Here is a 144179-nt window from a genome sequence, read left to right as displayed (position 1 = left end):
GATGGCTGAGACCAGGAAACTTTTAAAAGCCAGCTGCAAGGGTGTCTGATATTGCTGCCTTTGTTTTGCTGCTTTGAAGACCGTCATTGAAATTTTTTGTGTCAGCTGCTTCCTTCTGATAAAACAACCGTGGGCAGAATTAATTTTGGGGGTGAGCAGGTGAGAGTAAAGGGGACGAATGATGGTGATATCCACTGGGGCAGAGGTAGTCCAAGGTCGCAGCATTCAGAGAGGGTCCAAGAGGCCTCCTCTGCTCTGCTCTGAACCCTGTCTCCTGTGCGGCCCCATGAGCTGACGAACGCTGAGGCCACAGTATCCAAGTTGCTGTCAGTGCTGTTCTGGTGGTTCTTCCATGTGGACTTAATATTTTACTGTAGTAAAATATTAAGTGAAGAGTCTTAGCCAATGTCAATAATATCTGGTTAATGCGTATTTTTGCAGTTGTAGAGCAAAATGCAGCAATATGAGACTAAGCCGTTTTTATTGTTTACCTAAGAAGGCTCAGCTTAGAGGCAAAATCTCCTCATTTTTAAATCTGGTCCCAAGTTTATCCATCTTTCCAGATGAAGCACGTGAGGTACAAAGAGGCCTTGTGACTTTCAGAAGTCAAAGACTTGGCTGGTGTAAATTTACATTGTCCATTTAAAACTAATGGAGCTGATGTGATTCTTGCTAGCTCAGGATCTAGCCCCAAGACTCAGCAGAGGATTTTACTCAAATTAGAAACACCAGGTGTGTTACTGTTGTACCTCCAAGTTGCTTGTAAATAGGCTGCAGATGTTAAAACATTCCGTGTCTGAGCATGAGATCCGGGTATTACCCACTGTGACTTCAAAAGTAGGGGAGTAGGAGGAGAAAACTGGAGCGTCCACTTTGCTCATGGAAAAAGAAAACATCAATGTGGAGAGGACTCAGGGAAAAGTGCAGAAGGGAGAACATAGGAATGGCATAGGAATTTAGTGTCCATTGATGTGAGAGAGACTTATCTATGAAACGAGGTGTTTAGCTCGCTTATCTAGTACAATATTACAGTGGCAGAAGCAGACAGCCTCCAGTTTTAACTGATTATCCCTTCTTAAAAAATATTTAGGGTGAGCAGACACACTACTTACTTAAATACTGCATAAGATATCATTTATCAAAAAGAAATAGGTGCCATTTGGCACCTGCTGTAATTGCTATGATGGAAGTAGCAATACATAACTATCAGAAGAAAGGGTGCCACACTTCTAAAAAGCTTACAGCTATTTTATGTATTTCTAATGGCCAATGAATAAATGATGCGACATACATTTTACATATCTGTGAAGTAATGAATTTGAGATTAAATCATACATAATGATTTTCAGGTGCCAGACATGTTTAATATACTGAGGAAAAAATTGCTTTTGGTGTGAAGTATGAATACAATTATGAGTATGTTGGATAGTTCCTGTGAGTACTTTCTATACCTGAAGAAAATTATTTGGCTCCAGCAGTGGGCACACCATAATACGTGAAGAGCAGACCTATAGCCCTCATCCCAGATGTTCAGTTCGTCTTCTAGGTGCCCAGTCAATAAAAGCAGGTGCTAAATGTTGATTTCACCTGATCCTGCCACTGCTTGCTACTATAGTCTTCAACATGAGCCACTAAAATGCACACATGAACACAGCTGAACATGCTCACAAATGAGTGGTGAGGAATAATAATAATAACGATGATAATTATAATAATTATAGTAATGAAAAAATTACATTACCTTCTTCCTGCAAAAAAAACCCCAACCCTCTGTTCATCAGTTTAAAATATTGTTCAAATAGTAATAAAAAAAAAAAAATTTTCTTCCAAACAAAATTATGTATGATTTTTTTTTACTCACTGGAAGGCAAGGAGATAATCTTCAAATTGTGGAATTTTTTAAGTAGTATCTTAACTCTTAAGGAGAAAGTGCATTGTCTGCCAGGCAGATGAATCTTCCATCAAAGAATTTCAGATGTGATTTTTTTCTTAATGTAATAAGACACTATGCATTTTGTCCTCAGCTCTCTGGAAGGGATCTCAAAGAAGCAATTAATATCAAACTGAATGACTGACCAACCATCTGCCAATTCCAGCACATTCAATACAACTGATGCTTTATTCAAATAGAGAGTCAGAGTACAGACTCTGCCACCAGAAGAATTGATTTAGCTCAGATGGGAAGGCAAGAATGATATGTAATTATACATACAGTGAAACCTGCTCGTATAAGACTTTGATGCAGTAAAAGCCTTTTTCTGCTACAGTAAAGAGGAAAGGATAACAGGAAACTTTCAGTATATTGCAATGTGTAAGATTCAAGGCAAGTTATACTGAATCTTTACTTGTCAAGAAGTTGTCTGGGGAAGGGGAGGAGCTGCATCATTACAGGCAGTTTTTTCTGTTTAAACTCAGATATTCAGAGGTGCTAAAAGGTTTAAACACTCAAATCTGATATATTTTGGTGGACTTGGGCAACATAATTCTTGGGCAACACTGAAGTCTCGTGTTTTGACATCACAGAAGGCAGCTGCAGGGACAGGAAGCTATCCAACAAAGGGAGAGGAAATCCTGGGTTGTTTGGTTCAATAGAATATAAATGAAGAAGATGTTATAATGAATAAGGAATCAAAGCTTGCAGAAGATATTTTGTGTCAGCTTCTGACCGTTGATTTGGTGACAGCCTATAAATCATCTGCAAAGTGTGCTGGAAAAGCCACCGTGGGGTTTTCTACAACCTTGGGAGCGCCTATAGGTCTGCACTGCATTTTTCCTCCATTGGTTTGCTTAGCTGCAGGGGGACGGGTTAGAATCTTGTCTGCAAACAAGGGCATAAAATCCTCATGTGGGTTACCATTTCTGTATTTCCACAGAAAGTGTCCTCAAGTCACTGCGCAGGATGTGTAGTGAAGTTAGAGGAAACGGGATTTCTCAAAGCCAGACTTTCATGGTTGGTTGTAGAGATTCTAGGCTTTGATAGCCTAGAAAAGCAATAGGGACAGTTCAGAGAATACCTACCTTTTCCTTTTTTTTCTGTGAAAATAACACTACCCTGCTACGTGACATGGACAGAAATCAGGAAGGGTCACTATCAACCAAGCTTATCTATACAGCACGGAGCTCTGGCACAAAGCACTCGAACTTTCACAGAAGTGAAAGTGCTAGTTTATTTATTCCTGAGACTGTTAGAATCTCTGTGTTGATACTACACAGAGCCAATCATTCAGCAGAAGTTGGATTTGAGTCACCAGCAGCTCTGGGATACAAGTTGCAGTTCAGGACTTTTATGAGTAGAGTTTGAAAACAGGACTTGCTTCTTCACCCAAATGCTTAGGCCTTAGGATTAGCTAACTATCTTCAATATTGGCCTGTTGATTCTTACATTAAGCACCTACAGAAAACATATTGTCTGTGCACTTCAGATATCACAGATAGTCAGCCCTTTCTCCTTAAAAATGCTTTTAAGATCAGCTGTTCAAACCATGCATGCTTTGTTTTTAATACAAATTGAAACTAATTAGCAGCATGTGAAAATGATTGCTAGCAATTAAGTCAGTGTTCATATAGCCTGGCACATTACAGAGGTGGGAAAGCAGGTTTTCTGTGGTCATCTGTGGGAGACGTGCATATTTGTTTTTAATTGCATGGTAATGCTTAAGTCAGACCTTTGCCTGTTATACTTTGTGTTTCACAGGTCAGTAAGGATTTATTTGTTTGTTTAAAATAAGAAAATTGACATTAATTTTCAATCTTATTGTTTTAATTGGTGTGAATGAAGGAGACTTTCTAGGCCGAAGCATTAACTGCTTCTGTGTAATCTGACACTCTTGCTGTATCTTTGCATTTTTAAATATTGCTGCTGACGTTTGTCAACTTACTGAGCCCCAGGAAATGAAACTTCATGAACTTAAAATAATTCAGATTCCTTAGCAATAATTATGCCTGCTGCTATTTTCTGCCACTACTGGGGAAAGGGTAGAAGACCTCCAGACTGGAGCCTAGCTTGTCCAGAGTTATACTTGCTTCTTGTTCAAGATTCTTGCTCCATCCCTTCTATCAAGCTGTACCTACAAACCAGTCTGCAGAGAAGGGCACTGTAGGAAAGTTGGTTGGAGTTCTAGGTATCAAACCTTACTTACCCTGTGTAAAGAGAAACTCTGTTTTGCCTTTCTCAGCACCTTCCCAAGGCAGCTGTAGGCCCTAGGTCTAACTACCTTGGTATATTGGCAGAATGACGGCTTTGATGATTCTTTACAGGGGGTGAGGCAATTCTGTCTATATGGTTGTTTTCCCTATTTTTCTAGGTAGTTTTTTCCTTTCTGCTGTTGAGTGTGTCTGCTCAACAACATACAGCGTCAGAGGAGCAAGTTTTAGCCCGGTTTGCTGGTTCTTTAGGCTGCCTTGCACAGTTCTGTTGCGATCTTGAGACCTACTTTGACTGAAGGATACTCCCTGTCCAAAATGATCTACAGCACTTTCACCCTGTCACCCCTGAAGGTGCTATCACAGGAGGACTTGCTATCTTAGAGGGAAACAAGGGCATGGGCAAATCTTTAGGCTACATTCACTTACACTAAGGATTGAATCAAAATGCAAACAGGAGAGATTTCTCTGCACCAATTTCTTTCTAGCAGCAGAGAGCTCTATGCAGACTTAATGATTTGGCTGCCTGCTGAGAGATGTAATATAGGCAACTATCTCCCAATAGATTTCTGCCCTAAAAGATACCTTTTTCATTTCGTTCTTTTCATCATTATGCCACCTAATGTGAAAATAGAAAGGACAAGAGTCATTTTTTAAGACACGTCTTATTGCAGATGTGAAACACTTAGTGGCCTTTGTAAGTTAGTACACATCTAAATACATGATCGCACCATCAGACCCTGAGTATCCCAGGAACAGCTGGTGTATTGGCTGCTAAAGGGTAATCTTCATTTAAGATACTCTGATTGCAACTGAGTATACTGAAAAGGTATGACTCTCAAACCCCCTGCTGCTCAAAATTTTCTGTTTCTCTGCCTGCTATTATACTATTTTTTCCAAGATTGGAAAGATTAAAAGATGAATGAAATCTCAAAATTGAAAGGCAACATGTAGCTTTAAGAAAATAAGATTTTTTTTATTTCTTCCTGATAGCACTGAAGTTTAAAATTATTAACCTTATATGTCTAATTCCCTTCTAATCTGTGTTATTTCTTATGGATTTTTGTTTAATAAAACATGAAAATCCTGTAGCCCCTTCTGCTACAGTGATGCTTAGTCATTTCTGTTGTCCCAAACTAAAATAATAAAAAATAGAAACCTTTTTTAGAAAATGAATAATCAAGTACCTCTGGTAATCCACCAAAACAAATTGCACTATATAGTTCTTAACAGCTGTGAGTTGTCAGTTAAAAATTTTTACTTTAAGAAAATAATCACAATTTACTTAAACAATTTACGATACGTAACAATGGTATTTATTTTATACTTAACAATTGTATTTAACTAAGACTTTGACTGCTACTTCCTTTTATGGACTTTTCCTCAGGATGCATTCTTATATTAGTATTTCCCATGCTTATAGGGTAGGTCTTCTGGTCCTTAAATGTTTTTAATGCTTCTTAATCCCTTTTTAGCCCTCCTACTTTTCCTTTTTCTCTGTTTTTAACTAAATGTTTTAGATGGAACTTTTAAATATTTTTGACACTTCTGCAAGTTTTTAATCAAAAGTATTTGCCAAACTTTGTGACTAGTAGAATAGTTTCAGTTGCCTCATCATTATTTCTCTTTGATAAATTCATTATTCACAAAAAAGATGTTTCCAGGATGTTCACAAAGACTACTTTGTAGATAATATTACAGAAATGCAGAGAACGATTTGGGTGAACTTGGTGATCCTGAATGTTCATTAACAAGGGAACATAAAGACCGGTATTGTTTCAATGGGCTATATGTAAAATGAATCTCTAGTTTACGGTGAGAAAATAATAGCAATATTATTTAATTGCAAAAGGAAATACCACTGTAGGAAATGAGAAATCATGCAGACAAATGATAAGTCATGCAGGAATGCTTCACTCTAATGGAATGATGAGGCTGAATACATTTTGAAATATTTCTTTCTTTTTTGTTTTAAATTGAATGTTGTGGTTACTGTTTCACAGTCAATACCACAGAAAAGACTGTACAGACTGTAGCTGTATATAATTTGGAAATGCAAGCATTCACCACTTTGCAGGCTTGAGAACACAAAAAAAAAAAACATTTTTCAGGTGTCTTCTAAAGGAATGGGTTTTCCCCTGGTTACATAAAGGGTTATCATGGCAACTTGAATAACAAAACTAATTTCATAGTGATTAACAAATGTAGTACAACTTGTTTGCTTGTTCATGATATGCAGACTGTAAACTTAAAAAAAAAAAAAAAAAAAAAAAAAAAAAAAAAAAAACCACAAAATCATGGCTGTAATTTCCAGCAGAGTACAGTTGTGTGTTCTGTTTCTTCTGCATTTAGGTCAGTAGCATCTGAGAAATAGAGCGAGCAAAAAAGACAAACGATTGCCCTTCAGTCTCACCTCAGAACTCCTAGTCAGTGTCTGCAACATTCTGCTACTCCACTAGCATTTACAGGTCTTCATGCAATATTTGGCATTATAATAGCTTAGTTTGGATAGTCATTTTCAGCAGTTTATTGTAGCACTTGTGAAAAGATTTCGATTGACAGAGATCTGTGCAGTGAAGTCTTCTCTTAATTGGTCCACAGAAAACTGGCAGCAGCTGGTGTGAGGTCCCAGACATCGGAACCGCCACCCTACAGAACTGCCTGGGGCAGCAGGAGGAAGAATCTCATTTCTCTGCCTGTAGCATCGCTGGGATTAAAGGTACTGATAGTCACCGTTGTGTAAAAAAGTTCAATGTGCATAAAAGGAGAGCAAGGCACGAAAGCAAAAGGTACCAGAAATGGAGTATGCCTTAGCAAACCTGTTTTTAAGTGACAGGAGTTTGGCTTCAGTGTGAACAGGAGTAAATTACAGCACAAGACTCCTACAAGAATGTTGTAGTTAGCAGAAAGGTATTTATACATGGATTTTTAAAGCCCAGGGAATTCAGACTTGAGATTAGATTCACAAGCCATCAAACACTTGAAAGTTTGAAAATTCATAGTTAAGGTCCACAAACCTACTTGGCTCGCTCCCGTGGATGATAGCAGCCTCCCCAAATCCTTTTTTATCTATGTTGTAGTAAATGGTATTTTTTGATCAGGCATTTTTTTTACTACTTTAAGAAGTCAGCAAATTTGAAAAAGCCACTTGTGCTTCCACAGAAAATCCAGGAAGGGATCATAGTGTGTGTGTGTTTGTATTTCTGGCTGGCTCTTCTCTGTCCCTGAGCTGCTGATGAGCTAAAATTAGAATGTCAGGATGGGTTGCTGGGAACCAATCACTAATAAACTCTGGTTCTATGTTTTCAGCTCTGACTGATATATCCATTAAATCATGATGTATTTCACTATTTTGTCATGTTTTTGCTGTGAGAGAGTGAAAACTGAGGAAGGAATGTGGGTCTTCAGTGTTGTTTCATAAATGCTGAAAAACTGCCTGTCTTTGAATTCCTGGAAGGCACAGGATAATGTAATAATTATAAATTTCTCTTTTCTATATAACCATAAGCTTAGGGGAAATTGTATCCTCGTCCTTGCTTTAAAACTTGATTTAGGGGATGCGGAGGAGTACTGGGGCAAATTTTAGAATGAATGTAAAATTACTAATAATCACAAAAACTGTAGATGAGGCATTATTAATGTATGGTCTCCAGGAGTATGTATGAATGAGGAATCTATTACGTGTATTGAAAACACAACTGTTATCGTTGGGTAAATAATTTATGCGGTTTAGTGGTGAGCTTTTCATTTGTAATACCTGTGTGTTGTTTGAGAGTCACTAAGCCTGTATGTCTCATACAAATCCCAAAGTAACAGAGGCACTGCAGAGTTCAGAGCAGAGCTTCCAGAAGCTTAAACAATGTCAAACTTCACTGATGCCCTTTCCAGTCATGTGGCTCCCGCTAGCTTTGCTTCTGGATACAAGACAAATAAAGCTGCCTGTAGAAGTATCGCAGAAATACATTACCAGTGTTTGGTTTTAATTTTCCTTGTGACCTGGACAGCTTATGAACAAATTTGGAAGCCTAATTAAAATAATGCATTGAAAGCTGTCACTAGATTAGAATACAGAGTGGAAGAGGTAATGACACTTTTTTGATTCAAAACCAAAGCAAGTTGGGAATCAGAGTCAAAAATAAAATCCTCGCTTTGTTTGATGGTTCCCAGGGATTAAAATGAGCACGCAGTGGAAACATTTGGAGAAGCCTCACTTTTCCATTCCTCCTTCTTGTGTGTTGCAAACACTATTATATGAGAACTGCAGGCACTATCGGCTCCGGAAAACAACTGGCTGACAGTTTTCCAAGCTAGCAGCAGAGTATCCCTTACACTGCTGCTGGCTGGTGAAGACGACCAGAGTGTTTTTAATAGCTCACAGAGATAGCACTGTTTTGGTTTAGAATCAGCACAGGGTATGCCATTCCCTGCTTATCTACAGCAAGCATCTGTTTTAAGATTACAGCACTTTCTATAGAGCTGCAAAAACGTGTTGACATGTTGTAAGTTAAAGGGAGACAGAGCCCACAGTGTGGTCACACAGGACACTGCTCCCACCAAAGCCAAAAGCAAAGCTTGCTGTGACTTCACATATCTGAAGGATTTAGTCCCAGCTTCCGAAAAAATATAGTGAGAAGACGAGGGAGAGAACATAAGGGCTGTGTAATAGCTCAGTCCCAAATCAAGTCACTAAGAAAGCAGTCAACCTCTGACTCTGGCTGGCCGGCCAGCCAACCATTTGCCTGGAGGTAAGCAGTCCTTACCCAGGTGAAAGCCAACAGAGCCTTCTCCCATACCACCCCTTTTGAGGAAAAGGAACTGGGGAGGTCATTGCTCAGTCATGTAGCCTCCATAGTGAAGTGAAAGCAGGCACGTCATGATGCAGTTTGTTTGGCTGTGAGAGAACGTATACAAACTGAGGTGACCCACAACCAGCAACCTCTTGAGATCGTCTCCCAGATGTGTCTATGTATTCATACTTTTTTTTCCCTGATACAAGGATTATTTAATGTCACCAACATAATACATGCAGAAACATGCAATTTACTACATGCTCAGGAAGGAAATGTTCATTTTGTGCTCCATAATATTCAAGATCAACAGTCATCTTCTACTGCAGTTATAAGTATCAATTAAGGTTTTCCACTGTCTGATACTACTCAAGACCTTCCACGGTTACATTTTTGCTGACGTATTATAATGCAATTTGTGTTTCTCTTGTGATATTGTACCAGAGTTGAGGCTTTGAACTGGCTAAAAGTAATCTTGAGGAAAAGGGTGTCTGGTTTATTATTCTGTAAACTCCAGGTTAAATTTAATAGCAATTAAGAGCCTGGTGATTCATCTGTAGTATTCCTTTAGAAATAACCGCTGTGTTATAGTTATATAACCCATCAGTTCTGTATTTTACACTTCTGGTTTTGTAATCTTGAATACCAAGGAAACAACTGGGAGTGCAGGGAAAATTTCTCAGAGAAACTGTGTTCACCTCTTTTAGAGGGTTGCAGGAATATTAGAGGGATTTAGTAGTGCCTTTCAATCAATGCAGAAATAATCATCTTAGTGTGATCCAGTTTGATTATGTGCATTTGTATTCTTGTCTGATTTGAGAATATCTGCAGAGATAGTTATGTAGGAGGTAAAGGTAAGCAGTAACGTGCCCTTTGTTAAGAGGCTGTGTGATTTATATGGATCAGTTTCAGTGCGATTAGTTTAAATAGGAAGGTGCTAGCAGATACTACATGCCAATTGTAGTATATTACATAAATATGCATAGTACAGAGATAATAGAAACGAAATCTCCCATATTTTTTCTTCTGTGGTCTTAATGCCTAAAGATATTGAAAGTAAATTCCCCCCAAAATGCATCGTAACTTTTTTCCAGCTCACAACTGAACAATTTGTTCTCCTCCCTGCCAGGCCTTGGTGAACTCCCTAGTTATGCATTATTTATCTCTTGGACTGAATTCTATATGGGTCTTAAGACCCTCTTGTATTTCTCCTCTTGTGACTGAAGGTCTATAAAGACTTATGCGACTTGAAGAGAACTGGCAAAGTAGTACCTGCTGCTAGCTTGGTAGGGTGCTGCTGAGAAATCTCTGTCTCAGACATCAGTGTTACCACAGGAACTCCCTTCTCTTGTGATTCCCCTCTTGTTGCAGTTGGCTGCTCCTCAGGCTTCAATGCCTCCAATATGGCAAGTTTGGCTTCCTCTAGTGAAGAGTGAGTGAATGAGTATGAAGAGAGACGGCTATGCTTGATGGTAGTCACTAAGGTGGCTTTCCTGGTGATTGTGGCCCCAGTCACGGTTTCTGAAATGCCTGACACAGAATAAGTATCCTTGTTATTTTCTCCTACAGCAAACAAGACCTCCTTTTCTCCGTAATTGATAGAGACAAACATAATTGAGACAGATTAACATATTAATTGACTGAAGTAACAGAAATTTTGGGGGAAAGAATGTTGTGAATAACATTCCCTTATTACTTTCTTGACTGAAAATCTACATGAGAAAATGTCTTGACTTTGTTCAGGCTTGAAAAATAGCAGGTGTTCTTACTGAGGCTGCCACAAACATTCTGTGAGACATGCACATTCTAATAAAGCAATACAGATGCGAGGAAAGCAGACCGTGTCCACCAGCAAGATGATAGAAAAGGAAGGGGGGCCTTCCCACTACTAAGTTCACAGTCTTTAGTTCCTTGAGGCTTGTTTCATATAAATTTGGGAATTCCACAGTCCTCCTGATGTGTCTGTCATGACTAACTGCATAATCTAAAGTTTTAAGCCACTTAATACATGGAATGGCAAAGGTCTTAGAAAAGGATGACCAGCAATATATAAAACCTATCTTAATTATATTACTTGAATCAAAACCACTTGCATGTAAGCATTAGCTGGATAATACAGCAAATTTCTGCTCTCTGTAAGCGTTAAACCAACCCTAGGAAATCTTGCACTGTTATGAAATTTTGTGATTTATATTGGCTATTAAGAAATATTAAAAATCTCCAACTATGCAAAAGTGCACTATAGCTGGAGGGGATCTGGAGATGCTCATATTGTGAAATGATCCTTTATGAGAAAAGCTCTTCTTTACTTGACAGCTGCGTTATTCACCCTATGATATGCTTCCAAAATATTTCAAGTTGTGGATTAGTTGCACTGTTTTAATTACTAAATGCAGGCTTTTTTAATCAACCATGCTTCTAATGCCTGAGGAATTTGCCCGATCCTCTGGTAAATGTTAAGTCTTTGTTAGTGAAAGGCATTTGAAGAATAGCTCAGTAGTCTGAGGGATAAAGAAAATCCATATAAAACAAAGATATATTTTCATTTTTCTAGTTCTGCATATGAAAAAAATGCTGATACGCCATAAATTATGTAGCCTTCTGCCATTTTTCTAACCCTTGGGGAATGCAGTGCAGAATGGACACTTGTTCAATTACTAAAACTTCTTTTCAGCCTCACAAAGACTTGGCTTCCCAACCTGATGAAAACATTCTTAGGAGTTTATATATAGCACGGATTCTTTGAGCAGTATTGTTTGGTGACAATAATAACATTATTGTTTTAGCTTCTCAAAAGCTCTCTTCACAGCAGTAGTTGAATAGTAACAGACTGAATGCCACGGTACAGTCCTATGTGTTGTACCATTTTCTTCTGCACCCATGGGCAGAGAAGATGAAGGTGTTGGTTTCTCTCACCAAATGTGTGTTGTTTCATAATATCGACAGGCATAAAAGTATTACTGTATGAAATACACCTTCACAAAATGGGAATACAGCTTCATGATTTGTAAAATAGAAGGAAAGCAGTGATTTTTGGAGCAAATTCCCAGCTGGTATCAATTAACTCAGATATGTTGAAGTCTTTCTTTTGTTGTATACCACCATATGGTTTAAGGGAAACATTTTGGCACAGTCATTTTATTCTGGCTCAGGATTCATCCACCTAGAGAATTTGACAGCCTCTTCAGTCAATACAGAAGTTGAACGCTATTTCCCCTAACCTGTCAGGGTGCTCTCATTTAGAAGTAGACTTCTTTTCACTGCAGTTTACACAATAGAGTATTTGAAGTGCTTTTAAGGATTATTTTTTTTCAACTTCAAACATTAAGCCTAAGCTGCCAGAGTGCCTCTGGATAGATAAGCGAACACAGTCCTTGACTTGCTCAAGCAGTTTAACTGCATATTTGCTTGATATATGTTTGTGGTAACACAACTCATTCATGTAACAGTAATTCATAAATCAGGAGATCTCTAAGTTTCTAATTTGCTGTTTAGCACCCATTCTTGTAAAGTTGCTGTTTTGCTTACCAAGAGTTGTGAGAAAAACCCATTCTCCCAACCATAGTTTTACATTATGCTCACGGGTGTAGTATAGCCTCATGTAATTGATACAGTCCCTTGTGACATGTTATATTATAATAGGCCACCTGGTAAAAGTGGAATAATGAAGAAATGTAAGTAACTGTTGATGTCAAGATAGAACTGATGTGAATGTTGTGCTCTGGCCAAATCCCAAATTAGAGCAGAAAACAGTCAGCTGAGATAGGTATGGTTTGAAGCAGCATTCGAAATGTTAGCATCCTGTGGTGATGTGCAAAATCTCATTGGCTCACTAACTTTCAGAGGAACTGAGGATTCTCAGCACCTCTTGAGCGAGGCCCCTTCCTGAAGAATAATTCAGGGTGAAGTCAGAATGCATGATAAAAGCTACTTTGCAGAAATCCCTTAGCAATAACAGTGGTGTAGCTTACATCAGTCTCAGCCGTACCTTCTCAGAAATCAAATTATGTTAAAACCTAGGCTCTTGAGGATGTGGGCACATTCTTACAGCATTGCTCCAGAAACAGCCAAATCATATCGATAAAACTGAGTTATGCTTGCTTGATTGTGCTGAAAGATACAGGATGTGCACGGGCTAAAAATCACTGTAAGATGCTTATCACACTTGACCTCTTGGGAACAGAGCTATACTTGTATGTACAGCTGGTCAAAATTCCTTTTTTATAAATGTTGACTTGACCACAAAAATATTGGAGTTCCTTGTCAAGAATATTCTTGAAAGAAGGAGGGGAAAGTTCGTTATCTAAAAGAAGAAATGGAAAAGTTTTAAGAAAACATTTTAAGAAAAAGAGCCATGCTCCAAAAAAGGCAGATCTCACACACACACCCCACTTGCAAACATTCCTGGTTGATTTAAAAAAAAAAAAAAAAAAAATCACTTGTTGTCTCTGTTTTTGCTTTTTTATGGTGTCCTGTCTTGGAAGACACTAAGTTCCTTGCCTAGACTAGTGATGATGTTACCAGCACTGGAAGTTAGAGCAGCCCACTGGGGACAGTAACTTCTGCTATTTTTCACCTGGGGTTTAGAAACAACCCTGAGACCCAGAATGGTTGAGGTTTTACAGCTTCTTTGGCCTCACTCCTGTGCTAGTGTTCTAAGGGAGCAGCTTGAGGTTTCACACACAAGTTTAGCATCAATCTTGCGTTATACAAAATTGTCTAGCAGGCTACTGAGAATCTCTTACATTGTTGAACAAGTTCAAAATCTGACTGATAATGTTTGGTAATCTGAGAACAAGCGAGCTCAGGAATGTTACTCGGAGTTTAGAAATTTTTTCTTTTTGAGTTCAGCAAATACAGGCTCTGTCTCTTTAACACTCATTTTCTTCAAACTACTGAAGGTTAGACAGTTTCTAATTTGGTATCAAATTGATCTTTTCAGTGGAAATAACCAAGTACCTAACAAGTTCAAATAAGCTTTAGCTTCCAGAGATAAAGCTTGGTAAGCATTAAGAAAATAAAACTCCTAAGTCAGCTGTGGAGTATCCAAAGCACAAGTTACTGATGCAAATGTTATTTGCCACATTCCTCCATTTCCAAATGGAATAAAATGGCTGGCAAAGAGCAGAAATATCTTAAAAAGGGGTGTTGGAACAGATTATTTTTTTTCAGATGGAAGGGACAAATGAATGCCCAGGCATGCAAAACCGCAGTCCTGTGGGCAAGCGGAGGGGAGAACATGAAGACACCTTAGGGCCAAAAGCAGTCTCCAATTAGCCGCTAGTTTATAAGGGAAAAGCTTTTTAGGTGCCCTTGTTATTAGAATGGGGGAAATAAATGAGTGTTGAAATGAATAGAGATGAGCTTCAGAAAGTTTCATCTGCTGATATTGAGATGGTAAGGTTAGCTGGAAGAACCTAGCAAGCCTATATTTCAATAGAAAATATCTATTTAGTTTTGAGGAACTGATTATTCACTTTTATTTACAAAAACTGTGTGGTTACCTCAGCTCTGCAGTCAGTAGCGAGACAAGGTGGACTCAGGGTTGTGCTAGGGAAGAAAACTGGCTTTCACTACTGACAGTCGGTGTGATCCTGAACATCACATGTCTCTGTTAGCGTTGTCATAACCAGTTGAGTTGTTCTCAGTCAGTTCTGTAGAGAAGACAATGAGAAAGATGGAGATATTGTCAAAGCACAAAATTATGAAGTTGACCTTAAGCATCTGTGTGTTCTTTTCTTTCCCTGTCACATAAATTCCAAAAATCTGAAAGGATGAGAATAGACTGAGATGGGGAAGGGAAGGAAGAAGGCAACTGCACATATATTTCTAAAGAAAATTAACACACTAAAGACAAGATAACTTGAGAAAATTCAATTTCAATTGATGTTGAAACCTTGATTTGTATTTTTTTCACAGCCATCCAGCAACTCCTTGGCCATCCTTATTAGAAAGCTATAAAAGCCACTCAGTTTATGAATTGAGATGGAAAAAAATCAAGAAAAAAAAAATAAAAAACTTCACCCTCACGTTGTCCACATGTGACCTAGTGTAAATCCTCAAAGAATTCTAGTTTGAAATATAACATGGTAGAGAAATGAACAAAATGAAATACAAGAATTCTCCAGTTCTAATGATGGGCCTTTAAGGGAAAATTGCTCAGCTTACACAACTCATTACCTTTTCTGTGTAATGGAAGAAATATTTACCTACCTCAAAGGAATTTATGAATTGGATCCTGATCCTGATTTTTATGGTCATATAAATGGTCGTTTTACCAATTAACATTTTGGCTGGTAGGATAACAGAGGAAAAAAAGTCTTTTTTTCAAAATAGAGACTTTGGCAGGTGCAAAGCAGCAAGCATTTGTATTTCCTTAATAATATTTGACACCACATAAAATTATAAATCTCTCCAGATTCCTGAGACATTATTAACAATGATACAAATAAAACTGTTTAGTTTTAGTTTGTGTCAGGTTTGGAATTGGTAGATTGGGCTTTTAACTCTCTCTCGAAATTTTAAAAATATATAACCTTAGCGTAGCAATATTGCTTTTGCACTACCTTGACAATACTGCCTGGACTTGAAACAGAATTTGCTTAGAAATGCAATGCAAATTCATCCAAACGGAAGTTTGCATCTAAAGAACCAGAAGAATTGATGTGATGGGTTTTTGAGTTCCTTATCCTCTGGAAGTGAGTAGCAAAACTCCTGCTGACTTGGAGGGTGGCTGCAAACATCTGTACATGTTTTGTAAATTAGAAAAAAATGATAATTCAGCACATCCTCAATCCTTAGGAGTCTAAACTGTCAGGTCCTTATCAATTTGCTGCTTCCTTTCTTCCCTGCAAACCTTCTCCCTTCTGGTTCTTTGTTGCAGGCCATGTTTGCTTTGCTTTAGGATAGCATGAAAGACAGACAGTCTCTCTGTGCCTGGAGGAGACAGTTGTGCGTCTTGAAATAGTTAACTTCAGATATATAACAGTCACTGCTCTTCCGAAATTCTGATGTATTTAGGAGCACAAGTCATTACCATAGCTCCCTTCCCTGATTTTACTCCCTAATATATAATGTAGTGCTACCAGACTGTAGTGTGCCAGCAGTTCTGATACAGCATGGGTCCAGGCAGCTGTGCCATGACTTGAAGGAGGCCAGGAATCTGCCTGAAAATTTTCTTGATCAACAATTTCAAAATGCAGACGAACACAACAGAGTGCCTTTCTCACATAAGCAGTCCAAATGCGCCTAGATGGTTACTTCACTTTGTGAGTTCTTAATCTCTTACACCATTGCCCTTGATTAGAGATGCAAAAGTTTTAGTACCTTTGAAACAGCTGCAACTTCTACCCTTACATCAGAAGATAAAAATATTCTGCTCTTTCTGTCTAATCCTGTTCAGTTACAGTAAAATTAGTGCTGAAATTAGGGATTCTGGCTTTCAGGTTACTAAAAAAAAGAATCTGATAAAATTACATCAGCTATAAGTTTCCTAGAGTCAAAATAAACATACTTGAATGGCAGAAAGTGACACATTTCCTTTCAAAGGTTTTTCTGGAATTTACCTTCTGTTCACACTCCCTGCCGCACAACATATACATCTCTTCCTGTTCATGCTCTCTGTGGTTCACATGTGCATTGGTAAAAGTAGTATCTTAAACAGCTTTTTTTTTTGTGTGTGTGCATAACTGCATGTAGGACCATATGTACCAAATCCTAAAAGAGGCAATGGCAAAGTTTGTATATGTTTTCCTCCTGCCTTTCTGTCTGTCTTGTAAAACAGCTCATTTTTGCTCATGTTTACATAGCTACCATTCAAAGCATTGTGTAAAAATCAGTTTTCTAAAAATTTTAAAAGTACTAACCATTTGTAAAAACAGACACTAAGGATTCTCTAATTATACCACAAATTAAAAAGAAATATCTGAGCTGAAAATAATTCATTTTATGTTATATGCCTGGGAAGAGTACGGTCTCTTTTTTCAGGGGAAAAATGTGGAGTTTATTCTAAATGTTACAAAGTCAAGGATAGAAAATACAATTAAAAATGACATTTTGATCATAATCCTCCTTTCAGATATGGTATGTAAAAGAAACGGTATATTTAGTAATGGATCATTTCACAGAAAGGCTTAAAATGTCAGTGCTAACCATATTTCTACCTTTGCTCTGTGTGTGTAGATAACCACTTGTTCCATTTGCCACCTACGCACTGATAAAGCTTTAAGCCCCCTTCTCCAGGTGAAAGGATAATCCAGTGGTTAGACTGAAATTTGAATTTGATGAGCAGCTTTGCCATGGACCTATATCTGGTGACTTGCCACAAATCCATTATTGCCATATGCAAACAAAAAGCAGTAAATGCTGCAATGTTCAGGTCTTTTCTGGTGGTGTCTGCCTTGTGCAGACTTACTAGGCCTAGATGAGCTTGTGGGACACCTGACCTAAAGAGAGCCACCTTGGAATGTGGGAACATTCAAACTGGGGAATCAGTCTAGCTCAAATCTGAAGTAGAATACACAAAATGACTTGCACAGGATCCTCAGTACCAACTGCTTGAGCTGCCTTTATTCCAGTGCACTTACTAGTGTGGTTGACTCCTGGCTATGTTTCAGCATCTCGTTTCCCTGACTATACAATGCCATCTGCTTGCTAGACCTATCCTGAGATTTCACCTGGAATAGACTATCTAGGTCTCTTTCTGGACAAAATTAACAGCTACATAGTGTTTGAACAAAGATCGTTCCACTGGGTAGGATGGTCCGCTGGTATTGGTCCTCCAACCAGTCTGGTCACCCACTGCCATTCCAGAGAGCATCATATCAGCACATGACCTACTGCAAGAGCATACAGAAGTTAATGCTTAGAGAACCTTTAAAAGGCTTTTAAGATGACTGAACCCAAAAAAGGGACCACAAGGGGCCTGGAGAAGAGACGGGAACTTTGTACCAATGTTCTTCAATGAGATAGGAGAGTTCATGACACTGGTGTTGGTCACCTGCGGGATTGTGGAGTGGCTTCGTCTAGAGCCATTTAAAAACAGCCTTGAAACTAAATGCGATCTATACTAAGGTCCAAGGAGGGAACTGCCGCATCGAGCATGGGACAGACAAGTATTATGCATGGCATGAACCACGTGCTAGAAGTGCCTTTGACAGAGGCAAAATGGAGGTGTATGGGAGAGCTGTGGAGCCAGGGTTTGCATGAAGTGGTGTGCAGTGTGGAATTGACTGGCTGGTGCTGGGTGTGGCTGGGCAAAAGCAGTGACAACATGAACTACTCTGGACCCCTTGGCCAAGGCAATGGGCCCACCCATAGGTGGAAACCACACGAAGGGGAAGCTTACACACTTCCATGACAGAATGAATCACTGTCAAGTGTATTGTGAAGTGAATAATTCAGAGGCAATTGGACATCATAAAAGAGAGATGTGTATGCAAGTACTAGATACGCCGTGGATACTCGTTGGCCCTGGAGTCAGCAAGGCAGGTGTTTAAATGTTCTGCTAAACAAGGATGGATTTAAACAAGACCATAAGGTCAGAGGCATCATTTTGTTACTTTTTTCTCCTTGCTTTGGCCCTAACAACATCTGTTGCCCTGCATCATCCTGCTAAACACATCAGAACAGTCAAGACAACACTTCCTAAAAAAAGCTGGTTGCCATTTCATACTAATTTCCTGACAGGAATGAAGCTAAATTGGTTAGGATTTTTTTTAAGGAACATCAGCATTTGGCAAATAAGGATGCATAAAAATAATTGAATATACTTTACGTTTCGCTAGAGCAGGCTTGAATAGTTCCTGCACTAAATTACATATGTGGATCCCACTGTTTCATCTGAGATCATCTCAGCAGGGATGACTATGGAAATGCAAATTTACACTGCTGCTGAGTCCTTGCAGATTTTACACTGTGTGTCAATAATTCGCTTAAGGATCTTGGAATGGTTTGCTTTCTTTCTTAATGTTTAGCAATTCAAACATTCTGCTCTCCAAATTAGATAAAATGATTTAAATCATAACGGTCTTTTCAATATCCACTCTGGGCCGCCTCTTGCTGCAGGAGGTTCCAGGTTTCCCTTTTTCTCCTTTGTGCAATGTATGAGCATGTCCATCACATCATCTCAAATATGAAGGGGACTTGGCGTCAATGATCTTTCAAAAAATGACAAAATGTTAATTTTTCATATAATTTTTCATTTGACCAAAACCAGAGTCAACACTGGTGACAATATTGCTGTTCACGCGAAATCCTACAGTTGTTCTGGCATCTATTGTTTTTACAAAGCTTCCTCCAAAATCATTGCAAGCTATGCCAATATAAAGACTGATGAAATGTTCTCTGTATGGAGGTGTTAGACATCTTGTTAGACTGACTGATAGAGTTGTTAAAAGATAGCCTAATTTTTGCCTGTGCAAGCTGTTTTCACCTTGTCTCACGCAGACTATCACAGCCAGATTGACTCCAAGTCTATAACTTATCCAAAACTGGCAAACTCCTAATTGCATTGATCCTTGCACTAAAAAAGAAGCAGCAAATGACCAAGACTGGTCTGCTAGAAGTTGGGAAAAATAATTAAAGCTCCTAATAATGTTGTCTTGCTTTCTTCTATTAGAAAAATCCAGTTTTTCTGTAAGCATCAAAGGGAAGGGAACTTACTTTCCTGTGAATTTATTTGGTGATTGACTTCACAGACTAAGATGCAAGGTCTTGCTCAAGCCTTACCAACAGTGGGGTCACTTAGAGGGGCTTTTGATATCACGGACTTTGTGGTATCTAATAAACACTGCGCCTTTTTCCCTCATGGGAGGCACTGATAGCCTGACTCTACCCAGCCTTCATGGAACTGCTAGGATTTAATGTCTCTGAGACTGCTGTCACTCTGCCATGCTTGTTTGAGCGTATTATTGGGAACTGGATGGACAGAGAAGAACGGCACTTAACGAGTCACATGAGGGTAGGTACCTTACTAACAAAGGTAGAAAACAGTGTTGCTTGTAGGTAGGCTAGTCAGACTCATATTGTGGGACATACCGGATTTTCAGGGGATCATTAACTTTCTTCCAGTTTACTGTAAAACTCTGATACATGCCTCTCCATCTGCCAAAATTCAATCATAGAAAAAATTAGGGATGTTTTAAAAAAAACAGTCATTCTGAAAATTGGATTGCACTTGGAAGAATTCTCTTAATATAAACTGGTCTTCCTGTTACCTCTGCTCTTTTAACACTGTTTCTGAGGGGAAAGCTTTTTGGCAGTCACAGTGAAAGGCATAGCACATTTGTGTGGCAGTGCTGAAGGTGCTTTTAGCTTGAAACTAGCGGTACTCCTTGAAATGAGATACTCGTGGGAAATGTGCTTGGAGGCCCAACCGACTGAAGCATCCTGCTCTGGGCTCCATTAGCTATGGCCGCGTTTTGTCATAGGTCAAAGAACAAGAGGAAGTCTAGTAGGATGGAATTTCTAGCCATCCCAAGAATAGAATGGGTTGGATGTTCTCCAGTCAAACCACTTTTTTTTTTTTTTGTCAGAAAATGGTGACTTATCACATCCGGAACGATTTGCGTAGCTCTGTCAGTTTTAGCAAACTGACAGCAAACCATAAGGTGATTTTCATCATTTCATGATTGTTTGCCTGGCAGGAGGTTGTAGACTGCAGCAACAGTCACTTCTTCAGCACTATTGGACTTCTATGGGTTTTTATAGCTGTCAGGAACTCTCAAAGGCATTTGGAGGCCAATAGCCCAAAGAGCCTTTCATCCACTTGGATTTTGGCCCACTGTTGTGCAGCTGAAAGCTCAGGCTGGGGGACTCTCTCAAGGCTTTCATATAGACACTGTTGAAATTTTCCAGATATAAACTGCTTTTTTTTTTTCCTGAAAAAATAGCTATTTATGTCCATACACAAGTAATTTACAGAGACTTTGAGTGAGAGTCAATGAGTCAATACGTTTATTTCTTGAATTGACCTAATTTTAAAGTTTAAAAAAAAAAAAAACCAAAAAAACCACCACAAATTCTCAAACTCCAACATTTCATTCTGCCCAGCGCAGTCTTCCTTCCATATTTGGGAGAAAAAAAGTTTGAGATGAAGTTTTCTGGTTTTTAATGGTGGCTTGTGTGGAAAGCAGGACTTAAATAAGCTAAATAAAAAGCCTGCTCTGTGTAAAAACCTTACTCTGGACACCTTTGACAGTGAGCCGGAACGCTGATTCGCACAGTCCCAGTCTGCTGCCTCACCCGTGGACTCTTGGGGCTTTGCAGTTTCTGGCTCCCTGTTGTTACCATAGGAGCTGGGCATTAAGCAAGAGTCTGTCATGGTCTCCAGTTTGTTTCTTCAACATTTTTAAAAAATCAGTCATTCTAGCTATTTGGAAACAAAATATTTGGGAACTTTTCACTTACATGGGAAGCTTGAATTTTTTTTTTTAATTTTTTTTTTAATGCTCAGGAATATCCTTGCTAGAGGCCACAGCATTGCAGCCTTAGGAGCAATGGGAGCTAGATAGAATAGCTGGAGGCAATCTAAAGTGTCCGTTTTCTGTGATGTCATTTTATTTTTATTTGGGAACAGCAGAGTGTGCCTCGGCAGCCGAAGTCACAATAAGTTCTAGCTATAAAGAACACAGGGATGCAAACTTGCCAGCAAATCATAAGAGGTGTGAGTTTTGGATGCAGTCATCTGTACTGACAAACCTTGCCCACATGTGCTGTTCTCACATCGGGATTTTTCAACCATCACATCTATTAAGAAATAGCATTGCTCTCAGAAATTATGGAAAAGAATTTTGGGAAAAAGCAGAGCATCTCTGAAATCTCACCTCTGCCACCCCCTCCCCATCATCCCTTTGTCACCTTTTCCTCTCATAAATGACTTGGAATAGCTAGAGCTTTTTAACAAATCTGAAATTATCTATTATTATCTATTCTATGATGGTATAACTGGTTGGCTGGATGAGGGCAGAGCAGCAGATGTCATCTACCTTGACTTCAGCAAGGCTTTTGACACTGTCCCCCATAACATCCTTCTTAGGAAACTGAGGAAGTGTGGACTAGACGAGGGGACAGTGAGGTGGATTGAGAGCTGTCTGTGTGACAGGACTCAGAGGGTTGTGATTAATGGAGCAGGGTCGAGTTGGAGGCCTGTAATCAGTGGTGTCTCCCAGGGGTCAATACTTGGACCAGTGTTGTTTAACATATTCATCAACGACCTGGACAAGGGGACAGAGTGTATGCTCAGCAAGTTCGCTGATGATACCAAACTGGGTGGGGTGGCTGACATCCCAGAGGGCCGTGCTGCCATCCAGCATGACCTAGACAGGCTGGAGAGCTGGGCAGAGAAGAACCTAATGAGGTTCAACAAGGACAAGTGTAGGGTCCCGCACCTGGGGAGGAAGAATGTCAGGCACCAGTACAGGCTAGGGGTGGACCTGCTGGAAAGCAGCTCCGAAGAAAAGGATCTGGGGGTCTTGGTAGACAGTAAATTATCCATGAGCAAGCAATGTGCCCTTGTCGCCAAGGCGGCCAACGGAATTCTGGGCTGCATAGGGAAGAGTGTGTCCAAGCACGTCAAGGGAGGTCATTCTCCCCCTCTACTCTGCACTGTTGAGGCCACAGCTGCAATACTGTGTCCAGTTCTGGGCTCCCCAGTTCAAGAGACAGGTAACTACTGGAGAGAGTCCAGCACAGGGCAACAAAGGTGATTGAGGGATTGGAGCATCTCCCTTATGAGGAAAGGCTGAAAGAGCTGGGACTCTTTAGCCTGGAGAAGAGAAGGCTGAGGGGAGACCTTATTAACGTTTACAAGTATCTAAAGGGTGGGTTTAAGGAAGATGGAGCCAGACTCTTCTCAGTGGTTCCCAGTGACAGGACAAGGGGTAATGGGCACAAGCTGGAACATAGGAAGTTCTGATCAAATATGAGAAAAAACTTCTTTACGGTGAGGGTGACAGAGCACTGAACAGGGAGGTTGTAGAGTCCCCTTCTCTGGAGACTTTCAAGACCCGCCTGGATGCAGCCCTGAGTAATGTGCTTGAGGCAATCCTGCTTTAGCAGGGGAGTTGGACTAGATGATCTCTAGAGGTCCCTTCCAACTCTGAAAAATTCTGTGATTCCCTGATCTGTTTATCAGTGAGTGACGCTTTAGCTCTTCAATAGTGCTTGTTAGCAGGGGACTGCTGATTAGCTGATCACTCACCGTTTCTTTCCTTTCTCAATCTTGGGAAATGATCCTGGTGAAATTAAAATGACATCAAATATGCTGTTTTCTAAACAATGACCGTTTGGTTCCATGGAAGGAGAGCTGCCTCTCTCCCTGTGCTGCCAAAGCTTTTCCTCTACACTTTCAAATTAGTATGAGTCATTTTTGCAGAGAGCTGAATATCTGGCTGCTAGTGAGGCTGCAGGTGTCAGGAGTTATTCCCAAAGTCCTCTTCACATTCCATGCTTGCTGTTGTGTTACCCCGGCGCTTCTTCTGCCTTTTTGCTTTCTAGATTGAAACCTGCATTCAATTCTTGCTAGGCCTTTGTTGCAGGGAAGCATTGATCCTGGTCTTGTTCAGTAACCTCTGATACTAAAGGTGTCTGCGTGTTCTCTTTGAAGCAACTACAAGCTTGAAGGGAGAGACTGTAGTTTGCATTAGACCAGCTGAAACACTTGGAGAACACAGACAAGTCTTCACACATGCAAACCTTTCTTCTGGTCTGAGGAAGAAGCAGCAGGCAGGCTCACGCTAACTAATAATTCTTAGCCATCGTGGCTACAAAAGCGCCACTACTATTGTATTGTAGTGTTTTCTGTAAGAATGCCAGAGAAATAAAAATAGAAAGCTGGGGGAGGGGTACTTTAATTTTTTTTAGTATTCTGCATGAGAAACAGTTCCTCAACGTGAAATAATTTTGTTTGGCATTTTTCCTAGATTTGTACTTGCACAAATCTGATTCCAGAGTGACTATGATCGCTTAACAGGGTCACAAAAGCATTTATCAGCAGGCATCTTTAAGATTGCCACCTTCTCTTTCTCCTTGTCTCAGTTGCCAGGCCACATGCCCTCGGCCCTGTAGAGCTTCATTTTCCTTCCTGCCTGAAGACAGGTCCTCTGGTGTCTGTTCATATCCATGATAATGCCTTTATGTTTACAAAATATTAGGACCAAGCATGAGACTTTTCAATTTGTAAATAAGAACAAAATCTATTAGGCAAGCAAGGAAGCAAGAATTTATGATTTAAATTCCCAGATTGGAAACAGTGGGTGTAAAAAGCTGCTTGAAACTGTATCGTGCGTTAAAAGGAAAATCGAGCCTGTCATTTACTCACTGGAATTTACATTTTTTTCTCTCATGCAAGAAGTGGCATTCAATACATGGGTCATATTAATTATGTCTTAGCTTCAGCCATTTTATGTCTTGCCCCTTAATCTACATGAATTATCTTAGGTCTGCCTGGAGACAGAGGAACAGAGGCAGGCAGCTCCTGAGAGTAATTCAACACACCTCTCTTAAGAGAGGATGAATAGTCCTGCGCGACTGTTTTGGATTGCCTTTCTTCAAGATAGCTGAAGTTAGGTGAGATGAGCCCCATTTCCCAAAGTGAAACCCTAGGTTTTCCCCCATCCCACCTTAATTGATTTGTTTTTCTCAGAACCACTAAAGGAAAAAAAGTGGATATAGAATCAGTTGCCAGGATCCCTGCAGGATGATGCCTCTCTTCTTGTCATATGTATATATTTATTTATTTAAAAAGGAAAAAAAAAAAGTTATATTGTACAATCTATAAAGAGTTCTCTACATTTGGTAGAAATAAAATGCAAAGCGTTTATCCCGATATTGCAAAGGGCCCTGGAGGGGCAGTAATCAACACTTTATACAGCCAAAGCAGCATTCTAGGAAATGTGCTGTAAAGCAGAGCCAGACTCAGTGGCTATACAGTCCCGCCTCTGTGGTAATTTTGATAAAGAGGGGAAAGTGGGGATCGTTTTTTCCACAGGAGGTTTGAATAGTTTAATCCTGGGGATCCTAGTGCTAAAAGCAATACGGCTGGAGCAATTTATATTTGATTTAAAGCCTAAAAAACTGTGAGTGTTTTCCATGCTGACAGAACCAGTGGGGCACAGGGAGGCTTGTATTTTGCAGAATCAGCCCTTTATTTACACTTCTAGTTTATAAAGAAAATGATATGAGATAAACTTCCTTTTCAAGGCTAGGGAAATATGACTGGAACGGTCCACTTTGAGAGGGGTCTTTAAGTGCCCAAAAATATTTACCACGGTGTGGCCTGGTCCTAAAGTGAGCTGGGGAACAGTGGCTCCTCAGACTGTATGGAGACCCCCTCTATAGAGTCCCTATATGGGGTGCTCTGTCCAATGCGGATCACATTGCCACCTAGCCACAAGCCTCTGCAGCCTTTAGTGGAGAAAAATGCAGTCTTGCAGATCCCTTCAAACGACCCTTTCCTGCAGCCTTTATGAGAACTGGGAGTGAGTCATTTCAGTACTGATAGTAGAGTCTGCTCTGCATCTAACCAATTTCTAGGAGCCTCAAAGCCCACAGAAGTAATTTCTGGGTAAACCTTAATCTGGGTATTTTGAAACAGATGTTTTTCCCCAAAATAAAGGTGCCATTTCTCATTGCTTATTCTACTCTATATTTGTATTTCTCTTTTCCTTTGAAAAGGCTGTAACTGCAATAATTAAATAGATGCTTTTAAGAATAAATTTACCTGGAGTCACTTCTACAAATTTGAAGTCATTATTCTTTGGCCTTTGCTGTAAATTTTGCCAGGAAGCCACTTCTCCTTACAGTCATCTCCATTCAACCAAAACGAAAACTGTCATATAAAAATACTATGCAGCTCAATAGAGTGATTGGACCGTTTATCAGTTTGGGGCAAATTTCATCTTTAGTGATTACCTCATGCCACTTTACTCACGCTAATGGATTTGGTGTGGAAAGAGATGGAGCTGATAGAAGCTCAACCTATGTTTTCAAGCTAAGACTACAGGCAACAAATCCAAAGCACGTTGATGTAATGTATGCTGATAAAGGCAAAGTCTTGGCAGAAACATTCAGTTGTATGATGAAGTGAGCAAGACTAGAAGGCTAGTGTGTGCATGGTTCAGTACAAACAATTGCACCTTATACTGGCAAAGTATGATTAGTAGGAATAAGAAATCCAGATTCCGGTAAATATTAATTTTGTTACACCAAGTAGTTGTGCAGCAACAGAAATGGAAGAAAAAGTTATCAACTGACATGCTCAGTACTAGTCTTGTTAAATTTCAAGTGCTCTGGTCCCATGAAACATGCAAATAAATCTAGTTGCAAGCATCTGAGTATTCACGTGGAATTATTAGCTCCGTTGCATTTTCTTCAAATGGATAATCAAGTCTAAACTTGCAGCTTCTTTACTCTCTGACACTTTGCACCTAAGATTCTGTGTGCCTCTGTCTGCAAAGGTGTTGAAGGACTTCACCGAATACAGGTGGTGAATATGCTCCTAATTCTGGGCCCTCACTTAAATCCCTGAATTTGGAGGGCAATAATGCCAACCATAGTCATTTCAGAAGGATATCAAAAGCCAGTCACAGGTAGTCAAGAGGCAAATCTGACGGTGCCCAAAAGAGATGTGGAAAGCAGAATGAGATATCATCAGTGTATGTGACGTGCCCTTGAAATTTCTCATCCAGAAACATGCTTTGTTTCTGAAGAGGGGAATAGTGCTGCAAATGAAGGCTGCAAAGCCACATGGCTGAAAGAAGCAGTCACGCTGCTGTGTGGCCTGTAAGGCATTTGGGAAAGAATGAAACGGGAAGGCACCACTCAGGGATGCCTTAGTGTTAAGTCTGCAGTTTTACGATTGCAAAAGGAAGGAAAATAGACTCTGTAAATCTCTTCACTATTATGGGAACATATGTAAGAGGAGGTCTTTTTTCTGGAAGCTGGTCATTTGAAAGTTATTCTGATCTGTGTCTTCTCATTTGAACTTTACTTCCTGAAATGCATTAAGTTAGTTTCCTAAACAAAAGATGGATTAAAAGCTCCAAAAAGCTGATGTCACTTGATTCTTTTCACTGGTAGATCTATTGTTACATAATCATCACAGAAACATAGAAAAAATTAATTGGGAAGGGCCCCTTGGAAGTCATCTGATTAAACTATTGCTCAAAAGAAGGCTAATGAAAAAGTTCAGAATTTCTAACTTCAAAATCTTTGCTGGCAGTGGCATAAACTGTGTTCTTTGATTGCAGTCACTGTGGTTAGTGTGGAAGCTGGGGAAAGAGAGAGATTTTAAACCACCTCTTTGATTTTCCTGTATTTTTGCGCTCTTAGGTCGGCCTGGCTCCCAGTGTAAATTGAGACCTCTCTAAAGTATGTTTTGTTAATGGGCCGTGAGAAAGAAAATACAGTTTTAGCATTCCGTACTCTGCCTGTCTTTTGTTCCCGTTTTAGAGGAGTGCCATTACAGTGGGAGCTGAGAGAAGAGCTGGAAAAGGGTCATTCCCACAACCTGTGCTGATGGGGGAGGCTCCTTCGCCTGGTCCCACAGTACCTTTCATGCTGAAAGATCAAATGTAGACCTTTCTTACGTCTTTTGCTGTACTCAGAGAGATAGTACAAAGGACCCATACATTTATGTTTCAAATAACCATGTTTGCTAATACACAGGGCCCAGCTGCATACAAACCTCTGCTATCTGGAGGGAGCTGGAATCCATCCACATCTGCTGGATTTCAAATTGGCACTTTATGTGTCTCTCAGAAAACCAATAAGAGGCACGTAAAGAAATGAGATAGATTTTCCGGTTCAGATTTTCCCTGTAATTAGAAATATTTCAAGTCCTCTTTTTCTATTTCAGTAATCTAAAATGGAAAAACTCATCATAAGCAAAAGGCAAGCGATTTTCAATCTATATGTGAGACATCATTTATCATTAGGAGCTATAAGAGCATGACCATTAATTTTTTTCCCAGGTCTTTCATATCTTGTATTTTTTAACTTACTTTTGTATTACGTTTTTGAATGATAAAGTGTTCGATTCACTGCTTAGGGATTGTTCTCAAACTCTTTAATATAAACCACATCCATACAATATTGAAGGATCTGGCTTAAATTAAATCTACAGAAGAAGGGATAGTCAAAGTTCTCTGTTTTTATGAGTGTATCATTCATCTTCATCTGTCACGTCAGTGTCTCTTTGTACTGTAAGGCTCTGCACTTGTCTTGTCCATTCTAAATTGCTCAGATATCCTTGAAAACTAGGAAAAAAATCAGAAGCAGTGCGCATTTTGTCATCACCTTCGCAGAGCCTAGCAGTCAGCTTTTGATGCAGGGAGTGCTACTTACATGGAAGTCCCTGCTCAGTCACTGAAGAAAATTAAATATCAGGTGTGAGAGACTATGGAAATGATGCCCACCTTAGTTACGCAAGTGTTAATCAAAACTAAGCTCCATGGATTTAAATGGAGGTGCAGCAAGGTCGATCAGCTGCCAGACAAGAACCAGGTTCATTAAGTGCTAAGGGAGTGACTTCCACCAATTTTCCAGACGTTGCATTTTCCCGTATCATTGCAGGGTGAATGGGAAGCTATAAGCAGCAGTAAATAACAGAAGAGGATATGATAAAGTAGGGGGGGAGGTTAACTGTAACCTTCCTGTGAGTTGTTTTCCTGCTACGCATTGTTTTCCCCTGCAGTTGGTTTGCCAGCCCACAGAATGTCAAGCTGTTGCAAGACATTTTAGCACATCTATCAATTCTCCAACCAGTGTTTCCTTGATGCACTGCGTACGTGCAACCTGGCTTCCACATACCATCTAAGAAGGTGCATACGTATGCATATGATCCTGAAATGTTGTTCATGGAGACTTTCAGCGGTCTGGCACCTTTGGAAACACAAAAAAATCATCTGATACCTGTGCACCAAATTGTGTAGGAATTTGCTTCTGAAAACACTTTTGGTACCAGGGTTTCAGTTCTAAAATTTGTCTGTGATCAAAAGCAGGTTTGTTACGGTGTTTGCTCCTTAGAGTAGTTGCGCAGCGTTTATGCTCTAGAGAACATTTACACACTTTTGATGCAATTTAGAAACAGTTTGTCAGAACAAAATATAATCCAGTATAACTCATCACTAGCAACCTGAATAGTTTTTAGACCTTAGATAATTCTTCCCTTTCTTAAAGTGCAAAGACTTGACTCACTTTACTATGCTTTCTCCCTACCAAGCATAGGTCATACCACCTCACCTCACAGTTACAGGAGCATGCATAGATACACCTCAACAGTATTCTTAAAAAATTGATGTCTCTTATGAGCCTGTTTAAATGAATTTACTACTATTTATTACAGGGACTGTATTTATTAAGACATTTTATCAAGAGTTTTGGACTTTTTAGTTAAATCAAATAAAAATATATAATTTTCTTACTTATTTGTGCTACTGCAATTCCATTGCTTTTAGTGTTTCTGCAGCCAGTGTAATTCAGAGGACAATTTGACTTTTTGTATTTGTGTTCCTAATGAAGTTAATATGAAATTTCATTTCCATTTCCCTTATTCCCAGATGAGCTGTCATGAGAAAATAAGTTCAGGACAATACTGTTTGGTCATGGCATATCTAAGAAACCCAAAAGCTTGGATTCCAAATGGAAAAAAAATCAGTAACCAGAGGTGATTTTTGTTTATTATTCCCTACTGCGTCCCTGTCCTCACACTGTCCTGCAGTTGGGCATGTGTGGGTTTTTAACATTCTGGTCTGGACACCTGCAGCTCCTCTCTCTGTTAACACCTTTCAAGACTCCAAACCTCCACCCAGCAAGGAGAAATGTCCGACTGCAGGCTGCGTCCTTGCTGCCCAGCTGCTTGGCTTTACCGTCTGCCTCCCCCCGAGGCGCTTCTAGGAACACCGTGCAGTGGGTTGACTAACGGGTGAAACGCTCTTCTGGGAAGAGTTAGCACAAAATACAAGGAACCTGAAAAGAATGAACTCACTGTGTGGTTGGGAGAGAGTGTGTGTGTATGCGTGCATGAAATTCAAACCAAATGTCTTACAGCACTAAGACCGCTTTGCGCAGAGACCTCCTGTGTTAAGATTGTAAGCTGATCATGTTCTGCAAACAGAAAGAGATGAAAAATGAATGCTGGGGACCCCGCAGATTCCTAGGCACCTGGGAACTTGGGCATGTGTGAAGCTTGCGACACATAAGCAGCCGCGTTGAAGTCGGGGCCCGTGATTAAGCCTCTTCCTGAATCGGGACCTAGTTGTGAATTACTGGCTTAGCTCTAATTCTTGCTGCATGGGACTGCTTTTAAATCTAAATTCATTCATTAATGTTTATAAGGCGCACTGAGATCTTCCAACGTGTATGGCACTATTGAAACGTTAAGTGTCGTTATAACTCATGCTTGCAAAAGCAGCTGAAGATGGATTTACTTTACGTGGCAGACGGTAATGGCTCACTTGGAACAGTTACACATTCTGTTGGGTAAATAACAGGAGTGTTATAAATTGTAGCAGTGATATGTTTACATAATAGACGGTAACCACTCTAGAGGAGCCATAACAGTCAGCTTAATAATATGCATTTTGAAAATGATGTAAATATATTTATGTGTGAGGAAGCAAAATGGCTGTAGGAGATAGAGAGTTGACAGTTCCTGGTAAATACTGCATGTTTTCAATGCTGTATTTTAATGTTTCTATGCAAACATGTCCATCCGGTGGCTTAACATGATAGCCAAGCAGAAAAAGGGTTGTATTCCAGGGGCTGTCACTAATGTATACACCAGTGCTATTAAATGCACTATAGATGGGCTATCCAGCGGGCTGCTGAGTTTGCAAGTCAGGCAGTGCTGCTAAAAGCTTTCAGGCGTGTTTGTTCCCCAGGACAACTCCCTCCATCTTCTCATCCCCATTTTGGCTGTGTACCTTCACTTAAGCTTCCTCCCACACTTTAAAAAATGTGACCACTTCATTTCTGCCAAGCACGTTGCCTGTCCTCCATCTGCGCAGCGCCTCAGGAAAAAAAGTCCTCCCAGCTTTGTTCTCTGGCTCTGTAGCATTTACCTGGGTATTTCTTATCATGCCTTAATTTTTAATATTCTGGGTAGTGAAGTTCTGGTAAGGAACACTGCTGTGTGGAACAGTATGAAATTCTATCTTCCATATACCATAACCACACTGTTAATGGTTGTACTCACTACGTGTGAGGGGAAATAATGCGGTAGCATTAACTGTAAGAGTGAAACCAAATTCTTGACTGGAGCTATTCTGCGGGTGTTTGTGAAACATTTTTTCAGCAAAAGCAAAAATGGGTTTTTGACCAAAGGAATTTTTTTCATGGGAAAAGCATATTTTGGTCAAAATCATTCATTGCGGAAAGGAAAAAGGAGGGGGGCATACAAAAAAAAGGCATTACTTGACTTTCTTAAAAAAAAAAAAAAGATTAGGAGAAAAATCATGATAAAACTTTTTTTCAAAATGTCCTGTCAAAAACGGTCATATCTATCTGCTTTATTCCATTGGTGCACCTTCCACTACATAGTTCATGTAAGAGCTTTCCCCATAATTCTTCTAGCGTTTTGAGAAAAATACCTAAATGGTATCACTCTCTTTGATTTCCTCATCTGTTAAAAAAAAAATTGCTCAAATAACTTTTTAAGTATTAAGAATAAGCTAAGAACACTTTAAAACTTATTTTTAGCATTGAAACTATTTTTAGTACCCTAAAATAACAAGCCTAAAGATAGGAAAATTTGTCAATGAGGAGCTCTGTTAAGCCCTGTGTTGTGGTGGCTGTATGACAGACCAGGAGAGGTGTATTCTTACAACTTCTGTAGAGTAAGAATCATACTGCTCTTTCCATATTTATCTGGTTTCGGTTTCTCTCTACATCTGTGCAATTTGGGGCCCCATGACAGAAAGGGGGAGCAAGTCACATGGGAGTCTAGAAATCAAGCTGCTTTTTCAAATCTGAGTGGCACTCTGCAGGGACACAGCCCGGCGTGGTGGCTGCTGAGCCATATATGTCTCTTGGTGTGCACCAACCCTTTGGTGGAGCCCATACTGCAGGGAGCATGGCAAAAAAACCTGACACCTGTGGAGGAGTCCTTCGCTCCTCCTTGCCCCAGCTGGCACTGAGAATGCGATTCCTCTCCTTGGGTCATCTGGGGTAACACGTTAAGAGGAGGAAGTCTGGTGGTGCTGGAGAAAGGAGCTTTGGAGGTGAAGTGCATGGACAAACTGGGATCAGTTTGTCAATTGTGGTTAGCACTAAAAAATTGGAAAATTTTCTAGGGGGCTGGGACTGGGGAGTGCTCCTCTCCCCCAGAGCACTTGTACATCCAGTTTATTCATTAGGTATCTCCCTTCGCCAGAGGCTGAATCTGGACCGCAGCTTTAATACCCCCTTGCAGCTTAATACCCGCAGCGCATGTTCCTTGCCCCCTCCCCTTTGCTGTCAGGCTCTCTAGTCTCTACATCTATAGCAGGAAGCTGAGCAAAAGTCAGGAACAGAAAGGTCTGGGCATGAGTCCTGTGTCAAAGCTGAGAGAGAGGAGCAGCTTTGGAGATGATATGGCTTTTCATGTTCCTAATAAAGATTGTTTAGAGTTAGAATAAAACTTACTGTAGAGTTTTGATTTGTTTTTTTTTTAACTTACTGACCTTCAATAATGACTAGGAGCTGAATAGATTTCTACTATTACCTATTTCAGATGCCTGGTTTTAAATCTGTTATAATACTTTGATCTAAATTTATCCATGATTTTATAAAGATTTTGCTTCCTTGAAGATTCTCTCCCCAGACTACAAGTAATAATCTCAGTGTTAGAGTACATGGCAGATCTAGAGGTTTACAGTCAATTAGATGAAACCTAGGGGAGGAGGGGAGTTTGGATTTTGTTCTTATCTCTGTGTGTGCAGCAACTGGGTTAGGATGAGGACACGCTCAAAAGATTGATTTTCTTTTCCTGTAAATACAATGGAGGGATGAGTCTTTTCAACTACAGAAAAACCACACCCTGCCATAACAGGATGCCCACCCTGTCTCTGCTCAATCCTTTTGATAAAAGCCCCATGTCGTGGGCAATACAGATTCATTTTAGATGAAGGAAGCAAGCTGGAGAGGTAGGGATGGAGGGGTCTCTGGTTTACAATGTTGTCCAGTCTAGTTATCTAGGAAAATATCTAGGGACTGCACCTCGTCTTACCCCAGCAGTTGCTAAGAGCTCTGTTTCTCATCAATGTTCAGTCCAGCTGTGGGACTGGGACAGTTTCACTTTTCATATGAAATGGTCTTAGCTCTTCCCAGGCACATGATTTTAACCGAAACGTGGTATTTACAGTATATCCTTTTCTCGTTTATTTTGCAACATCAACTGTCATTTAAAAAAGAGAATTACAGGAAATATTAGAGGAAAAGGCAAAAGTACAAGAGTTTCCATCAGCAAGACACTGGGAACGTGAAAGACACACAGACCAAAAAGAAAAAAGAAATTACCAAGCAAACCTAGCTGACATGGGGTGACATTATTCTTCTTAAAATCAAAATGTCATGGCAGCAGCAAGGAGCGAGATGTATAGCGTGATATTTTAAGTGGGCTGATTCGTGGTAGACTCTCAAGAGTTGCAGAGAGATAACCCCAATTTGTCACTGGGGTTTTAGTAAATTTTAGTGAATTTTAATCAAGTTGCAGGTCTTTCCCTCTTTGTCCTAAAGGCCTATCATTAGCCCAAAAAGTGACTTTTGCTTTCTTTTTCTTATCCAAGCAGTAAGAGAAGCTGGATGGGAGAACTGAGCTAACCTATAAAGTAGGCCAAGTTCTTAAAATTTGGATTTTGGACAACATATTTGGGAGTGTTAATTGGGGGATAAACCAAGCCCTTTAAGGTCCGACCAAGTGACTCCTATTAAGTTGCTCTGAAGAACTCCACTCAGGAATGGGACTGATTTATGCACATTCATTTGCATATTTATTATTCAGATTTTTTCTTGTTATTTATCTGAGTAACAAGATAAACTATTTATCTCTCCTCTCTTTCTAATATCCATTTTGTGATGATGGCTTGATTGTAGCCCATATTTTGTTTGTTGCATTTTTGGTTGGGAGTTTCAAAATGCTTATGCAAGCCTGTTACCTCTTGCCACTGAAATGCAGGGTTAACTGGGAATCGTAACTATTTTTACTAGCTTCAAAAATCTGGACTTTTATTTTTCCATCTGTTACTAATTTTTTTAACAGATTTCATTTTTTGAGGCGTGAAAAAGACAAACAGATTTTATTAGGTTTTTTCACCTGCAGATCCTGATTAAAAAACATCTTTCTGTACAGAATACACCCAGCCTGTGACACTGTGGGTGGGTAACTCTTCTGGATCCTCACGTAACAGGAGATCGATTCAGTACATAATTCACATTTCAGTACTTAAGATATTTTTCATTCCAAGCTGTAGCATTTTCTAATAATTTTGGTGACAGCATTTGTCATCAAAAGAAATACATGCAGTACAGGTATACATATTTATACGTGTGTGTATATGCATGTAATTCTAGTGTGTGAGAGAGCATGGTGCTTTACGGAGATACTGGACTATATATGCTGTCTGAAGGTACTGATGTCTCCATTGTAAAATTCAAAAAGAAAGTAAGTTAGCTATAGCGACACCAAGGGAGAGTTGGCAGGTGAATAACTAAGTATTTCCTTCCATGCCAGCCTGTACAAGGGCACAGGGCTGGTGCGCTGTGAGGCTGAGTAGGACCCTGTGGGTGGTGCTGCTTAGTTCCTAAGGCATCTCCACCTCTCGTTCCCTTTCCTTATTTCTATGTGGAGTAAGACAGTTTCAAGTTTTGAATATTTTGTCTTCTTCCTTTCAATTTTTAGAGGCGTTTAAATAAGTCCCTCTTGAAGAAGCTCTTTGGCCTGACTGCAGGAATTGTTCCTTAGGGGAAGGCAGCCAGTAAAATACCCTAGAAACAAAAGAAGAAAATGAGAAAAACAGCCCCTATGGGAATGATTTACAGGCAATCTCAGTGAGATTAGCAAATGGAATAAAAGCCGAGTCTACAAAAGGAGGCAATGCAGATACTGATCTCTCTGCAAGAGACACTGTCCCAGAATTTGGGATCAGCTCAACTGAGCATCAGTAAACAAACAAACAAACAAAAACCAACAAAGCTGACAATAGTTGGGATCGTAAAAAACTTAAAGCCATTCTGAAAGCCATATTTATACAAAGCCAGCAGGGGAAACAACAAAATTTTTGAGTAAGCTACAGTATAGTGCAACTCATAAGAAAATTGGACCCCCCCAGTATCTATAATCATGGATATAGATTATATTACAAGACCTCCTTAGCACTGGCTGACCGTATCTCGGTATTTTATAAAGTACCTTACATGCTGGGTCTTGGGTTTTTTCAGCTGTTTCTAGTAGTCAATGTCACTATTTGCTCTCCATTCTTATCCCTTCCTGAGAAACTTGGCCAAGAAATCCACACGCTCCAGTCAGCTCTGGGAAGGCTTTTTTTTGGTGGTGGTTTGTTTGGGTTGGTTTGTTTTGTTGATTTTTTTTTTCAAAAAAATATTGAAACTAAAATTTTTAAGGATAGTGTATCACTTATGACAACATTTTAATTGGAAAATGTTTTTCAGTTCCAGGAATTTGTGGTCCAAGTGTGAGAGTAACAAATTGTTTTGGTCTAGGCTTTAGTATCCCTGTGTGGAAGAGATCGCAAGTTTTTCCAGATTTAAGGCATGGTATCTGTTTTGGTTTCCTGATCTGTCAAAAGAAGCTGATGATGGATTAGGACTAACAGAAAACTTGCTCTAGGCCTCTTGGTGTAAACTGTGAACATGAATGAATTTATATTAGCAAAACGCAGTCAAGCCATCCAAAGCAATATTTGGTGCAGCACCGTGGTGGATATTTCTGAGCTACCTTATTCTGTTCCAGCTCTGGGCCCCCTGTGCTACACTCTGTTGTACAGCAAAGATATGACAAATTCAGGCTTTGAAGATTTTTCTGAGTTTCACATCAATTATGTTCCAGATCAGATTTCTTTTCACTTCAACAGTCACTGCCCTCTGATTACTGCTGGAGCCTGCTCTTGAATAGTTCTAATGATTTGCCCAGTTCCTATTCATAATCATGTAGCCAAACTCCTTAGTTCAGTAAAAATAAATAAAAACAGACCCACAATTTACAATCCATTTTGTATTTTAAGAAAGCGATTATGCATGGATTGCTCAATGCAGCGAAGCGCTATTCATGATGGAATAGTACCGAGGCATTTTCCATGCTGCAAGCTGGCATCTTTCAACTAGACTCAAGGGATTGTTATTCCCTGGCCTGCTTTTCTAGTTCAAGGACATGGTGGAAAGAAGTTCAGCCTGAGAAACCCATGTGGCACCCTGCATTCGTTGGCAGCTTTGAAAGCCTCACCTTCAAGGCCAAAACCCGCACTGCCCTGGAGTCAGTCCTGACCTCTCAGTTGAGGTGTTGTCTGCGTGCTAGGGCTAGCTCACAGAGAGTTAGGACACAAGGCATAAAAGCACTCAAAATCCAGCTTGTTCTGCTTTGCTACCGGATCTGTAGTGGGGGCGCCAAGAGCAGTCACCTGGGGAGGGAGGATGGAGAAGTCACTGCTTCCTAGTCTCATCCCCAACCCACTGCACTCCAAGAGGGCTTGAGGAATAGAGCTTGGGAAAACTTGCTGCAGTGCAAGAGCTTTGGTCTGCAGTTCTGCCCCAAGTCAGCAAGCATTACGTTCACTCCAGAAGAGTTTAAATAATTTTTTAAGGAAGAGAAAAAAGATTTTATGCTGTGAATAAGGGGGTGCAGAAAAGGGGCAAAGAAAAAAAGAAAGAAGTGCATAAAACGTAATTAAAATTTTTTTGCTGCATGAAGCAGTTATGTAATATGCATCTAAAATATCAGTAAGAAATCAAAGCATGGATTTCTTTTATATTCCAAATTAAACTCTTCACTACTGTATCCAGTAGCTGGAATCACTAAATAACTGTGAATCTATGTTGGAAGTGGTTTTGAGGTTATGTTAAAACAAAGGCAAAAGTATAAAAATCAATGAAATACAATGGTTTGGAAAGGCTTTTCCTGGAAGAGCGATATACCTTTTAGGGCATTCATGATCCAGTGGGACAAGTATTTCTTCTGCTGCTTTGATAAATGACCTTCTTCTGCTGTTTCGGAGTCAAAGGGAGAGCCGCTTTCCAGAGTGAATGGAGCTGGGTGAATCACATGGTCTATGGCAAGCTCTGGAGTGCTTAGCAAATGAAGTCATCCAGACAGGATTAAACAGAGTTATGTCTCCGTAGCAGAGCCTTGTTTATGGAAAATGAGTTTGGGCGATTGGCTTAGCCTAAGCACATACTGTTCTTTTTTACCTAGGCACATACGGCTTTCTTCAATAAAGTAGTCCTGTCCCAGGCAGCAAATGTTCCTGGTTTTAGTTCATAGAGGTGGAGCCTGGGGGAAGGAGGCTGACCTATCTGTTCCTCTGATTTCCCAGAGCCTTGGCAAGCTTCTCAATATATACAGCAGTCTATGCTGCTTTTCTTTTTTCTAATGAAATCCTACACTATTTGAGGTCCCCGTGTCTTTTCCACATGAAGCCGCCAAGAAACACATGAAGAATATATCAGCTGCAATTAGAAAATGGTGGTTTAAAATTATGTTGGTATTTTACAGCATAAATATTCCTATTCATATGCATCTAAAATGCATAAATGCACCAGCTGTGAGGTTTTTCCTTTACTTCAGCATATGAAAAATTCCAGGAGATCAGGAAATTTAAAGCACAAGAATGGTTTATTTTTATACCTATTTCCCTTGTCATTTCCTTTTCCCATTCCAGTCCCCCTGAGAAGAACCAATTAACTTGAGACTTTTTCCACATTCATTAGTATCTTCATTAAAAAAATGGCAGAATTGTTTCAAGACTGGTATTTTATGCCTAGTAAACTATGATAATGTTGCCTGTCAGAGTGCAGCAAATAGAGGAAGTGCTAAAGATGTAAAATCTCTGAATAAATAAAACTGTTAAATTTTGCATGTGCACCTGTATCAGAATGGAACAGATGCCATTACAAAACAGCAGGTTGCTAAATAAAATGTACTTTTAGAAAGCAGGTTAGTGGCCATAAATGGAAAGGTGATTGCCAGTGCTGTTGGAGCTAGTTACTGGAAAAGAACCTGATTAGCACTTTTCAATAGAAGAACAAACTGTTGTGACTTCAGCTAAACTCTTTAATGCTATCAGGCATGTAAGGAGTCACCAAAATGTCACCTACATGCCACAATCAGAGCCATAGCACAGGCAGGGAGACAGGAGTGCCCTGTCTGAATGCCGTCCAGGGAGTCCTGCACCCACAAGGCATCTGCTGCTGGTACTGTTGCAGGATCCCCTTCTCCTTCTCCCTCCTTCCCTCCCTCCTACTGTCATTTAGAGATGCCACAACCACCCTGCCATGAGCACAACCAGTAGCAGAGGCAGGTGATGTGGAGGAGCACAGTACATGCTGGGGATGAGACTGGTCCCTTCACGTGTATGCTCTTCTCACCTGCTTTGGCTGGCTGGGGATATTGCTCTAGGCCCAGAATGCTCCTTAGATATTATCTCAAGTTTGGGCATGACGCTTTGCTTCTTGGCCTCAGTAGAAAAACACTATGTCAGTAAGAGTGTAGGAGAGAGTTAATTTACTGTGTATGTGTGATTGGTTCCCTGCTGTTTATCCCTGTATTTCTATGGGCTATATTATAAACCATTTTTTCATTACTATTATTTCTAATAAATTAGTGACAAATACTAAAGGTACTTTCCACTGCACTTTTTTCTTTTTTGCTACTGAGGGGGCTGGCATTGGCTCAAACTGTCCTGCCAAAATTATGTATAATATCCAGAAGTTCTCAGATGGCATAAGACCAAGGTAGACGGTTCTTACAACCACTCGTCTTAATTCTTCACTATGGAGATATGAAGTCCAGTGCAGATTTTTCCTGCCCTTCAAAGATTTCCCAAATGATGTAGGGTGAGCATCAGACCAATAGAGTACACTGGAGGAACTCCACCAAGTTTTTGTTTTAGGATTAGAAAAGCCTGTGCATCAGCAATATGACACACTTCCTCACACTACTCTGTATTTTTTCCTTCTTTCCATGCTGAGCAAGCTGTCACAGAGCTACCAGTTCTTGCTAGACTGGCAGAAACCCTGCTCTCACCCATTTACCCCAAAAGGGCTCTATAGTCCCTTGCAGTGGCAGTTGCCCAGCACAAGCAGGTCTGACACCATTTTTTGGTGAAGTTCCAGCAGCTTGCTCTGTAATTCCTATCTGAATCTGTTTTTTCCTATTATTAGGGTTTTTAAGTTGCCAAGTTCAGCCAGCATTTCAGACTTAGGGTTTATAGCTAAAGTCACGTACAGTCAATTCTGAAAGGAACACTAGGGTCTAGTTGCTCCTTAAATAAAGTGACCGGATCTTTAGTAGCTCCATATCAACTATTAAAGGTACAGAGAGTAAGAAGAGTGAAGGAAAATAAAAGCATTTGTGATGGAGCAAAACTGTCACCCCAGAAATAAAGTGGAGGAACCTTTCATAATTAATATCTTTGCCAGCAACATGGACAGCACGACTGAGTGCACCCTCAGCAAGTTTGTTGACAGCGCTAAGCTGTGTGGTGCGGTCGACAAGCTGGAGGGAAAGGATGCCATCCAGAGGGACCTTGACGGGCTTGAGAGCTGGCCATGTGAAACCCTCATGAAATTCAACAAGGCCAAGTGCAAGGTCCCGCACATGGATCGAGGCAATACCAGGCACAAATACAGGCTGGGCAGAGAATGGATTGAGAGCAGCTCTGAGGAGAAGGACTTGGAGGTGTTGGTTGATGGGAAGCTCGACATGACCCAGCAATGTGCTCTCACAGCCTGGAAAGCCAACTGCATTCTGGGCTGCATCAAAGGAAGCGTGGCCAGAAGGTCGAGGGAGGTGATTCCGCCCCTCTACTCTGCTCTCGTGAGACCCCACTTGGAGTGGGGCGTCCAGCTCTGGGGCACCCAGCATAAGAAGGACATGGACCTGTTGGAACAAGTCCAGAGGAGGGCCATGAAGAAGATTAGAGGGCTGGAGCACCTCTTCTATGAAGACAGGCTGAGAGAGTTGGGGTTGTTCAGCCCAGAGAAGAGGAGGGTCCGGGGAGACCTCATAGCAGCCTTCCAGTACTTAAAGGGGGCCTACAAGAAAGATGGGGAGGGACTCTTTATCAGGGAGTGTAGTGATAGGATGAGGGGTAACGGTTTTAAAATGAAAGAGGGGAGATTTAGATTAGATATTAGGAAGAAATTCTTTACCGTGAGGGTGGTGAAGCAGTGGAACAAGTTGTCCAGAGAAGTTGTGGGTGCCCCATCCCTGGAAGTGTTCAAGGCCAGGCTGGATGGGGCTTTGAGCAGCCTGGTCTAGTGGGAGGTGTCCCTGCCCAGGGCAGGGGGGTTGTAACTAGATGATCTTTAAGGTCCCTTCCAACTCTAACCATTTTATGATTCTATGATAATTCTAAAACTGGTCTCACCAAACTTCTGGTAAGGTTAGAGAGGCTTTTTAGTTACACGTCTGTCTATGTTCCCAAAGTCCTGTTTCTTCAAGACCCCACTTACATGAAAGATTAATGTTTTCCTGACTAAATTATCAAAAAAGATTACAGCTGCCTTCAATGACTGCTTGCAAAATTTTGTTCCTCTTGGGAAAAAAAAGAAATGGCCCCATTTTTAGGGAAAGGGCTTTGCAACGACTGCTACACCATAGGTTTAGACATAGATAAGAGAATTTTAAGTGCAAAATTTAATAATAGCTCTTTGAGTTCTTGATTGGCACAATAGGAATGATGAGTTTCTGATCTTCATCACAAACAGCACTGAATACAGCCTCTACCTCTCTGTCATATTTGCTGAAGCATTTAGTATCTGTTGTTGTGTTGCCTACATGGTTTCATTACACATAGAAGACAAATCCAAGCCAAGTATCTCAAGCATCTTTCAGACATTGTAAGCACAATGTCTTATACTAGAAAGCATTTCAGTGTTAGAATGCTGCAAAAATCTCATGCTTAAGAATGTTATGTATAGGACAGTTCACCTCAGAATTATGTTTAGCTCCTTAAAAAAACATTTTTCCAATTTTAATCAGCTTAATTCTTCAGTCTCCTATACTTAAAAATACAGGAAACAAGAATTAGACAATGGATAAAAGAGCTCATAATAACAAAAACAAAATTTCCTTCCATGAAGTCAGAGATCTGAACCTTGCAAGAATATCAAAGTACTCCATATATTTTCTGTGCACTAAACTAAATATTTTAAAATACCATAGAGGCTTTTAAAAATAAATACCTTACTTAGAGCACGATTCCTCCTAAAAATATTCTTAAGAAACACAATTGTGGTTTTGGTTTCTATATTGTTCCACAGAAGAAAAGAAAATCTGATGAAGCAGAAGCCAGAAACAGAGCAAACGCTATAGTGTTCCTGTAGAAAAGGAAACAAACAAATAAAAAACCACTGTGGGGGAAAATGTATTGAGCTGCCCAGGGTGAGATTGCAATGGCAATGAACTGCAATGACATACACCACATTAGGAAAGGGAAACCAGATTTAAAGCTAAGTCAATCCCACTCTGTAGAACAAAAAAGCTAACCTAAACATAGACAGTCATTCTGTTGGCTTTACTTGTCCCTGCCACACCTCTATGAATTTCAGTGGTTTGGAGGTTTGGGACGTTATTGCATTTTCCTGAGTCTGCTGCTGTCTTGGGGACATAAAGTCTCTCCTTGACTGCATATGGTATGTGAAAGATGGATGCTTGTAAAAAGAAATGCCAAACGTCCTCAAGCCGAGCTTAGAGCTCTGCGTTTCAGTGTTGTCCATGGAGCTGGTTGTACAATAGCTGGTTGTACAATATTCACCCTGCTCTAATCATTAGTGGTATCTGTGCCTGTGCAACAAGGAAGATGAAGTGATAGAGCCATAACACCTTACGTGGAGAAAAGATGTCTAATATTTGTGAATGTTCTCTAAATTGTCGAGTAACAGCTGAGACTCTCTTCTGATGGCACAGGCACCTTTGAAGTGGAAAGATCAGCAATAAATGTTACCCAAAACAGTATTTGATTAGTGCAGGAATAGCTGCAGCTAAGTTTTGTGAGTCTTTTGTCTCACGAATTATGACTTCGGGTTTGAATCAGGTCCTACCAAAGTCAAGAAGAGTCTTGCCATTGACATTTGGGAGAAGCTGGATACAGACAGACCTACAAAGTCAGTAGCCTTTGGGCAAAACTCCTTTGGCTTCAGCTGGAGAAAAGCATCCCAAAAAGGCTGTAAATATTTCAGGATGGAGTTATATCCTTGTGCTGACACAGCAGACAGTTTCCTTTTATCTGGACATAAAGAGCATTTCAGCCAGCTTCTGGATTTTAGCCGGTTAGAGCACAGTTTTAGAATTCACAAAATACTGCGTTACAAGTTGCAGATGTATTCTTCACTTCTGTGGGTCAATGTGAAACACTTAGTGGGAAAGTAAAACAGCTTGAGAGAACTTGCCATGTGCCATATTGATGGACATTCACTACATGGCTGTGTATTCTCAGGGGTTAACTGCAACTTTGGATTTGAGCATTTTGGCACATCCATGGGTCAGCAGAACTCTAATGCAGCCTTTCTTGGAGTTATTGCATGGCTGGACTTGTAGAGTGTGAATGATTGATTCAGAAAGGCTGAGCTTCCTCCCTGTGCCTGAGAGGATCCTTTAGAGAGAGAGCTGTTTTCCATGTTTGCTCAAGTTTCCTGCAGAAATTAAATATACTAGAACCAGTGGAGGGAGGTGGGACAACCTCACAGATCTTAGCAGCTAGAAAATTGCGATGGAATTCAAGTTCTCCAGCACAAGGACGTGTTAGGAGTGGGTCAAGAACAAAGGTGTGAACAGATCTCTGAAATCCTCAAAGAGATCAGATGGGATTTAAGTAAATGGACACTGACATACGTCTGGAAATAAACACACCGTATGGGGGAACAGAAGAAGTACTTGCATTGTGGGGATGGCAGGAAATTCAGTTTCCCCATTGGATCTGGCATGTGTCATGCATTGACTGATGTTAATGAAGCAGACTATTTTCATCATTGCCTGGTAACTCTGGCTCTGCTGGTGTGTTTGTGCATGCTAAGCCTGTGTGTGTAAAAAGGACATTTTTCTCTATCTTTCTTCACCTTCTCTTCCCTTTAATAGACATATCTGGCAGGTGGTCACTGCCTTTACCTCTGCTTCTGCGTGACCTCTCCTGAGAACAAACACTGTATGTGAAAGCTTTCCCCTGCAAATTTTCACAGCTTTACTAAAAATGCTGTACACACACACTTAAAAAGATGTCTTATCAGCATAAAATAATGTGGAAGCACTTTTAGAGTAATTACTGTAGGAAAAACATATCCTTCCTCTCCTCACAGAACATCCACACATACCATTATTACGTATGTGTTCCTGTCTAGAGTCCAACCACGTGTACTGCTACGTATTGAAATGTCTGTACATTAGACAGTTACTTACTTTTGAGCAGCTTCAAAAATTACAAGCAAATTTTTAAGCACATTCTGTGCTTCATCCTTATGGCCCAGTTCCTGTTATCCATCAAGTCTGTTTTAAAATAGGACGCGTTTTTGGTACTGCAAAGTCAACAGTGCTGGAAAGTTGGCAGGTACGCTTGTTTAAACAACATTCCCAAATAGTCTCCTGGCAGGTGTTTCCAGAGTACTTTGAGCACAATTCTTTGGATGGGATATCTGCCAAAGTACATAGCAACAGGGAAAAAAGTGTTTTCCTTTTACCGCAGTTGGGACAGTGCAGTGTTTTAGATGCTGCGTTGTGCATCCATTTCAGGAGCTTATTTTGGCACAGGGTCAGAGCCTATACAATGGTAAAATACACAACATCTTCCTGCCTGCTTAATGCAAGTGAGCTCCAGAATACCAACTGGTAGGTTATCTTCCTGGCAATGGGCCAGCCTCTGACATGCCTTTTGCACCGATCTAGCCTTTCAGCTATATAGAAACCCTTTACCTTGGAACTCCTTACCATAGACTGTCATGCTGCAAGGGTTTCTGCAAGTTCAGAACAAATGTTCATTTCATAGCTGGCCAAAAGAACAAAATGGGAAGGGTGAGTGAGGCGGGAGAGGGATTGGAGAAGCCTTGTCTACCTGGCACTGATTTCTGTTACAGCTGAACCTAACTTTGCTTAATTGAAACCTGTCCTTTAGATTTGAAAAACACACGGCTGGTTTTATAATCCTTCTGGCAGCCTGTCCACTTCTCAGTATGTGTTCTAGACCTAAAATTACCCTCTGTATTATCCATGCAGAAATAGTCTCTTAGAAATATATACTGTTAGATACATACAAACGCTCTCTGACCCAAAATAGAAACAGGTATGTGGAACAGTAAACAGACATCAAAGGCTAAAGGAAACATTAACTGAGGGATATGCTGTTTTGAAATTTAAACTTTAATGCTATGCTGAAATAAGCCCTGTTCAAAGACATGGTCACAGCATGTTTGGTTGTTAAACAAGTGCTTAGTAGTCTAATACCAGAGCTGCAGCTGCAGGTGACCTGCACTCATGCAGCCTTGGCACAGGTTATGGAGAGTGCTCTATGGCACAAAACCGGTTTCCAAAATAAGGGCTTTCATCTCAAATCCAATTCTATCTCTTGGTTATAAAGAAAAAGACCTGGGTGAAATCAAAACACTTGCGTTCTCCTGGGTGTGTAGACAGGCTAATGCAAAAGTTTCAGATGTGACTTACTCCAATCACTTCAGAACCTTTGACCATTGAATTGACCGTGTAAGCATCTCTACTGCCAGTTATTTCACTTGAGCTGTTACTGTGCACGTGACACAACTCCGTACTGCCTCCTTACTCAACCCCTCTCTCACCTGCCCCACCTGCCATATAGCATGCTACCAAAACCTTCACCTTTCTCATTTCTAAATTCTGCAAGTTGGCATAGGTGCAGAAACCTGTAGTTCTTTGTAAGCTGCAAATGACAATATCGCGTGGTAAATACTGCAGGAAGACAAACAGTGTGGGTGGTAACTTTTTCTGTTTATTTTGTAAAAATCTCCGTTCTCTATTGAAATTGTCTGGCACGGGATTTTCAGGTTGACGGTGTAAGCTGCCATCAAATCCAGCTGGTCTGGCTACAAAATGTGTGGACTGGCAAGGGCCTCCCATGTCCTTTGTAACTGCCTACCTTCCTGTTTCGCTGAGCCTGTTCTGTTTCCCACCCAAAATTCTCCCTGGCCTGAGCTAGAGGCAGGCTCTTCTCTAGGCGCTAGGCTTCTCTAGGGAGTTGTGACTCTGCCTGTCTTCAAAACTAACTTTAAAGCTCTCCTGTTGTGAATATTTTATAGGTGACTATTTCCATTACTTTTCTTTGCCTTTTATAAGTAGAAGGATGAGCTTGTTTTTATTTTTTTATGTTATATAGGTTAGAGAGCCTAGACGTACGCATATGGACAGGGATGCTGTGGGACTAGGCACTGTGTGAACCCGACACAAACAGAGACAGCCCGGCATCAGACACCTCCTTGTCCAAGTGTAAGGGGTGGATGAGCAGGAGAGCACAAGGACACAACTGAACACTACAGGGTGGCATGATAGGTCTGAACAGCCGTGCTCTTTACTACACTGTACCATTATGTGCATTGCAGCAAACTTAAGTTTTCAGCAGGCTTTAGAAGAAAGACGTGAATGTCCAAAAAGAAGTGCAAGTCATCACTTCAGGGTAGCCCAGCCCGGACAAGATACTTAAATATTATTATCTGGGGGGAAAGTCTACAGTACATTTTTTCTCATAAGTCCTAAATAAGTTGTTTTATATTACTTTGTGTAATAACTGGTTTAAAGAATGAAACAAAGAAACATGAAACGAAGACAATGTGCAGTGGATCCAGGGGAATCAGATATTCAGTTCCTAGTTTTGGTGTTTGACTTACAAAACCACTTCTCAGTGGTACACATAGATACTTGAGTATTACTGGGGCATTATAGCCACATTAGCTAAGCGTCCTTTTCTCTTGCTTTGTAGATGTAACCTAGTTATCAATCATTTCGTATTCTCAGAGGATGACATTCACTCTGATGCTGGCTCTGTCCCCAGGGAAGAAACTAACCCAAGAAAATAAACAGAAATGCTTTAAGTCGGGGTGAAGAAAAATTTGAGTGAATAACTCCAGAAACGTTTATGGTATTTGCTAGTCTATGTTGCTCAGATTAACAATAGAGTAAAGAATTCTAGTACTAGTACTGCTCATAAAAAAGCTATATTCTGAGTTGTTATTGGAATCCTAAGCATTTCCAGGTGTTGTGCATGGTTTACAATAGCAAGGATGGAAGTTTTCCCAGCCTCCTTTTCCTTTCTGTTTTGACTTTTTCTACACTTGTGAAGGATACTAGACTGTCAAGCCTGCATAATATTCATTTGTCTTGCCACAGATCATACACACTTTTGATGTTTGGGCTTTTCCACTCTGACCTATGATCACATCTCTTGTTTGACTTGATTTCTTTATGTTGGAGCTGTCTGCCTTCTCCAGATAATGGAGTAAGACCATACCATTTTCCATTAAAAAAAAAAACCTATTCCATTCAAGTTGCATAAACCCAACAAGGACATCAAAGTGAACACGGCCACTTTCAGTGATGATGTTTTCTAATCATTACCAAAGTAGGCCAGATAAAGGCTAGTGACCTAAAAACCTCTTAATTATTTTATTAATCCTGTAAATCCCTGGATTCCTCAAGCAGAAGGTGGACTTGCTGCATTTGACCAGTGGTCAGGCTGATGGACATTCCTGTTCAAGAGAATAAGGAATTTTTGGTTCCCTAATAATTTGGACTAGGCATATATTTTAAAACAACTTGCCATTCATTTCTGGAGTTCCCTGAAAACTATTACTTTTGAAGAAGCTTCTTTTAGCTAGTAAGTGCTCCTGTTGGGGAGGGTGCATTATTGGTGTCTTTTTTCTTAAGGAAAATCTTTAAACTTATGTGACCTCACAGATTTGCATCAGTCAGACAGGGACTTGGAGACAGAGCTTCAGAAACTGCAACAGAAATTTTAGAAGGCGGCATTTCAGAGGTCTCCCAAACCTTAGGGGACACTCACTGCCATTCTTACAGATATTTTTTGAAAGAGGAATGTCCATGAATATTTTACTTCCCTTACAGTTCTAGATGTAACTTTACTCCAATGCTGGCCTAGTTTTCTCTAGAGTGGGCAAAGGTCTTGCAACTAAAATGGAATTTCTGTGAGTGTGGTTGCAACATGCTTCCTTCTGAGAACCTGACAAGAAAAACAGGGAACAATGCGCTGAGCAATCAGTGTGGGGGTTTTTTGGCCAAGCATGTTAATGCCTGTCATCCTCTTTGAAAAGTCACTTCTGAAATTTGTGGAAGCTTGTCAGTAGCACTGCCAAATTACCAACAAGGATTCAGTATTAAATCAACTCTTCACACTGCAAAGAAATCACCACATCTTTTCCTCTGTTGAGTGCAAGGTGCGTAATAATAATTCAGTGGACTTTTTCCCGTAGAAAATAGAAATCACTAAAAGCTTTGAACATGTTTTCTAAGATCATGTTTTCTTTTAGAAATGTTTCCTAAGCCTAGCTGAATGGTCACCATGTTGCTGAGTTGGAGCCAGATTTCAGATCCCTGTTGTTTGGAGTTGTGTCTAGGCACAGCTTCTAAATCAGCTTACCAGCACACCTCCGTGGAACAGATCTTCTGTCTAATATCTCTCATCAGCTTGTGTTGCTGTAGCATTCAGCTGCCAGGGAACCAAGTATCAGTTCTGACACATCCCATTTCCTTGACTCATCTCACTAACTGAAATATGTCCAGAGCTCTGCCCTTTGGGTTTCATGACCAATTAATATAGGGGATAGAGAGTATCAGCTGGCTGAGTAGTCTGTTCCATTGCAAGGAACACAGACTTCGAAATCCCAGCCCATACAGGACAGAAATATGGCATAACAAAATTTAAACATAGGAAGGACAAGAAAGAAGTAATGCACTAGAACTGCCTATTGGAAGGCAACTCACTTTCCAGCAAGACATGAGGACAAGGCTAGGAAGGCAAAAGAGATTCCAGATTCTTTGGAAGGGTTCTGTGGTCAGGACTCTCAGAAAAGAAGACGCTAACAGAAGGTCATGTATGTAATGTAGACTGCTTTCTTACAGGCTGGTGTCTACTGAGCTTTGTCAATAAGGCACCCCATTTTAACAGTTATTACAATTGTGTTCTGTTCTGTGACACCACCTAGTTCTAATTATTCCAGCCTTGTTTTGAAAATAACTGCAGGACCCAAGAATTTGTTTCCCAAGCCAAAATCTGAATTATCTTCAGACATCTATATGTAAGCAAGAATTCCTAGGCTTGAAATGACCGCTCCCTTGTAAAATCTTAAATACCAGAGACAGCCAAATGATTGTCCACATTTCCTTTGAGAAGAAATGTAATGATTACATGGCAATGACAATTCAACATTTCCTTTTGTTTTGTAAAAGCTGTTACTAGTTCAGTGTTAATCCTCAGCTTCTAACTTGCTTAACAAAAGTACTGAATGTATTTCCAATATATCCTGCTCTTTTACATTTTTTTTCCAGGAACATTGCAGCAAATAAATTCACTAATAGCATTCTTAGAAACTATGAATTTTAACTGCATATTAGGGTTCATCTGCAGAAAATAAATTTTTGACTTATGAAACTTAATTTTTAGACAAAATAATCTCAAGCAATCATGTTTCAGCATCTTAAATAATTCCATCTCAGCTCAAAATTATTGCCATGCAACCGAGTCGTTATAACAGACCATTGCCGTGCTTTTAAACCAGTGCTGAGCACAGTCAAATGAGTTACTGCAAATAACCACTAGTTATTCTGCCACAGAACAGGAAAAATACTCTGTGGTCAATGTATCCAAATCAGGCTAACCCACAGTCTTTGAATTTTAAGTACTGAATATTCTTACCCAGCTGTCTGCAAATGATGCAGTCACTGAACTTTGAAAAGCATATTCATTGGAGGAAAATTGGAAGGTGCTCGCAGATTTTTTTTACAAAATTTTTATTTCATTGAAGTATGTGATTTGTTGCAAATTATTTACCAGTTCTGCTAATGAAAGAGAGAGAGAGAAAGAGAAGAAATGGAAAGGTGTAGAACGGCTTCAAAGTGGAAAACGGGAGTAGTGTTGAATGTCTTAGGCTACAGTGTAAAGAAGAGATTTGTGCACACAGATCAGGCTTCAAGTGGTGCAGCAAACCACGTAAGATGGAATTCACACTGTACCAGTTCAGTCATCTGGAAAGTAGATGTTTAATTTAGTAGCAGCCTCAGTTCACTCCATAGCCAGTGGCAAATAGGCGCCTCCTGAGAAAAGTCATCCACTTCAGATGGGTTGAATAGTCCTCCACACTGATTACAGAGCAAGCCTCAGTGACCAGCTCAATAGCTCAGACAACTGTCTTTCAGTAGGTTAATGGTAGGTGAGACGAATCCTACTTACAGGGGGGCCTAGCTTCCAGGTGGAGCCAAAATTACAGGTCAAAGTTTATCGTGTGCAGTAAATGCATTTACATTGTGCAAACAGTTCTTTGTCACAAGGCTGGTGAGGGCCAACTGCATTCACGACATGGTTCTCCTGTCCCTGGAGTGGTTCTTGCTTTGCGAAGCACAGCAGCCCTGGGGCTGGTAGCACTGGGAAAGAGCAGCTCAAGGAACAATGGGCTCGTAGCTGAGCCACGCACAAATGAGGAAAGGAAGCCATTTATCATCTCTAGGCCATAATGGAGAGCCACTTCCTATTAATTAGAGAAACACAGAAATTGAAAAAAGAAAACAAGAAACTTACGTAATATGATCTCAGAGCTGGCTGATTTGCTAATGTAAAACACAGGGTGGAAAAAAAAAAAGGCTGATAATGTGGAACAGTAGGGCATGACTGCTGACCTCATAGAAAAAACATGCGGAAAATACTATTCAAAACACTGGCAAAATGACTTCATGTGAAAGGCAGATTTCTTGTCTTCCAGTGGGCAGAATGTTCCAAAGGAACCTGCATGCGTCTGCCTGTGTGCTCTTTCCATTAGCAGGCGTGCAGACGGCTTGGGTGTCGCAGGGCCAAATGGGCAGTGCTTGGTTCGCATAATGTGAGTATCTTCGTCCTAGATTACGAGCCCGTTAGATTGCATCTGAGATATTTTTCCTTCTTGAGCCCTGGGTGCAAGGCTAGGAGCGTTTTCTGTGGTTTTGAGGGCTTGGGGGGGCAAAAGAGAGTTTCTTATCAGGTGCAGTCACTCACCTCTAGCTCTCTAGACCCAAACGGTAACAGGAGCAGAATTAGTAGCAGGATATAGCCAGTCCCTGTTTTTTAAACTAGAGTCTTGAGCATGGGCAAATGACCAAGGGACACTCCCTACTACTTCCATTTTGTAACTATGTACACTTTTTATTATTTTCATAGTAGTCATGAATGACTGAAGAAATAGGCATTAGTTCAGGTAGATTTTAAAAAGCACTCATGATACTGAAAAAAAATTACAATCTACAAGACAAAACTCCCCTTCTCTTTCATGTACTTCAAAGAAGGTTTAACAGTGATTGCTTTAGGAAGAGACGGTATGTTGCGCTAAAACAGGAGATGTTCAGTTTTTTGCATGGAGGGAGGTGTTCAAAATCCTTAGTAGCTCCTAGAAGTTTAGGAGGAATTTCTCCATGTGCTTATGAATCCTGGCTCCCACTATTACACACTCAAGTACTACAATCTTTTGCTATTATTGGCAGGAAAATGAGTTTGACAGAGGCTGATCAGAGGCTTGAGAAACAGAGATGTTGGCCTCTGTTTCTCTTGCCGCTTTTCCTGCCCTCACAAAATCTGTCAGAAGCCTGGGCATTGAATGAGATCCCACACATGCTGAGAAATGAACAGCTAATAGAAAGAGACCCCAGATGTCGCTTTGGACGTGAACATGGTCCTCTCCATCACTTGACCGGAGGTAAATGTGCCACATCGGCATTAATCGTGTGACCACAGTCTCTGTCACCTCCTTCCTTCCTAGTAAACCTATGCTTCCTATCTGTGTATTTTTGGAAACATCAGAGCAAAGACAAAACTGAAGTTTTAACTCTTGCCCAATACAAAAAAGCTGTGGAGTCCTTTACTCTGGGTACTAGGTGCTTGCTTGAGCGTTGGTGTATTATTTTGTCTTTAGTTGCCAGCTTCTCTGACACCAGGTCTTACGACACAGGGGCACCTTCTAATTCTTTGACAAGCCCAGTGGCTACATGAATTATTTTATTGCTCATAACTGTTACATGCACCATCTTGCCTTGGTAGCGTTGTCATCTGGCTTAAATTAGTACGCTTCGTCTGAAAGCAACTAGGAATGCCCAGTTTTAGGCAACGGTATTTTTGTTAGGTCAGGTACTGAGCTGACTCAGATGTAGCTTACATTGTCTTTTGGGTTTTTTTTAAAGAGCTGTGCAGATGCCATGGCAACTGACCCAGGCCAAGAGAGGCAGGCTGGGCATTACTAAATGAGCCTTTGAGCTTTTTAGTGCACTTCACTGGAGAATAACCTGACCTCCGTATATGTGGCACTCAATCAGGCTTTCAAAGTATTTTTTTCATTAAGAAAATGTTTTCGTATAATTTCTGGCCTGAGGCAAAATAGCCTTGACATTTGCAAAGGCTCTAGAGATTGTTAATATTTGACTAGTCCCTATCACTTCAGCAAACCAAGCACGGGAGTGGCATAAGGGATACAGAGCGTACCAGGAGTTTGTCTGTTTCTGTTATTCATATAGGAAACGTACAGTGCATAATAAAACTTTATTCTGAGTCATTGTATTTACCAAGAATAGATCTAAGAGCTGCAATAGCCCACAACAGAGATCATTAAGAAAGACAGGAAAGCCGAAGATGGCACGTAGGCATTTTTTCATGCTATGTGGTCTAGAGCTAGAAGCAACGTTGTAAAAGAAAGATCTGTAAAAGGTAACACCTCCCTGCTTCTGTTTAAATCTAAATTGGGATGGAAACCATTGTCTCATAAAGAATTGAGATGCCATCAGTAAAACTTTCTCTGTTGGAGGTGCGACTTGTCCTGGATGCTAGTGTATTTTTACTAGGTAGGATTTAATCTCTGTTTTGGGGGAAGAAAATTACATCCTGATGCAACCCTTTCAGACAGGTTGCTGCTTCCTGACATAGAACGCTGGGCAAAATACCATATTTCCTACAAAAGGAGGTTTTTGTAATGTAAATTGCGCCCCACGTTTTTTCCTAAGAAAATTTTCTTCACTCTCTCTCTCCCTCTCATTTTTAAAACAGCTGAAAATATGTCATGTACCTTAATATAGGGCTGAAATCTTAATCCCAGTTTTATGAGGTCTATGAAACTGATATGTATTGTGCAATGTGGGAATTAATCCCAGGTGACCGCTAGGCAAGCCTGGTGTCTCTAGTTATCAAGTGCTAGTCTCCTACAAGTACGCGTGTGATCTGTGTGTTTTCCAGTGTGTACAGTGTATTCTGTGTTACAATTTAATGAGATAAAGACAAGTGGAATGTGCACACTTAATCAGTTCAAATGATAGTATTTCCTAACCCACATCACCCAGCAAGGCTCACAGCTGTTCAGGCTCATTACAGTGAATAATAGCTTTCAAAGAAAAATGACCCATAAAAAATAGTAGAAATCCAAATGTAATTAGAGGCAACTGGTCATCTCGCTGTCTTAATTACAGCACTGCAATTGTCCTCACTTCAGAGAGAGAACTGCCGGGAGAATTTTGTCCACTGGATTGTTCAGGAAAAAAATGAAAATGAAAAACCTGTAATTTTTTGTCCATTTTCCTCATGTGTGTTTTCTTCCTTTATCCTAAAGACTGTCAGGTTCATGTCCTTTTAATTTCATTGTCTGGGAACATGTTAGCTGTGGTATGGAGGTGACAAAGAGAAACTGAGGATTTCTGAAATCTTATGGAAGAATTAGAAGTTTTAAAAGAACATGCTCTGCATTGCTGTAGAAACTAGTGACTTATCATTTTCAAGGGAAATTCTTTAGAAAGTACTTGAAACTAGTTTTATGGAGCGGTGTGTATTACTTCATCTCTTTTGAACTCGGTGGATTGTACACGCTTCTCCAGATTAGATCTACCCTCTCTCTTTGCTCCTCACCTTTCATATCCCCTTTCCAGGACATGGTTCTCTAGTGCCTGTTTTTGCCTTTTGCTAGATTGTCCGTATTCTGAATAAAACTGTGGCAAGCAGGTTGAGGGAGGTCATCCTCCCCCTCTACTCTGCCTTGGTGAGGCCACTTCTGGAGTACTGTGTCCAGTTCTGGGCTCCCTGGTTCAAGAAGGACACGGAACTGCTGGAGAGGGTGCAGCAAAGGGCTACCAAAATGATTAGGGGACTGGAACACCTCTCTTATGAAGAAAGACTGAGGGATTTGGGTCTCTTCAGTCTGGAAAAAAGACCGCTGAGGGGGGACCTTAACAACACTTCTAAATATTTAAAGGGCGGGTGTCAGGAGGATGGGGCCAGGCTCTTTTTCAGTGGTGCTCAGCAACAGGACTAGGGGTGATGGACACAAACTTGAGCATAGGAAGTTCCACCTAAACATGAGGAGGAACTTCTTTACCCTGAGGGTGGCAGAGCACTGGAACAGGCTGCCCAGAGAGGTGGTGGAGTCTCCGTCTCTGAACACATTCCTGTGCAACCTGCTCTAGCTGACCCTGCTCTGGCAGAGAGATTGGACTAGATGATCTCCAGAGGCCCTTCTAACCCTACTATTCTGTGATTCTGTAATCTCTTTTTTCCCCTTCTTCATCTTCTCCACTGTTATCTTGTCTCTCCTTTCCTATAACAAGCTGTTTAATCCTGTGGGTTTTCTAGAAGACACTGTTGTGGGTATACTCTTGTCATCTTCTGTAGGGCTTGTCCTTCCATAACTCTGCCCCCTAGATCCCTTCCACTGCTTCATTTGCCTGTGAGGGTGGGATTCACTCATCTAAATGTTGGTGTCATTGTTCAGTGCCTTAGGACATTCCCTAAGGCCTTCAGTTGCTGGTCTTCAAGGACCTGTGTCTCTCTCATAGGGCCTGTGTCATATGAGGATGTCTGAAATACTCTAGGACATCCCAACTGAACTTGTTGACTGGGTTTAGGTAACCGAATTGTTTCCTTTTAACCCCTCTTCCTCTTCTCTAGCAAAACCACTTATTCTATGACAAATACACACTCTGCAGGCCCAAGCCAGCCTGTCAAATGGCTCCTTTCTCTGGCACATAGATTTCCTGGGAAGCTCCAGCCGTTGTTCCTCTTGAAAAATTTTTGCACAGTATCAACTTCCAATACTTAAGAGTTACAGAAAGACGAGTAAGTCACTGTGCCACATAAAGGTTTATCGCTTGATAAACCACATTTACCATCAGGATATTGAAGAAAGACAGGCAAATTATCACTGATACTCAAATCCATATCATGGTTTACCTCACTATACTTTTCCATAGGAGTCCTGACAGAAGGAAATCCATTCAGGATTTTATCCCACTTGTAGCACTAAATCCTTATTTCTCAGTTTGTGATTTTCACTTCTAGTCTCTGATAACCCTGTTTCTTTTTATTTTTCCCACAGGAGTTCCAGTGAAACGGCAGCCCAGTCAGGAGTTTTGGGTGCAAGTCTAAAAGACTGAAAAAGAGCACCACCAGGTCAGATTCTGATACCTTTTTTTATTGTCCTAGACCCTAACTCCATAACTGTAGAGTAACTTTGAGGCTCAGCACTACTGCAAATAAATAGGGCTTTGAAAATGGTGGCAACAGCCTGATTCTGCACTCAGTAATATCTTGAGAAACCCCAATGAATTCAGTATAATTCATCCACAAATTTGGCTGCCCTTTTCTTTTCTTCTCAGGGTAAATAGTTGGCCTTAAATACCAGATTTTGAAACAAATCACAGAAAAAGTGATGTTTTTCTAAGTAATTAATCCAATGTAACCATAGAATGTGCCTTGTCAGTCTGGACTCTGTCACCCTGGGATTCTCTTATATGTGCAAGTATTACTGGAAGGAGTCAAACGAAGAGACCCTTGGGAGCCCTTTCTTATGGGAAACAAAAAGCCAGGCAACACCATTTTTCTGAGAGGGCTGAATGGTGCTTTTTAAAGACATTCCTAAGTGAGATGGGAAAGTGTCTGTCTGAAAAATCAATTCTTATGCCAAATTTTGTATCTCCTCCTCAATATCTTTGTAAAGGCAGGCTGGGAAATCTGTGGGGAGTTGTTACCAGCAGTAGTTTTGCCTAATTTCTTCTCCAAAAAAATCCATCCATTTTAGCCTAGTTTCCTGCCTTCAGACACAGCCAACATTTTGAGATATAAGTTAAAATAATGAACGCGGCTGTGCACTTAGCCAGGTATATTATGTTGTTCTTGTGTGTGAGGCAGGACTCCCTCTTGATCTCTCCAACCATTAGCTTATGCTCTGAAGACTGACTATGAAGAGAAGCAACGTTTGTAGGTCATAGCCTGATCTTGTGGGGCAGTATCACAACATGGTAGAAAACAAACACCTGGCTGTGGAGACAAGTAGTCAGGCTTCCTTCTAGGTTTCTTTTTTTTTTTTTTCATTTTTTTTTGTGTAGCTGTGAAGGACTAATCACTGTTTTGTCAAGCATTTTCGAGGCCTATGATACACATTTGTGTTAGAGAGTCTGGGTGCTTGGCTCTTTTAACTTGTGCTACCACAGGGCAAGCATGAGAAAGCAGAAAAAAGTTTTAACATAACAGCCTACTGGTTACAAAGCAAGAAGGGCTTAAGAAAAAAAAAAAAGAATTATTTGAACAATAACAGAATTAGCAAGACTACTGGTGTCCTCTCACAGTAACATGGTAAGCTGAAGTGATCCTGCCTCTGTCCCCTGCCATGCTGCAAGCCACTGGCCTTACTTGGCAGCTGAGCAGCCACTTGCCATCACTGAGCATCTCCCCACTTTGCCAGGTGGCCAGCAGTCAGACAGCCCTGGCTGAGGAATGGCTGAGCTGCATCTCTTTGCGGGGTTTGATAACTGAGATATTTTGCAAAAGAACTCAGAATCATCAGGGGACACACTTATAAAACAACTGGAATGACTTCTCTGTAGTACTTTCCCAGACTTTTCCTGACTCGCAGCTCTCCTAGATCACTTTTCCCTCTCCTCCATCTTCATTTTTTCAGGTACTTGGGCAGCCACCCTAAAGTCTGTTGTTCAAAAAAAGTCTTTATTATCTGCAGGGTTTTTATCCCTGCACATAGTAAAGGGCCAGAAATCAGTTTCCACTGAAGGAGAAAGACTCCCTCTTAACTGCCTCTTAACCCTTTCCGTTCCTTTAAAGCATAGAGGAGATATGAAGAACCAGGTTCAAAATTTTTAAAAGGATAAAGAATGCAACTTTGCTGGGAGAAAGCATCCTAAATACCTCCGTTCCAAATAGTACTATTAAGAATCAACAATATTTTTTTTGTCTGCTGTAACACCAGAGTTTGGCAATACCATTCAGCAGAAACTTCTATGTGATTGATTGTTGAGTCAAAATATTTTCTGTGACGGGTCACAAAATGGTTTTGCAGCATTTCCACACAGCTGGAGAAATAATAAGACAAGCAAAAGGGCAGCAGCTGTGAGATTTCAAAGTCTTACCAGGAAAGGAATTCTGGAAATGTAACAGACATTTTAAAGTCCCCATCATCTGTCCAATCCCTCTATCTCTCTCCCTTTCTTGCCTACATATGTCTTAAACACCAAGTAAAAGAAATTACTGATATGGTATAGTTCTGGTTTCAAATTTATACTGTCTTATATTTGAAAAAAAATCTATCAATAAGCAAAATTAGGGCTCCTTGTCCTAGGAGTTGGATGTCTCAGCTTTAAGTATTAAATTGTTCTTTAAGAACCCATAAAGTATGGATACCCATTTTAAGCCAGTAATTCCAGGCTGGGTTGTGAAACAAAGACAGAAAGGAAACCTCCAAAACTGGAAATGCACAGTAGTCATTGACTAACTTGCAGCCCACCCAACAACTGAACGTACAGCTTGCCTTTTTCAGCAGACTCCTAAATCTCACAGAGAATACTGCTACGTGCGCTATGGAATGAGCAGTTTCTTGAGCAGCAAACACTGATCATCCTGGGACTGCAAGTTCGAAGAATAGGGGTGAACTGCAGGAAGAGAAAACGAAGTAGTAGGCCAGGGCAAACAGCACAGTGACTTTAGGGGTAAATTTTTCAGCAATTTGCGTTCCGTCTTTGGAAATAGTTTGCGTTTGTGCAGATTTTCTTGAACCATTCCAATCTAGGGCATTTTTCCTCACACAGAATGGATACTATTTTCAGTTTGCAAATCTTCAGCTAAAGCAAAAGAAGAGTTTATGTAGTGCTTTTGAACACTGTTATATGTATTTCACATACAACCTCTCAGCAATAGTGCAATGTATAGAAATACTGACCAGCATATATTTTGTTGTTCTTAAACCTTGCTTTTCTTTCTTTGATTCATTATGAAGCAGCTTTGCGCTATGGATGCTCAACTTACCACCTTCTGTAGGTACAATCTCTGTGGCCACCTGTAACAATAAACTCCTCTTGACCTCAATGGCAGTCAGAATGTATTAGGCAGAATCGAAGAATACCAAGCAAGCACTCAGAAAGCAGGAATACTGAGCAGATGGCAGTCTCAGATTTACAATCTGAGAATCCACTGGTTTCATCAGTGTCATATAAATAGCTAAAAGTATCGAGTGGTGATTTTATCGCACCCAAGGATGGGGCAGCAGCAATGAAGGATGTATTCTGGAAGGACTTAGCAGCATGGACAGATTCTTGGAGCTCTGTTCCTTTGGGCCATTTCAGTCACCGACTGTCCAAGATTCCTATTGTTTTTATGTGCACCAAAGCAGGTTTTGTTTTATTCGGTTTGGAAAACTTCTACCTGGTTCCTGCACGGGTGCTGGGGCTTTTGAAAATCTGGTCATTTATTTGAGATGTTCAGCCCTTCTTTCAGGCAGTTTTTTACTGCGGTGTTTTGCATGCATGTTCATAACAGGACAGAAGTGTGAGAAGAAAATTTCTCTTAGCCAGCACAGCCTGTTAAAAACCTACCAACACCACACCGTAGGCATAGCTATGCCAAAGAAAAGGGTGACTTCTCATCTATGTTGTGTCATGAGGCGTTATACACAAGGTCTCCACTAGGAGGCTCTGCCAATTAATCCCCACTAGCCCAACTCCTCTGGTGCGCTCTCTTGCAGGTGAGCTCCTACCATGACATGAGGGTTGGCCCTTTTGCTAAGTGCTCAGAGTACATAGCATGGCTATCGATTTTGCTAGGGTGTTAGCAAAAAATCTAGAAGGGAATTCTGCCTTAAGTTACCACACAGTTACTGCAAAGTGAGTCCACCCAAGCTTCCCTCCTCTTGTTTGTCTTTCTGCACACCCACTGTCAAGCAATGCAACCACCGTCACTTATGCCATGTCAGAATGCCTACTAGGAACTATCTAGGTGAAGAACAGTCAGCTCAGGCTGAATCCAGGCAAGATCGAAGTGTGTCTGGTTGAACAGGGAAACGCTTTGAAGAGCTGGCCAAAACATTGTCACCACCCTTCCGCAAAGATATACAGCCCTTATTCATCAAATTTATGGCTGACTCCTTGCTAGACTTGGACGATCAAATTTGCAGGAATTCCCAGAAATGCTTTCTCTCACCTTCAGCTCCCTAGGAAACTCTGTCATTTCCTTGTAGATGGGCATCTCGCCCCAGTGATTCATGCAGTTGTCACCTCCAGCCTGAACTCCCATAAGGGAGTGGAATCCAAAACCTGTGAATGGATCCAGAAGGTGACTGCTGACTTTTTCCATAGTGTAAGGTGCTTTTAGCACAGTATGTCTGAACTCAAGTTCCTCAGCAGGCTTCCACTTTCTCTCAGTACCTGTTTACAGTCTTAGCCATAATTTTCTAAGCAACTGAAGAAATGTCAGGGACAGCTGCATACCTCTGATGTGCTTTAGATCAGGAAGTTCAGGAAAAAATGTGTGAGAACTACTCACGATATGAATCTGGTTTCGCTTTGCTGTGTCTGCACCTCTTGCCAAGGTAATCCTGCTGTGGAATGCTCTGCTGGATTCTGATCATCTTCATGAAATAGTGCAGTTTTCCCTATGTGATTGGGCAGGGGAGGGGGAACTTATTACCATATATGACACAATTCGACAGCTGTTTTTATTCCATAATCCCTTCCTCCTTTCTCCCAGTTTTCTCCCACAAAAAAAAAAAAAATAATGAATGTTGATCCCACCCACAGAGCATATGCAAAGAATCCCATCCAGGCAACCAAGGACTTTACTATTGCTTTTGATGTCCTGTGGAAAGTACTCAGATAGTACCTTGTTTTGTTTAGGATTTAAGTCTTAGTAGCTCAGTTTTTCACCTTCAGGCTCTTTACATCTTTGGTTACTTTTATTTCAAGGGACGCCATAAAGGTTTTCAAGTACTCTGAGTTTTAAAACAATTTGAATTCTGAAGTTCCTTGAGTAAGACCTCCTGAGGGCAAAAGTTAGTTCATGTGGTTTATTCACTTGGCTGTCTGTGGAATACAATTGGTTTCAAAATGCTTAAATACTGAGATGTTCCTGCTGCTTCAAACTCAATTTGAAGTTGTTAAGATATTGTATTTCTCATGTGATAACAAAAATGTTGGAATTAGACAAGTAAAGGCAAATATTTCATTTAGAATGAAAACGCAGGAGGGTGGAAGGAGGTAATATTTAGAGATTGCTTCTAAAACAGTGAAATAGTTTAAAATCTAGGGTTATTTTGACAAGTGACTAAATCCAAGGGAGTACAGGTCAAACCACTGTGGAGAGGTTCATTTTCATATGATAGTGAAGAATGTGACTAAAAGTAAACTAAACTGAAAGGAATGCTCCATCACAATGCATGTTTTTCTTTGGAAGAGCAGGACAGTAAAGGTTGACACAGAAGGCTTAGATGGAAGTGAGGATACGCAGACTGTTACTGCACTGAGGCCAAGACTTCAAAATGCATGCAAGAATATGTAAATTGCATAGCAAAAAGGCCTTTCGTCTTCAAAGTATAACTCACCCTTGAGTCAGTATTCCCATCACAAGCAAAATTCATGGGCAGACTGGCTTATCTCCATCCTTTTTCATTTTGGAATATCTTGTAGATCTATGAGGTCCGTGGCCACAAGTTTTACCTGACTGTATGAACCAGGCTCAGATTTTGGAGATGTGATTGAGCCTAAGTTGTGAAGCACCAGCTGGGAAACAGGGAGCTGCTTTGAATTAAACGGAGCAATAGACCTGACTGGAATTCATATGACACAAAGCCAGCTGTAAATTTGTGGCTAACACAGATTTCTATGGAGGAGAGGATTAAAAGCTCATTCACACCAATCAGGGGTTGTTGCCTTGGTTGTTCATATAGCAAGAGAGCAGTTGTGTGTCTGTAAAGCTCTCCTCCAGTTTTCCTTTCCGTCACCATTCTGGCCGCATTCGTTTCTGGCTAAGGGACATACCTTGGCAAAACAAAGCCTTGCTATGCCTTGGGACAACCTCGCAGCCTAAATTGAACATCTGATGAATGTAATCAGTTCACAAAGTAGAAGAAGTAAAGGCTGGTAGAAAATATGTATTTATGTATGACTGTCAATGTTTTGGGAATAGGGCCTGCCTTTTGGTTCTGTGCATTCAGTGAGTTGGGCCAGACGATCTTTCAAGGTCCCTTACAACCTGGGCTATTCTGTGATTCTATAATTAAACGAATGTTTTTTTCTATCTCATGTATGTTACAACTGCAAGAAAAAGAGAAATAATCATTCCAAACTGCTGCTGTTGTAGAAAAACTGGGTAGGTAGGCAAGCAGGCACATCCAGCACAGACATTATTTGTGGTCCTCATTCATGGGAAGTGCCATTTTCCCATTCACAGGGATTATTGCTGGGGAGAATGAGCAGTCCAGAGAGTTTAGACAAGGCATTTGGTTTGAGGTTAATTAATAAAATTCACACAAATACTTTAGCATAAATTTCTACATCCCTGCCAGACTGAAGTTGTTTGTCCAAAGTCAGACCCCATGACGCTTCCTTTCTGCCATAAGTGGAAGAATTTCTGCAAGAAATCCAAATTTATACAAGTAAAGAGCCTGGTACAAATGGCAGAGAGGTCAGAGAAAAGGAAAGATTAGTCCGAAACAAGAAAGCTAGAGAATCTCACTTTCCTAGTAGCCATGGATTAGAGAAGTGTCTGCCCTGAGCCCGCAGCCAGTGAGAAGCAGCAGCTGGAGCTGGACAGATAGAGTCTGCCCACACTTTTCATATCATTCTCATACTCTTTCTGAGATTCCTGGAACTTATGGCCAGAAAGGGCTATAGGTTAATTTAGTCTGACCCACATTTTTTCATTCTGACTTACTCCAGTAACTTGTGTTTCGTTGCAACATGCCTTCTCCATCTGAAGACATCAAGAAATGCAAAATTCACCACTTCCTGCACCACTTTGTCCAAAATCAGTCATCCAATCTTTTGAAAAGAAAGTATCTCATTTCACAGGCACCTCCTGTAAGCTTCTGGTCATTGGTTATATATTATTTTTTTTCTGGTATTTTCTCCAGATGAGGGTAGTTAACGTAGATGTCTCAATCTTACTCTACATAACCCTCTGCTACTTGTGAAGGTGACTTCCCACCTGAATTAATCTATAACAACATAAGGAGGAATGCTATCTAACAGTGCCCATGGAGACACAGCATTGGTTTAACTCAAATAATTCAGTTTAGTTTTGTATATTGCTTAGTACAGAAGACTCTCCCCCATCGCCATCCTTCTGTAGAGACCTCGGACATTGCTACAATACAGCTAATGTATGACCATGGACATGTCATTCTGTCCCTCACCATTCGTCCAGCCTTGTAAGACTATCACGCTTCCAGATGACAGCTATACTTTCATTGTACTTACATTTATTTTAGTATAATAGCTAGCACCAATGTCCTGATCTCATTTGTATGTCTTTGTAACAGTGAACGCTAATAATTAATCAGAAAGCTCTGACGAGAACAAGGAAATGCCGTTGTTCTTCAGTCTCTGCAGGTGGGAATACAAGGCAGTTCCAATGCTTTGTAAGCTCTACAAGTCTAACCACTGGCCATACTTTTCGTTTACAAAGGATCACTTTTATTGGATGTAGAAAATATCAACAAGACAAATAACTTAAGAAAACAAGCTAATGTGGCAATTGTTTACAGTAACCTCTGTAATTCTTTCCATCTCCAGCTGTTCTGATTAATCTTTTGAACCCTGCCACAAAAGCTGCTGTGTTCTTTATAGCAGGTTAGTAATAACAGTCGCCATAGTTAGTGCCAGTGCTTCTAAAACCTAAAAAATTAATGAAAAAATAAATTGCGTGTTTTCTTTAATGAGAAGGTCAAATTATTTTGAAAAAAATTTCTTTTTTATTCAAATCTGGAGAAGATTCTTCAGGGCAGTCTGAAATTGAACATCGGTGTTTTTCTAATTATTCTTCCATTTGACCATTTTCAGGGCAAAATGGGGTGCGCAGGGGAAAGAGGAGTGGCAGCAAAACCAGAAAGAAAAACAATTGAGAAAATTCTAAATATTTTTTTTAAATTTTAATGGAAGATGCTTAGGGAATGAAATGCCTTTCACAGCATACAAAATATGTATTTCTTTAAATTTTCTAAAAAGTCTTCACCAAATCTCAATCCTCTCTAATGTCACGGATAAGGGGAACTCCTGCGGAATATGGGACTAAGCTGGTTGATCCAACAGATCCTCTCAGGGAAATCATAAACAGTGTTTCTTCTGCAACTTCCTGAGATCAGGGAAACCTGCTCTATCTGCTGCTTCCCTGTTTTCCTTCCTTTGTGGAACAGCAACACAGAGTCGTCATTTCTCAGGGGTGTCACAACAAATGAATGCATGGATGCAGTGGCTGTAGCTCACATGGAAGGAAAACAACATTCCTGATCAGCTGAGCAATATGAATTTCTTACGGTCCCAGAGTGAGAGTCCTTGCTACCCGATAAGACTTCAGTAGTTTAGGATCACTGACATTAGAAATTATAAAATCACCCAGAGTAAATAACAGTAAAATAGTTACAGTCCCTGGGAAAAGGTTTAGTGCTTTGCTTTAGTATTAAAAGGAGCACCTTGGTAGTTCAGCTAGAGGAGCACTAATGCCTTCACCCTTTCCAGAAAGATTCACACTGAATCCTGATTGTCCAAGATAGATTGACATTAGCAAAGATAAATAAATCCACAGATCTCTGTCTTAAGACAGTGATTTAAAATATTTGGTTCTGATTACAATTCAAGAACCTGTGAGAAAGGCATGGTTCGTTCAAGGAAGAAGGTCGCACCCCTTTGAATTTGACTGCCCATATTTCATTCTTTGCTGCAGCTCAGAGGGAGACCCAGTAACCTGTGGAATTAACTGTGCTAACAAAATGGCAAAAGTGCTTGAACTTGAACACTAGCCTCGTTACAGTCAGTTTTAAACAATGCATTTGTGCAGTGCTCCATCTGAACAAGCCATACATGTACACACTCTTCTCCTCCAAAGAAAGGCCAGATGGCACTGTTGCAAAAACCTCTTGCTAACTCTGCTGATCTGCGTGTGTAAACTGGTAGGCCTTGAAGAACTGCTTATTGTCACTGGTGAACCATTTCTTTCTAGCTGTCACCAGTAAAAATTGCTTTCCTGGCTTTAATCTCTCTGTGAAACCATTGTAGGTAAGTCTGCTGCCACAGCAATCAAACAAAATATTGTACAGTGCCAAGACATTATGCTACGAATGAATTCTCAGCACGTAACTCTCCAAGAACATCTTTCCACACAGTTAAAAAGGGGTGGGACTTTTTCTCTCATTCCCTTGGCAGTGTCTCCAACAACTCCCTCCCTAATTAAAACAATTCCATTGCAGATTATTTTGCCTGAACTTACTTTGCTGAAAGAAATGATACACACTAAAAGTTTTAAAGCACATTTGGAAGGTACTGTACAGGAAAGAAAAGACATACAATGTAAAAGGCAGGACAAGGTGTCGTTTGTGAAAGAGAAAATGAGCTAAATATCAGCATGTTCCCAAATATCCAGTAGCTCAGAGAACTTTAAAAGTCTGCTTTTTTTCTTTTCTTTCAATTTTAAGGTAGGGAAAAAATTTTCCATTAGTTATACGCATACCCATACTGAAGTATTGCTATCAGCTTGAACAGTCTTTTTGCAGTAGAAGATGTAGAGACACTAACTCTCCTAGAAAAGGCTGTGTACAACTGAAGGACAAACTCCATGGCCTGGAAGGGGCTCACCTCTCCCTCTGTCCTGTGGCGCTGGGGGTTGTTCTGCAGAGGTTGCCCAGAGGGCTGTTCTGATGGCTCTGGAAGCGGGGCACAGGAGTGCGCTGTTGTTTCTCTTCAGGGAACAATTCGCCATCATGGTTTCTTACAGAATTCAATTCTTCCCTTAATTAAGGACTACTTCATCTGGACAGTAAACATATTAGTCCCTTGAATGGCAAAGATAGTCCTTATGTGCTGTGATAAATATTGATATCGCTTGTGCACGTAGTGTAATGAAACTGTTTTCTGGATAAAATCCTGAAGCATTTCACTATGGGACAGTGCTGGGGAACTTCTGCTTATAGAAAAGCTGACATGTGGAAAGAGTTGAAAACATGACCTTGGTAACGAAGGACTTCACTTTACCCAGGTACTTCTCTACCCGCTTCCCAGTTGCTGGAAAGCATCCCACATAGTTACGTGAGCCTTACAGCGCTGTTGTACTGTGAGGCTGACCCCTTCAAAAATGCTGCCTGCCCCTTTCATAAATGTGAAAGAATTCCAAGTGTCTTATTTTCCAGCAACATGGACACTTAATAGCTTGTTCTTTGCAGAACCTTTTTTTTTGTGTGTTGAAATCTTAAATCACTTGCCTATACTCACATGGTACGAGCAGTAACAGAACTGAGAAGTGACCATAAGTAACCACATTAATTTGTTCCTCTTTCCTTCCTTACACAGCCTAACCTACATATATAGTAGCTTGACGTGACAGGTGCTGCTGCAACTGCAGATTTTCCCAGGGCTCTGCTCTGATCTCTAAAGTCTGATGGGGTCTTTTTGCTCTTGCTGCTTTTCTAGGCACTTAAAAACCAGCTGTCATTATTGGGCCTCTGAAATGAAATTCAGATACATGAAGATTTCCTTCATCCAACACCATGAAGTTTCACACAGCCCCTGAACAGAAACCGCTGCTGTTTCTCAGAGGCTGACAACGGCCCCAGAGCATGGTGCAGCCTTGTGGAGGAGTGCTAGGTTAGTAATAGGAGGTCACTGAGACTGATTAACGGCGACCACAGCCACCCCCTGCTACTGATAGTGTTTCTTTCTACACGGCTGGAGAAGTGACTGTTTACACAAATAATCTTTATCACACTTTTACCAGGAAATTGCTTAACATGTATTTGAAGCTGAGAGTGTTCAAGTTGAGCTCATTCCATTTCGAGCCAACTGCTGTTTCTGTGCTGCTCAGTGAGCAGAACCCATTCAATTTTAATTTTGTTACAAACAAACAAACAAAGATAACTAATAACATACGCTTTAGAAAGACTCTTTTTTCCTAGAGCAAGATGTTTTCCAAAACCCTTTCCAACATAGAGCTAAGAGCGAGAACCGTTCTAAAAACTCCTGTGAGAGCCTGGGGAGTGCTGTGCTCTGGGCACATTGCTGTCCTCTCCTTTGGACAAAGAGTGTTTGGAGCCATCCAGTGCACTGTCAGCTCTCACCTGCTTGGGTTGGACCTTGGCTTTACGCAGTGGCAGAAACATCAAAATTGTTGCCTTGGAATGGCTTGGCGGTCAACTGTCATCTGTTATCCTGTCTCAGCAACTTTCAGAACGTATGAGGTCAAACCGAACAAGGACTATTTTTGGACATTGAGTTTGGACATGAGTTAATACTAAATAGAGAAGGCCACATGTCTAATAAAATAAAATGTGATCACAAAATGGAGATGTCTACAGACCTAAGGTCTGTAAATCTTAGGCGTGTTGGAAAAATTCCTGAAAATTCCAGTTGGCATTGATTTTACTTATATGACCTAAATCCCTTTTTTTTACATCAGTGTCAAGAAAGCACGACTCTACTGACTTCAATGGGAAAAAGGTCTGGCCTGAATTTTTCTACATATAGAGTTTTCAAAAATACCTAGAAACGGAGCTAAACCAGAACTACAACCCCAAACCCCAGAGCTTTGAGGAAGCTTTTGTTGGAAGACAAGCTTTGCAGCTGGGCTTTGATCTGAATAGAGCAAGACCAAACCTAGGATGAGATCTCATGTGAACACTGAAGAAAATTGGTTTTGGATCCAGATTCAGACTTAATAACTTGGGGCCCATCTCCTAAAATGGTGTAGATGAAGGCTAGAAATGGCCACCTGCTGTAAAAGGAGGCAGAAAGCCCCCCACCAGCTGCATACGCTGAGCAGCATAACTGCCTGCGTACAATAGTATCAACACGGCAGGGGTAAGCCCACGAGGAAGTCTCTGCGGTAAACTGGTTTGCAAAAGCTGAAAGTGGTGTGCATCCTTTGTAGCACAATAGCAGAAGGTTATTCTGTGGCTGCTGCAAAACAACCTCTAATTCCTGTCTAGGGCTGCAAATGCAGCCTCTGCAAAACGTGCGTTAGGCTTTGAAACCAAAGTTCACGTTGGTTCCTGCTTATCGCATATAGGCTTACACACTCTATCAGCACCTGCCAGTTCTCAGTTGTCACCACTGCTTTCACACCTGGAAGCTCACGTTGCCGGTCTGTGATAGGCACCAAGTTGCAAGTACTAAGTGGTGATGTTAGCATGCCCCAGAGGAATCACATTTGATAGTGCAGATGTCTTCTTAAGAGTTGTCAACATGAACAGTGCAAAGAGAATGATGTTTGCACCTGAAAGGCCATGTAGAAGAAATTATACTAGAGTTTTAAAGTACATATATCATTTACGGTGCTTTCCACCTGGGAAGTAAAGTAAGCCTTGTATACCCTAATATATGTGTCTCATCCACACTGCGGGGTAGTAATCATTACTTCCATGTCACACATGAGAAAACATGTCCACAGAGGTATGAGTTATCCCCCATCTTGTCCCTTCGTGTGCCACACGAAAGTCAACAACAGAAATAAGAACAGATATATATCCTTGTCTAAAAATCTGCTCAGTGCTGTAAGGAAAGGGACTCTTTTTTTAGGTCATAACGACCACTCATGAGAAAAGAAACTTACCTGTGCTTCCCAGGGGTCTCTTTCTCCACCATGCGTTCCAGCTGAGGATCCTCAAGCACTTCAGAGGGAGTAGTGTGTCTGTTAGTCTATGAGAATCATTGGGTTTCCTCTGATTTTTAGAAAGTTCATATGGCTCCCTGGAGAAAGGTTCGGGCTGTTGGCATGCATGGTGCAACTGTGACAATTTGTAGCTTGAGTGGTTTATTCCACTGCAAAAAAAAATGAGTAGTTTTTTGCAAAAAAAGAGCAGGGGAAAGAAAAGACTCAGGTCCTTCTAGTGGTTACCTCCAGCCTTTGTCTCCAGTGGAATATTACGCGTTGCACTTATGGCTACTTGATTGCAGTGAGGTGAAGGTCTACATGTCTATGCAGAACAAGCAAAACGGTACCTTACTCCCTTCATCGCCTCCATGAGCTGTTTTCCTTCTGGTTGCCAGTGAAGCCCCTTCAAAGGCATGGCTTCCTTTGCCATGAGTTGGGTGGACAGTAAGCAGAAAACAGGAAGGCAACGGAGGCTTGGCTCCATGCTCCAGCTGTATCATGCAATATGACTGCAGCTGGCCCCATTTGTCATGGCACGTGGAAGGAATTGTGACTTTCAGGGGAGGTTCTGCATGACTGAACACTTTTGGAGCCTGTGTACTAAATGATTGGGCTGACAGCCATGTCTGGTGTGGTATGGGGAAGAAAAGGAGGAATACTTGAGCTGTCTGTGTAAATTTGTTCTTTGCCAGATTCTTATTGTTCTCACCAACAACAAGAGGATGAACAACATCAAAACTAATCAATAAGCAGCAGCTATATGTCCAAGTTCCTAAAGAGTCCAAAACAACACTTACTCCATGTTCTTGGCGTAGAAAGGCAGCGAGGAAAAGCCTCTTGTCAATGATTATATGACTGTGGCACCAGCAAACTTTAGTCGCAGTATTAAAGGCAATTCAGTGCTAAAAATCATGTTTAGCTTTTAAATTCTTTTGCCCACTGCAATTAAGTATGAAAAGAAATTCAACAATGACCTAGTCGGTGTTTTAGATTGCTTTTTTTTCCTGAATCTTTATTGGTTTTTAAGAAACTTTATATGAAATACCATGGAAAAGCTTCCACAAGAGCCATGGAGGATGATCCAACAAAGATGGGCAGGGACACGCACCCCAGCATTCCCTCAAGGGGCACAGCAAACCCAACGCAAGCCGCGCAGCCGGCAGGAGCTCAGAGAGGCTGCAAATAGCAGCGAGGAGACTGAGAGAGAGGACTCGGGAACTGGAAGGAGCAGGTGAGAGAATGCACTGATGGCAGCGGGTAAGGCAGGACAGAAAGGGGGTGCTCTGAGACTGAAACATCCTGCTACAGCTATGGGCTATGGTAAAAGTCTGCTGGTGGTTTTAGCTTCCAGTTTAGTTACATGGAAGACAGGTCTTCACTGCAGTCAGCACAGACTCTGGTAACCTGTACTTGAGCGTGTAAATCAGCCTAATCTACCCATGTCCCCTCTGGGTCTCCCAGGGAGAGTGTGACCAGCAAGTCCGGGAGCGTGTCTCATTGCAGCACTCATCTGAGCTAATGATCCAGACCCTGGGAAGGGTGGAAGAGCTTACAGCAAGGGCAAACTGTGGGACAGCACCAGAAGATATTCATCACCCTCGTGAGTCAATTTGTGTCCTCGCTGCAAATTAAGCACATTTTTGCAGTGAAAATAAGATCTATACTGCCCGATATGCCACTAAACTTCACAAGCAGATCAGAAAGGATCGGAAACAGGTTCTGTACAGGAGACCAAGCTCATTCTGCAATGCCAAACCCAGTTCAGCTACACCCTGCCAGCACCACACATATGTATATGATTGCACTGGTAGAAGTGGACCTCAGCGCCATGGCTTTTTGCAGGGGTGTACATATCAGCTTATGGGCACATTTGGGAGTAACTAAAAGAAATTGCTGAGGGCAGTAATGGAATGGAGGTACTAGCCTGGGCTGGGACTCTTCATTGTGGTTAACAGGGCAAATAAAAGAGTTGAAAAGTATATTATGCCACGCCCATTTCACAACGCCCTTTATTCTGGGCTTTAACTAAAATATGCTATGTGAGACCCAGAAGTTTTACCACTGATAAATTACCTGAGTGTGGTTGTTGCAAGTTGTGAAACTAATAGTCAGGAATTTCTTCTGAATGAAATGTTAATGTGCACGCACACACAAATACACAAGCAGACACACTTTTGAAGCAGCAGCTTGTTAAGGCTAACAGTACCATAGTTTGAAAGAGCAGTAATTGCACAGATGTTAAAAAAAGGGTTTCTTTTTAAAATAGCAGTCTGTAATTGACACCCAGAAGAAAGTCAACAGGGATAGATTAAAACACTCAGAACAAATAAACTGAAATAAAAGATGGAAAGAGATATTAGAGAATAGGAGAAATACGGGAAAGGAACCCAATGAAAGGAGGCACAAAAAAGGCAACAAAATGAAGAAAAGAAAGAGATGCCAATTCAGAACAGCATGCCCTTTAAAGGAAAAACATTGAAATAATACAAGAGTAACGTCATGCAGACAGCTGTAAATTACTTTTCATTTGTGATGGAGATCACTAAAGTTGGTTTTTCAATCTTTTCTTATTTTTGAATCGTAGTAAAAAATCATCAAAGAAAGGTAGAGATGAAAACCAGGCTAATATTTCTGGCAAGCAAATACATGCATCAAATAGCAAGTACTATAAAAGCTCTTCAGATTATTCAGTCTGACTTCAACAGGATCTCCTCACTCACTAATGAGCACCACTATGCTTTTCTGCACAACTTCCCACCCCGTTGCTTGGCTGTCTCGTTTACCTCACTGTAAAGGCTACAAACCCCTCAATTTCTAAGCAGTTTTTACATTCGATGGGCAGTGGTCTCTCAGGACAGGAAGGCTCTAACTGCTGCATCATTCAGAGCTCAAACCGTGGTAGCACTGGACAAGATGTGTCCCTGTCTAGACTTCAAAGCATGTGAAGAGACAACAAATATTCACTCACGCTCTCATCCCTCATCATTCTCAATTGCACCTTGATTTGTAGGAGGCCGGAGAATTACCAAATCACTTTCTCCAGCCAAAGGTCACCAGAGACAACGAAAATGTTCTTACAGACAGGGCAAAGTCGAGTGAGAAATGTTATGCGCCTTTGTATAGAAGGGAAGACTGACTTTGAACCAGCAATGCTTATTTGTTCCCTCACTGCAGTCAATCTCTGGATGTAGAACCTGGGGAAATGACACTCCAGAAGCGCCAAATTGACAGAAAATTCATAGTGTTATTTTTCCATAGAGAGTGGAGTCAATCACATATCTTTTATGAACTGCAAAGCAACTAATTCTCGGTTACGTTAAGGACTATTTATAACACTTTAATATTGTAAAAGGGTAATAAAATGGGTGTAAATTGCACTAAAGCTTTCTCTAATAGGCCCTATATTGCTATAGGGATGCAAAAAGCCTTGAATATCACTGAGGCTGTAGATTAACAACCTCTCCCTGATCTCTGCAGAAGTCCGTAATGCCCCCAAGGCTTGTCCCCATCTAGCAGATGGAGTTGGTATCCTTCACACCTATTGAGAGTTTCAGGTGTCATTTTCACGTCCCAGTATTAGACAGCTCCAGCCAAGAACTAAAACTATCGACGGTAGCCTGGCTAGTCTTGCCTGAGTTGTGAAGGGGATCGCCTGTCCAACATTCAGGGCCAGTAGGACTGCCTAGAAAGCATCTTCCAACTGGGGAGATGTCATGTCAGCTGGAAGAAGTGGGAGACTGTGTGCACACCCTAAGAATGGGGCTCAGAGGCTAGTTTGGTGATGGTCTCAGTCACAAGAAGAGGAAAATAGCAAAAATGAACTATTTTAGCTGAGTTATTTGCAAGCCACAGTTAGCCCATTTGTCCCAGGGTTAGCTCTGTTGGAACAATATCCAACTCCCAAGGCCCTCTGGATCCTCCTGTACAGCAGTACAGCTCTGACTTGTAAAGCACAGTAGCCACCTCCTGTGACCACAGATCATAAAGTTGCCTTGCAGATAAAAATTATGGAACCATGTGTTTCCTTCCTGAGAAGAACAGCTGTGCTATCGCAAATAAATTTGTTTAAAGATCCTGGTCAAATGAGTCAGTTTAACATCATCGGCGTACTGCATTCCTGAATAACACAGACACGATCTTCTCCTCGGTGGGGTGGGAGGATACTTTCCTTGGTTCTGAGTCTTTGCGGTTGAAGTATGGGAATTCTTTCAGATTAGATTTAGGGATATACTCTATCATAGATTGACAACTCCCTTTTGTTCCAGTGGGAAAAATGAAACAGAAGGGTCTCTATGTTATGCTACTTAGGTTCTTTGGTAGCTTCAGATATTTTCTGAGGCTTGGCATACAATGTTCAAATTCTTTCTAATGAAGAGCCTTAAAATAACAAGCTTTGATGATAATAAATGCTACAAATTATGTGGTAATAGAGATAAGCTCCACGGGTAACCAAATTTTTGAGCAACTTAAATCTCCCAAGTATATCTGTAACTATTTGGTTCTATGTCTTTTAAAAATGCCACTTCACCTATACTTAGTTTTACTTGTTCTTTGTACGTGTACAAGAGTTAAGACAAAAGATAGAACATGCTTATAGAATGTGCAAGGTTTTCCCCCGTCACCGATGTCCACTGTGAGAAGTACAAGAAAATGAAGCAAACAGTATAAAATTCTCCAGATATCTTTTGCTTTTGGAAAATCCAAATGGAATTCTTCATGTAAAAGGTTGTGCGGTGAGATTAATCGTGCTTCCCGCTTCTGGTGGGGCCAGAAGCACTGTGGGAACAACATATCTTCTGACACTTAACGCACTTCTGCTTTCACTACTGGGGGTATTTATACATACACAGTAAACACAGAACAAGCCAATGCAGTGAAGCTTAAAAATGGTTGACGTGCATTATAGCTAAAAGTCAGAGATCATGTGAACAGCAGTGCCCTGAGAGGCTACTGCTAATTTGAATAATATTTCTAAACTTTATTTTGCTAAGTGTCATTCAGGAGATTTGTACAGAAAGCATTACTGAGATAAATCTTGGAGATAACATTATTCTTGTTGCCTCTGATGTATGCAGGAGTTGATAACAAGCTGATTGCCTCCTTCTGATGGATGACTACACACAACAGATGTTTTAATTTGATTATATCTGTGAGATAAGCATAATGCTGCGTTAAGTCCAAACTCTTTTTATGAGTCTTTCAAAACATTTTGCAATGAATGTAACCTTTTGTAAATGTCCTTGCTTGAGGCTGCATGTGTTCTCATAATGGTGTAAATTATTAGTAACGAGTCGAAACCAGTGATTATGCAAAAGAAGAAAACTGCATTTAATAGTAGCTGTAATTCTGTGCTCTATGATAACCTAAATTAAGAGGGAAATATGATGCAAGCAGTGATATGAGGCACAATGGTTTAACACTACTCTGAGAAGGACTATATGTTCTTCTTCAGCAAAAGACCCACGAGATGGGCAGAACGTTTATCAAGAATGCTGAAAGGCCAATACTCCATGCCAAGCACCCTCAATTTGAAAATTAGCAGGCAAATGTCAGCTTTGTGAACAGAGCGCTGCAAGGAATGGAAGATTTGGGTTGCAAACAATACAGGGTTACAAAATTTTGTTTTGATTAGCACTGAAATGCCAAAAAATCCCTGAAAATAAACCTCTTTCTTCACTGCAGTGAAATCAAAGTGGTATGGGTTGCTCCCGTGTTTTGTTTTTATATGTAACATGGAGAGAACAAGAAAAAATGCAAAACTAATTCGCTGCTTCAAAACAAAACCAGATCTGTATCATACCAAAAATGTCAAAATGAGATGTATCAACTTTTCAAAGCAGATTTCATAATTCTCTTTTGAAAGAAATTATGAAAAAAATTATTTAGAGTCATCAATGTTTTTATTTTGGTCAAACTACTTATTCCAGTTATGTCATTAATAGTTTTGTCAAGGCAATATCAGCATACTATGTACCTGATTGCCTTGTTTCATCCCAAACGAAAATCACAGGCAGTGATTCCAATGATTGCCAGTCAGTAAAGCATCTTGCAGCTTACATTATATGATGTATACAATTCAAAGAACATTTTCTTTAGGATTCATGTCATCTAACATCAGCTACCTAAAAAGTAGATGTCTTGGCTAACTATGCTCTCTGTCATCAGCTCATGTGTCCAGAGGTTTTTAAAATATCTAGACTCCTCTCCGTCCTCTGATGACTGAGGGAATGTAGGGGGCCTAATAGCTTGCTGCCACCATAATGGCAGTTCTGGTCATCCAGCCCTTGTCTTCCATCCTTTCGTCCTTGAACACTGTCTGGGACTAACCCACTACAATCAAACAAATGAGACGGCTCCTTTGGATGGCAGGAAAGGTGTTAGGCTGTCTCAGCCATCTCCTGGAACTTCCCTCAGAGGGTAACTTTTAGACAGCTAAAGTAAGGTGAGACGTCTTCACCCTAAGCCGCATATGCCAGCTTTGTATAGGCATGAACGTTACGTTGTGTTAGTGCAGCTGTATAGGCCTTCTTTAATTCTGAGTCAGTCGATCCGGGAAGTAGCCTGTTGTGGATTCTTAAACAAAGCAACACTGGAGCTAATAAACTAATCAAAATACTGGCTTTTCTGGGCACATCGGCAGTTCTTGGCTATGGGTAGAATGATTTTGGGTTAAAAGTGTGTGTTGCATACAGTGAAACAACAGGTTTTAGCAACAATGCAAGTTTTGTGGAAGCTTGAAAGTGTTCTTCATATGAGAATAACACTGTAGCTTGCATGGGATTTTGACAGAAATGTGATACTGCAATCTGAGAAATGGTTGCAATACTAAAGAGAGATCACCCATACTCAGTAGTTTTTATGGGCTGTTTTAAAAAACTACCTAAACCTGCAGCAAGGAGCACTTCGCTTGTCTTCACTAGGAGGCCCTGAGATACAAGAAGTACTAGCTTGTTTGTGTTCTGGGTATCTCTTTTTAAGGCTCAGAAACAAAACATGATATTCGGTGCTTCAATATTTTGCCTCTCTGGGTAGCGAATTGAAATTAGCTGACCCTTCCTTACCCAGTCAGGCTGGAGTTAATTATTTACAGCTTTAATCTGCAGCTCTTCCAAGTGGGCTCTTTCTTACCTCAGTCAGGCTGAGGTTAAATATTCACAGTTTCAGACTAGAAGTAAGTAATAAACTGCCATCTGCAAATAGGGAACTGGGAACTACGAACAAGGAAATGGAAAGAAATGACCAGCTTAGTCTTGTTTTATATATTTTGGTTGTCCAGGAAATCCTGATTAAGCTGCATTTGGGCCCTAACAGGGAAGCTTAAAGTACTCAAAAAGGCAGGACGTGAGCTTTTGTTAATAATCCCGTCTGCGACAAATCTGTGCACTGAACTGGGGTTTACTTCAACTTCCACGTTGACTTTTGGTGACAAAGTTACTCCTCCACTGAGGATAACCAGGTAAGATGTATTCCTTCCACACAAAAACTTTCTAGTTGCACCTACCACTCTCATGGATTCTCTGAACATCCAAAGTGCAGCTGTAGCGTAATCCTCGCTGCATGATGTGTCTGTGGAAATAAAAACAATGCTTATGTGGAAATATCCGACTTCTGAAAATCACTTGTCATAGACTCCTCACTTACTGGGTAATGGGCGCCGTATCCCCTCATGTGAGAGAGAGGGGCTGTGATGCCAGGCTGCAGCCGGGGATGTGAGACTATTGGGGACCTGAGGCCAGCCCTCCCCAGGGCCTCCATCTCCTGCAAGCCCCTCTCCTACTGACAGACCCCTGATGAGAGAAGCTGCTCAGAAGGCACCCATGTGGGAGAAGAACCACGGCACTCATGCGAGAAAGAGAGATGCAAGTAAGGCAGAGGCTGGCTTGCCAAGTCACGCCTGGATTGTAACAGGTTTGAATAGTAACATTAAATCTGTATTTGATGGCTTTTAAGCTTCTTTTCGTATTGGACGTTAGTCACCAAAAACTAACAGGAGAGTTCAGTAGACACCGCCAACTTTCTAAGCAAACAGCAACTCTTTGGCACCTGCAGCTTGACAGCTACAGAGAGAAGTGTATACAGCATACTGTATATACTGATGGGGGTTGAGAAATGCTTTCGTTTAAGTGGATTACTGAAAACGCAGCCAGCTTCTAGCACAGAGCTGGTGCACAGGAACTGATAAGAACACTCCAGTCTGGGCTCAAAGGGGAGTCCAACATTCTTCTTACCTCTGGAAGGCGGCGACTGTGTTTGAGTGAATCTTGACTGTATTTAAAGGCGGGGGGGGGGGGGGGAGGAAAACGCGCTTGGAGAGGTTTATGAGAATTTGCACCATAAACTGGAACTGCACTGTGAAAATATGCGTTTAGGGAGTTTTTAAAACCAAATTTACATAAAATCACAATGAGATTTTTTTATGTCTGTTATAGGCCAATTAAATGCATTATGCAAACATTTCCAAATTCATACAGAGTAGATCTGGGACATTCAGTGCATGACTACATATATTCCTCCTGAGGGCTTAGCCCGTTTTCTGAAGTACCCAGATCTGTACCTCTAACTAGTGCTATAACAGAGACAAAAGCAAATCACCAAACCGTGGACAGACACCCTCAAATTATCCCCATGTGCATCTGTTTACCTTTCAGTCAATGCCCAGACATTTAACTCTGAGAGGAAGGAAGACTCTGTGAACCAAAAATGAGGCTCAAGACAACTGCTGGCTATGCAATGGCTGGGTTTATACGGGCAGAAAGTTCAGGCCTTCCTCAGGTTGAGAGTCTAATGGTTCTTACAGCCTCTGTCTGGGCCATGCAAAGCTGGCGTCACCGGTGTGGTCCTGATCCCTCAATCCTTCTGCAGAAGGCAAAATCTCTGGTAAAAAAGCTAAACCTGCTTTGAACGGGAATGGAGAAGAACTTCATCTGTGTCATGCAGTGTTTGGGAGCAAGTGGTGTGTGTCCAGCCCATTTAGGAGCAAAATGCAGAAAGGAGGCAGGTGACAAGTTATCAGAGCTTCAACATCTGCAAGCTGAGTGCCCAGCTAGTCTGGGTGAACGTTTCCTGTTATTACCCTGCCTTCAACCTCCCCTGCCCCCTGCTTTAGTTCATCTGGGGGTTGCGTCTGTCTTTCCGATACCAGTTCTGCAGAGTGGGGAAACGGGCTGGAACAGCACCAACAAGGTCAGGGATACGGATGCAAGGAGGAGCTCTGGGAAGCCCCCACGCCCCAGACGGCAGGACCGGACCCTTGGCAACTCGTGGGAAGATGGACCCGTTCGAGCTGGCGGTTTCCCGTCGACCGGGCCCCGGCAGCGCGGGCGGGTGGCCGTGCCCTGTCCCCGCCTCGGGAGGGAGGCAGCGCAGGGATCCGGGCTGCACGTCGGGGCTGGCCCCGGCGCGCTTGTGGTGGGAGAGCCAGACCTGAGAGGGGCTGGCCTCTGGCAGATGATTGACACCAAACTGGGTGAGGTTTCATGGTTTTTTTTAAAAAAAAAAAAAAAAAAGAAAAAAAAAGAAAAGAAAGAAAAAGGGCGAGCGCAGGGGAGGGGGTGACTGTGGGAAGGGGGAGAAGGAACTACTGTAAGAGTAAGAAAGTCCTGCCCAGCTGTTTGCGAAGTTTAAGATTTCCTGTTTCCCCTGCAGCGCCGAAGTGAAGTTTTCAGTGAGTCACCCGCAGTCCCGAGCAGCGGAGCCGCGCAGCCCCGCTCCCCCGCCGCCGCCGCGGCCTCCCCCGCCGCCCCCCGCGCCCCGCCGATCCGGCTCCGCGATGACTCCAAGGCTACCGAGGAGCCTCCGGCGGCTGCTTCTGCGCCTTTCCCTCTGGGTCTTCATGGGCAGCTCGGTCCCCGCTCTGCTCGGGGGTAAGTGCGCGCCGGCCCGGCGCTGCCGCTTGACAGTTGCCGGGGCCGGAGGCAGGAACGGGGCAGGGGCAGGAGCAAGAGTCCGCCACGGGATGGGGCGGGGGGGGGACATGGTTGCTAAGAAAGTTTTGGAGGCTGGAAACGTTTCGGGAGGGGGTTGAGCGCGTTTGTTTATTGCCCTGCTGGAAAGTGAGCGGGGAAGAAAGGACTGGGAATCTGGGGGGTTCGCGGCAAAAAAAAAAAAAAAAAAAAAAAAGCCACCAACCAACAAAAAACCCTGCGATCCGTCCGTGGAGGGAAGAGGGGGGAGAAAAGAGAGGATCTGGCAGGAAACGTAGCAGGGTCTGGCCCGGCCGGAGGAGCCCGGAGAGGGCAGCTCGGGAGCTGACTGCCGTCCCCGGGGGGAGCGGCTGCCCGGCCCCGCAGCTGCTGCGGCGGCTCCCGCACCTGGTGCCGGGCCGTACCGTGTGCCCGGGGGGCGGCGGCGGGCCCGGGGGAAACCGGCCGGCCGCGGCCCGGGCCTCCCGCCCCCTTCGGTGTGCGCCGGCGGGTGCAGGATCCATCCCCCGGCACAGCTTTTGGGATGCGCGCTGGGATGGGGAGCAGCTCGCCCCGCACACCCGCCGGGAGAGGGGCTGGAAGATGCCTCGGGTGGTACATGGGCTGAGGGCCTGTGGCGCGGCCACAGGGCCCGCTGCTGCGTGGATCAGCAGCTGCTTACCCAAAAGTTAGTTTACATGTTGAGTTTCTGCCTCGGGCGGAATTAAGCCGTGATTGGGAGCAGCTGGGCTGAGAGTAGCAGTCATTCCTGTAGCAGTCAGTGCCCACGTTGTTTGATTTACTTTTAATGACATTTTACATCCCGTATTCTGTTTTTACCAAGACATCCTTAGATAGGTTTTTGAGGCTGTGGCTTGCAGTATTCTTCATATAATAATTTGGAACGTACTAAGAACTTAAAGTGCTGCTGCAAAAACAAGGTCCCTGCTCTGAGGAACTTTTGGTCTCAGTTCCACCAGTACCAACCCACGTATGCGAATTAACATCTGTAACTGCAAGGTTAGGCCCTAAGTCGTGTTGTAGCGCTACTGGTGAACCTAAGAAGAGAACATCAAATTGCAACAAAACTACATCTGAAACAGTTTTGAAGAATTAAATCAATTTCTGAGATGCCTTGTGATATCACATGTCTAGTTTTAGTCTTCAGGTGAGATGTGCAGACACCTGAGCTTCTACCAACTTTGCTTTGTGTCCTCTGATTCTCCCTTGTGGTCCATTGATGGTCAATAATGATCTCAAAATTGTCGCTAAAACATAATAACAAACTAAATAGCTCTTGTATAGCTGCCAATAGCTATGTACAGTATGAATAACTTCATGCTCCATTAATATTCTTGTCAAAGTCAACAGGTTTTACATACCTGCAGAGTTACTCATGGAAGCTTAGGGCAGATGAAAAAAACAGCTTAAGAATAAGACACTATGGTGCCCCAGGGCTCAAAATGATATTACTTTAAATTTGAGGTGTGCAGCTTCTTGTTGATTTTTATATATATTTTTATTATTTCTGATTAATATAAATGATACTCAACTAGCGATGGCTTTTGTTTTGATCCCAGCCCCACATTTTTTTGCAGATTCCCACCACAAAAAGCTTTAAATGAAAAAGTTCCACTTTTTAAAATCTTGTATTATTTATTATTATGGGTTTTTTTCACTCAACCAGTATAGACAGTCTCAAATTATAGGCAGATTTTAAAAATGGGCATAGCTTAAGAGTTTGTTCTTCTTTCTTGTCGTAGGTCCAGTGAGGAAAAAAATTTATAGATTGGTTACAATACAGCTTTTTTCATACTGGTCTTCATCTACACCCTATGATAACTAAAACTGAGCAGACCTGTTGTCAGATAATCTATCCTATAACTCCAAAAACTGTTTTAATAATCGCCATAGGATTCTATTATGTGTGTAACAGGAAGAGTTGGTCAGAAAACAACAGTTTGGATATTGGTTGTTATTTGGATCAAAATGAAAACTAGAGCTGCCAAGTGTTTGGGGGAAAACAAAACAGGGAAAAGAAGACCTACTTTGTAATAATCAATAGTTCAGCTGTTCAGTGAGGATGAGGCAGGAGAGACACCAGACTCAGCAGAGCTCAATTCCCAGGTATGCCTACTAACCAGCTGGCTCTTGTTGGTGAAGAGGTTAATAAAGCCCCAGCTAAAATTTCATTTGAACATTCTTCACACCAAAGTATTAGACAGGAATGGCACATTCCCATAAAGATCCTGGACAAATTCACAAAATCATGAGCAGGTCCAATAGGAACTATCTACTTCGAAAAAGATGCTCTCATGTCCTGTACTACACACAAGTAATTGAAATTTTTGCCATAGAGTAAAGGGACAAGGTATGATTTTTTTTTTTTTTAAATAATTGTGAATGATATATTGAGCATTTGATCAATAAATGGCAGCGCAAACCAGCAGTTGCCCATGTAAGAAATCAACGCTGCTATGTCCAAGTGAATATGAATCTGTAATTTATCTTTGGGGTATCAAAACCAGAAATTTGTTCCTTGGAATAATCTGTGTAATAACTGTTCATTTCTGAACATCAGAACTTAATTTCTCCATTCAGACAAACTCTACTTGCATTATTGTCTCCTAATTTTTAAGAAGTCATATCATAGTCGGTTAATTTTATAGTAACAAAATCAATTTTAGAGCTTCAGATATTTGCAAGAGGGAAGTATGAGAACAAACATCTTCATAACGTGGTGGAACATGTTTGTAACACGATCGAATCTAAAATGCATTCCTGCCCCCCATTAAAATTGGCAAATTTCCAGTTATTTCAGGAGGGAAGTAGGAATAGAACAGAGGCATTATTACATTTTCTTCTATTTATGGGGTATCCTTGAATTCTAAGACTTTTATACCTGAGACTTTGAAAATCACTTTTATTTAATCGCTATTTTGAGTTCGTTGGCGTTAAAACACTCCTATAATATTCAGGTGGTGAATTCCATATAGGAATGGTTTCTATTAAAAAAAATGATGATCCAGATCTTAAGCTGCTGCAAATGAATATAGTTACATTAGCATCAGTAGAGTTTCATAGAGTTATAGCATATGAGTTTCCTGAAACAGTTTCAAAAGTAATTTCAGAAAAAGAGCAAATGGAGTAATCCAGATCTTTTCATATTCATAATATTTTTTCACTTTTATTTTATAAACACTTACTATTATATGACCTACATCTAGCCAAACAGCATTGCTTCAAAATTAAATACTCCTTTCTGGGATTAATTGCTACGGTTTCAAAGATGCAGTTGTGCCATAATGCTGGCTGATAAAAGTTGTCATTGTGACAAGGTTAATTCTGAACTTGGGAGCGAAGATGGTGTCAGGCTCTTACCAGAAGGAAAATTCTTCATAGTTTGGTTTTTGGGTTTTTCTGTGTTTATTTTTTTGTCAGGACTAGGCTTTTAGAAAGGAGTTGCTCTTTTGAAGGGAGAGAAAAAAGAGCGTAGTATCAGCGTAGCACCAGTTGTTGGGGTTTCCCATGCTTGTATTTCCTGTGCAGGATATTTTTAAGATGATATTTTTGCTTATGTGGCGTAGGAACTTTTTTTTTTTTTTCTCAATAACGTCTGTCTGTGCTATATGCACTTTGCTAGCATTCACTTTGTATCGCTGTCGCTCAAGAGCTGTGTCCCACAGCGTAGCAAGAATGAGCAAAACCAACTGGTTGGGACCAATTTGTTCCTCTCTTGGATTTTGCATAGCAGGGTGCATTTGTATCAGCTAGATATGAAATATATTGACAGATTTTGATGTGGAAGTGATCTGTGTGGTCTGCACACTGGCTGGTATGGCTACGGTTGAGAGTTGATGGCACAGTGAAAGTCAGGGCTTCCAGCCACCTTTGAGGCCCCATGGTCCTGGGATCAGCAGGAGGAAGGTGAGTCGTTAAGAATCCTGGTCTGCCCACGGTCCCCACAGCCCCTCTGGCACCTGGTGAGCAGAGGAACACAGGAATATCCTGAGGCAGGTGGGAGACCAGCGGTGCAGTGTCTCCTTTGCCACATGGGAGGCCTTCAACTCAGGGGAAATTACCAGGTAGGCACATCCCAGGGATATCAGCTGGTTTGTATTGCCAGAGCATTGCAAACTCAGTAAAATGGACTAAGATATCAACCAGCTCTGGGCAGACGTCGCAGGGTACAAGGGATTTCCAGCATGGAGTAGTGGAGAGCCAGTCCTGTTATGGAAAAGTTGTCTGAGTTCTAGTCTAAGAGATTAGTGCTGAGATTTTGGTTTACTTAATAGGTCCTTAGCCTTAAATTTTTTGAGGTTAGGATGGGGGGTTTTTTGTTTCTTTTTTCCTATAGGATAATGGGAACTGTTTTTTAAACTCTTATAATCCAGAATAAAATAAAAGGTCATGACAAAATACTTGTGCCTTTTTTATGAACTCTAATTCTGGAAGGTTAAAATAGACCAAAATAAATCAGAAAGAATATGCCTTGTTTTCAACAGACTAGTTATAAGTCCTTTTGAATTTTAACGTCACTGGCAGGTGGAAGTGATAAGAGTTATATTAAGAAACAGCGGAGAAACTTCTTACTGCAGGGGATAGATTGCTTTTACAGCAAGGAGCAGGCATGCATGCCGGGGCAGGGCATTGTGGCAAATGCCGCTGAAAGCAACAAGTTGGTACCAAATATTTGCAAGAGTGGGTTCTCAGTGACCCAGATGAGTCTTCAACGGTTATTTTTCAGTGTGTATCCATTCTGGCGTAAAGACGGAGCAGCAGCACTGGCATTGGTTGAGTACAACCATTTATATCCTGCAGTCTGAAAGAACACAGATTTAGTTAGTGTGCAGATGTTTAGGATACGATAGGTAAAGAGAGGAAGCCACTTCAAACACCATTGTGTCCGTTAAATTCTAGGGATTTAAGCAGAATTTAAATTGGAGGATGTATTAAGGGTTCTGCCTTGCAGTTTGTGTGGATTCCTGAGTCAGGTACTAATGTCCGTTTGTTTGCATTGCTCTGAAGTTTAGCAACTGTTTCAGATTTTAAGAAATTAGCAGTGGCAGGAGAAATACTAGTTGCTGATTTGTCCGTGTTTGTGCATTGTTTTTTTTAGTGTGCCATTTCCTTGCTCTTCCTCTTGCTCTGAATGCCATTGTGGTTGTTACAGCTGGAACTACCTGTCCTTTTTTTCATATGGGTTTTAAAGCCTTTTTACCTCTGGGAAGATCATCTGGGGAAGGAGTAGTTTTCCTTTGCTCAAACAACTGGTATTTAGCAAGAACTTCCTGCTGGCATTCATCCCTGAGTTAATCTGGTTAGAATTAGAGCTGGTTGAGAGTTTTTGACACTGTTTTTCATGGGAAAATGCTGATTTGTCAAAACTGAAACAATTTGTGGAAATGTACCAGTTTCCATTAAACTTTCATCAGGAAACCTTCCCCCACACACACACCCTAGTCCATGGTGGCATTTCTGATATAGAAGGATATAGAGAAAAATTAATCAATAATTAGAATAATCACTGGTCGAGTATGGCAGAAAAGCAGGATCACGTGTCTGGTCTGACTCATAGAATGCACATTTGAATCTGGAGCTCCCCCTATCCACTCTCCCCAGGATATTGGAGGGCTGTCAACTCTCTCGTTGTGCGTGCATGCGCAAACACCCCCACACCCACCACTTCAAATGATTTTGATTTCACTCTGGTTGTGAATATGAAAAATGTATGAAATGTTACAGCACTTTGTGGGGCAGGAAAAGCATTTTCCTGACAGTGTTTTTTAGGTTGACCTGTAGCCATGTGTTCATTTTCTCCCTGTTGAGTGGGAAGGGCAATGCTCTGAATGACTGGTGTCTTCTGGTCTTCGTTTCATATCGTAATAACAAGCTGTATTCAAAAATTTCTGTCATGCAAAGGAACCACAATTTTTTATTACTAACAGTCCTGAGAGTCTGATTCCAGGATTCTAGTTCTCTACTCACACAGAGTAGTATTTTGCCAAAAATTCGACTGAAATGAATGGATTTCAGGAGCAGATAGAGGAGCCTGCTTCCTCATACCTAAAGCATCCTTCAGTTTACAGCCCAGCGGATACATCACTACAATGACACCTAGGGTTAACTTTGTGCCTTTGAAACAGTAATTTGGAACCAGAGGTATTAGAAAGCTGTCTTTTGTTTCCTATATACCTTCTGTTTGTACCCAAGGACTTCAGCCCACACCCTCAAAAGAGCTGTTGCCCTGTTCCGTAAGTAGACGTCTGAGGTTTTAAGGTAAGAAAAGAAAGACTTATAGAGTGCCAAAGGCGTAAACTCAGCTAGTGATTTGAAAGTTATGGCACATTCTTTCTGGCTTGTTTATAGTCACCAGTAATACAAGTTTTGAGAGATAGCCTCTGCCCTCTGTGCAGTTGATCGGCTCCTCCAGGACATTGCATTGGTATACCTGTGGGCTTCATTTAATTCAGCATTTAAACTCAGTTAAAAAAAAAAAAGGTCTATGCAGAAGACATTAGAAAATCCATCTTGTGTTCCCAAGGTCATGGTGACTCTGTCAGGGCTTAGAGACTTTCTTGTGTTAGAACAGCAAGTGTATTTGAACAGGACAAACTCAGACAGCAGCAGGAAGGTTTCACAGTCTTATTCCTCAGAGGAATATTTTCCAAGTAAAGACCCAAGTGTGGTTCTTACGTGCCTGGGGCACTTTAATGGGCCTCTTTAGAAACAAGCATTGTGCAAGTGGAACGCATGCAGGGCCAGATTGTCAGCTGGCATAAATCAGCTTTACTCTGTTAAAGGCAAGGAACCTGCCCTGATTTATACCAGCTGAGAATCTGGCCACGGAATAAATAATAGGCAACTGTATGTTATGAGGCTGTAATTCTCCCGAGGGGGCTTTTGTGATATCGGTCTTACAGGAGCCAGAGTGATCCAGTTCTTTTTCTTGGAGCAAAAGAGTAATTTGACTGCAGTATTTTGAAGTCCTCAGAATGTTAGGAAGGAGAGACTTCAGGCAGTTGAGGGAAAGAAGATGCTTCCAAACTTCTTGTAATGTATCGTAAAGGATCTTTCTGCAGGAATAATAATGGGAGGAGAGTTTGGGAGGATTGCAGATGAAATGATTTGTGATAGGTAGTCCTCAAAAAAGAGGAATGTGTAAAAGGGGTGATTTCTCATCGAGACCAGGCCTCTCCTTCAAACGCACTTGTTTACATTTCCCAAGCTGTATGAAAACTGAAGCTCCATCATCACTGATAAGCTGCTAGTCCTGGTGTAATTAAGAAGGAAGCAAAGTGGAGAATGGGAAATGAAGACCAAGGGCCAAACTGCACCTCAGAATGTGGATGTGGCTTTTAATTTTTTTTTCACCCAAAAGGGTCATAAGTGAGCTGGTACTCGTTTTATTGACTTAGAAAGAAAAGGGGCTTCAGTTAGATTTTCCAAGAGTTAATCTGTAGTTCTCCTGCGTCTAAATATTTCAGACGTGAGATGCAGGTGAGCCACCTCCCTCCAGTATTAATCCTGCTGTGGATTCTGCAGCCCAGAGTGAGAGTAAGAGCATCATGCGTATACGTCAGCTGTTGGCATGGCTAGGTGGTGCCTGGGGCTTTTGGATGATAATGTGGTAATTTTGTAGATTTCATCTCACTAACTAATATAAGCACATTTTTAATGTTGCTGTACAAGAGGGTGAACTTTGAAACAGACCACAGATGATTACTAATGGATTATCACTTCTGGTTATTTTCAGGGAAGGAAGCAGAAGCAGCTGTCCAGGATTCTTGTGTGTCTTGAGATGCTGATCTGGTCTGATCCTTGAGATCTAATTAGTAGCTCAGATCCTGTTGACAACTCACTATAAAAAGCTGCAGAATGACAGAGGTTTTGATAGCACAGATTAGGCAACAGTTTAAGAAAGGTCTTAGTGCTCAAAGGGAGCTGAAATTTCTTACCATTTTGACTGCTCCCAAGTTTTTAGTGTTACCTGGCTGTCCTGACCAACTTCCATATGCTTTAGGACCTCTATGGCAAATCTGAAGTCATAGTTACATGAGGACTTAGTATACCTTGTGTACTTAGTGCTCCAGGAGAGCAGCATCTGTGAATAACCTCTGTCCATTAAAGTGCATGCTTGGGGAAACATGGTAGATGTAACTACAATTTTTCCCTTTCCAGGTTTTTTCTCCAGCTGTCTAGTCTCTTAAAATATTCCTTAATTAGACAATTAGTATGCACTGTGCAATTTCAGGCCACTGCTAAAGAGAGGTCTGTAGCTACACGCTGGTTTATTTTACTTCAGCTCAGTGTAGAGCTACTAATGAACATGAAGTAGCACTTCTCTGTTATCCTGAGCAAGCCATTACATGGGCTGCTTCTATTATTTTTTTTTACCTTTTACCCTAAAATGGGCTGCATTGTAAAAATATGCACAACCAAGTATGTATCTTTTTCATTATGTTATCAATAGTGATAAGATGGAAAGACAATAAAATCACAAGGGGGAGTTCAGCATCTGACCAGCACTGAGTTGCTTCCAGAGTTCACATGAGAGTTGGTCGCTTCCTGCTCTCGGGATGCTCCCCCCTCAGCTCCGTAGCTATCTTAAGCTTTCCTGTAACATGACTGGGTAGTGACTCCAGGGTGTCCCATTCTTCTTGAGAAACTCATAGAAAGAGTGCAGGAACGAAGAGGTAAATCTTTGTGTGTTTGACTAATGGGAAGAATTAACGAGGTTTTGAACAGCACAAATTTGTCGATCGGCGATCAGGAGCCCATGAAGATTCTGAGAGAAGAGCTGTCATATGCAGGTGGTGGTTGATCCTTTATTTCCTTTGGATGGTTCTGCGTGCAAGCATGCAGCAATTACCCTTCTCATTTGTCTCCTGCAAACAAGGAGATCTATGATTCTGCAGTGGCTGTGCTGTGGCAGTTGGCCAGCTGCCCTGCTGTGTACCTTCTACCTCCCCACAGTTCCCATTACTGATTTTCACGGTTGCACTGCCTCCTTTTCCTACAGTGGTTAGAGCCTTTGCCCAGAAAGTGGGAGGCCCATGGTCACGTCACTCCTCAGCCTGAGAGTATCTAAACTCCATCAGTGGTGGGCTCCAAGAGGCAGGATCCTTGCTGGCTGAGACTGGGCAGGGCTTTAGAGGCAGCACTCTGAGGGGAAAGGGTTGACGTGTGTGCGGGTGGTCCCCCGAAGCATGTCAGAGGAGAAGAAAGCCTGTTGCCTGATGGACTCATTCATTATTGCAGCCCCTGCAGGGTGACTGATATTCTCTCCAGGGAGTTCGCAGCACAACAAAGAAAGACTTTACATACAGAATCTTTTTTTTTTTCCCTTTTAAACTGAAAACAACCATTTCTCATCCTCATGAAAAGATCAGAGAGGACCATGTAATAGTCATGACTTCGTAAGCCCCTTTATTGAAGCTTTCACAAAGTAACTAGGTCAGTGATACATGCTTCTGAGCTATTGAATTTCCCCTCTTCCCCTCAGTCTGTTCTTCCGTTTCCTCACCCAACTTTACCACAAGGGAATGCCTTAAGTCAAAAATCTGGGAAGCTGATCCTTTTACTGCATTTGTAGTATTCTCATATGGTATGTGCAGTGCCAGGCCATCAGGCTTGCAAAGCTGGCATAGCCCAAGTTTGCGTGTAAACAGCAATACCACATTGTCTGGTTGTAACTGAAGCCATAACTGCTCAGTTTTTGCCTCTGGACAATAGAAATAGGAAGACATTCCGTGGGAAGAGATTGGTGAACTATTCTGGAAAAGGGAATCCAAGAAAAAAGTGTTTCTTCACCTTTTTTTTTCCTTTCTCCATCAACTCCTTTCTTACACACTCCTTACTTCTCACATTTTATGCTTTTACCTTGAAGTTTCTGCCCGGCTAGGGGCTTTGCTGTTCCCACTCCCACTATGTACATGTCCCCTGCCTTTAATGTGTATAAAGGAAGATTAAAAATGTGATTCAAATTAAATCACTAAAATCCAGGAACATGGGGTTCAGAATGAGGACTTGGGCATATCCCATGTAGATTTTGAGTTGCTTAAAAATTAGGCACTTAACCCTAAAAGGAAGATTTCAGAGTATCTGTATTAGGGATGAAAGCTCCTCCTAACACATGTTGGAGGGGGTTAGAGGCTCATTCTTTTACAAGAGAGGAGGAGGCAAGACTTGTTTGTGACTTATAACTGAGAACAGCTTTTGCATCTCGACCCATGGTTAAAGCAGTGAGCTAGGAAGTGAGAAGCTTGGGCTCGGTTTCTCAGTCTCTGGAGACCCAAGGTCAGATGTCCAGCTTCCCACAATTTCATCCATTGTATTTTTGATGACACCATTAAACTTCAGTACAGTTATTTGTGCTAGAATTTCCACGGTTTCCACTAGTTCTGCTTAACATGTGGCAAAAAATTAATGCATTGATGTGTGAATTACAGTTTCTATAGACAATTACAGAACTTGTGGGAAATGAACAGAGATTTGTTTCAACACTAGTCTATTGTGATTGGGAAACTGAGGTTCAAAGAGAGCCATACCACTGTTATTTCTCAATAGAAATTCTGGATTAAAGCCCTCAGAGCATGTAGAAATTCTCATCAGCCTCAAATACCCTGCCAAGTTCAATAAGATACAGTTAACACTTTTTTCTCCCCTACTGTTCTCTGGTTAAGAGGCCATGTGCCAGGAGCTGCCAGGGAATGGTGAGGCACAAGGAAGCTTTGGTAGCTTGCTTCAGTTTGACCATTTAAGGCCGAACTCTTCCCTCAGTTGACTATGTGTATATTATTCACAGTTCAGCCAACTTGCACTTCCCCTAACTTGGCTTTTTTGTTCTGGTGACTTGTAGTGTGATTGTCAGGCACATACCTACTGGTGGTTTGAACTCAGAAACATATTGGCCTTCTCACGGGTGAAGGTGGGTAGAAAATGCTAGAAGCAAACCACTAATTATTTGAAGTATCTTACCCTTGAAAGTTAATGACAAGGCACGTTTACCACTATCTTAACCACATAGCTAGAAATAGAAAACACTGACACCTGCCTTTCCAAGCTGTTGCTTAGCATGAATAGTTAGACTACCCGTACAATCATCACTCTTTCCTTTAAAAAGTGGATTTTAAGTTTCCTTTTTTTTGCTTTTGAAACGGAGGTGTTGATAGCTTTGACCAGAGCAGTAGTTTCCACTCGATTGTCCTTAGGCCTGCGGTGGGTTAGGAAGCAGGTGGTAACGTTTGTTTAGGGAACCATACTGCCTTTTGAGCATTTTCAGATAAGAGTTTAATGTTAATGATTGCCCGCCTTTTGAAAATGACAGACTGTTGTGGTTTTGAACATACGAAGAACAAAAGAATGAAGAATAGTATCTACAGCTGCTGTTCCCTGGCATATCCCTGGGTAGAGATTTGGTTAGATATGCAGGCAGCTTGCCATGCCTTAATAAGATACCACACATCCCATAAACAGCAGTTGCTGGGAGCGTTTGCCTCAAGGCAAATGTAAGGTAGCACAACCTAGCTAAATCTGCTGTGCCAGAATGCTAAACTGTGGGTAGGGGAGCTCACGTGGAAGTTAGTTGATGGAGAATAAGGTGTTAAGCTGTGCTAATGTGATATTTTAGACTCGGTGGAGGATGAAATTATGAAAGGTGAACAAGCATCTATTCCAACAAATGAAAGCTGTAGGTGAACTAAATCACTCGAGAAACAAGGTGTGCATTTTTAACAAACAGGGTAATTTCATTATTAGAGCCCTGCCAAGGGATGTCGTGGACTTTCCGATGCAAATCTCTAAAACAAGACAGGGTTTTGCTTGTTAAACATATATCCGGAGAAGTTAGGGCTTTGCAAAACTAGCTGAGTGGAATGATTTCACTTGCAGAAGGCCAGACTGGGAACATTCATCCCATGTCTTCCTGACATAGGGGTCCTGTAACCTGTGATGCAGCAGGTTACCACCACCAAGCTGGTATCACTCATGTCCCTTTCAGAATTAGGATTAGCATCTCCAGAAGTAACAAACAGTTAAGCTACTCAGCTAACTAACGCTGTGCAAGGATATGTCAAATATGCATGAGTTATAAAAATTTAAAAAATTTTAAAAATTAAGAATTAAAAAAATGTCTCTGTTCCGACAGAGCACTTTCCTCTGGTATAACTTAAGCTATTACTGCATTTGGAAAGCTTGGAATTGTTGTGTTTTGTGAGAACGCTTTTTAAAACATACTGTGTTCTACATGAGTGCAGCGTTTGTGAAAAATGCCAAAGTGACAGCTTTAGAGAATGAGCTGCCCATGTCAGTGAACAGTTACACCAGAAACCATAACAGAGCATGCAACTGGCTCCTGATGTTTAAAGGGATGCCGAGAGGTTCAGCTACTATGTCCGCGTTATGCACAGCCTTCTCAATGACAGTTGTTGAAATACTACTTTCATGACATAATTATTAATCCACTTGGCATTTGATTAAAATGATCAAGGCATTTCATAGAAGCCCTTAGACATCCTGCAGACTGTTACTGATTTCTACAGTTGAATAAGTGCCCTCCAGATGAAGGATGATGATGTGCTATGACCAACACACAGAAACATTCAGTGACTCCAAACTGTTACACATCAGCTAGTATAATTTGACATAGCAGCACTCAGAAATCACAGATTAGCATCTGCTGGAGATCTTATCCTATTAAATTTAACTAATACATGTGACAGTAAACATCTCCTCTCCTGTGGTAGCAGGATGAGGAATGTTATGCTGTTGCCAGGAATGAGTTGCACCGCTTAGAAGTTTATGAAGGTGTCATCGTATTTTGCTTTTCATAGTTCTCAGTTGTTAGAAAAAAATTGTTGAAGTAATTGGATGAAATTTGAGATATTCAGATGAAAATTAAGAGGCAATGGAAGGTTTGCTTCTGAGGTGCTGCTTGATACGCATGATCTTGTGTTTCTGTCTTATCTCTTCCCAGCTTTCTCCCTGAAACAATTCTTTCAATAGAAGTAATTGTTTTGTAGACACTTAAATGAGTTTCTTCTTTGTAATGTTTCTTCTAAACAAGCTTGCAAGTCTATATTCTGTCTTGGAGTGCTAGTGAAAGATTATGGTCTTGAGAATGACGTAAGATATAGCCTGAGGACTGAAATAGTGGGTTTAGAGAGACAAGGACCGTACCTAGAGCAACTGTGAGGGGAAAACCCTAGAAATCCCACTCCGTGTGTACATTTCACATTTACAATTTTATTCTGCCTCAACATAAACAAAGTGTAAGAGCCTGCAGACTCTCACACATCTTCAGGCAGGTAGACTAAACATTTTAGACCGGCAAGTTCCTTCCCACTGAGCTGCGCCTAACGTAGGAATGTCCTCACCTTATGCTGTAATGCCAGCCCTGCTGGGGGCTGCCCGCTCCAAGCAGCAAGTAACGTATTGTTGTGTGGAGTGAGAGTTGTTGTATTCCTACGTGCAGATATTTTAATGTCCAGGGCTAATTTTTTTATGTGGGGACTTACCTGCTGGACCATGCACACATGCAGAAGAGACTGTCCTTAAAATACTCAGTTTTATAGTATGGTGAATGAATCCTTCCCCTGTGATTTAAGGCAAAGATAAGGACCTTTCAGTGAACTTTCAAGGGATGTATTAATGGGTGAAACACCTGTTTATTTCAGAATGGGCAGATTTCACCCGTGGCTTTTATTTTCCTTTAAGCCCAGTAAAATTTCAGCCTCAAATAGAAATGAAGGACCTGATTACTCTTTCCCTTATTTCAGCAGGATGGTATTGCCAGCTAGTGATTCATAGTCTCAAAGGTAACTGGAGGGAGACGTTTGCAAATGCATTAAAAGAAACAGCTAATACCTGGGGGATATGTTCGCAAATTTACCTTCAGCAGATGAAGGAGATGTTGCTTTGTTGGTAGAGATACTTCTTTACCAAGAAATCTGATAACTCTCTTTAACAGCATGCCACAGCAGTAGGATTTCTGCAGCAGAAATCAGCAAAAGAAAGTTTTCCTAAGGTTGAATATCATTAGAAGTGTATATTTTTATGCATGTGCCCTTTTCTCAGTACTCAGTTTATAATTCCCATTAACGGTTGTGGAAGTTAGATGCATCTATCAAGAGAACATATCCCCAGGGTATTAAATTCTGTTATTCTGCTTCTTTGCATGTAACTTGACAGAGACAAATATAACCATCCAAGCTACTGAATTTGAGAAAGATGTGTATTTTTCCCCAAATCCATTCAAAGTGATTCTGCTCCCGAGGGATTACATTTGAGTCCAACTTTCCTCTGATTTACTATTTTAGCTGAGCTGATGGATTATGAAAGAGAGTAATTTCTTTTTCATACTGTTTTCCTGAATCTGTCATTCAAAACGTGCTGTGTGGGGACAGAATGGTTCATAAACATTATTTTCCTGGAGGAAAATGGCTTCTCACAGTAAAAAGGAGCTCTGAACAGAGCTTCCGCATAAACATGTTTGCCCATCAGTGACTGACAGAGAAGCCTCTGTGCGTGTTAAGGATGTGGACTCGTTAAACGAGACTTCTTATTTGGAAGCAGTTTTTCAAATAGACTAGGAAGAATTGGTTATATTCAAGTCTAGAGAAAGAAATTGCATAGGATTCTGTTTTACCAGAATCTGTAGATTATGTTGTAAACTGGTACCATAGCAGGAGCATCCTTTGGTCAGGGGACGTGCCTTAACATAATTTCAAGATATCTCAAATATTCCTCAAGGTCAGAGGTCTTCAAAAAGCTAAGCAAAATGAGATCTTTTATGTTCCTTACATTACTAAGTTGTCTTTTTATATTTAGCTTAAACCAAAATCCCCAAGTCTTAAATTGTGACTACAAATTTTGCACCCTAAACATATCCTTGTTTTTGTTTCATTTCCTTATTTGTTTGTTTATGGCTGGGAGGGAGGGATAGTGGCAGTGAATGCACTTAAAAAAATCCCGCTAATACCCTCCTTTTATCTGGAAAAACAAATATTTATAAATCCCTCTGAATCATGTAACTGTGTAACGATTGCAAGTTTGAAAGCACAGTTGTCTGGTTAATCCATTTAAATGCTTATTTTGAATGGGCAGCTGTGAGCCTTTGTGTGCTCGCAGCTTCTCCCCATACTTACTGGTGTGTTATAAAATACCATGGAAATTCTGGTTTGGTTCAGCAGCAACCTGCATACACACATACGGTTTTCTATTGTACAAGATAGAGACTCTCCCTATGCAGAGCACATCCTTGCTTAAGGTGGACTTAAGAGCTGTGGCTGAAGCCAGTTTGCTCGGTCACTTCCAATCCTGGTTGTAAAGGTTGCTGAGATCATGCCTAAAGAATGTGCGGGTCCTGGTCAGAGGCACAAAGCACCCCCTAACTCATGACTTGAACGTGCTCCAGCAGTTGACGCAAAAGGTGCGCTTGTGAAGGGCCAGTACAGAGGGGCAATATGGAGTTGTACATGAAAAAAGATTGAGGAACTTTAGTTGGAATCCCTCCGCCTAGGTAAAAATAAAACGCTGAACGGCAGGACTGCAATTTATGAACTCCAAACCATGCCATTGTACCTAAAATATTTTTATGTCTTGCTATTTGTGCCCCTTGCGCTTCGTAATTATGAAGTATTTTCTACTTGTGAATGTTACACTTCAACCAGTATTTGGACGGATGCAGGCCATCCCAATTACTGTGTTACATTTTGAGATTGCTTTTGATTATTTTTATTTTTTTTTAATCCCAAATCCGTTATTTAGATTTGGCTTCCTTTGACTAAAGTTTTACGCCTTGGTCCACAGGATCTTCCTTCCAGTTTACAGAAATGGAAGTGTAGTCAGAATCAGGCCCTTTGAAATCAGAGATATGAATTAAAGTTCAGCAAAAGTTTCAGAGCAAAAGGTGAAACCCAGGCAATACTTTCGTCTGGGTTTACGGAGCATTCTCCCAGACTAGCAGTAGTTTCAGGTAAATGTTCATCAGACTTTTCCCCGAAAACAAAGCAGAATTGGGGTGACTGTCTGAGTTTTATTTTTGTGTTCACATTACAGATCTGCAGCAAAATCATATTTCACTTCTGACAGAGGATATCTGTGCTTCACAGTACTATCTGTCCCTTTTATATAGTCCTTTCCCTTGAAAAAATTATGTTCTAAAAACAAGAGTGTTCTGACTCTTTCAGCATACTGTGAAGAGGATACATTTGCTAGGTCTGTGTACTGCTGAGGATACAGTCACAGAGAGTCACCTCTTTTCTCAGAAGACACTTGTCTTCTCAGATGTCTCCCATAAATGATGTTAAATGACTTGAGACACCAAAAGTACTACTTCTACGCTTCAAAGTCAGAATAACCTTCCATCTACTTTCATAGTGGATTTAAACAGCTCTGGGACCCATCCTGAGGTGCCTCTGCAAATATTTCTGGGGAGGAACATCAATCCTTGGAGTGTTCCCCACAGCGTCATAACCCATGGGGATGAGTCCTAGGCAAGTCCCACCTGCCCTTACAGTGACGATGCCTGGCAGAAAAGAAAAACTGCAGAGCCCTTGTTTCCTCTTCAGGAAGGGCGGTGACGTCTCCCATCTCAGGGCAAGCGGCATTTGAAAAGAGTGTGCTCAGGTTGGAGCCAGCAGCAGACAGCAGGTCCCCTGTGTCCCCGGCGCGGTAGGCAGCCTGCCCTTGCCCCACAGGTAACTGCAGCCGTAGATCCACAGAGGCTTTTCTCTGCCCTCAGCAGGGCTGCTGCTCTTGAAATACGCAGTGTTGCATTGCCCTAACTGTGGGTTCCCGCTCCTCACACCACATTCTTTATTGTGTTTGTGTAGTCAGATAGTTGTCTAGACTGGAGTACTGTTCTGGGTCAAACTGGCCTTTTCGGAAGGGGAGGGAGGAGTGGTAAGGTGCGGTCTGATTCCTCTGGGAGGGAGGAGAAAGTGCAATGAGGGATGTGAACAAATAACCAGAGCAGGGGGGGCAGGACTGCTGTTTTTTGCAAACTGAAACTGTTTGTGCAGATATTTTCTGTACGGCCTCACTAGAGAGAAAAGGAAAAGGGAAGATCTTTTGTGTTCACAATGCTTAAGAAAAAAATTAGTATTTTTTCTTAAAACAGTCTGAGGGCTTCTCCATGAGGCAGACGATTGTTGTTCTCAAAATATGTGTTTCCTTGCATCAAAAAGGAAGAACATTAAAAATAAGGTGTCAGAAAAGGTGTGTGTGCGCGAAGGAGTCTCTGCAGTGGCATCCCCAAAGGAAGGGTCTGCCGAGGGCCCTTGAAAGCTAGCTGTATGTGACAGGAGCCTTTCAAAAGGGAAAATGAGTATGGCCTTATGACTTCCAAAACCTGTCAGGAAAGTGTGACAGTAGTTTTAAAAGGGTATTACTAAAGCAAATTAAATGAAAAATAAAAGCATGAAATGGCAAACACAGGGGTGACACTTTTTCTGATTCACCAAGCAACCTAGCTGTATCAAAGGGAACCTGGGGGAGTCAGACGTAACTTTGAATTTCCTGTTTTGTGTGATTTCTCACAGTCTTAATGTCTGTGCTTCGTTTTCACTACTTAAAAAAGCAAGCAAAAAATCTCCCCCCAAACTAACATATGTCATGACCTTTCCTGGAGGTTCTCTGAGACCCGAGAGGGTTTGCAAGTGCCTGCAAGTCTCCTGAGTGAACGAACTGTATTAGTAAACATCTGCTCCTCTGTATTAACTCTTCATAAGGCACAGTGGCTGCTTTTGGGTATTATTTACACAGTTTCCTCTACATTTTAGTTATCTTAGTCTGCTCTTTTAAATACACTAGAATCCGGTGGACATACATTTAGCAACAGTTTAACTGTAGCAAGACTTAACTTTAGCAAGAGTTAACTGTAGTTTCAGGGGAAAGATTTGGCTTTTTGCCACCTGAGTTGGTGCATGCTGCCAGCATAGAGATCAGTCTGTAAATTGTTACCATTTTGCATTTGGAAAAGATGATTTTCTGCCGTCTATCTAGCCTTCCTTACTCCCGTTGAAAATGCTGCAGGTAGACAGTCAAGTAGCATGAAAGCTTTTTCCTCATATAGAATTCACACCTCTTGAGCTTACAGTTGATTTAAAAGTAATTGAGTAAACCACAACAACTTTGTGTGCAGTAATTCTTAATTCTGACACAGGCTAGACTTGTTCCTAATATAACCTATACTGAAGTAAATCAGCTTTAAAAGGATTTGAAGATCCACAGGCAAAACTGTAAAACATCTACACCTTTAATTTAATCAGTTAAACTCATGCGGTTGGTGTGTGTATGCCGGGCCAGCACTTAGTTACTTGAAGCCGTTCAGAAAGTTAAGCATGACGAGGCTGTATACTAAATATGAGTAAAGCCCTGTAGGAGTGTCATTTGTGAGTGTTTGGCCAAGCAAGTATGTTACTACTTTTGATTTCTGTGCGGCTTTGGTTGTGCAGTGGTCTGTGGGAGCTGAGGGCAGCGCTCCATCTGCACAGCGTGCCTCTGGTGTCGCAGTGATGCCCCAGCAAGAGAGTTGTCCGTGTAAGGGAGAAGTCGGACCTGTACCCACGTGCCCACCTGCTCTGCCCATCACAGGTACCACAACTGCAATTCCCCACAGGAAGGACGGCAGAGGTTAGCAATGCAATGTAGCAGGAAGCTCGTAACGCTTTTGAAGTTACCCTCTTTGCCCCTATCGTAGATCCTAATGTGTTCTGCTGCCCAGAAGTTTAGGAGAAGATGCAGTCACTTGCCCTGTGACACAGACTTCAAAACTTCTCTGCCTTCTTCCCACATGTAGCCTGTCCAGTGAGGATGCTCCTAAAAAAGCAGACAAGATTTGTCTTTGCGTTAAGCACGTATCATAAGCCAATATGATATCTTGTCCTAAGTGACAGGACAGTCACTAGACTTAGTGGCTTAGGACTCCTAGAAAGTAATAAAGAGATGCCGTTGGGTATGCACCTTAAGAATATGATTCGTTTTTTGATCATCTCATGTATTTTTTCAGTTTGTGTGTGGCACTGAGCACATTCAGTAGCCTTGCAGATAAACTGAAGAACCAGGATGTGTCTCTATGGAATACTTCAAGGCTAATAAAAATAAATTGACCATGACATTATTAGAAAATGTCCTAAAGTACTGTTCCGCCCATACTGGGGGACTCCTGAATTTCCCTGTTGGAAACTGGGAGTTTAATAAATAGACGATTGAAAATCGGATTGAATGACTCTTGAAGGGGGACATTCCTCATTTCTCTTGTAGTAAGCAAGATAAAAGGAAGAAACACAAACTAAGCTTTTGGAGGGAATGTGTGCCTCTTTCAGGACAGATGATTCACCTTCCCCAACGCCATTATGAAGAATGAAGAGCCCGGTCACATTTTGAAGTAGGTTGGTGGTGGCGGTGTGACTATTGAGGGGGCAGGAGTGGAGAGAGACGTGTTTCTATAAACAGGCTTTCTTAACTAGCTGAAGGGAGAGGTACGATGGGTTCAGAAACTCCATTCTACCTGCTTAGAAGATTCAGTTGTGTGGTTTTGTTCTGGTGAGACTCTGTAGCTGAGAGTGGAGGCACACTTGTGTTTTTCTGAGTCAGAATTGCTCCTAATTATGTATGTTTTAAATGTTTTGCCACAGACTCTTCTGTCATGAAAAAAATCTTTGCATCTTTCTATATCACAGAAATAACCGTGTAATGCCTGAATGGCTGCTGTCTATTTTCAGAGCATATAAGTTGGAAAAATACTATTTGTACAAAGCTGAAATGTTTATACTCTTTCAGCTCTGTTTCAAGTGAAGTAATGGCAGCTTTCACTGGGCAGGCAAGAATACAAAAGGATGTGAAGTTGCAGGATACGCTTCTTAATGGAGAGGTCAAAATTAGCTGCGTAAATGTCAGTTCTGAACCATGAATCATGCTTATTCCAACAAAGCAGGAAAGCTTTTTTCCCTAATCTTGTGAACCAGATGAGAATTGCTGTACTCGATACTCACTGTATATCTGTAGTCAAAGAAGGAGTTAACCACCAAAGACAGCTTCCAGTAAATTCCAAACTTAATGCATTATGCAGAAAAAAAACTAGACCCTGTAGTCATAGCTGAATAAATTGATCTTCCTGTTATATCACATACGGTTCTCCAGTGCTGTGTGCTGTTTACTGGCTGTGTTAGGGAGGCTGTGGGTTAAAGTCAGAAGATGAAATGTCCCTTTGAGTGCCCTATGGGAAGCCATCATTTAGATTTTTTTTCAGCCTTTTTGCCTGGAGACAGTATTCTTTTGTTCCGCCTACCATGGAGTGCTAAACAGTGGCCAGAAAATGTGGAAGAGAGCAGCAAGTTAAAAATCCGCAGGTAAAAATCCATCTCATTATCTGAAGCAACACAATAATGTTATTTTTATTCCCTGTTTTCAGAATGTGTTCATGCTTCTATTGTAAGTGCTGAGCTGGAGTCTCCTCACACTTGCACAAATGTCAGTCAGGAGTCACGGCAGGGAGCTCCCTTCTCAGGTGTGTTTGAGGCAGTTCACTGCCATGCCCTGTACCAGCGAGAAGAGCCCAGCCCATGATTAAAACTGCCAATGCTAGCTCATTTTGGAAGTAGTGGATAAAAATAGCGCTATTTTAATGCTTTAAGTACAAGAATGATTTTTATCGTCAAGATCTCCAGCTTAGCATGCTGTTCCCTCCCTTATTTTCTCTGGTTGTGTCCCTCCCCCCAGCTCCTGCCAGATTTAATTCTGTTTCTGTGTCAGCGCCTGCAGCAATCCCTAAAGCAAAGTTTTGCCAGTTCCACTTGCTGTTAAAAGCCAGGCATTTCCACTGCAGAGACAAGTTAAACAAAGTTTTCTAACTCCTGCTCCTTTTCCTTTTGTCTTCTCCTTCAGCACATACCTTCCCCCACTCCTTGCCTGCAAGTAAGCAGGTTTTCCTATAAATGTCTTATAAAATATATATTATATATATGATATATAATATGTATAATATATCTTAAATATATGTGTTATATAATCTATTATATTTTTATATATTTTATATATAGTAAATATATAAAATAGTGGTTTCCCACATTTCAGTGCAGTTCATCAGCGGCTTTCCCACTGTGAACCAGTTTTGCTTTGGCCTTCCTTCAGCTAGAGGTGGCCAAACTGCTTGTGGCTAGGTCTAGTTTGTCAGAACAGCTTATCTAGTCAGGTATCTTCTTTCCTAGCAGACTTCTTAGCCCTGGTTGAAGAGCAGGGCACAGTCCACACAAACTGTTTGAAGCCCTGTGGGCCCCACCAGACTGTTCTTTCCCCCCATCTCATAGTGGCTGCTTTGTGATAGGATGGGTTGCAGGGCTCTAAGTGTGTCTCATTGCATTAACAGTTGTGTCGTTGCTATCTGATAAGCGTGACTTGCATTTTTTTCATATGACAGACAAGAGCCATTGCGTGATAGGGAGAAGCCAGGACGTGCATCTCCTCCAAGTACTTCAAGAAGAAGTGTCTTCATAAAAAGGAAGTTATTTTGGTCTTTATCCTTTGCAGATCCTAGAAGAGGTTTGATCAGGCACCAAAGCAATATAAAGGCCCCAACCGATTTGCAAACAAAAGTGCAATTGGTACACTTAAAGGCACGTCTTTAAGTCCTGACTAAGGCAGCTGTTGTGCTAGGCCAGAACGCTGAAGATCAAAAGGAAACCGAAGAGGTGAAATACCTTCCGGGGCGGGGGAAAGGGAGTAAGCTGCTAGAGGCAGACCAGGGTGACATCAGTGATCTGTGACTATATATGATATAGATCAAGGCAGAGAGATTCTGCAAAAGAATCTGTAGGAATGTGGTTTTCTGGAGTCCTGCCACAGGGATAGTTAAATATCTGGTGAGCTAAACACTTATGGAACCTGTTTTCCTCTGACATATTTTAGTTGTATGTAAAAGATAGCTCATATTTGGCTTTACAGAGGCTGTGGCCCTGGTAATTCTACTGGGGTAAATCATAGCTGAGATGAAGGACTGTAGCCCAACGCAGGGTCCAAGACACCGTGAACTACATGAGTTCATACTCACATAGTGAATATGGGAGTATATATCAGAGTGACGCTCCATTTCGACTCATGATCACATTAAGTTCAGAATTGGCAGTCGTAACTGAAAAATTGAAAATACATATTTCATAGAGTTAACTCTGAAGGTGTTGTCATGGGAGTTACTAGGTGATCTGCAGTGTTACAGATCCTGTGATTTTATGATGAGTTGTATGATAGCTGACATTTTTCTCGAAGATCAAGCTCCTGGATTCCAGTGATTTATTTTTATCTTTTCATTTTGTAAGTTAGACTGTAATAATTCCACCCCTCCATGGCCAAAGTTTCAAAACATGACTCAGATGCACTCTAAGAGTCCAGGCAGCAATGGCAAATAAAGGAGAGCAGTTGGTTTTTGGTTGGGTTTTGGTTGTGTGGTTTTTTTGCTTCCTTTATTTCCATGGTCTCTTTGGCTAGTCTTGTGATTTTCTAACCTATGATTTTTGAATCTTTGGGGTTGCTTATGGTTCTGTCTTTTCTTCCTTGTATTACAGCACTGAACATAATCAGTACAATTAAGAATAACCATCAGGATATATCCAGGTCTTAAAAGCAAAGCTTGGATCATGCATTTTCCTAGACTCCTTCCCTCCTGCAATTAATTAATCAATATTTATAAGGCAAAGAATGTAGTTTTACATCATCACCTCTCCACTTTCATGATGCTGGCAGTGTCCCCATCACTATTAAAGTTCTGCTGGGGTTATAGATCGTGTACTGGGGGTGGTAGGCAAAATAGAAAAAATGCTGTGTTTAGTACTGTTCCTGGCAAAGCCTGATGTCTTTCTGTTGGGTGAGAAGGTAATGCAACTTGGATGTTCTTCATAGCAGCTACTACTATAATGAGATATGATGTTGTGGTGCTGTGCCCTTTGGGAGAACAAGGACAAGCTTCTTCAAGGCTTTCCAGTAAAGGCATCCTCATCCTTGCAGATTTCCGTGATGTAGTGGAGTGAAGTCTTAAATCCAAGTCTCTCCCATCAGGTGGAATTATTTCACCGCAGTTGAGTAGTTGAGTTCCCATCCCAACATCTCCCTCAGCAATGTTTGGGTTTTTTTAAAGGGATGGGATCTGTCTGCTCAGCAATCCTGTTTTGTATGTATACGTGGGCCAGAGGCACTGGATGAGAGAAAAGAAATGCAGTAACAGTATTTCACAAGATAGGAGTAAGAGAAACTGGCTGCTGTTTCTGAGATGCATCCTAAGACATAAATGAAGTTTTACAGTGTAGATATTCCCAAAAAGACAGCATATTGGTTTGGGCTTTATTTAGATGATGTTGGCTTTTGAGAGTTCTGTAAGGATACTGAAATATAAGAGGAATGTAAACTATAGCCTGTGGCCTCAATGAAAGTTACACATCTACGAAAAACAGACACAAAGCAAACAAATTCAAGACAGACAGTAGACTTTAGGCGAGGTGTAATGTTTGTAAGGTCCTGAGAAATCATAAAAAAGACATGAACCATAGAGTAAAAGCGTTGTCCTGCAAGCCTGGCTCTGCCAGAATCCATGAAGTTGATGTTTCTTATGTGGCTGCTCTGGTGTCTCTTCATAATATGCAGCCCACGTGTTGGCTTGCATGTTCCATGCATTTGAACCACGGTGACTGATCTATGCTGAACGGGTTGGTTGAAAGCTTCATAGCCAAGAAACCGCAGTCTTTTATTTGGAGCCCCCTCCATGGATAAGAAAACAAGAAAAGCTAGAATTAGGCTTCCTGTAGAAGTCAAAATAAGAAAACTAACATTAGAACGTAGATGGCAAAACTCAAATTTTAAGAAACAAGCACACATTTTAGGATGGCTTCCTTCAGATGTGCAAATCTGTGTTTTCTCTGTTGACTTTCCCATTATATCCACTTTTTTTTTTTTTTCCCCATGCAAAATGAAAGGTTGCTTCTATCCACACTGTTCGAGTGACTTTGGTTTTCTGAACAGGAGAAAACCTTGAGGTGTTGTCTCATGGGGCATGAAGTGCAGCAGGATAGTGAAACATTTTTAGAGATGGACATTCAAGTGACTACAAGAAAAGGAGCAATCTTGCTGGTCGTGAACCACTCACTCCTTGTGGGCCCCTCAGGGAATGAGTGAATACACTTCCCTGGGGAAGAACCCTACCAACTTGTCATTTTCCAGGCAGGATTTTGTTGATGAGAGATAGGTCTGAGTTCATGTGTCTTGGAAGGAGACCAATCTTTCCTGGATTTCTAAGCCCTCAGAGTCTAGTAGTATGCTGTGATCAGAAGAGAGTGATGTTGAGGTTCGTATCCGACTCCAGATTTCATCTCAGACCCCTTGCAGAGGTTGACTTCAGCATCAGTCTGATATGGGAAAGTCAAACTTGGCTTTAGTTTGGAACTAGGTGGGTTATCACAGTGCTCACCTGGACTAACAATCAACACACCAACACCTGCTAGAGCAATGTGACAGTATTAGGGAAAGTAAACTGCAGTTTCACTTTAAATCATAGGTGCTGAAACACGGAAGAAAGTTTGTCCACCTGGGCTGTTTATCCAATACCTTGAACTGCCAGAGGCATGAACGGAGAGGCACTGCACTATCAGCCTCAATTAAAAGAATTTTGGGGAGAAAAATCAAACGTAGTCAGTTCTGGAAGTCCTAAAACCCCATTAGCTTTTGCCATTAATTTAACCTGTTCAGAAATTAGACGGCCCTAACTACCCGGACTTTAGCTAGTAATTGAATTAAAGCCTGTCACTCTAAATTAGAAACTTAAGGTTTATGACCTTGCAGTGGATTGCTGCTTTCCAGATAGCTTCCCCCCCCCCCCTTTTTTTTTTTTTAAATCGAGTTTCTTGGTTTGGAGATCCCTCCTTGGAAGAGATCCAAACATATTTTCATACGTTTGTTCCAGTGGGTGAGTCTTGGCAGAACCTGGTATGGCTGGGGGCGGCACAGGAACAAGCCCTGCCTCTCAACAAACATAATGTGCTTGAACCAGTTTACCTAAGGACCCACCTTCATGTGGCTTTTGGCTCCAGTGCTGCAGGCACTAGAGAGGACGGAGTCGTGTCTGTGCCAGAGGCATCCATCCTGACACAGCTGCCCAGGGAAACACGGAGCTATGTGAGCTCAGAGCTGAAAGCAGAGTAGATGCAGCTAAAGTCTTTGCTGTTTGAACAGCAGATGTCTTTCCCCTGTGCTCAGTTGTGAGCCGCTTGGCACCCTGCCACAGGCTTCCTGTGTGAACTTGGGTGAGTCATTTCATCTCTCCCTTGATATTTGTCTGTATTGTTCATCCAGGCTTTTAGGACCATAGATTGTTTCTTACTGGGTAAGGGGACAGTCCCTCATTATCAGGTTCTTTTGAAACCTAGATAAATGAATACAGCTATTAGTTTCTCTTCAACATGTGGTAAATAAGAGGTACCATCCAGAAGAGGGGCAATTTGCCATAACGATGATTTTATTAACACATATTTTATAGAACACTAGATTCAAGACCTTTTGAGTTCCTACCACATCTACTTCAATGAGGCTTTGTTCTTCTGCGTGGCTTCTGGGAGTTGTTGCAACACAAATAATTAAGAACAAGAAATGTTTACCTGGGGTTTAAAATTCAGCCAGCCCCTAACACACTGCCAGCATTCTCCACCTGAGTGAGTGCTGTCAGTGAGCTCATCATAACCCTTCCTTCTGTGCAGGACCTTCTTCTATACCATTAAAATCATTGGGAGTTTTGCCACTACTTACAATGGCAGTAAGATCAGAGACCTTAGATCAGTACTAGAGCATGCTAGTGATGAGAAGGATGTGTGATTTGGATGAAAACGGAAGACTTTTCTCTCAGTCCCTCACAACAGCTCAGAAATCCATTGAAAATGTTAGCAAGAGGCCTTTTTATTTCCTTCTGGAAAAAGCATGTATATTTAATTCCTGCAATAAAATATTCTAATAGTAGTAAATAGTGAAGTTCTAGAAGGAAAAAATTGATTTCTCAGCTAATGGAGGAAAGACGAGGAAATTACAAATCCCAGGTTGCTTATTATTGGTTGACTAGCAACATTTGGCCACAGAGAGCAATATGAACATAGTTTTAACATGCAGGTGGCTACAAGAGAAGGACTGTGCTATATGAAGCCCAATATCTCCTTAAAGTGGTTCAACCTACTTTTCCAAATATATTACGAAGTGAGTCAGACTGAAACTGTTGTAGATAGTCTGTTCCACTTCAGATAGTTGCATATTCGTTTTAGCTTTAGAAAAAAGTTTGTGTTGGCCTTTTCTGTTCCTTGTATTCACACTGGCTTGTCAAAATAGTTTTTGAACTAAAAATATGTTTCTTGAAATTCATACACCGGGACAAAAAATATCTCTTTCCTTACTGCTACCGCACTGAAGCAGATAGTGAATACTAAGACTCAACCAGTAAGCAAGTAGTTCTTCAATGTCTGGGTGCAGAAATGTAGCTGTTGGGTCAAAGTTGACTTCTACCAGACAGAATGTCATTGCAAGTTAGAGTTCAAGTCCCCTTGAGTTGCCCAGAAGACTCCAGTAGCAGATTACATGAGCTGCACAGATGTCCTATTGCGTTTCCAGTTTGAGTTTCACCTGTGACATCTGGCAACCCATCTACCTTAAGTTGAAAGCCAGTTCTAGCTCCATGTTTTCCTATGTGAACAGCAATCAGATTAAGGACAACACCTAGGTTATGCCTCAGGTTAGTAAAGACAAGCTTGCAAAATTCGTCAGGATCCATGTCATAATGATGTCACCCACTTAACGTGCATTCCCACCATGGTATCCACAGTTCTTTTGGCACACGGACCATGGTGCAATATGGAGGACAGATATGCTGCCTGTGCATAATGCAAATGGGTAACTGCAGAGTAGTTATTTCAGTGCAAACTGGACTCAGAATAAGCTTGATTCTGCAAATTACAAAGCAACTTTTGCTCCCTCTGAAGTCAATAGAAGTTGATTTCACTTTTCAAATTCACTTTGATTAACCTGGTCTTGACACTGTGGCACTTGTCCTGTTGTAAAGAAAATTGGTAGCTGTGAAAGATCAAAGATTTTCTAATTTAAGGTGGGAGGGAATGTTTGTTGCTGCTGAAAACCTTATCTTCATAATGAGCAATAACACAATCTGATAATATACCATTATTGAGTTTCCTTCTCTTTTTTTTTCCCTTAAGCTGAAATTATGTCACCTGTAGACAGAAATAAGGAAAATGGATTGCAAATGCCAAACCTATGCAAATTTTGTGACATCAAAGTAACAACCTGCTCAAACCAACATCCGTGCAAGAGCAACTGCAACATCACGGCTATCTGCGAGAATAGTAGCGAAGTCTGTGTAGCTATATGGTAAGTTATTTCTTCATACAGGTGGAGAGGGGAGCACACCCTCATTCATCATTACTTTCCTCGGATGCTCTGATATTCAGAATGTCCCTGCTACCTCACCAGGCTTTGCTCTCTCGCTTCCAACTCATATCTGTGCTCAGCATACTGAGAGTTGCTTAAGGTTAACAACAATTCTGATATGAAATGTTCTGGGGATTTATCTTTTTTTTCTAAAGCAGTTCTGTTCCAGCTTATGCTGTTATTGGAAAAGAGGCATGTTTTTGCTCAAACTATTAAGCTGCACCCACCCACAGCACTCAGAGTAGAAGCAGATTTGAGACTCAGAGGATTGTGGTGGAATTTGCTGAAGAAAGACAATTGTCTCTCAGGTTTCATAGTGAACTAGATTATGTAGAGCAACCACAGGAGGCTTATTTACCATGTATAGGTAGAAATACTTCCTCTAAATGGTAAAAAAATCTTCTGTATTTGTAGTGACTATGATGTAGGCATGTTGCTTTTTATATAGCATATGTCTGGGTTCAAAGAAATCAAGAGTATACGAAAATGAGTTGTAACAGTTTTTAGGATTTGTTGCCTCCAAACTTGCATCCCAGTCTAAAAACTGGGATTTTGCCCTTCCATAAATGGTAAGCCAATCCTACCAAAGAAAACCAGAAACACTCTTAATGAGTTCGTAAGTGGACAAAAGGAACAGAAGTGAATATTTGCAATATTGCTGCTGATTTAGGAACATAATTAGAACCACTTCCAGAAAGGCATAATTAATTCATTTATTGAGGGATTAGTTGTGTCCATTGATTTGAAGAGATGTTCAGCATAATTGGAAGTAGGCACTTGAAATGCAGCATTAGTCCAGTGTGCTGTTCCATGTTTGTCCTGTGCTCCTTTAGTAAGTCATCAGTCAGTGTCTATAATTGCCATACAAAGTGGCTGTAGTACAATTTAAGATACATTCTGGACTTTTCATGCCAATTTATCCAAAGGGCAAATGAGTTGAGAACTGTATTGAAAGTGCTCTTTGCCTCCAAGTCTTGTGTCGAGGAAATGAAATCTGTGGACCAGGACAACACACAGGAATATGGTCTAGACTATCAGCAGTAAATATTTCCCTGACAGTGAGGCAACTCTATCTTGCACCGGTTCTATGGTTGGTATTGATTTGGTTTTGTTTTCAAATTATAAGGATAACTCCTTCAGTGCAGAAAATGTGCTGATTGTAGGCTTCAAAAGTAAAATGAAAAAGCCAACTCACTAGAAATTCCTCAGATTTTGAGGAAACAATTCAGTTTTTATCATAATTTCCCACAGATTTTTACTGTCTGCACAGTGACCACAAAAACCAAAACTATGTTCTGAAGTTCACAGCAGTTCATTGAGCATTAGTTGAATAATTCTGGGTGAGATTTTCAAAGGCACTCATTGGAGCTTAGTGGTAATATGATACAGGAGTAACTGTGCCATTGTACAAATGCTCCAGTGTGAGGAGCCCAGACACAGCCAAATTTATCCCATTCAGGAAAGCTGGAGAAAAACATATGATACTCTTTAAATTCTATTTGAGTTCTCCAAAGAGGCAAATTTTGGGCAGGCGCAGTTCTGTCTGCTCTCTTTTGTAAAATATTCTTTCTCTGATTTCAGTGTTCTCCTTTTCATTTTTAGGAGACAGAATGATGAAAATGTGACATTAGAAACAATATGCCATGATCCTCAGACAACACTGTATGGTCACATGTTGGATGACTCCAGCTCAGAACGGTGTTTGATGAGGGAAAAAAAGGATGATGGGGGATTGATGTTCATGTGTTCCTGCACAGGTGAAGAATGCAATGATATGCTCATTTTCTCACCAGGTAGGTTTAATAATTTACCCTGCATTCCTAGGCTAAACCTTGCAAGTAGTATTAACTGTGTCATACCAATGGACTTTGGAATCGCATTTTGTGGAGGAAAACTTCTAGTGGCGGGAGGTATTTTGGTCTCTTACGAGCCTTGCAAAAATCTCAACCTTTTCTGTGTTCAGAGGTTATTTCTCCCTGCCAGGCTGTCCTCCTTTTGAAGTAAGTGTGAGACTCAGCTCAAGACATTGAACTTAAAAGCTGATGAAGAGAAAGATGAAAGCAAGCTGTTTAGAGTTGTTCTGTTGACACACCAAAATGCAACATATGCTAATTACATTATAAAGCATAAACAAGAGGCAAATGCCATATTCAAAGTCTTGCCTCTTCTAAAAGGCTGTATTGCTATCGTGTGACATCTCTATACAGATATTACTGAGTAACTTGATAGGATGTGAATTTAAAGTCAACTTCTCTGTTGTAACTGACCCTCTGCACTTGTTCAGTAGTGCGTGTGAAGTAGCTAACAAGGTTCCTTCACTGGTGGGATATGCTACCTCATGCTTACTATGGCACAAGAACATGTATGTGAGTTCAGTTAAACCAGTGAAATCTGAGCATAGACCAAATCACAAGTGCATAACCTGACCTCATTCTACTTCATGAATACCTATATAGACCACTGCAAATACAGTAAAAGTAGTGCAGGTGTCTGCAGTGCTGGTGGACCTCATGCTGTGCGCATGGCTGTGCATGTGTGTGCACACACACCTCACTTTGTTTTCTCCTACCTGCTGGACCCCATAATGGTTCTTGTACTGAGACTAAGTCATGTCTCTTGCAGGCAAGTGTGATACCACCTGTGGAGAACTTTGTGTGCACACACTTCTAAATGAGTATGGCACACATCCTCATCACCTGTAAGTTCCTCAGAAAAGGATATAATCAAATCCCTGTTATCTGAGATAACGAAGGGTTGGGACACTGTTTCCACTCCTGGGAAACATGGTGTGTGACTGCACTGAGGTGGACAACTATGTGAGTGGCTTCTAGGTCTTGCTTCCCAGCCCTACAAGAATGTTAACTAGTTTAGGTTGCAAAACCACACCAGATTAGCCAAAAGCAAACTAGAAAGTCTTTGCCTCCCTTGGCCCAGGCTATCCATACCTGCTGCCACCTCCTCCCCTCTTCTTCATCCCCTCCCCAAACTTGATTTGAAACCAGACAACCTGACTGCTGATCCATGGTTGTATGACCAGCCCCTACTTGGGTAAGCCTTAAAGGAGTTGGAGTAAATACTGGTATTGGTGTGAGCACAGGTAGTAGACCCAGGACCTAATTCTAACAGATTGCTTTGATTTTATTGAAGAGAACACGTACCCAGTAAAAAGATCTTGCTCTGTGTCGGCTGTCTTGAGTTTTTATACAAAGCGAACCACACCCTTGTGGATTTTGTCTAATTTGTTATAAATTAGTCATGTTATAGCTGTTTCTCCTGGAGCTATGTAGCTGAATACAATCACTCTGACAAATCTGTGTCTTTTGTGTGTATGTTTATGAAAACCATTCCATAAATTTAACACTGAGTGCCTTCTTTCCCATCAACTCTGCAGCCCCCCTCACCCTTCCAGAGCAGCCTAAAAGGAGATGTAGTATAAATTAAAACCCAGTCTCTTTACCCTAATTCCTTTCACTCTTCCGAATGGAGCTTTTCCTTCTAGATCATGTGCTGTAAGCACTCTAGGTGGCTCATGAAAACTGTGTCTTGCACTCACATGTAGTAAGTGAATAAGTACCGATAAAAATTAAAGTAATGTAAAACTTCAGTTTGTAACATTTCCAGTTCATTCACAAATACAAGCATTAACTCCAGTTGGGAGGAGGGAGAATTGAGGCTTTGTCATTCCTTTTTTATTGTTGTGGATTAGTGTTTCTTTTAAATGAAAACAGCCCCTTTGGGTTGCTTGCCTGGTTAGCCATGGCAGGAAGACAAACGATTTTTACAGTATCAGACATGCGGTTTCCTGTCTGTGTTTAACTTTGAGCAGAACATCACAGCCAGCTGGTCCACGGCTCCTCCAGACAACTAGATAATAGCCTGTAATAATTTTGCCTTTGGAATGACTGTCATCCAGATCTATTCTGTACATTGTTCTTGCCTTTTTTTTTCTCTCTACACTTCTTGTACACCAGAGAAAGAATTTTTGCAGTGTTTTCGCACATCCTATAGTCTAAAAGCTAGTCTAAAAAAGCCTGGTCAAAAAGTGATTGTACTCATTTATTAGCAGAAACTGAGACTATTAAAAAGATTGTAATTTTTCACCTGTTAATCACATCCTTTCCTTTCAAGCTATTGCTGTAAATGATCAGTGTTCTAGCTCTTCTTCCTCCTGAGTGCAGACTTAACACAGACCAGATTTAGTTTGTTCCTGATGTTTCTGAGGTAAGAAAGAAAATTATGGGTAAGGCAACAAGTTCTAATTTCCACCAGAGGTTAGTCACTATTTTCCAGTGATTCACAGCTGAGCTGTTATTGCTTATAGAAAAATTGGTTTATAGCACTGTTGGCTTGTATCAGTCTTGACAGTGAAGGGCAAATCTGCTGATTCCATCCTTACACACAAACATCTAAAGGTTTTGGGTAGTGGGAGGTGTTGTGACTCACCCAAGGGTGGCTTTGGAAATGTTTGAAGTAGTTACATCCAAATCAAATGCCTGTTTCTTGTATGGGCTTTCATTTGAATTGCCAATCTGCAAAATAAGCAAGACGTGGTCAGACGTGTGCCTAAACGTGCCTGTAGTTCTGCTGTGTCAGGGGGCTTCTGACCCTGATTCAGATCCCTGGTGTTTCAGGCCACGGGCAGCTGGTGGAAAATATAGTGTGCAGAAACAATGTTCTGTAGTTCTTGGAGAAATAATATACAGGGGACAGGTTACCATTGCAAATCTGGCTACTCTGTGTTTATTTTTTAATCCCTCTCTTTTTTGCCAAACAAAATTGTGGGTGACTGGCAAGCAGCTTGCACCCCTGTGGTGGAAAAATGCTTCTCACAGCAAAACTCAATGCCAGTCTGTTTTAATTATTATTTATTCAAATGTCTAATGTCAGTGTTACCAGAAGGCAAAGCCAGGGAGCAAACCACTGGAAAAGATTAGCCAAAATCAGGGGGAAAAATGCCCTGGCTGGCTGGAGGTTGGCTAGGTGGCAGACAGGGGCCTGGTCCTGCTGTCATGGAAAGGATGAGTGCAGGACTGGACTGCCAGGGTTTTTTTTTCCTCCCTGATGTCTAGTTGTGTCTGGTGGATCTTCTGCATCTTGCTTTGCCTTCTTATGTTTTGACCTGTTGTGGTGAGCCAGGTCTGTCTGTAGCTGTTTGCACAGTTCCAGGCCTCCCTTGGTGTTTGGGTAGATTTGCTCCTCAGCCTTCCCTTCGCCACAGCATCTCCCAGCCTCTATTCATCAGCCATTGCGAGCATGACAAATGCCTAACAAAGTTCTTCTTTATTAACAATCCTAAGCTATTTGGCTGAGGTCAAGGCTTGTTTACCCGAAGGGATTGCGCTCTTTCCAGCCTCACGTCTGACCCGTTCTCCGTGGGCAGACATGACCAGGCACTCATTGTGGCCGAGGCAATGGATACCTGCATGTTATTGAGTGCATGACCTACCTGCTATGCAGTGCAACTTCTCCCTGTTGTGCGGTCTCATTCAGACACGTTCATTCAGCGGCATGCAAAAAGGTGACCCCAGCATTGGAGACTGCTGACAGGAAAAGTACTGTTGCTGTTATATATGCAGTTGTTATCCTGGGCATCAAGTTCAAGTCCAAGCAAAAAATGCAGAGATCTCAACATTTGGAAACAGGATTTGCAGACCTGTAGCCAAGCTCTACTTGGTTTGGAGTGATTTCATTTTTACAATTTATGTGGTGATCGTTTTTCATCCTCACCTGTCTTGCCACGCAATGCAGATCTCCATGCAGTTTGCAACCGCGGTGCCTGTGGGATTGTTCAGGTAGTCTCTGTTTATTCCTCATGCAGTGCAAGATGAGGTCATTATTTTGGGCATTTCCACCGCACCCATTTTTAATATGGGAGAAACCTTTAGCAGCAACAATGTATACAAGTTTTAACGATTATCTGAATCATCCAAACAGTTGCCTTGAAATATAAAATCTTCACTGATAGAGATGACTGACAGGCGAGCAAGAGTTTATGAGAATAATGAAGCTAATTGGGGAAGTGTGTTGGAGGTGGGGGAGGGTGTTGTGCTGCTAACAGTCTTCACATTGATCATGGTTTTACCAAGTTTGCTAATTGAGAGTGTAAGAGACGTTAAGCATTTGATTAATCAATTGTGGCTGAGTCGTTTGCCCTAACGAATTACAGCCTATGGATTTGCGGTGTCAGGTGCTGTGATTGCTCACTGTGTACGGTTGTTACCTGGGAGACCTGGTGTTGTTCTGCTGCCCCAACCACCGCCGAGCATGCCTGCATGATGCCTTGTCCTGTGCCCAGATGGATAATGTTTTAGAATTTCCTTTAACTTGGGATCTTTCGCTTGTCTCTAACACATTGCCCCTGTCTTTTCCTTCCTTTCTCTTCTCTTCTTCTCCTTATGTCGTGATTTAACTCCAGCCGGCAGCAAAGAACCACGCGGTCGTCGCTCACCCCCTCCCCCTCCATCCCCCCCCACCCCCCGCTGGAATGAGGGGAGAATCGGAAGAAAAAGGCAAAACTCGTGGGTTGAGACAAAGGCAGTTTAAACGAAGGAAAGAGGAAAACAACAACAATAATACTGATAGAGGAATGTACAAAACATGATTACGGTACCACCGCTCACCGACAGGACCCAAGAAGCCCCAGCCCGCTCCCAAGCTCTGATTTCCTGCCCCCTCCCCTGGCAGCTCCCAGGCCATATACTGGGCCATATACTGGGCTATATACTGGGCATGGCGTCACCATGGTATCGAATACCCTGTTCGGCTATTCTGGGTACCCCCCTCCCTGCTGTGTCCCGTTCCAGCTCCTTGTGAAAATTAACTCTATCCCCACTGGAACCAGGACATTATCCACCCCTTATTCACAGATCTTACAGTTTCCAATTAATTACCACCACTTTTCCCTGTCTTTGGTATATACGTACGTATATATACGCATGCAAATATGATTCCCGTAGCCTATGGGCCATCCCTCTAAAATGTTTGTTGAGTTCGTTTAATCCATGACTTTGGGCTCCATCTGTTAGAACAGTCTCTCAGGGCAGGCAAGATGGTGTGTGGTGCTGGACTTTAGCATGCTGTATTTGGAGCTCACGGCTGGTGTATCTGGTGCGGCCCGTGCCTGCGGTCCATGGGTTGAAGATGTCAATCTCGAGGAAGTTGCTGGGCGCCAGCTTCTGAGGTCAGTTCTGATCCCATCACCACTGCACTTTACTCAGTTTCATCAATGTCCATCTGTCATTAGTTTGGGTGATTCTTGCTGTGGTACAATTGATAGCAATTATAGTAATGATGACATACACTGTCAGGGTTATACAGCAATTAACATCATACAGTTTGATTCATTGGCTATTCTCACCCAAAACCAGATCCCCATGAGGCACGCATCAGACCTCCCCATCCTTCCGCATCACCCACCAAGTGCATTCAGGTCCTTGAGTGAAAGCAATTGCGCTGATCTTTGCCTGAGGCAGGACTAACCTAGACTGTCTTCACTAACATATACTTCATGTGGAACTACAGGGACTTTATCCCTTCTAGAGTATGTGGAAGTTTTGATTGGGCTGGGCCAGCTTGATTGGTAGATCCCCTGGTGTTAACTAACCAAATAGCTTTTGTTAAATGTGTATCCCAATGTTTTAAAGTCCCACCACCCATTGCTCTCATTGTAGTTTTTAGCAGTCCATTGTATCGTTTGATCTTCCCAGACGCTGGTGCATGATAGGGGATGTGATATACCCACTCGATACCATGCTCTTTGGTCCAGGTGTCTAGGAGGCTGTTTTAGAAATGAGTCCTGTTGGCTGACTCAATTCTCTCTAGGGTGCCACGTCACCATAAGACTTGCTTTTCAAGGCCCAGAATAGTGTTCCGGGCGGTGGCATGGGGCATGGGGTATGTTTCCAGCCATCTGGTGGTTGCTTCCACCATTGTGAGCACATGGTACTTGCTTTGGGGGGGTTTGTGGCAGTGTGATATAATCAATCTGACAGGCCCATATTTATATTTCAGCCATTGTCCTCCATACCAAAGAGGCTTTAACCACTTGGCTTGCTTGATTGCAGCACGTTTCATATTCATGGATAACCTGTGCAACTGTGTCCATGGTCAAGTCCACTCCTCAGTCACGCACCCATCTATATGTTGCATCTCTTCCTTGATGGCCTGAGGTGTCATGAGCCCATCAAGCTATGAATAATTCACCCTTGTGTTGCCAGTCCAGATCCACATGAGCCACTTCCATCTTAGCCCTATTCACCTGCTGGTTGTTTTGATGTTCCTCAGTGCCCCAGCTCTTGGGTACATGGGCATCTACATGGCGTACTTTCACAACCAGATTCTCTACCCGGGCAGCAATGTCATCCCACAATTCAGCAGCCCAGATGGATTTGCTTCTGCGCTGCCAGTTGCTCTGCTTCCACTGCTGTAACCACCCCCACAGAGCATTTGCCACCATCCATGAATCAGTATAAAGTACTGGGCATTTTTCTCATTCAGCAATGTCTGAAGCCATCTGGATGGCTTTCACCTCTGCAAACTGGCTTAATTCACCTTATCCTTCAGGGGCTTCTGCAACTTATCGTGTAGGACTCCACACAGAAGCCTTCCACTTTCAATGCTTTCCCACAATCTGGCAGGACCCATCAGCGAACAGGGCATATGTCTTCTCATTTTCTGATGGAGCTTCTTCCACACGTGTCACCTCCTCTTTTGGTGATATTCCAAAATCTTTGCCTTCTGGCCAGTCCATGATCACTTCCAGAATTCCTGAGTGACTGGGGTTTCCCATTCGAGTTCGCTGTGTGATCAGTGCAATCCACTTACTCCATGTAGCATCAGTTGCATGATATGTATCAGGGACCCTTTCTTTGAACATCCAGGCCAGCACCAGCAGTCGAGGTGCTAAGAGGAGCTGTGCTTCTGTACCAGCCACTTCTGAAGCAGCTTGAACCCCTTCATGTGCTCCATATCTCTGTTTCTGTTGGAGTGTAGGGCGCTTCAGATCCTCTGTATCCCTGACTCCAAAACCCTAGGGGGTCAACCTCGAGTCTTCCCTGGTGCTTTCTGCCAGAGGCTCCAGGTAGGGCCGTTCTCCCCAGCTGCGGTGTAAAGCACATTTTTAACATCTTGTTTCAGCCTGGACTGGCCCCAGGGCTACTGCGTGAACTATTTCCTGTTTAATTTGTTCAAAGGCTTGTCCTTGCTCAGGGCCCCATTTAAAATCATTCCTCTTCTGGGTCTCTTGGTATAGAGAGCTCATAATCAGACTGTAATCTGGGATATGCATCCACCAAAAACCCACAACGCCTAAGAAGGCTTGTGTTTCCTTTTTTACTAGTCCGTGGAGACATAGCTGCTGTTTTGTTGATCTCATCCATTGGGAACTGACAGCATCCATCTTGCCATTTTATTCCTAAAAACTGGATCTCCTGCGCAGGTCCCTTGGCCTTACTTCATTTTATGGCAAAAACAGCTTTCAGAAGGATTCGAACTATCTTATTCCCTTTCTCAAAAACTTCTTCTGCTGTGTTGCCCCAAATGATGATGGTGTTAATGTATTGGAGGTGTTCTGGAGCTTCATGGCAAATGGTAGGGCTGTGTTTCCACCCCTTGGGCAGTTGATTCCTAGTGTACTGGACACCTCTCCAAGTGAAATCAGACTGTGGCCTGCACTGTGCTGCCAAAGGGATTGAGAAAAATGCATTAGCAGTATCAGTTGTGGCATACCACTTGGCTGTCTTTGACTCCAGTTTGTATTGAAGTTCTAGAATGTCTGGCATGGCAGCACTCAGCAGTGACTTCATTCAGGCCACAATAGTCCACTGTTAGCTTCCACCCTCCATTAGATTTTTGCACGAGCCATATGGGACTATTAAAGGGTGAACAAGTCTTGCTGATCACTCCTTGAATCTCTAGTTGACAAATCAGTTTATGGATGGGAATCAGAGAGTCTCGGTTGGTGCAATATTGCTGCCGATGCACTGTCGTGGTAGTGACTGGCACCTGATGTTCTTTGACCCTCAACAACCTGACAACAGAAGGGTCCTCTGAGAGACCAGGCAAGGTAGACAGCTGTTTAATTTCATCTGTCTCCAAGGCAGCTATGCCAAAAGCCCACCTTTAAGTACCTTTTTGGGTCCTTAAAATACCCTCTTCTGAGGTAGTCTATGTGCCAAGAATGCACTGAGCCTCTGGGCCAGTCACAATGAGGTGCTTTTGCCACTCATTCCTAGTTAGGCTCATTTCAGCTTCCAATACAGTCAACTCTTGGGATTCCCCTGTCACTCCAGAAATACAAATGGGTTCTGCCCCACTATAGCTTGATGGTATTAGGGTACACCATGGACCGGTGTCCGCTAGAGCCTTATACTCCTGTGGCTCTGATGTGCCAGGGCATCAAATCCACACAGTCCAATAAATCCGGTTGTCCCTTTCCCCAACCTGGCCAGAGGCAGGACCCCTCTAATCCTGGTCATAGTATCCGTTACTCACTTCTTGCAAAATGACTTAAAAGTCCCTTCAAGATGATCAGAAGTAAGATCAGGCCTTCTTCTCTATCTGAGGAACTGCCCGCTGGAAACTGGAGTGGCACTTTTCCTGGAAGAACCCCCTTGTGATTGTTCTTCCTTGCAACTCATGTACTCATGCCTGTAGGATCAGGGTAGGTTGTCCATCCCACTTCCTCATGTCCTCTCCGTGGTCACACAGGTAAAACCACAGGGTGCCTCGTGGTGTGTGCCCTCCATATTCTCTCTCTTGAGTAGAGAAATGCCTACTCCTAATAGCTGAGATACTGGCCCGTACAGGTGGGGAGTAGGATCTCAGATTTAAGAGCAGACATAAGACCTGTGCACAAACAGCCACCAGGCTGTAAATACTCATGTGATGAGTTGTCCAGTGCTCAAGGAGCAGCAGAAGGGAGGTGATTACAGCTGGACTGCTTCCAAGCGGATTTTAACAAAGGCTTTCATTAATCTGTTTTTCTGTTATCCAGCTAACTCGTTCAGAAGGTAACTGTCTTCCATCTGCCCCAGGAGAGAGGTCAGCAGCATTACATAAGGTTGTGCAGAGCCTCTCACCGCTTGTCTGTTGGCTTTGTTCCCTGTGTTTCCTCTTAGGTATTTGCAGCCATAGAGTCCCACCCAATGCCTGCAGCTGTGTGTAACCAAAGGAGAGGCTGTCTTAATACTGAACGTCTGATTCACTTAGTGGGATAGAAAGGAAATAGAATGGAAAGAGCCAAAAGAAGCCAAAATTTTGTTTTGCTCTGTATTATTTATATTGTTTGCTTCCTAGGAAAATAACCATGCAGAGCTCAGTTACAGATTTGTGTTAAAACAAACTAGGCAGCGCTCTTCCAGTCTGGTTGGCATATTTGTTACAATTTGCATCACTTGAGAGCTTAATAAGTGTGGGAATGTGGCCAACCTTTTATCAGGTTGTCATGGAAGAGACTTTAATAATTACAGACAGAAACAAACTGTAACTAACACTAGCAACATAATATTTTGGGAAAGGTTGGAGGGGTGAAACTCAGGCTGAGAATAAAAATAGCGGTTAATGTGTGGCATCTGTTGGAACATATTGAAGCTGGAGAGATTGATTTGTTCCAGAAAACCACCAGCAAACAGCAGCAGACACAGAGTTGTATAACTGAGGCATGTATCACAGAAACACAGTCACATCATGTAAAGTTAGAACATGTTGGCTTTAAAATCGCTGCAAAGGAAAGCTCAGCTACAAAAGTTAAAATGTGCGAGAGATGCCATGCAGTGAAGTGGCCTGTTAGAATGGGAGAGATAAGGAGGGAATGCATCCAGGGGTGGGAGATGTTAAACAAATGGGTGCTGTGCCAACAAACGAAGGAATTACACTTTCTAGCCAGCAGTGAGGGAATAAAACAGCAACAAACTATTTGTTCTGTCTTAGAGCTTAAGAGTTTCTCAAATCTCCTGGGTGCTGAATAGCATACTTGGCAAACAGTTGAAAAATGAAATTCTGCTTACAGTAGATAAAATATCCATTACATCATTGTTGCCCAGCCTTTTCACTGAAGTAAGGCACCCAGAGGCAATCAAGTTGCCTGCCTCCTGCGCCCGTGACTAAGAAGCAGCCATTCCTGTCAGGTGACAGGTGCCTAGGCATGACTTTTCCAACATGTAACACATATAACAGGGTCGCGTAACTGGGGATTTTCCCCAGCCATAACGGAGGCGTCTTGAGTCCTGATCACCCAATCCTGGGTAGTCATGCGCCAAGGGCAAAGCTGCTGGCCCCCAGGGGAGAGCAGCAGTGAGTGTGCCACAGGTCTCCAAAACCGCGCATGCCTTTGCCTTACTACTTCTCAGGAAAAGAGGCAAGTGGCGGCACTGGGCAATGGCCTGTATTAAGTGCTGTGGGGGCTGGCTCTGGTTTGCCAGCCATATATTGGCTGTAGAGCAGCATTCAGGCTGGCAAATAACCAACCGCTCAAGTGAATGAGTTCCCACACCTTTGAGCAAACGTCCTTAGGGCCCAGATTCTGAGCTGTGAGGATGGCAGTGCTTTAGAAAGACAGCTTTAGAAACAGACTCTAGAGATGGCTTTACCTTGTCACTTTTACTATCTTTGAGCCCCTATAGCCAGCCAGGCAGACCTGCCAACTACCGGAGCTAGTGCCTCTCCGGGAGGCTGCTTCAGCAGATACTATGTTTTGAATACCCTGGCAATATCCTCTTTGGACTAAAAGATGAAGACATACAGCTCAAACACAAGTAGCTGGCCTTGACAGACCTGGTTTACCTAGTCCAAAAAAACTCTTGTCAAATTCAGGAACTGGCTGCAGGATTTTAACTTTCAGGAAGGTCTACAGTAAATGCCAGGGTTTATTTTCCCCTGGGTAGCAAGATAGAGTCCACTCTGGTTTTAAAATCTAGTAATCTCTGTCTTCTGCCATCAGATGGTTCAGCGTAGAGCTGAGGGAGGGGTGGAACTGATTTCCTGCCCCACAAAACTATTAGGTTGAAAAAAAAATTCTTCCTCTCCAGCAAGGACGGAAAATTAAAATGTTTCCAAGAAACTGTCAAGATAAAAAAAAAAATGCAGGTTAGTTTGAGGTGCAGCAATTGAGTTTGATTATTTCCAAGTATTTTGTGTCAGGATAAACCATTTTCCTAAGGAAAAAGCCTGCCCCCACCCCAATAAAAAAGCTGCCCACCCCCATCCACAAAGCCAAAAAACAACGCCTGGAAAATTAGCAGAAGTTTTTAAACAGAAAAGTTGGATCAACTTTCAGAGCACTTTTGTCCTCAAGATAGGGGTTTCAGGGAAAAGTACAGGAATGTCAGAAACAGAGTTTCTGTTTTGAAAATCAACATTTCCCATCTAAAAATGTTGTGCTGAGATTTCCAAGACATTTTAATTCTAAAAGCAACAAAATCAGGAAAGTACATGAGGGACTGAACTACAGAATTTCATTGTCACTTGAGGATTGTTCAACAGAGTTAAACTAAGTTACCCCAAACAGCTGCTCGGAGTGAAACTTCATTTCACTGAAAATGAAGCATTTTATGGAATTAGTTTTCATCCAGAAAGTAGCACTGAAGAGATGGGCAGACTTTTCCATATTTTATTGCCTAATATCTTGTGCAGAAATCAGTACACACGTAAGGTTCAAACTCACATTTTGCCCGATTTAGAATAATCAAAGATGAAAAGCTCTTCCCTGAATCAAACAAGAGCAGAACTTGAACTTGGAGCTCCCATACCCCAGACTAGTCCCCTCACTGGTGGGGATTCAGCGCTCACATCTCTTGCCAAATTGCAACATTTGAATAAAATTCTGTTTATGCAAAAACATTCAAAAAGTGTTAGTTTTCATTCCAGTGTGGAATTGAAACGAAACCTTGAAACCTCAGAATTGCTGCAAAACGCAGTTGTCCCCCGGTCGGCTCAAAGGGCTGCTTTGTGTCTCAGGAGCCTGCAAAATAACTAGATCACAGTCCCGAGTCTGGGCCCATATTTTGTGCCTCTGTGTTTCTGGGTGGGTTCAAAGACACTATACAAGCCTGCAATATGTCAGTGTTCATGTGTTTAACCTGAGTTCTGCCAATATCCAATATGTTCTCGCCCTGCTGTGTGGCTTTGAGTAGCAGTTGAATAGGCAGCAACTTTAGAACTTGCACAAGCAGCAAACGGCACTGAAGTTCTTCCGTCAGGACTGGCTGTGCCTTTCTGCGGCCCTGTGCATTCAAGTGCGGGTCCTAATTTCATTGCCATTGTTTTATTTCTTGTTTCCAAAGGTCAGTGACACCGAGGTTCGATCAAAGGCACCCAGTCCAACCTAAAGAATTGGCGGGCAAAGCGCTGTTGTGCTTTGAAGCTTCCTGACTGAACAGGGGCTGTACAGCGTTTCCATTTTCCTTGGCACCTGAGCCATATTCCCTAAAGGCTTGGGTAGCGTTAAGGGTTGTGCAGATGGCTTGTGCTTAGTTTAAACCGCATACAGGAAGCTTTCTTTTAGCTCAACTTCTCTATTGTTATGCTATATTAATAGGCTCTTTTGAAACTTAAGAAAGGACTGATCCTGCCTAAATAATAGTTCTGGGTGGGGAAAGTTATTTAGGAGCATGTTTGCAAAACCTGAAAGGCTGTTTCGTTTAACTGTTTCCTTGCCTGCCTGCGTAGCCAGGTTTTGCTTATTGCAGTGTTTAAAAAGAGGAAGCTGCACTCCCATTTTTGGAATTCTGGGGTTTGAGTCATGGGTATTTATTTATAAGCAAATGAGCATATTTATTCTTAGGTTCTTGTAGTCAAGCCAGAAAATGTTGGCTAGCCATTATGCAAACATACAGATATGCTCTGAATTTTGATCCTGCCCTGACATTTTACGCAAAGAAATAACACAACTTTAGCTTGTGCTGGAAGGGCTGATTTTGTTTTGCTCCTATCAGCAGTCAAAATCAGAGGCAGTTCCAGAAGTGCCTTGCTGGGACCAGCCCCCAGTGCCACCAGCTCTTTGCTGCTGCTGTCCCCTTTAATTCTCATGGCAGGCGGCTCAGTCCCCTCCTCAGCTCAGGGTTCAGCCTTGTTGGTTCTGACAGTTCTCTCTGTTGGGCACTCATTCTTGCACTTCCCAAGCCTTGAATGGGACTTGTCTGGTGTCTTAAAAACTGCAAATGAGCACACCCACCCTTCGTCCCTGCTGCTTAAGGTGGGAATGTGCAGCCACACTCTTTTCACCCCCCCTCCCTGCTTCCTCCAAGGGAAGGTGCCAAGAGGATGCATCACTTTGCAGCAGGGGTGCAGGATGATAGAGTGCTTAGGGGAAGTGGCCAAACTGCTCAGCTTCTGCTTTGATTTAAAAGAAAAAAAATTCATTCTTTTTCAAGTGACATTTGCAACATCAACAGTTTCTCCCTTCCACCCAGAAATTCCCCTGCACCACAAGCAGAGCTTTCTCTTGTGCAAAAAGAGGAAGAGCCAAAGGGGCCGTGAAGTCTGCCGGAGACTTCTTAGCTGTAGGCCAAAATAATACAGCCTGCTCTAGGGCATTATAGGAATGATCAGAGACCCTCAGACAGGGAGCCATAACAGTCAAGCAGTGGAGGCTTTGGGTGATTTTCTTCTCAGTTAGAGCTGAACAGGCACCCAACTACCTCTAACTGCTTGGACTCATGGGGAGAAATTTGAAAGAGAACTAATACATATTCAGTTTTTTCTCCCTCATTTAGAAAGACATTTGTATTTCAAATATTTAGGCAACATATTGCAGCTTTGTAGCAAATTAAAAGGGCTTAAAAGGCCCTAAAGAGGCATGTTCATCTTTGTTAAAAAGTGTACCATATGATATAGATGACACACCACTCAGTTCCAAGAGCAGAATCCAAACTTCAAGCATGCTTTTCTGTGGTCAAGAAATAAAGATGGAACAGAACCCCCAAATGTTCATCAAAACTATTTTATCTGATTGTTACAGATCACAGTTGCATTCATGCAGTTGGGGCCTGCTTGCAGCCAAAACTCCGAACCAGCCATCCTGCAATGCAGTCAGTTCTCCTCCACCGCGGTATTTCCCAAGTTCTTTATAAAGCAGATTTTCTGAGAGCAAAGAATGCACATGGGAATAAGCAATGCAAATCTTCTGTTTGCTGACAGTGATATCGGACTTTCTAAATATATTCCTCCAGTAAGGACCATAAAAAAAAATGGGTTTTTTTCCACCTCTTCAACATGCCGAGAAGAAGAAGGGGTGCCTGTAATCTGTGATGAACTTTTATTTCTTTCTTTTATTTAAAATTTTGAAAGCTTAAAGTTAACTAACATTTTGTTGCCAAGGGAAATCACTTGAGTATAAGGATTTGTGGTTTGCATAGGTTCAGAAGAAGGGATTGGCTTCGGTTCTTTTGCATAAATGAAGGAAATACATTCTTTGTAGGTGCTGCTAATGAATGCCACTAACCTGTGCTAGCCGGAAATGTCAGTGCTAGGAAGGCTCTTCTTCCTTGAAACCCTATGAGAGAGGTTAGGATTGAATTACTTGCTTTACATCTGGTTGATGAACCTTTCAAACAGAGGAAGCACATCCTGGTTCAGGATTCAGGCCTTCTTCCAAATAAAGAAAAATACACTCTTCATGTATCCCGTCGCCTGCCTTTGAATAGCTGATGGTTCCTGCTGCTTGACAGAGTTTCCAATGGAAATGTGATTATATGTGGAGTGTCAGAGGTACTGCTTGTTCTAATTGTAAACTCTTTTCCCCCCACCCCTTTCAGCATTGCTCACCTTCATTTTGAGAGGCACACAGTAGGGGAAACAGGTTTGTGGCTAATGTAGTAAGTGGAAAATTCCCTTCAGAGCTTATTAAACTTTTCTTATTGACTTATTTGGCCTGATACACAGAGCCTGAGTCAGTGACATTGCTGTAAGCATCCACTAGAGCATCATGCTGCCAACACAAGCTACTTGCTTAACTCTGGTTGCAGCTTCAGTTGGTTTAGTCCATTCAGGTTTGACTCCCAGGGCTTGTTCCAATTAATCCCCTCCCTCATGGAAAGATAAGATAGTATGTTTGCTCTGACTCAAAGGAAGAAATAGTCAGGGAGAGTACATTCCCATGTGTCCAATCAAATCAGGTTCAGGTAAACTCTGACCCTCCTTCTTTAATCTGTTTTCGGAATAAAACTGTTCTTGTTTAAACTGTTTACCTTCCCTAAAAAAATACCCCAAATTGAACTAGAAGGGTCACATCTAGAGGTGATAGGGCAGCTCTCACCTCTAGAATAATGTTCTGTACCATTCCCAGAACATCTCCCTGTTCTAGAATATATCTCTGTTGTTCTCCTGTTCCCTATCCCTATGTGTTCCATCTAAGAATATGTTAGTGTGTTAGTGTGTGGACTGCACCAGTTTGGAGTGAACCATCAACTGCTTTACAAGGCAACTAGTGTAGATCCAGCAAGGGACACACAGAGGATGTTTTCCATTCCATAAACCCACGCAAAAAGTACACAAGGGGTGAAAATTCTCAGAAGTGTCATACGTGCCTGATTGTGCCTGCAGGATTCAAACACCTGTGTACATGCAGGTGTTTTAATTTTTTCTAGCAACACTCTCACATGCATCAAAGCATGAGTATGAGTTTTGTTTTTCAGATGCGTATGCAGGTATACATATTGTGCCTGTGGTAGTTGTGTGTGGACAGGCTTCCTGAAGATGCCTTTACATGGATCCCACTGAAATATACTGGATCTGAAATGATAACTTTCCAAGTGGGAAATCACATGCTACATTGTCTATTTATTTACCAATGCAGTTCCTAGAAAAATGAATGTGTTGTAGTAGTTACTGGTTAAAGGGGCAGATCTGTCAAGGATACATCAACAGAGTAAATCCAGGAGACTTTGGCTATTGTATTCAGGAAAATGAAGGTTTCATCCATAATTTAGTAAGAGCCTGAGAGAACAAAACTATTAAATTACATTAGGTTCTTGCTCATTTGGTTCTGCCTTTTTATAAAATAAGCAGACAGGAAAGTCCTGGTAAGTGGAGGCCTATATACAAAACAACATTTTGAGGTAAGGAAGCCATGGTAATTTTTATTATTTACTGTTAGTGGAGGACATCATGTATTGCACTCTGGATAAAAATAATTATTGACAGCCCCCTGTATACATAAAGCTATGATATCATTTAACGTATGCCTTCCTTCTGTTCTTTACAGATGACTCTCATAAGTCAGAGGAGAAAGATGAAATTTCCAAAGTCACCATCATAAGTCTTGTCCCATTACTGGTGATTTCTGTTGCTGTGATTGTTATCTTTTATGCCTACCGCACTCATAAGAAGAGGAAGCTCAACAAGGCATGGGAGAAGAATGTTAAGCCCAGGAAACATAAGGACTGCAGTGATGTTTGTGCCATTATGTTAGATGATGACCGCTCAGACATCAGTTCTACCTGTGCCAACAATATCAACCACAACACAGAATTGCTGCCGATTGAGTTGGACGTTGTTGTTGGCAAAGGAAGGTTTGCTGAAGTGTATAAAGCCAAATTGAAGCAAAACACATCAGAGCAGTATGAAACTGTGGCAGTCAAGATTTTCCCCTATGAAGAATATGCCTCCTGGAAAACTGAGAAAGACATTTTTTCAGATGTAAACCTCAAGCACGAGAACATCCTCCAATTCTTGACAGCAGAGGAGCGTAAGACGGATCTTGGTAAACAGTATTGGTTGATCACTGCCTTCCACGCTAGAGGAAACTTGCAGGAATATCTCACACGACACATTATCAGCTGGGAGGATCTCTGGAAACTGGGTGGGTCCTTGGCCCGAGGGATCGCCCATCTGCATAGTGATCACACACCCTGTGGTCGCCCCAAAACACCTATCGTGCACAGAGACCTAAAGAGTTCCAACATCCTGGTGAAAAATGATTTAACCTGCTGTCTCTGTGACTTTGGGTTATCCCTGAGGCTGGACCCTTCTCTGTCTGTGGATGACTTGGCTAACAGCGGGCAGGTAAGTCAAAAGTTTGAAGTGGGGTGTGAGGGTTGTACCAGTTGGTGTGTCACTTCCTGGGGTGAAAAGAGGAAAAAAACTTCATGCTGCCACATATCATTAAATCATTAAAAATTAATGTGAAAGTATTTATAAACAAAAAGACTTTAAACTTAACATTAAAGCAACAGTGAGAGCAGTCCAATGAATGTGTTGCTATGATTGGAGAGCTGCATATGTACACGGTGCAACCATCCTGTCTATACACTTATACTAAGCATGTATGAGCTTGTTAGTGGTTGTTTGTGGCGCTGGCGCAATGCACACACACATACACGTATGGTAAGGATGTGCTTCACGTTGTGAGGTTGTGCCACAGTTTTCCAGCCTGGCAGCACTACAGTTTTGTGTGAGTAGACCCATCCCTGGTGTACCCCAGCGTAGGTAAAATCAGTCTTCAGTCCTCAAGAAGTGTAAGCAGATAACTGGAGTGATAGATAGCCACTTTAAAAGACAAAAAAAAAACCACCCTTGTTTATGACACATTCTCCACATGTAAGTAAATGCAAGAATGTCAAATAAAAATAATTGCCTTGTTGTGCTTTTTCATGTAAGTAGCATGGATAATAGTCATCTACTTCAGAGGTATGCCAGAAGGATGTTTATGAATGCTTTGAAGATGATTTTTTTCAAGTACATCTCTAAATATTGGCTCTTCTAATGAAAACTACTGTAGTATAAATTCAGACCATTTGTTAATTAATTCATAATTATTTAGTTATACATATATTTATTCATGTATTTTTATGCTTGTATTTTTATACATAGCTCCTGTGAAAGCCTGTCCATTTACACTGACTTTTACTTCACATGGAACTAATATTTTGGTTTAGAACTTTTTCACAGACAGCTTGTCAGTCAGTAGTGCTCTGTTGAGTTCATGGGAGCTTTGCTGTTGTTTGTCTAATGAAGATCTGGCTTTGAAAGTCTCCTTAGTGAGAGGCAACTGCCTTGATCTCATTTTGAGAGGTTTTATTAACCATTGCCAGGAGTGAATGATAACCATGGAAGCTGTATTTAAAATAATATGAACACCACTCACAATTACATATCATTTCTCTCCAGCATGCCAGACCTTTTTGGAGTTCAGTGAAGTTGTATCATTTTGTCAGTCATAAGACTCGTCCCATTTGGAGTAAAGTGAAAACAGAGTATTTGGCAGTGTAAGGCAGGGGCTCTGAAACTCAACCCCCACAGACACTTGGATTGCTTAAAGGCAACCCATATTCCAAGCTGATTTCTCTGGCATTGCTCACAGACACTTGGAAGTAGGAGGACAACACTGATAGTGCAACTTCCACAGTCCACACCGACGCTGACAACAAAGTACAGCACTGCCCAGAGCAAGTCACTGCTTTGGAGTCTGCGTCCTTGAGCATGGGTGTTGAGGCCCACTGTTTTATTTTGTTTAGCTCCAGTGAATCTTTTTGGGGTGACCCAGTTAATGTCATTCTTCTCTGTGACAAGGAGTATGATGGTGTAAAGTGACGCCACTTCAACCTCCACCTTAATTCTTTTGGGCACACAAGCATCATTGACTTAAATTCCCCAACATGACAACTTTAGAATCATAGAATACCAGGTTGGAAGGGACCTCAAGGATCATCTGATCCAACCTTTCTTGGCAAAAGCACAGTCTAGACAAGATGGCCCAGCACACTGTCCATCCAAACCTTAAAAATGTCCAATGTTGGGGAATCTACCACTTTCCCAGGGATATTATTCTAATGGCTGATTGTTCTCATTGTGAAAAATTTTCCTCTTGTGTCCAATTGGAATCTCCCCAGGAGTAACTTGTACCTGTTAGCCCTCCTCTTTTTCATGTGACTCCTTGTAAAAAGGGAGTCTCCATCTTCTTTGTAGCCACCCTTTAAATACTGGAACGTGGTGATAAGGTCTCCCCTAAGCCTTCTTTTCTCAAGGCTGAAAAAAACCAATTCTCTCAGCCTTTCCTTGTATGGCAGGCTTACCAGTCCTTTGATCATCTTTGTGGCCCTTCTCTGGACCCTCTCCAGCCTGTCCTCAACTTTTTTGTATAGCAGGGACCAAAACTGAACACAATATTCCAGGTGTGGCCTGACAAGAGCTGAGTAGATGATAATGACTTCTTTATCTTTGCTGGTGATGCCCTTGTTGATGCAACCCAGCGTCCTGTTGGCTTTCTTTGCCGTAGCAGCACACTGTTCACTCATATTGAGCTCATTGTCCACTAGGTCCCTTTTCACAGAGCTGCTCCATAGGCAGGTAGATCCCAGACTGTGCTGCCCTCCTGGATTATGTTTTCCCAGGTGCAAGACCTTACCCTTGTCCTTGTTGAACTTCATAAGGTTCTTGCAAGCCCACTCTTCCAGCCTATCCAGGTCTTCCTGCAGGGTAGCTCTCCCTTCTGAATTGTCCACTTCCCCACTCAGTTTGGTGTCATCAGGAAACTTCATCAGGGTACACTTGGTCCCATCATCCAGGTCACTTATGAAGATATTAAACAGCATTAGTTCTGTGAGGTACAGGAAAAGTATCTTTGGCCCAAAGACTTAATAATCTAAATGCAGATAAAAGGACACGAGCAGACTGGAACACATGTTAACTCCTAAGCAGGATGGAAATGGGATTGATTTGATACCATTCTTCAAATTATTTTAAATTTTCTCTGTATTTTTGACTGTACTTTTTAGTTATAGGGTTTGATTCTCCATTTTTGAGCAAAGCTGCAGAATAATTTTCACTGCTGCAAAGAAGGTGTGAAATGCCAGAACAGCACTTCGTGACAATGTTAAGAATCTGTATTTAGGCACCATTAACTCTTGTTAAAATCAGCAGGATCTGGGGGGGTGGGACTGTGGGCCATAGTGTACAGGTAACTCTTCTTAAGCTTTGGATGGGATCTGCTTCAGGAAGAAGTTTTGTGTTGGGGAACAGATGGGAGGTAGGAACAGCCTCTGCTGCAGAGTTCCCATACATTCTTGTTCTATAGGGGAGGGAGATGCTGGTCAACTCAGTGCTGCTGAGACATGATTGTGCCAAGTACCCTTCAGTATATGGCTGTTGCTCACATGCTTGGCCTTAAATTCATCACAGAGTCCACGTAATTGGGAATTTAACTTTGGGACTGATCACACAGGTTTTTTTCTGTCCTCTCTTTATAAAGACTTTGACCCTGCAACCATTTGGATATTTTTGATGCAGAAATTCTCTGCTGTTGCACGGTCCTATGACAAAGCTATGTCCTTGATCATTTCTGCTGTCTTCTTACAGTGTATTGCACTTTTTCATAGAATCATAGAATGGTTTGGGTTAGAAGGGACCTTAAAGATCATCCAGCTCCAACCCCCCTGCCATGGGCAGGGACACCTCCCACTAGACCAGGCTGCTCAAAGCCCCATCCAGCCTGGCCTTGGACACTTCCAGGGATGGGGCAGCCACAGCTTCTCTGAGCAACCTGTTCCACCCTCAAAGTAAAGAATTTCTTCCTAATATCTAATTTAATCTCCTCTCTTTCAGTTTAAAACTGTTACCCCTTGCCCTATCACTACACTCCCTGATAAAGAGTCCCTCCCCATCTCCCCTGTAGGCCCCCTTCAGGTACTGGAGGGCTGCTATAAGGTCTCCCCGGAGCCTTCTCTTCTCCAGGCTGAACAACCCCAACTCTCTCAGCCTGTCCTCATAGGAGAGGTGCTCCTGCCCTCTGATCATCTTTGTAGCCCTCCGCTGGCCCCATTCCAACAGGTCCATGTCCTTCTTGCGCTGAGGACTCCAGAGCTGCACGCAGGAACTTCTTCCCATTTACCCTGAGCCTGGAGTGGTAATATGTGTTTATAGAAGCTTGTAAAATGGATGTTGCAAGGGCTTTCGCAGGGACTGTACATTTACTATGTGGCTGCCTGCAATTGCAGACCCAGTAACTGAAATGATCTTTTGCAGTCCTGTTTGCCGCTGGGCCCTGAAGTGATTGCTGTTGTGCAGTCTACAAATAGCTCATTTGAATCACAGGTCCTCCTGCATCACCCTCTTGTGCTTGTTCATCTCTGTGATTAACCGGCCTCCAATTTGAAACTGTCTTTGCCTGATCAAAAACTTATTATGTTTGCAGTTTTTCAAGGGGGGTAAATTTTTTATACCTACCCTGTGAAGAGTTTGTCATTTGAGTGCAACTGTTGAGTGATCCAAAAATTCTTTCTTAAATCCTTTCTTGTGATAAAAACAGCCATTTAAACTTTGCTTTCTGTAATGCAAGGTCATAATCTAGATATCAGCCAAGCTGATAAAATCATTGCTGAAAATTGCTCAGTATGAATATGTTTATGAGAATGGCTTTTCAAACAAAGGGGAAGATTTTTGGTGTGCTTCTGCATTCAGTATTTGCATATTTGCTTTCTTCTGCCAGGCCTACACTTAGCACTTTCCTTTTAAGCCTACCATGAAAAGAAACAGCTAACACTGTAATACACAGGGCAAAAGAATACGATGTGTTTCTTGCTCATCTGAAAGACACTCGGTCAGTGGCAATTGCTTCAAGCCCAAAGGGCAGAGTTTATCTGTGAACAACCAAGGAGTGAGAAAGCCTGTTAATGTCAAAATTATTTGCTTAAGGAACTAAAATGGGCTTCTTTTTTTTTTTCTTTACCAAGGGAGGTGCAAGTAAGTTGGTAGTCGGGACAATGCCAGATTCCCCTGGCAGCAGAAAATACAACCTGTGCCAAGTATGGCCTGAATTTTGGATACATGTCAAATGGCATTGTTTCTGTGAAAGCTGAAGTTAAATCACAGCAGAATCCAAAGCATGAATTACAATTGCAGCTCCTGAGCTCTCCCCAATCTCCTCTCCTGCAGGTTGGCACAGCAAGGTACATGGCCCCTGAGGTTCTGGAATCCAGGATGAACCTGGAGAACGTGGAGTCCTTCAAACAAACAGATGTGTACTCCATGGCTTTGGTCCTCTGGGAAATGACATCTCGCTGTAACGGCGTGGGAGGTAAGTGCCATTGTTTTTTTTCTCTCTAAAAGTATGTTTGCTGTTAGGGAGGCTGCTGCTAAAGATAATTAATGTCTGTTTTTTCCTGTAACATCTTGAGTAGCCATGGATTAATTCAGTCTGGTTGACCTCACCCAAAATGATCGGAAACATAAGACAATTTGAAATATTAAGATCAAGAAGCGAAAACTGCCTCCCGTTTACTTTCATGGAATGTTAATTCTGAAACCTAATGAAGGCCAGTTAGGTGTCACATTTACTAATTGATCATTTCAGTAAGAGCCATCATAGCGATACCTTCCTGCTTTCCCAAAGTCCCCTGCTGCTGCTCATCATTTTTGGTGATGTTGCAAGAGATCATCCATATGAGAAATCAAGGGATATTTGTTGTATGAAGTGCAGTAACAAAATAAAAATGATTGGAACTGAACTGACTATCAGAACTGCTCCAGGAAGAGCTGCTATGCTTGTTCATATTCAGAGTTTGTTCACTGAAACAAAAATCTCCATTTCTGCTTTGCCTAAAGCTGCCCCAGAATTCCCAGTGTGCAGCACTGGTATGTGCTAGAAATCAGAAAAGTTGCTGTTGAGATATCTGCATTACATATTGCCATGTTTGAAGATTTTCACCTTACTTCAGAGACTAAAATGAGACTAAGTTACATATAAAATTCTTCGGTCTGCTGGTATTGTCTAACATTTATTCGAACAAAAACTGCTGCACAGTCCAGGGCTCTCACAGGCAGTCTAAGGAGTGGGGCTGTAAAAGGTAACACTAACGTGGATATTATAGTGGGTATGCGTCTATCGTTTGATTTGTTACCCTTCTTCCGAAACCATAGAGGCTCCCTTTTCATCGGACTTGGCATGGTTGCATCTCGAAGGGCTGCCAAAGAGACAAGACAAACTTGCAGGCTAGAGCACTGCAGTATGGGGAACACAATGTACAGGAGGGAAACCAATGTCCCATGGGAAGATGTGCATAGCTGCTCCTTGTTTCTCTACTAACATTCGTGGGATACCACAAGGGTGTCCATGGAGGTCTCTGAAGCCACTCTCCAGAGTGTCTGCGTGGCTGCATGACAGTGTCCATGTGCAGGCAGGAGGAATGCCTCCACCTCAGTCTCCTCCTATGTCTGACCAGCGTTTAGTCTTGCTGGGTGGGCTGGACTGTGGGCAACAGATTTGCCCCTGTTTGCACCCTGCCGGGAAAGCTACAAAACCAATATATGTGCAAACAGCTGGTGCTAGCATAAAAGCATGAAAAAAAAATTCTTTTCTAGTCACACATTTCAGGGAAAAACCATTGGTGCTTCAGGATTTGAACCTCAGTCTGGCATATTCCAAGGCAAACCTATCCGCATTTAACTGTCGTGGTCATGCCTGTTTCTAAATACATTGGCACAACCTCAGCCTTTCATTAGCACTTTGTAAATGTGGCTGAGGAGATTTAAAACCCAAGAAAAAGGATCTTTGCCCTGCCTCTTGAGCTCTCTCTGTTTCTTGCATTTAGGAACTCACCTTATTAATATAAATATGAGCTGTTTGCTGTGGAGTCTTTTATCTTGGCTGATGCCCGAGTCCCTTCCTGTTAATATTTGCTGAGTACAGTGAAATGGAGATTTTGGCAAGAGTAAACCTTATTGCTGCTGTTCTCAGAAGGCAACTGCCTAAAAGAGGATATAAAGGGAGTTTCATAAGGAAGGAAAATCACCAGCGTGTTTAGCTAGAAGAGACTGACCCATTATAACCTTGAGAAGAAGAGCTGAAGTCATTTCAGGAAAAGGAAAGATTTCTCTGGCCCAGCATCCCCTTTGCTTTCAAGGTGGAGCTTAACCCCCACCCACATGCTGGTTTTCCCTACTCATTTCATCCCTCAGTCATCCTCATCTCCAGAAACACATTTCTTGAATTTCGTTTCCCCTTTTCAGTCATCTTTCCAGGGGCTGAAGTCCCCAGCAGAACCACAGGAGTAATTGGGCAGATCTGTGGGGGATGGGACTCGGGCTTAGTGCCTTCATGTAGAGCAGTTAAATACAACTCCCAGGATGTAGCTCCCTTAACTTGTCACTGGTACTGAGCTGCAGCAGCATTGCACGGTTTCTCTCATTTCCTTCTTAGATTTTCCCCTGGTTCGTGCAGTCTGGCTATCTTTGCAACCAGCTGGTGAAATACCCTTACAGCGATCCATGACTATAGCTCCCCCTCTGCTTTCTCTCTCCATCTGTCACTCGTGAGACTCCCTACTCTCCTCACAGCCTTCCCGAGGAGCTGCCTCCCCTCACGCAAGCCCCTCTTTTCTTCCTAAACCGCGAGGCACTGACAGAAATGACCTCCCGTATCAGCTGGGGTAGGCTGACCTGATTGCAGCCAGCCTTTCCAAAGGAGCCTAAAAGATGGAGGCACCACCTTTGGAGGGCAGGATGGACTGCGGTGTCGGTTCCCTGTCGCTAGAGAAACCTGTGGCAGTTTAGAGGGCAGGAGTGGCAATCTAAGCTGAGGCAGTGGCATTAGCAACTTTAATTAGGGAGAGAAGTATGTTGGGGGGGGGGGCTAATTGCCATTCAGACACCTAAAGGTACAGTGACTTATTTCTTTTACAAAGGGAGCTCTCAGGGTTCATTTGTCAGCGTGCAGGTGTTCAGTGAGTGTGGGAGGCGACGGAGGCAAGTCCTTTCACTACAGCAGCTTTGTCAAACACGGTCTCCACGCTATGCCAGGCCTTTTCAGTCAGCAGACATTTAAGCAAAAATACCCAGCAGCATAATCCATACTGTGAAGCTGCCGTAGTAAATAAGCAGGTGGGGATCGGCTTTCGAGAAAGGCCATGCTGTTCATTGTTACTTTGTTGTGCTAAATATGGAGAAGCAGAAATGGGGCACGAGGGAAAGGGAGACGGAGGCAAAGATCGAGTTTGACTGATTTTTCACCAGAGTATAATTTAAGAGGCATATTTAGAAACTCAGCAATACTACTTTGGGGAGAACTTCTACTGCTCCACGCTGCCGTTAACTTGGTATTTCATTCAGCGCAACAGCTGTGCACCAGATGCTGCACGTTGCAAGAAATATAATTTTCATCTCAACCACTTGCTTTCAGAGCGACACAGCTTTGGTGACTGAGGAAAGTGTAATTTCTCTGACAGCCTCCTAGAAAGAAAAGAAAACCATCTGTTTTGTATCGGAGCTGCTACGGGTGGGGGACTGCTGGGGGTGGCAGGGGAGAAGGAGAGGAAAGGGAACTCCTGGATTCACAGGGGTGGTGAAGAGGGAGAAGAGAAACCCCCTCAGAAAATGGCAATGCGGCTCGTGCAGCGTTGTACTGCCTGGAGTGGTGGCTGGCTTCGGTATAGCAGCAGGGCTTTGTTTGAAATGGCAGCCTTGCTTTACCAGAGCTGTGTTTAATGTGAATAAAACCACTTGGAAAGAGTCAGCCAAGAGCCACAGTTTGGTAACTAAATGTTTGTGCATCCTGTACCCAGCGGAATGCTCAGCTTTCATCATAGTGACGTGGAAAGGTGACGGTTTCTGGCGGCAGGGAGCATTTTGATAGCCTGTGCAGTGGGGCTGTGCCTGCGCGTTGGGCCCTGAGGTGGCTGCAGCCGGGGCCTGGTTGAAACCTCTTCATTTGTGGAGCGGAGCCCAGTTAGGGCACGTCTGCACTGCAGTGGCTTGTGGTGGCATACGACCCCAAGCTGGCACACCCACACAGTGCGGCGTCAGCCCATGACTGTAACTCATGTCCTAGGAATTCTCTAAGTGGCCCCACAGCACTACGTGTAAGGTAGCAAGTGCTGTCCTTCAACAAGCCCAGGCAGCAGTAGACGGGGTCGCTGCACTACACTCCATGTTGGGCACTGATGTGCTCTGTGTTCCTCTGCTTTCCCGTCTCAGGCTCCAGCACACAGTGACTAAGCAGCCTGTAACCGTACACTGATGGCAGAGCTCATGCACTTCCAAAACCTTTGGAAGGGTGGCTGTGTCTTTGATCATCAGATGTGAAGTCACTTAAAAACATGTCTCTGCAAGGGAAACTGCACAGTGAGTTCACCATCCCAGCATACCCTCAGCCTTCCCAGCTAGCATCCATATTCTGAAGGAGTGGAACAGGGAAACCTAGGGAAAATATGGCGTAAGCATTTGACAGCTTCTTAAACTTGGCCATGAAATGGCTTTTGAGTCTCTGCTTTATGCATTATTGTCCCTTTGTGCAACAGCTAAGTAGATCCACCACCCAAATTCCTCTAGCATGAAGAAAGATACAATCTGCACGCACACACAGGTGGGTGGGTGTGCGCAACAGCTGTCACAGCAGCTCCACCATCAGTTGATTTATCCCTTCTGTGGCTCTACCCTTGTAAATTCTAAAGGGAGAAGCATTTCAAAAGGACCTAAAAGTTCCCACTGCTGTGGTCTGTGCTTCGCAGTTCATTTTTGCTGGCCTTCTTTCACCTCACCCCTGCTTTGATTCTACAAATGAGCCTTCATCTTCCAGCATGAGAAGTTGTCCCACAGAAATCAGTAAGACAGATCACATGAGGGAATGTCGACAGGTTTTGTGGATATGCTGTTCTGACACAAAGGAAGAAAATCTCACTGCAAAGAGCTTACAGTAGAAAAAGATCACATGAGCGAGGCGTATTTTTCATGAGGAACCCATGGCCAAATTTTCCAAAGCATTAATCAGGCACAACCAATAGATTTTCAGTAATGTCTCTGGGGCTAAAAATCCAGTCCCAGCCTTTCCGAGAGTTATGGCAAGGCCAGTGTCAAAGGAAACCATAGGTACAACAATTATTAGTGCAAGGTAGCTCACAACTGTAAAGATTAAATGCTGGAGGTTAAAGTTGAAGGAACTCTGCCATTACTGAATGCCAAAGGTGCTGTACTTCATGGTACCTGAGGTATTTATGGTACTTCAGCCAGTTGTCATTTTTAGTGCCTGACTGGTCTAAAAACAATCAAAAGAAACGTATAAGGCATGAAAAATAGATTCAGCATCTGTATACAGCCGTGCACAAACAGCTAGGCACAAACATCTTAACCTACCTCAAACTGACATCTGTTACATCTACTGTAGCACGTCAACATGATCCATGAATAACCCCAGCTATTACTGCAAAATGTGTTTGACACCTGAGATTCCACAGCATAAGGATGATTTACTGTGAGAGGATTCAGTGGGCTTTTCTTTCTAAGGGAGAGAGAAGCATGATAATAAATTGCAAGAAGATGCTGCATGCCTTTCAAACTGAGGGAAGGCACAACTGTATTACTATAAGTCATTACAGCGAATTGGCATCTGGCCTCAATTTCTCTTTACCATTAAAAAAAAGCACCAACAAACAAAACCAAACAACAAAAAAAACCCAAACCTGACAAACCTATTCAATCTTTATATTTGGAAGGGGAATGATCATAGCATAGAAAGAATTTCTTATACAGGGAAAATGTATTACAAACCTATCAATTCCCCAGGAAGGCTTTCCCTTCCCTCACTTGAACCATCTCATGAACCTAAATGGCCTTCAGATTAAGCTTATCCAGAGGGAACAGGTCAGCACCACAGCACCAGCTTCCCTCTGTTGGACATTCAGGCTCCTCCGACTCCTCATACTGCAAGAAGATCTCAGAGCCTTGGCTGGTGCCCGTGCCCACTACCACATGAAATGATGACTGATGGAGATGGTGTAGGAAATGGCCGTCTAGGTCACCCTATTTAAATTTTCCAAGCAAACTTTAAAATTTTGGTTAGCTTTGAAAGTAGAGGTATCTCCTTTGTAATCATTGTGCATCCGCTGCGTAGTAATCCAGGTCTGACCAGCAAGGTGACAACCTCCCAATTAACTTCTAGGGCCAGTCTTGTAAATTTACTTTGGCTGAGTAATCTCTAACTCAGATTAATGCGGGTGAAACTGGTGTGCCTTCTTGTAGAGGAAAGCAAGCAAAGCAGACTTTGGCCTTTGAGTCTTAAAGTAAGTGATTTACGTATGAGAAGACAGGAGTTGTGGTTTTGGGACTATAGCCACTCTCCAGAGCATTGTGTGGACAGTGGCCAGCACCAGACAGTTCAGGAGAAGGGAGGAGAGCTCTGTAGGAGGCATCTGTGGGGTGATCTGCTGCACTGCACACACAGTTGTTTGCAGCTGGACCTCTAAACACTGTACATTTGAAGCACAAGGTTTAATAACCCTTCCAAAATGTTTGTTATCATAACTTGGCTATTCTTTTTAAGCATTAGAAATTCTTCTTCTGTAGCCTGATAAATTCTTCATCTCACGGCTATCATGCAGAATCGAGATCTACAGCCTGACTCTAAGGTTTTGGAGAGAAGGCCACCTTCTGTTTACATTCAATGGTATCTTGTTTTTATCATGAGGTACGACAGGAGGATCTGATCTGTGTTACCTTGATCATTGGCTATTTTCAGTTTTTTATCATAAGACCTGTTACCTTTCTCTCCAAAGTAAACAAAGCCAAGCTTTAAAGGTTCTTCCCATATTCTCTGGGCCTTTAATCATTGTTATCACCCTTGGAGCTTCTTTACTGTAAAATCCCCCTTGAGAGAAGTTAGCAGCACCGGACACTGCATTTGAACTTTGGTTGTAACATTACGCAACAGTGCTGTGTCTCCCATCTCGTTCGTCTCTCTTCACACATCTTCTGGGCACTCACATGCATTCTTCAGACTGCCTTGTAGATTACACTTCAGTTTTTCTTGCCCTCAATTAATTCCTAGAAAGAAATAAGAGGCAGCAGAACAGGCCAACTTCATAAATCTTTATCTAATACTAGCAAGTCATTAGGCCTGTGAGTAAAGTCTCCATCTGTTCCCAAAGAAACCACAGCATTTTCTACACTGTGTCAGCATCTACTATAATATTTCCGCTCTCAGAGATTTCTTGAGTTTTCTCCAAAGGTCCCATATGTCTGCCTCTTCCTTTCTCTCTCCAAAGAAAAGCAAAGAAAATATGCAACATGCAAACAAAAACTAGAATGGCAGCAGCCCCTTCAGGAAGCTGTGCCCCTTGCATCATGGGCCAAAACTGACCTATTTTGGGAAAGAGGCCTAAAATAAGAGCAGACTACTACTTTCTACAAAGGAACGCGGCTCAGTTATAAACAAGGGCAGCATGGCAGCTTCCAGCGCTACTCCTTACTGGATCTTTGTCCTTTTCAAGCAACTGTTTCCTCCTAGCAATCTGGCACATTAACATCTATCATGACCCAGATAGATAAATTTCAGCTTATATTTTACCTGGTAAGTGTGTGCGGACTACAGGGGACCTAAGGGCAACCAGTTCTTGCAAGCCTGGCTCAAGCAAAACTCACCTTGAAGATCCTGTGTGTTTTGCCTCAGCACAGATTGAAAGGCTCACAAACCATTATAGGTTACTCTGCTGCTCTGACTGTTGCTAATATGATTATGTACTAAAGGGTTTAAATGAAAATTGCTTAGTTGGCTAGGAAAGAAAAGGGGAGGGAGGGGGCATGTGGGAGAAACGCATTTGAAACATTTTTGAAAATGCCAACTGGCTTTGCTTTGTTTGGAGCTGGTCAAGCAGAACAGTGGCACTGAGCAGCTAATCAGTAGCTCCTACTCCTCCAGAGAACAGCCAGCTCCCTTCTCACTTGGCACCAGCACAGCCCAGCTGAATACCCTTGTGTTTGCTTATTCTCTTGGCAGAAGTGAAAGAGTACGAGCCCCCGTTCGGCTCTAAAGTGCGAGAACACCCCTGCGTGGAAAGCATGAAGGACAATGTCCTCAGAGACAGAGGGCGACCCGAGATCCCCAGCTCCTGGCTTAACCATCAGGTAAGAGCACCACATGTGAGCAGCTGGGAGCTGCACTATATGCTTAGCTGCTGCCTGAAGCCTGAGCCTTAACTCAGTGTCCTGCCCGACAGGCTGGACCTCTCTTTTGCATGGATTAGAGCTCTGTGTCATGGTGACACCAGTGCTGCCGTGGTTCAGACACCAGAGTGCTCTGCACCATGCCTGCCCCAAAGCCCTGAGATTTCTGCTGCCCACCAGTGTAATCTAAAAGTTATCAAAACGAAAAGATTGGAAACCTGAGATTTGACAGTCAGCCAGCCAGCCACAGAATAATCAGGGGCTTGAAGCACACCAAGCACACCGTGGGCAGCCTCTGAAAGGTCAAAGAGAACAACTTCGCACATGGGCCCCTTCAGCAGAGAAAACAAATCTCAGTAGTTTATCATGGAGACCCGTCATAGTTGTATCCCAGCTGTTGACAGGTTTAAGAAAATAGGAAATGAGTCTTCAGCAAGCCAGTCTGGTTTTATTCAGGTTGCGCATTAGCAGTCCTTTTCCCTTGCATGTCGTGAAGCACTCTCTCAGCTTTCCCCATTCACGGACACCATGGTTGTGCTTCCTAGGCGATAGTAGGTTTCTCAGTAGATGAAAATGAATGGAAACAAGCCAAAGGCATGCATTTCTTCACCTTTGCTCTGAGCGGTTTTATCAGTAGAGATAGAATGAGAACCGCATCAGAGAAGAAGTGAAGCTTGGTCGTTCCACATGTCAATGAAATATGTTGAGTGGTCTTTACAGACGAATGTAAAGCACCGTGAACATTTATAAAAGCCGAGGCAATCAAGATCAGCTAGTATTTCCATCAGGAGCAATGTAACACTCCCTTTTTCATTCCAGTTGAGATGTTAAAATCATAGTGTAACACCTACTTAAGAAAGGCCAAATGAGTGGCCAAAATCCATCATTTTTCCAACCAAGAAGAATGCATCTGCCACCTGATGACTATGGCAGAGTGCAGCCCCTTCCTGGACTACAGGGACTATCTCCTTATGTAGTCATCTGTGACGAGTAGGATTATTGAGGAGGCACCTTTAACTGGGGAGGAAAGCTATATTTTGAGGGACACCTGGATACGTGCTATTACCAGTACTAAAAAGCCCTTGATGTTTTTAGGAGCCATAGATGCAACCATCTTCTAAATGACAAGTTGAGCTGGGAAGGAGCAATTATACTAATGCTCACCTTTATCGAAAAGAACTCGTTGCATAAATTTTATAAAAATTGTGGATGAGCTAGTAAAAAGGATTATGAGTTGACTGCAGTTGTTTGTTTTCCACAGAGGCAAAATGAAGTCCAAACCGGTAATACGGATGTGGTACTTTAGAAGCGCCCAATTAGCAAAGCAGAAAAGAATCCTGAGCTAGATCATTTGGGAGAAAAAAATTAAATAGTATAAAATGCTTAATTAGGAACAGTGTGAGAACATTTCTTGGGATATTCAAACAACATGGTCTCACATGTGAAAAAAAATAAAGAAGGGTAGAGAGCTGCTTAGGGAAACAGAGGAACAACATCAGGATCTGTGGTCAGCAAACTTGAGGATAATCAGAGTTTTCTCAAGAGCAAAAGGAAATCTAACTTAGTACCAATCTGCTGCTGGATACGAAAGAAAGATACTGCATATGCTAATGCTAAGGCAGAAGTGGTCAGCGAATATTTCTGTTCTGCATTTGGGAAGAGTCAGATGATGTACATGTAATAGAAGGTGATGAAGGCCCCTAAAAGCAGGTCATTGGCACTTAAAGCAGGCCTGGGGCAGTGTCAGATAGCCCAGAGACTTGTCTGCCTTTGGGACAAGGCTACCCCTGTGGGCACTGCGGCGGGGCACTGCATTACGTAGAAACGGGCAATTCCGCTGGTTCGGCCTTGGAGAGAAGTGTCCAGGAGCTCATTTCACGCACAGCCAGTTGTAGCAGCAAGCGTAGGTGTGCCAGCATGCTCAGGGTGCCTGGGTGGGCAAGCACTGGGCTCGGGATCCCCATGGTGCTCAGGCGCGGGGCAGACCCACGGCTGCTCTCGTGGCAGCAAGACTGCGTGTGTGGAGGGCTGCAGCTCAAGGTAGTGGAGCAGAGGTGTAAGGTACACCGTGAATTTTGTCACCTCTGGGTTTACATAGCAAGTAAAACGATCGCAGATTTGGACCTAGGTGTCCTGAACTTGACTTCAGAGATTTCTTCCCTAGGTAAAACCCAGACCTCTGTCTGTCCCCAGTACAGGGCACCCCACCAACTGGGAGGACCACGCGTCCGCGCTTGTGTGTCAGTGGGATGGGCAGACCTGGCTCCAACAGGGTTCAGCTAAGAGTCTGAGGCAGGAAATGGATGCCTGATAACACACTCATAGGACATTTAATGAAGGAGGAAAGAGGGATTTAATTCCCTTCCTCTGAATCCCTTCAGCGTTTCACATTGCACTATCTAAAATGCAGTGACACATCGGCTTCCGTGGGGCTGTGACAGTTTGCAGCAGCTGAGGATCTGCTTTGAACTCCATAGAAGTTGCTCTTACTGTAATAGCTCTTCCATATTCATTTCCTTCCTCTGCAGTCATGTTTTTGTAATGAACTCATTATTCATCATGATAAAATTCTGGAATGGATTTACATATTACAATTCCCCCCTCTCCCCCCCCCCGTTAATGAGATTTGTTGCACTATTGATTTCAAGTTAATGTTTAATATTTAATTTAATTTACTGCTTGTAATTTCAATGCCAGCAGAAAACTAATGTTATTTGTATACAGACAATAACGTTGTGCTATTAACATTGACATCAGTCAACATCACCAATTAGGTAAATTATGCAATTAATGCAGTGTTGTGAAATGTTATTTTTTTAAATAAGAAGTTTAAGATAAATCCTACTTAATGGGCTTTTAGTGTCATAAAGCAAAGCACACCATTTCCTGGCAAATACCTCATGTTTATAAAATGCGTTACAGAGATGCGACTGCTTTTTGCTCCTGTAAACATGTGCATCAGCATTGAAATGAAGGTTAAATAGTTACATCTGTGAGTGACATGTGTTTAAGTGTTTGTGGGACTGTGGCCCATATTTGCACTTAGATTTAGTTAGTCTGCAAGGAATTCATAAAGGGCTGATGTAGGGCCTGATGTTGCTGGCAATCAGAATTTTGTTCGAAAAACCCAAACAGAATTCAGGCACGCAAAGGCATGGCTTGAGCAGGAAGTCACATTGTCCAAGAATTCTGATCATATTTATTTTAAAAGAAAAAAGCAAAACCCTACTTGATTCTATAGCACTAGTCCAAAGCATCATTTTTCTTGTTATAAACTATCAAAATATATGCCCAGAGATGACAGTATCAACTAAAGTGTTGAAAATATTGTAGAAGGGTTTCTTTAAAAAAAAAAAAGAAAAGCAGCAGAGCCCATAAAGCACCTCCAGGACAGCCATGAATAGCCCCCCCCCCCCGAACTTCAGAGGGCACTAAAGCAACTCTCACACAGGGGCTTTGGTGATGACTGGCCCCATCACGGCTGCTCTCTCTGTGCTCTCCGCAGGGCATCCAGATGGTGTGTGAAACTCTTATCGAGTGCTGGGACCACGACCCCGAGGCCCGGCTCACGGCGCAGTGCGTGGCGGAGCGCTTCAGCGAGCTCAAGCATCACGACAAGCTCTCAGGAAGAAGCTGTTCAGAGGAGAAGATCCCCGAAGACGGCTCCGTCACCACCGCCAAGTAGCGCACACCCGAGAGCTCCGATACGGAGGGAAGTCGCTCCTAGACGTGTTCACCTTGGCAAAGGAAGAAGTCTCGATCGGTGCCTTGACTTGCTTCCTGGAGGACTGAGGCTGTCACTACTCCCTTTAGGCTCCGGCTCCAGATAGGGAGATGTATTTGTGGGAATTAAAAGCTGGGGAGTAGGTGTCATACCCTAGCATTGGCTGCCGGCATCATGTCGTAGGAGGAGCTATGTATGTTAGCACTTCCTCAGGAAATGAGATTTGAAAATAGCCGATAACATTATGCACTTTATTAATGCCTGTATATAACTATGAAATTGCTATTTTTATATATATATACATATATATATAAAAAAATGTGTGTGTATGTATATATATATCTATCTATATATCTATAAACAGCCATGCTCTGAAAAAAAGAGGTTTTTTTTTTAAAAAAAAGTGCTTCCAGGAAATTACCGGTGCGTTAGAGATCCCTCCCCATTAGGGAGGGAGCCTGGGGAGACTGGCATAGCACGACACCAGCAACTGTGCACTAAGCGCTCTGCCAAAAAGCTAGGAATAATATGCGCTAAGAAGATGGCTTTCAAAGCAGGTGCTGTACCCAGCCGGCTGCGGCCCTGCAGTTCACAGCGGCAGGAGCAGTCTCACAGCAGACAGGCCAATTTGGCTTTGCAGTTGTACCCAAGTGATCCTGCCTGCAGCACATTTTGGAAGGTTCAGGGATGCCTTTGCCCTCTCACCTTAACCCCAGAGTCCTCAGTGTCCCAGAATGGGAGTGTGAGAAGGTTTGGTTCCTCCCACACGTGTTTTTCCATATAGAGGTCATTAACATTAAATGTTTATTGCTTTGAATTCATGCTGCTTGCAGTCAGGTTGCAAAATATCGGCAGGATGAGTTTTCTCCTCCTCCCATCCCCACCCCCAAACCATACAAAACAAGACAGGGCCAGCAACAATCAAAGCAGATGTTTTATATTTGCTGTGCATTCTGAGTGCAGGCAGTACTAACTTTTTTTTGCCTTCCTTTTACCTTGATTGTGTTGCTGTGAGAACAAACTTTTTTTTCCCCTGCACAGCATGTCTAATTGCTTGACACACCACAGTGTGACTCTGTTCCATGCTTTCTAGAGGAAAGGAAGAGACAGCAGCTGGTGCCTTTATTTTTGCAAAAGGACCTTGGAGGTGAGGGAAAGCTCCATAGCATTAGGTTAATGGCATATCCTGCCCTCAGCACTGCTTGTGTATGGGGCTGCCCTCAGCAAGCCAGCAATTAACAGAAAAAAGCCCAAAACCCAAGCAAGATGTTTTATCCCGAAAGGATCCCTCAGATATTGCTTACATTCTTTCAGTTCTCTAAAATGTTTAAGACAGTTGACAGCCCATTGGGCCTATATAAATGACAGCAATGTGTTTAATAAGCGCTAACAATTTTGTCTTCAGGAGTCCTGCAGTGATTTTTCCACTTTTTTCTCCCCCACGGCATGTAAGCTGGTCTTGGAAATTACAAATTCAGCCGGCACAATCCAGTCCTGTACAGATGTGTCGGGCGCCATTTACTAAACACCTTTGACAGATAAACATATCTGCAGAAAACATTGCCGTGTAAGTCAATAGGAATCACGCTTATTCAAATACGAGTTAAGATTTATGATGGCAAATATTTTATTTGAAACGGTTTTGTATCTGCCTTTTTTTTTTTTTTTCCTTTTCTTTATTTTAACCAAACTACTCAGAAATATTTAAACCGAGCGGGGCAAAGCCTCAACAACTACAGTGGAATTCAGAGGATGCTATGTCAAATTTTATAGGGGGGGGTGGGGGTGGGATTTTTTTGTGAAAAAACAAAAAAAAACCGGGAAAACGGGGCTGCGGAGGTGCCGGCGGCGGCGGGGCCCGCTGCCCTCTAGCGACGCGCCGCCGCCTCGGCTGCCCGGAGCCGGGGGCGGGGGTGGGGGGAATGTCGCGGCCCCTTTCTCTTCCTCAATCCACGCTGAAGGTCAAGGAATGGCGTCCGGTAATTCCTGACAATACTGACATTTTTATGGTTGTTGGTTTTTTTGGTTGGTTTTTTTTTTTTCACTACTACATGTAAAGGAAAATTTTTATTCTTTAAAGGAATATTTCACCTGTACATCATGTATGAAATAGGAATGTGAACAATTATATACTCTTGTATATCAAATGTTTCAAGCACTTAACTTGCTTTGTAAACAGTTTGGGGTTGGTTTTTTTTTTTGTCTGTTTTTGTTTTGTTTTGTATAAATCAAATGTTTATTGGAGCAAATAAAATAACACTGACTCAAGTTCGTCTTTCATCTTTGGAGCATCCAGAATGGGAAGAGGGCTTTTCCTAAAATGAACCATAGAATCATTTTGGTTGGGAGAGACCTTTAAGATCATAAAGTCCAACCCTTAGCCTAGCACTGCCGAGTTACCACTAAACCATGTCCCTCAGCACCACGTCTACACGTCTTTTAAATACTTCCAGGGATGGGGACTCCACCATGTCCCTGGGCAGCCTGTTCCAGCGCTTGATAACCCTTTCAGTGAAGAAATTTTTCCTAATATCCAATCTAGGCCTCTCCTGGCACAACTTGAGGCCATTTCCTCTTGTCCTATTGCTTGTTACTTGGGAGAAGAAACCAACCCCCACCTCGCCACAACCTCCTTTTTAGGTCGTCATGCCTGAGTGTCATCCCAAGCATGTCCAGTGGCCTTTACATGTGTCCTGCTTTGCTAATGACTCCTTCCCCCAGTCTTCATCCTGCCCTTCAGGAGAAGAGCACTAGCCGATACTCAAACTTGCTGGCTCATTAGCCCCTGCACTGTAAAACCTTCACTAGTCTCAGGGGATGGGAGGAAGAAGAGGGTTCACAGCTGATGCTCTCCTACTTTTAGGTTGCTCAATTCTCAGTGTAGATAAGGCCTTAGTTAAAACCTCAGTCGGTTTGGTGCTGGTATTAATGTGAGGGAGAAGACAGACCACTAAATCTGTGTCACTGAGAAGTGTATGATTAATGTGCTTGTGCCTTACAGCGACTGCTCTCCACTCAGAGCTTTCACCTTCTTAAGCTGATACCTCTCCCATGGAACACATGCACAGCACGAGCACCACATAAACAAAGAGCAAGATACCTCCCTCTCCCTGCCTTGAATTGCCTCAAGTGTGACTTAAGTTGAATCTAAGCCTTTACACAAGATGCAGCTCACCAGTGCCTGACGTAGGCATCTGAGACTCTCCAGGCATCACCATTTTTTTCAGGGAGGGTATTTTGGTGCCAAAACCTCCACCAGAGCTCGTGCTTGGCTGCGCTGAATGTCTCCTTTTGAACCTTCAATGAGGGATTCCCCAAACAGGCACCCAGATGTCTTCATTCATCAGTCAAGCAGAATCACAGAATAACTGAGGCTGGCAGGGACGTCCAGTCCACGCGCTCTGTTCGCTGGTCGTCTGGTCCAGACTCAAGTTCATCAAGACCTTGTTGAATTTTGAGTATGTTCAACGCTAATGATTTCACAGCCTCTCTGGGCACCTGTTGCTCCGAACAGAGCAACACACCTAGCCGACGTCGGGGTGGTGCAAAGCACAATGGCCACCTCTAGTCTAAAATTGGCTAACGGGGGCTTTGTGAAGCAGGGCCTGCCTAGGTGCCCCCAAACAGGCAGGCAGCTGCAGGTGACCAGCTATTCCTTTAAGCCAGGTCCCCTCTGCCCCATTTTACCAGACCATAAATGAAGCTGTGGGGTGAGGATGCTTCGCAGCCAGCTGAAACCAGGACGGAGGGACCTGCAGGGAGCCCTGCTGCAGAGCTTCTGCCG

At 42.0% G+C, this 144179-nt stretch overlaps 1 protein-coding gene across 1 annotated transcript; it reads left to right on the top strand.

Annotated features, from left to right (window-relative positions):
- Positions 1-76988: 76988 nt before the first annotated feature.
- On the top strand, positions 76989-142663 carry TGFBR2 (transforming growth factor beta receptor 2). The gene is made up of 7 exons (XM_054191427.1): positions 76989-77310; positions 104580-104751; positions 106414-106604; positions 123011-123810; positions 128677-128818; positions 136505-136632; positions 140177-142663. The coding sequence occupies exons 1-7, from the start codon at positions 77217-77219 to the stop codon at positions 140354-140356; spliced, it is 1707 nt and encodes a 568-aa protein (XP_054047402.1). The 5' UTR covers positions 76989-77216; the 3' UTR covers positions 140357-142663.
- The last annotated feature ends 1516 nt before the right edge of the window (positions 142664-144179 follow it).

This window comes from Rissa tridactyla, chromosome 2 (assembly GCF_028500815.1).
Source record: "Rissa tridactyla isolate bRisTri1 chromosome 2, bRisTri1.patW.cur.20221130, whole genome shotgun sequence".
Taxonomy (NCBI): Eukaryota; Metazoa; Chordata; class Aves; order Charadriiformes; family Laridae; genus Rissa; species Rissa tridactyla.
The sequence above is the reverse complement of the archived record's forward strand: the minus strand, read 5'-3'. Positions and strand labels throughout refer to the sequence as shown.

What these genes read in the sequence shown, in the direction of transcription:
- TGFBR2 (XM_054191427.1), top strand. Translation starts at nt 77,217, where the DNA reads ATGACTCCAAGGCTACCGAGGAGCCTCCGGCGGCTGCTTCTGCGCCTT. An exon ending in TCGCTGTAACGGCGTGGGAG is followed by an intron (nt 128,819 to 136,504) that starts GTAAGTGCCATT and finishes TTCTCTTGGCAG; the next exon opens with AAGTGAAAGAGTACGAGCCC. An exon ending in GCTCCTGGCTTAACCATCAG is followed by an intron (nt 136,633 to 140,176) that starts GTAAGAGCACCA and finishes TGCTCTCCGCAG; the next exon opens with GGCATCCAGATGGTGTGTGA.